Genomic DNA, 133,797 nt, shown 5'->3' on the forward strand with positions numbered 1-133,797 from the left:
AATATCCAGTTACAGCAGAATGTGACTTCCTCTCAGTGTGAGGAAACTGTCCCATGAAAACAGGGTCCTGAGTTCTGATGCTGAAGACTGGAGGTGGTGTGTACTAATACAATATGAAAGACATGCCAGTCTTAGGAGCTACTAGTGGTAAAACAATGCATGAAGGGTTTGTCTCGCTGGCAAACATGTTTATCAATTGGTTCTTGCATATCAGAAATATGAAACCTCACAAAGGGTATCTACGAAGTAGTCATTGACTTTAATTGACTTGCTATTAGATTAATTTAATTTTTATGTATCAGACCAAAAACTTTCCTTTTTCATTTATTACGTCCGGGGGCACCAACCTGACTTGATACTTTCTTTTCCTCCTTACCTGTATGCACTGTTTTGTATGTATGCAGGCAAGAGTTTAAAGTGAGAATTAAAGATGAAGAGAACCAGAACACCCATATATGACAAAAAAACATACCCCCCCAAAATAGTACCTAGATTGCCTGGTTCAATCTATCCTGGCCTCAACAGCTGACCAGAAATAAAACTGGATTACACTTACTAACTCTGTGGTTTACTTTCACAAGGGAAAACATTATTTTTGATAGGAATTCACATTAGCATCCCTTTTATAGGAGTAGATTCTTACAGGAAAACTCCTAACTTCCTGGGATTATGCATTCAGATGAGCTGCGCCTCACTGTGCTTCAAACATACATGGCTGTACTTCCAAGTAAACCAGGCAACTTATAGCAGCACATCTACGGCCATCTGTAAAATGGAACTGGCAAATGGTCCTATGTAAATTGCAGTTCTGTACAACCACAGGACTAACAAGTCATTTCAGTGCAGAATAGTGTAGATGCTCTGTGTTCCAAGCACTCATAATTTATGCAATCACAATGGTTCCCCTGTATTCAAATTAGAGCAGAAAGAAAGGGTTTGGCTTGCAGTAAAATACTACTGCCACCATAAAATCATAGTCTACTGGTAGCTGCCAGATCTGAATAATAGTTGTTCAAATGCTGGATTACAGTAGTATCAAGCTGTCTCTTTACACTCTTGTCAAGAGCAGTTATTGCAAGGCTCACCGAATGGATGCCTAAATATTAATTTATATTCTAAAATATTTATCTAATTTCAAGTCCTTCACAGAAAGACTACTGTGCTATCTTCACCCATACTCCTTTTCAAACATTCACAACACAAAGTATCCTGAAGCCTCCAGGCTGTCTCAGGAAACACGTCCTGCAGTATCCTGATCAATTTTCTCCCAGTTATGACTTCTCCTCTGCACTGTGTTTTTTCATTCACCCTGGTGTATGTAGCCTTCCTTGCAGAACTGCACGGGGAGCTGGCAGGGATCCAGGACAACCTGTCAGCACAAGCAGCAGTGAGGTGATGAGTCAGCAGAGGCGCTGTGTGTCTTTGTGCTCTGCTGCAGCACCGCTCGCTCCCAACCCTCCCGGAGACAAGTCTTGGCTTTGACCTTGAAAAGTGTCCACAGCTCCTGCTCATCCTTATTTTGGTGAAAGGGAGGATGTGTCCTTCAGTGAACCTGGAAATGTGGAGCTGCCCTACAGAAGCTAATAACCCAAGGAACAAGAGGCTCTGTGTGATCTGAGGATTATGTGAGGCTTAACCTGAGAACAAGGCTGGCAGTTTTGTAAAGCAATTCAGTAAGAACCATCACATAAACTGCAGTGTTAAATCTATTTTTAAATAGAATAATTTCACTGCTTTTGTGCCATGCTGCATTCAGTACCTTCCCAATGTTATAGCTGAACACAGAAAAATCCAGCAGCGGCTACATATGCTGTGGTTACATAGAATAAGACAAAATTATCTAGGATTGAGAAATAAGATGTCCACAATGAAAGGACATCAATGTGGCCACTTGTGTATTCAGGTATTTTTGTCTTCATTTTTATACTGCTTTTTTAAAAAAAGAATTTAAATGGCTCCCTCTTGTGTCAAGAGAAAGGCAGTATCGTTTTGGCAAAAATCTAGTCCTTGAGTAGAAGTGAGATTTTATCTATGTTTATACTGCAGAGGCTAGTTATCAGTATGTTGTGGTGACTGAGGAACTGAACACATGTGTCCCTTGCTGCTTAGGTACTCTCTGAAACTACCTAACATAAGTAACATAAACAGTTACCTTTCAGCTGCACATGATGGAGGGTGGGGGAAAATAGCTTGTGAGCCATATGTATTGCATGCCATCTAACTAGCTAATGCAGTGTAGACCAGATAGATATCTTGTCTTGGTGATCCCTGTCCTTAGAGCTCTCTAACATCTCAGCACAGAATATCTGGATCAGTGTAGCTTAGCTTACTTGTGGTGTTTTTCACAGCTGAGCAAATCTTCACCTTGTAAGGGGTGGGAGGAAAGCAGTGAACTCTGACAGAAAGCTCTGAGCGTGAAAGAGTCAGTAAATGGCAGTGAGGAAGGAAAAACCTGATTTCAACAACCTGCAAGTCTTCTTTCCTTCTTTCTAGTACCTGCTAGCTGATGAAGTTTATTGTTCTGGCTTTTGAATCATGAAAGCTTTTCCCACAATAATTCATATCCATGAAACTCTGAAAGTGATAACTGAGAGGGTTGATTTTTGGGGGTTTTTTTGCATAGCATGGAGCATACTTTGGTTACTTTGGATACTAAGCACTAATCTTGGAAATGAACATAGAAGAGGAAAAAGTCTTGCTAACCTCAAGAGGCAAATAAAATGTATCAGGAAATATGTGTGTGTATACGCAGGAAGTATCTACAATAGTTTTTGAGAAAGCAGGTCTGAAAAGCTTTGTTTCAAGGAAGCATGCTTCAGTTCTGTAGCTTCTCACAAAATCTCTTCCTGTAGTTATAAATAAACAAAAACAATCTAAATAAAAAGACATTAGGCCCACTTCAGAGTGGGATTAATCATACTGATGACTGGAGAGCTTGATAAAGCTAATTTGCAGATAATTATCTTGAGATAATCTCAGTTTATCATGATTCAGAAGTCTGGTGGCACATGCACAGGAGGCTGTTTTCTAGCTTGAAGGGAAGGCTTTAAAATACTGTATTATGAATTCTGCTGTAGCTATTTAACCTTTGTAAAAAGTCTTCCTTGTTACAGCCTTACAGGTTGTTACCAGAATGAATGAAAATATGACTACCAGTATCAAATTATATATTCTTTTCAAATCTAGGACTTTGTATCCTCCTATAAGAGGAGTAAGATAATTTGTTCTTACTTCTCATACAGAAGGAGCTACCACTTGTTCACAGAGAGGAAAAAGTTACTATGGTGGACAGAATGATCATTCAGTATCTCAGCATTTCTTGTCTAAGGGCCTCTACAGTGGCACCTCACAATCCATGTCCACGTTTCAGAGAAGAACTGCTGAGGGCAGACTCAGCTGAAGAGAAACTGAAAGGGTTTATTCAATCTAAAGCACATACTTAGGCTCCAAACTGCTGTTTGGAAAAGATCTCATCAGCTGCCACCTGGGATTAGATACATCTAAACTAAAAAATACTCTTTTTATCTATCCAGCCATGCAAAGTTACTTTTCTAAACACAACCACCATGACAATCTTAATGGAACTGAGCTACCTGCCTCATATTCCAAGCCTGAAAAGACAGGATGAGGTAACTGGGCATTTCATTACCTATTTCTTTTGAGGTACTCATTCCAATATTGTTTGGAAGGTACTTATAAAAGATTGAGTTACACTATATACATACACATATAAAAGTATTTTAAAAATTACATTTTAGCTTAAGTATGGCCAAACACTGGCAACTCTTAACCAATAATCCAGTGGCTGGGGTACCTGCCTGGAAAGTGTAAGAGACCAGGATTCTCAGATGGAGAGCATTTTGCATCCTCCTCCTTGGATTATGCACTTTTTTCTTTCCTGGGTTATTTCCAAACTGTGGGTTGTTTTAGAAGAGAGGTGCTCTTGGAGTCTGTAACAGCTTGTGTGGAGAAAAGAATAAAAAAAATTGATTGATCAATAAAGCTCATGAGCTGTATGTTCAGTGGTAAAATCACTCCAAGTTAGGCTTTAGATTCCCAGCACTAGCACTAAGTCAGCGTAGGAGTATTTTTCTAGTCAGTTTGCATTCTTTCCAGTAAAAGTGTGCCTTGTGAGGTATTGACATATCTAAAATGGGGGCCACTACAAATTTATTTGATGCTTACTTTACTTCTGTTTCAATGCTGTAATGCAAAATATTGTAAGAGGCAGAAGTCAATCTCTTTAAAGGTAGAAAACTTTGAAAAGCTGCTGTTTTCTTGACTCAAAGTAAAGGTAAATGCTTTCATGCTGACCTTATTTACTTGTTTTTCCTTTGGGTGATGTTTCCCCTAGCCTCCACTATGGTTAAGGCTTTGTGTAGTAGAAATTGAGGGAGACTCATAATTTAATTATATAAAGCATTTTCCAAAGAAACCTCAGGCTAGTACTCTTGACACTTTTCAGAAAGAAAATTAGGTTTGTGGTTTCTTCGTAAGCTTTTGTGCCTCGTTTCTACTTAACCTCAGGCAATGAAATGTAAATCATTAAACAAAGTTTGGATGTGAAATTTAATATTCTTTCCTTGTGTATGCAGGATTCTGCTAAGCAAACAACAGGTATGCTGTTTTAAACAGTAATTTTTCCATGTGAGAAAGGAGACTTTGATGCAGTCTTTGTTCTTCATCTACCTCATAGCAAACCTCGCTGTTTTATGTACAGGCAGTACTATCCATCAGTCAGGATCAAGTTTCCTGTGACTTGTGTGTAACTCTTAAAAGTGAGTGCTGTAGCCTTACTTAACAACATCGAGCTTTTGTGTGAGTCATACAGCTGTCAGGAGGCTGAAACGCACTGCAGCTTATTCCTAGACCTAAGCTAACAACCTTTACCAAAGCAAATATTTACAGCCTTAACAGACTGCAGGATAAAAAGATCTAATTGTATTTATTTATGCCATACACTCATCTTTCTCTCTGGTAGGCACCGTGAGTTCACCAATTCCTGTAGCTTAACTACCTAATGTTTCTTTAAATAAACTCACTGCGATCTCGCTTACTGAAACAAAAAAAGTGAGGGTTTATATATAACCAGCTTCCCACTGCCGCCTCCTGTGCCGCTGGCGTTCCGGGCCCTCTCCCGTGCAGAGCGGTGTAAGCGGATGTTGCATAATGTGATTATGGGCTGCTCTAAACTTGAGGCATGTTACACACGGCTGCCTCCGCTCTTTCACTCAACACAAGCTGTCATGCTGTCTTCATATTCCTGGCAGCTGTCAATTGCTAAAGCAGAAGATTAGGGGATTGGGCCTTTTTTTTTTTCATTTGTACTGAAAACCTGTATTGCTTCCTCTCTCTTATGCTTTAGAGATGATTACATTTCAGGTCGTCTCTTCCTCTGTGTGATCCCAATACACCACCCTAACCCATATTACAGGAATTTGCCCGTATATGTTAGCAGGATTTTAAAAAATCGGCCTCCAAGGCATATCTATGCGATCTATCTACCGCTGAGGGAACGTGGCGGTGAGCTCCCGACGCGTCTCCAGCACCAGCCGTATTCGCCACCCGGGGTGAACTGCGCCCCTTGCCGCGCCCCGTCCCTGCCCCCGTTGGCCGCTGTGGCGGCGGTGCCAGAGCCGGGGCTGCCGGCGGCCCCCGCCCCTCAGAGCCCCTCACGCTCCCTGGCGGCCGGCGCGCGGGGCCGGGGCTGCGCAGGCGCGGGGGCGCGCGGGATGCGGGCGGCGGGAGCGCATGGCAGGTGGCGGGAAGCGGAGGCCGCGCGGCGCGGCGGGAGCGGCCGGAGAGCAGGTGGGGCGGCGGGACGCGGGCCCGCTCCGCGCGGGTGCCTTGGGATGTCTGTCGGCCCCCCTCTGTCTCCTTGGCCCGCGTTCTGTTTTGCTCGGTGGCTTTGGGGACAGAGTCAGGGCCCCGCGTTCTCCTGCGCGGCAGCCGCTCCTCGGCGCGGCACCGCCGCGCTCGGGGTGCGCCGGGCCCGCCGGCCGCCGCATCATCCCGGCGGGACCGCGCCGCGAACGGCGACACACGCCGCGACCCGGCTTGCCTGGCAGCGGCCCTGCTTCGCAGATGCTCTCTTTAGCAACAGGCTTTCTTTCTTGTTCTTACATATTTGTTTTATTTTATGTTCTTTCAAATGGGGGTAGCGATTCCTACCAATTCGTGGAGACTTATGTGGGAATGCGGTGATTGAGGCTGCTGCCCCAGTAGAGTGTGCCCGTGGATCGTTTCCTAGCCTGCTCCAGCTCACGTTACATAATTTTAAAAAGCAACTTCACCTCTAAGCTGCTTCTAAAGTGCTGCGCTGGAAACTGCAGTAGTCGTGATGTTCCATAGCACAGTAGTTAAAATAGTAGAGACCAGAGGAGTTTAGCTGTATTATTTAATTTGACAAAATTGTATTCCTACTTTGAACTGTCTTTAAAACACACAAACATATTGTATGCTGCCTACAGTGTGATTGGAAATGGTCATTTTAGAGCAATATAGAATTAGATTAAACTTTAGGATTGCCTGGTCCTTTGTTTAATTACCTAACAGAAGTGCTTCTGTTGATTATATTGACCCATTAATATCAGAGTAGCAGTTTGCTGCTGTAGACATGTTTAGTGCATTTGTCAGACTGCACTTTTAATGGGTTCTGTCCAAAACAGATGTTCTAGGCTGTATATATACTGCTTTAACTAATGAACATGTCCTAATGGATCTAAGCTTTGTTCTTCCATTAGTATAAAAGCTTTGTAGACTCCTTTGGTAGAGCTGAGAGAAAGCAACTAAATTAACTTTTGGGTTGGATTTTTTTTTTCAATCTACAGAGTGAAAAAAATGGAGCTGTCAAGAAGAGAAGATCAAACCAGGCAGATATTCCTGATAGTCTTTGCCAAGAAGCAGAAACATGCTATCAGCTTAGACTGCCTGAGGACTTCTACCAGTTTTGGAAGTTTTGTGAGGAGCTAGATCCTGAGAAACCAAGTGGTGAGGTTTTAAATTTTGCCTCTTCTAACTTTCACTCCTGGAAGCAGGCAAGCAGGAGTTGGTCAGATGCATTTCAGTGAAGCTGCAGCTTCTCACTTGAGATGGAGGATATCTGCATGAGTGTAAACTAAAACACTGGCTATAATCACCAAGATGTACACTTCAAGCTTTCTAAAATGTAACTACTGAAGTTGTGCCATGCAAAGGGACTAAATGTGGTCTCAATCTTCCTTTCTCACGGGTGCATTTAAAATGTTTAGTATGGAACTCAAGTTTGCTCATGTATCATGGTTTAATCCCAGTCAACAACTAAGCACCACACAGGCACTTGCTCACTCCCCCTTGGTGAGAGAGAATTGAAAGGGTGAAGGTGAGAAAACATGTGGGTTGAGCTGAAGACAGTTTATTAGGGCAAGCAAAAGCCACAAGCAAAGCAAAACAAGGAATTAATTCACCACCTCCCATGTGCAGGCAGGTGTTCAGCCATCTCCAAGAAAGCAGGTCTCTGTCATGCTGAGCGTGATGCCATATGCTGTGGAACATCCCTTTGGTCACTTGGGATCAGCTGTCCCAGGTGCATCCTGTCTCAGCTTCTTGTACAGCCACAGCCTCCTTGCTGGTGGGATGAGAGGTTGAAAAGACTTTTACTCAGTGTAAGCATTACTAAAGTGGATTTCAGCCTCTCAAGTTTATTACATAACAGAATGTGGCATCCCTCTGTGCTTTAGAAATGACAGTGTCTTTCACAGTCAGAATGGTTTGGGTTGGAAGGGACCTTTAAAGGTGATCTAGTCAAACTCCCTGCACTGAGCAGGGACATCTTCAGCAGAGCCAGGTGCTCAGAGCTGGGTCCCACCCAGCCTTACATGTTTTTAGGTCATCCACTCTGTCTCTGGGTAACCTGTTCCAGTGTTTCACCACCTGCATCATAATGCCTTTTTTTTTTTTTTTTTGTATTTAGCCTGAATCTACCCTGTTTTAGTTAAGAACCATTATCCCTTGTTCTCTTGCTACAGGCCCTGCTAAAATGTTTGTCCTTACCTTCAATACCTGAAGTACTGAAAGGCTGCAGTCAAGTCCCTGGAGCCTTTTGGCCTCCAGAATGAACAACCAAAGCCCTCTCAGCCCATCTCTATAGGAGAGGTGCTCTAGGCCTCTTCTCTTCATGACCCTGTTCTGGACCCACTCCAGCTGGTCCCTGACCTTGGTGTGCTGACAGCCCTGGAGCTGATGCAGCCCTGCAGGTGGAGTCTGAGCAGAGCAGAGGGGCAGAATCCCTCCCTGGCCCTGCTGCCCACCCTGCTCTGGATGCAGCCCAGGCCATGTTTGGCTCTCAGGGCTGGGGGTGCCCATGGCCAGGTCATGTCCAGCCTCTCAGCCACCAACTCCCCAAAGCCCTTCTGGGCAGGGCAGCTCTCCATCTGTTCATCCCCAGCCTGTGTTGATACCAGGGGTTGCCCCAACCCAGGTGCAGAACCTTCCAAGGCCACTTGGTCTTGTTAAACCTGAAGAGATTCCCATGGGCCCAATTCTTGAGGTTGTCCCTTGGGATGGCATCCCATCCTTCAGGAGTGTCATCTGCACCCCTCAGCTTGGTCACCTGCAAAGTTGCTGAAGTTTGCTGATCCAGTCTTGTATAATTGATCAAGGTGACTATTAAACAATACTGGTTCCAGTTTAGAGCCCTGAGGGAGACACTCATGACCAATCTGCATCCTGATGTTGGACTGTGGCTGGATGGCTAATTTTTATTAGAATTGTAGTAACTCTTGAACAGAAACTATCTGGACAAAAAAATTCTTAGTTTTCCTTGTCTAGTGAATAGTGTTTGACTGAATTATGGGAACTTTCAGTACCTGAGCAACACCAGAACTTCCCTGTCTAGACGTGCACCTGATTCATGGTTTGCTTTTCAGATGCACTTGTGTCAAGTGTTGGACTTAAGCTGGTTGGACCGTATGATATTCTTGCTGGAAAACACAAAAAAGCAAAATCAACAGATGTGAACTTCAATCTTCATTGGAGATTCTTCTATGATCCCCCAGAATTTCAGACTATACTTGTTGGGGATAGCAGAACACAGTACCACATGGGATATTTCAGGTATTTTATTTCCTGTGTGCCCTTGTTCCACCACAACTATGCATAGCTTTTGTTCTCTTTTTCCATGAAACATAACTTGTGTGCTATCAAGCAAGAGTCTTTTTTTTTTTTTTTGTAATAAGACATTAACATGTGACTTCATCTTTTTAATAAAAAAGTTTGCAGCAACTGGAGTTGAAGACTAGATTTAAATATTTATTAATCTATCTCCCCCAGCCATCCAAAGCACCTTCACTCACTAATCTTTAGCTTTTGCCATGATGCTGAGAAGAAAATCAAGTTACCAAAAGGAAATGTGTGGATGCAAGCTCTTTTCAAGGCTTGCTGTAAGATTTTAGAGCTTTAGATCTAAGGGCATTTCATGGTGGGGTTCTGAAGGAGATGGCAGCATAGTGAGGAGGCAAATTTAGTTTTACTTTGAAATAGGAGAAATGGACACAGCTTGACTATTTTGTGTGTGCTTTTTCATCAATAGGGATGTGCCAGATGAGCTGCCAGTGTGGGTTGGTGCAAATGAAGCAAAGAAGGGTTGTGTGATTTCACAAGTTGGTGATAATGTCTTTGCTGCAGTCAAGTAAGGTTCATATTTACTTTTATTTACAAAGAGCAGAATAGAGAGAAATTGTTAATTGGGAGGTGGGATGTGGAATAACCAAGCTAACTTATTATATGGCTTTCTTAAGAAACCCTCACTTATTTTCTGCCCCTGTTAGCAAGTTTTAAGATTCTCTCTAAAGCCTTTGTAGGCTTTTTAACAATATTTTCCTTTCAAAACTAAAATAAATCAGTGTTAATTACATCATTCCTTAAATATATTGGCTGAGACATCCAGTGGATATTTTTTTGCAATTTAGAGGCTGTGTTAAAATTGTTTTGTAAGTAGAGAAAGGGCATCTCAAATAATGGTGAAGGAAATCTGAGTATTGTAGTAGATAATAGCATCTGTCTCTTGTTCTTGTCTACATAAAAATACATTATTTTTGTATATAATCAATATCTACAAGAAGTACTATTTCTGCCCTGTGGCAGGATAACCCTGATGTGGATCTGTAGTTCAGTCTGATTCAAGGAACTTCACATGTTCCTGTGTCAGGAAGGTAAACAGCTGACCTCATCCCTGCTGGTTAAAAATGAGAGCTCTCTAAGAACAGGCACGTGTCAGTCAGTGAAAGCAGACTGAAGAATGCTTCTGCAAAAGAGCCCTTGTGCACTGCAGAGTTAAACGAGGACATGTGTTTTGAAAGTACCATGGGGAAGCTCATGAATATGTATTTATGTGCATGACTTGGATGACAAATGGTGTATATAGCACAGAAAGAGCAAACTGAATTCTTAAGATAGAAAGATGAACAGTTACTGAGGCTGGAGAACCTTGAGCACCTGCAGATTGCATAAGCTAGATTGTAATGCAGGTACAGATGAGAAAAGCCCAAGTACTGGATATGCCAAACTATTTTCTTGCCTCTTCTTAAGAGGCTTGCATTTTCAAGTCTCTGTGTGATTAAACACAGGACTGCTAATCTTTCTTGTTAAGATCTAGAGGTTTAACGTTTAAAAGGCTATTAATTTTTTTTTTTTGTTTTCTTGATATGTTTCATCTATTTTCAGATTATTTTTGTCAAAAAAACTTAAGGAAGTGGCTGATAAAAAGAAAAATGCTGTTTTGAGAGACATAGATGAAAAGCTAACAAGAACAGCAAAAGAACTGGGTTATTCCCTGGAACAAAAAACCCTGAAGATGAAACAGAGAGATAAGAAAGTATGACTTTCCTCATCTACTGGAGAGAACTAAGTTCTGTTAAATTTTTTTTTTGTTTACTTCCTGTTTGTGTTTTTCCATCCTTCTAGTCAGTAAGGATGCTACATTAGGAATTTCCCAAGGTAATCAGCTCTCTATAAAGCTTCAAAAGAGGGAGGATTACTACAAATGTGTTCCAAGTAATAGGATTTAATAAAAACACTTTAATCATAGCTTGGCATTCAATTGAAAATGAAACAAGAACAAACCACCACCAAAAACAACTCAGTAAGCACAGTAGTCGAAAAACTGGAACAAATAGAGGCCATGGAGAAAACTGCTTTAAATGGAAGATTGTTCTAAATAGTTGGGTTGGATCTGTTAAAAACAGGACCATTAAGGATGATATAGATGATAATAACAGAGATTTTTTGATATCTGTTAAAAATAATTACGGTAGGGGACTAAGCAAATGCAGTACAGTGCAACACAAGTGACTACAAGGGTTCGTAGAATTCAGATTTTCACTGAAATGGCATTTCCAGTTATTTCAAACTTCAGTACTTGAAATTAGCTGCAATATAATTTGAAACTAAGTTGATGTCCTGGAGCCAGGACACCATGTTAGGTGTGACCACCAGCAGTCAGATGTTAGTGTTTAATGAGGTGAGTTGTTTTCAGGTCACAGTACTGTCTCATGATGCTATGTTCCATTTTCTGTCTCTCTATTCAGGTGGTGACCAAAGCATTTCATGGAGCAGGCCTAGTTGTTCCTGTAGACAAAAATGATGTTGGATACAGAGAACTTCCTGAAACAAATGGTAAACATGTTGTTTACTGTGTCCCTCTGCTTTTTTAAAGTAAACAACCCTCAGTAAAAAACCAACTGCATTCATGTTTTCTACTTAAAAAATTTGACTGATAGGAGTAAAATGTAGAAGTCCTAACCATCACACTTGACCTCAAAATATTGTCATTAAAGGAACCAGATGAGACTCAATGAAAAATGCTAAATCTGTGAAAATACCCTAAGTAGTAGTTTAGATGATCTTTTCTTTTGTGTTGTCAAAGCCATGCTGGAAGTAGATCAGAAAGCTGATCTACATTCAGGGATGTGTGGGCTTTTCTCTTATCCACCACCTTCTTCCAGTGTCATTTTAAGCAGAATCAGTTCCTTGATGAAATTTCATCACACAAGTGCTTGTCTCCCTTTGTGAGGAACTGAGAGGGATGGCATGGGGCAAGAATGAGCTTCCAAGGAAAGGGGGAAGCTTCACCAGCAGTTCAGGGTGTGCCCACTTACCTTATGTCTAAGTGTGGCACATGGGTATAGTTTTGCCACAGAATACTTCTGTGCAATATTAAATTTATTTACTTAAACATCTAAATATCTGCTTTTGGTTTTTTGCAGCTAATCTTAAAAAAATTTGCAAGGCCATTGTTGATGCTCCAACTGATGAGGAGAGAGTGAAGGCCTTTGCACCCATTCAGGAAATGCTGACCTTTGTTCAGTTTGCTAATGATGAATGTGATTATGGAATGGGGTATGAGCTGGGCATGGACCTGTTTTGCTATGGATCACATGTGAGTAAATTAATGCATAATTTTATGCATGGGCTAGAAGTTGTTCTGCTATAGATTAATTATCCCTAGGAAACTAGAGGTCTATGAGAATATTCTTAATTCATGAAGACTGTTAAAAAGTCACACAACATCATTCCATGTTGAATTTAAAATTGTGTGTGAAGGCCCAATCCTGCAGTCCAGAAGCAGAGTGTGAAGTACACTGAACAGCTGGAGTCCCCTGTCCCCAGCCACTTGTATAGGCACCCATATTCAGCCTGATCAGGGAACAGCCTGATGCTGTAGTAACCCCAGCTGGAAGAATGTGAACAGGTGAGCTGCCTGGCTGTACTGCACAGGGCACAGAGAGTCTCCTCCCCAGTTCTCTGCTAACAGGGAACATTGTCAGTGAGGGCATTGAATTAATAGCACTTATTCACATAAAAATTGTGCTTAATGATTTCTGTCCTGTATTAGCTACTGGCCTGCTGATGAAAAGGGTCATGGCTGTAATTAGTCAATGGCTAGAAAATAACACATGAAGTTTCAACATCTACCTAAGATGAATGGATCATCATAGCAACCCCTGCAAAACAGCTGCTCCTAGCAAAACTATTATTGGCTAAGTGGTGCTCCACAGTATCATGGGAAGGTTTAAGTTTTTCAGTACTAAATGTAGGCCCAGAAGAGCTGTGCTGATTACTGGTTAAAAACCTAGCCATTGAAATGTATGAAAACTGACTGCTCTTGCCATACACTGTTAAATTAGTAATGTGTTTCTTAGACTTAATGCCCTGCTCTCTTAAGTTCTGTACAGCATCTGAAAATGTGTGGTATTTTTCTTCAAAATCCTGCTCATTTAGAGCCCTTCTTTCAGACTAGGCTGCTTCAGCTGCTTATATCCTTTTTACACCAGGAAGGGCAGTGAAGGAAACTGCTCTTCCCATTTTTCTGAGTAGGTGGAGGCAAATACTCATCTTCCAAGCTTTGTACTTCTCAGCACATGACACTAACCACTGACAAAGTCCTGCAGTGAAAAATTGTGTTCACAGTACTGTAATGTGTCTTGTCTGTTTTGTGCTGCAGCTTGGAACACCTGTAACTTTGCAACTGGTTTCTAGAATTGGAAACCTTCAGCTTCTAGTTTAGTAAATGGAAGAATCAGTGGCTTCACACATAAGTTTTGCTCAGTTAAGTCCCTGCCTTTCTTGGAGCTCCTACTTGGAGCAGTTTTCCAGTTCTGACTGGAGCCTTCCTGGCCATTTGCTTACAGAGCCAGAGAAACACTGACACTTTATCTGCAGCCCAAGACATAGAAAAGAACTTGAATCGTCCCCTTTGTTTGAGAGATACAATGGACTTACATGTACAATAACGATTGCAAATGCTAAATATGCTCTGATGTTTATACATTTGAAGTTCTTAAATGGTTACTGTAAGTACCAGTGTAATCCTCAAACTGTGGGGTGGATGAGACATGGGACTGTGACAGGCTAGGGGACTTCACCTGCAGGCTCCAGTTTGGGATGCTGTAGTGAGTGGGATCATCATTTCTCTCTCTCTGCGGCAGCTCAGGCACCCCGCCTGCCCTTGCTGTGGCTGTCCCGGGTGAAGCATGAGGATGTGCTCAGGCATTTTGGGAGGGGTTGAAGGGCGCGGTGTGGTGTGAATGGGGCAGAGCCAGGAGCTGGGGCTGCTCCCAGAATTAACCAAGCCACTGAGGCCGAGGATGGCTCTTGTTTTTGCTTCTCCCCTGCAGTACTTCCACAAGACGGTGGGCCAGCTGCTGCCCCTGGCTTACACCCTGCTGAAGAGGAGCCTCTTTGCCGAAATCATCGAGCAGCACCTGGGCAGCCGGCGGGAGGAGGACCTGGATCAGCTGGAGCCCTGAGCCGTGCGCGGGGGCTGCAGCTGGGGGCGGCCCTGTGCGCCCGGGGCCGGGCTTGTCCGTGTGTCTGTGGGGCTTTTTGTACTCGGTGGCGGTGTTCCCTCGCTCAGTAAAGGTTTTCTAAGGAACGCGCTGCTTCCCGCTGCTGGCTGCACGGCGGGCCCGGGACGGGAGTGGGGCTGAGGAGCTGCCCGCGGGCGGGGCTGTGGGACCGGCACCCCCGCCTGGCCCTGCCCTGCAGGCCCCGGGAGCCAGGCCCGGGCCGGGGCTGTGGGACCGGCACCCCCGCCTGGCCCTGCCCTGCAGGCCCCGGGAGCCAGGCCCGGGCCGGGGCTGTGGGACCGGCACCCCCGCCTGGCCCTGCCCTGCAGGCCCCGGGAGCCAGGCCCGGGCCGGGGCTGTGGGACCGGCACCCCCGCCTGGCCCTGCCCTGCAGGCCCCGGGAGCCAGGCCCGGGCCGGGGCTGTGGGACCGGCACCCCCGCCTGGCCCTGCCCTGCAGGCCCCGGGAGCCAGGCCCGGGCCGGGGCTGTGGGACCGGCACCCCCGCCTGGCCCTGCCCTGCAGGCCCCGGGAGCCAGGCCCGGGCCGGGGCTGTGGGACCGGCACCCCCGCCTGGCCCGGCCCTGCAGGCCCCGGGAGCCAGGCCCGGGCCGGGGCTGCTGCTCCAGGGCTGCTCAGAGCACCGCGCCAGTGAGCCAGGGCACGGTGGGGCTGCTGGGGCTCGATCAGCACCCCCCGTGCCATATGTGAACCGATCCCCACGTCCCTGCTCCAGGGCATGGTTCTGCCCCTCTCCGTTTCTGCAGTTGTGTCCTACTCCTCAGGTAAAGCATTCCCTTACTGCAGCATTCCCTTCTGTGGCAAAGCACTATCCCTGCTCCTGCGTTGCTGGGGCTGGTTCAAGTGGGACAAAAGTGATGGGATGAAGGAAATGCTAACTGACATTACATGAGAAACTAGGAATTCCACTGCAGTTGCTACCTTGCTAGTAAGAAGCCATCTCCCTAGTGATTTTGTACAAGGTGCAAATTAATTGCTTTCAAGGTCCTTAGTCCCCAGTTGTGTTCTTGCTACTGCATTTGGAGGTTTATTCTCTGACAATTGATTAAAGTAACAGTACAGAAACAACGGAAAATAACATTTGCTCTTACTCAACAGCCCTGCCACCAGCCAGTGACTTGACTTCCATTGTAGCAATTCACATCAGTACTAATGACAGCAAGACTAATTACTACTGATAAAGATTATAGGCCAGTAGCACCATGCTAAAATCTAAGTCATTCCTAGTCTTTTAAGCAAAGGATTGTCAGTTATATGTTACTTTATGGTAGAAGGGAGCAGCAGAGATAAAATATAGGTTAGAGTGCTGCAAAAGTATTGTGAGTTTCAAATGCACAAGGAAATCACATGCCACAGCTACTAGTGTAAATTTGACAACTTCACCCCTTTCATTCAGCATACCAATGTCAAGCACAGACTTACACTCATTCATAGGCCTAGAGGTTTTTTAAATATATAAAAAACAGGTACTTTCCATCTCGTTCCCATTTTTGTTTCAAGTACAGGAGCCCTAAATATCAAGGCCCTGTAAATCACACAAGTACTAAAACAGTAGAATCATGGAAAGGTGTGAGTTGGAGAGGACCTTAAAAATTCAACTTTTTAACTGTTACTTAAATATGAACTTAGATCTGCAAAAATGAGGAGCTGAGACTGGACATCCATATTCATGTATTAACCCCTGCTGGAGACGGGGTTAATACATGAGTAATGTAATGTGAATAATAGTCCCTGATGGAGAAATCTGTTACAGCAGCTCCAACGTGACTGATGTGCTGGGTAACAAACTGGGACAGACTGCCACACTCAAACAAGGAGTAATGGTTTTAACTAAAAAAGATTCAGACTAGATAGGGGGAATGCATATTTTATTATGAGAATGGTGAAATATTGAAATGGTTGCCCAGAGGAGTGGTACCTGCCTCTCCCTCCAAGTGGTCAGTGTCTGGGCCTCTGAGCAATGTGTCTCATGGAAGGTGTCCCTGCCCATGACAAGAGGGTTAGAATGAGGTGATCTCTAAGGTCCCTTCCAGCCCAGGCCATTCTGTGATGTGCACGTCATCAGCAGATGGTTTTCAGACAATAAAAGGATCATCCACTTTTAACTTTAAATAAAAAAAGTTTTAATTCTGTAATTAGCTAGGCAATGCAAATACTGCATCTCCTACACTCTATTCTTTTTGACAAATATTCTTACTAGTTTTGTATGTAAAATTCCTAGCTGTTAATTTTCTCAGGGAAAATAAATGCAAAAATCAAGACAAATCTTGTTTGTGAAAAGAGTGAGAAAGTATGACAAAACAATAAATGGTCATACAGAAGTTTTTAATGCTTGATTAAATCATCACAGTAATTAGAATTTTTACTGTAATGATATGCAGTTCTACCACACTTATAAATAAAAACATTTAGATCAATATTAAATACAGCTCTAGGCAACATCACAGATTAACAAAGAATGCATTCTTCATGAACCAGTATCTGAATGATTTAAAAAATAAAAAAATGCTGACACTTTCCCCCTCCCATCCACCACCTTTTTTTTTTTTTTTAATTAGTATCTTGAGTAAGGCGCTGCAAGTTTCACGTTAGAAATTTTTGTTGCACAGCACAGGCACACATACTTCATTAACAGAACCTCTACTGTATGTTTACCAGAAGACATTTTAAATGTCAACAGGGAAAGCTTAGCAGGTTAAGAGTAAACAGAGATGCACAATTTATGTGCAGCTCTGGGGATCGACACAGAAATGAAACACAGCAGGAGTGTGAACTGTATTTTAATTGAGACAGCAGTCTCTAGAATTAGGTGCAGGTTAATACAGTACACACAGCAATGTTTTACAGTAACACCAAACCAGGGCAGAGATTTCAAACTAATTTAAAGTGATTTTTGTATGTATAGTGAGTTTGTATTTTTCCACTATAGAAAAAGAAATCAGACAACAGAAATCAGAGTCACAGACAACTTCCAGAGGTGCCTTCTGTAAATGGGCCTAATCCTGCTCTTTGTGAAGCTTCCTCTTCTTCAAGCTTATGTACTGTACCAGAGCAAATTTTTAGCAACTAGCACTGACTCCACATGGAAGAGTACAGGTTGTTGTTGCCATGCTCCCATTTTTATGCAGCCCAATTCCCTGTTTCATTTCCAAACCTGTTTTTAATACAGGGCCTGATCACTGTGATCCCCCTGGCAAATTTCACATACTACAGGTTCCAGTTGCTGCTGGAACTGAGATGATAAAATGTAGATGGCAGTTTTTTACTAAGAAAAATAACTTCAAATTCAACAGTGCACTTATTTAGGCACAGCCATTTTTGTGCAGCTCAGCCAAAAGTTCCAGAATTTTGGTTCATTTTGTTATTGTACTTAAGATAAAATCATACTGAGTACTTAATGAATAAAGATGTTTGAGGTAACTGTGATGAATGCCTTAGAGAGATTTAAAATTATGTTAGACTTTTAGTGTTTATATTCTTGCCGTTTTTGCAGTCTTGTGAGCATAATAGTTAAAAGAAAGAAATTTTATCCAACCTCATATTACAAAACATGATTTTTGTCAGCCAGATTTCATTTTCTTCCTTCCTAATTTAGGCTTATAGCATATTGTCATTCTTCCTCTGCATGCAGTTCTGGTGACAGTCTGATAAAATGAATAGGAAACAAAACAATGTACTGTGAAGTTAGGGGTCTGTCAGTTCACCTCCAAATGTGTGTGTGTGTGTTGCTGCTGAATTTTAAAGTCCTGCCAAAGTTTCAAGTACTGGATTCAATTCTGCCCTGCTGCTCAGGTGTGACTACGTATAATTTACACCTTTATATACTTGGGAGAAAAGAAGAGTCAAAAGCAATTTAATAGCTGCTTTTTCCTATTACTTTTAAAACCCTACAGGTTTGGGTTTTTTTTTAAATAAAGCCCTACTATTACTGTTCCAGTTATCTGCCAGTAAAGAAAAAAGGAAATCCAAGGTAACGGCAGTGAGAGTTACATTTGAAAATGATCTTGCATGTATGTTGGATCATAAAGAAGCCATTTTCTTGAAACCCTTCATCTAGTTGTAAACATTTGCTAATCCTCCATTACTTGCAGAGGATTATGAATTATTCTATAAAATCACATTAAAAAGGTAATTAGTTATGTGAGATATTAACTGATTCATATTTAACAGATTTTTTAAATCCATACAAATATAAATAAAGAATGGTAAAACTTCAAGAAAAATAATATACATTTAGTGCAAATTATGAGTTACATTTCTTCCTACCATGTCAGCAGTGGAACGTCTTTTGTGGAGAAGAAAAAATAAAAATGACCATTCTCAAATTTTACAGGGGGGGAAAAGATCTCCAGTGTTGAAGCATGCATTTTTTTACCAGATACACGTATACAGAATTGTTCCAGCTCTTAAACTAGTAGAATAGCAGTATTTTTCCTTATACTGCACAACATTGGTATATATCATAGTGTGTTCAATAATACAAAAATTGCATAAGACCAGGTCACGTTATTGATATTTTCTGCAGCAAAACCAGTATTTTTCTTTAAAATACTGGTTTTACCTGGTTTTAGCTTTCTCCTATCATGACAGCACACGGGTTGAAAGAAGTCTTGTGTGGTTCTTGGAAAGTATTACCTGTTCAACCTGGTTTTGTTGCAGTGCATCTGCACCGCCCCAAGCATTTTGTGATGTACGAACTTACACATTTAATGGCACGAGAAAAACCTCCCTTCTTGTGATCACACCTCAGTAACTCAGTACATCTCAATATGAGAAACAACTGCTTCAAAAGGGCACACCAATTTTAAAGAGGCTTTGTTACGGCTCAGGAGAGAGAGAAATAAAGCTCTTCTGGAATGTAGAAAGGTGACGAGTAATAGTTAATACGTTTCATGAGTTAACACAACAGTTTTCAATGGTAAAAAGGGCAAGACCTTTCAGTCTCCACAAGATGGCTCAATTCAGAATGATCCCTCCAGAAACAGGGATTAATAACACATCTCTTCAATGCTGAAGTACCAGGCTGGGCTGGAGAACGGCGCCGCTTTGCACGGCTCACCCACTGCACTATCATGGCAGACCTGATGTCTCGGGACGCATCCAGTGCAGGACAGCAGCTCTCCCTTCCCACACTCCCATCAGCTCCCCCAGACTGACTCCTGATTGCCAGCAGCACTGTTATGTAAAAACCCAGCTCGTCTCTGATTTTAGAAGTTTCCCCAGACTAAAGTGTTGTGCTATTCAACAAATGAACCTCCTCTTCCGTTTCCTCTCTCTCCTCAGCTATGGGTTTCAGTTGAACATTATGGAGGCGGGGTCTTGGTTTGCCGTCTGGGCCATATGACGGAGGATATCTTTTTTTGTTATAATGCCAAGGAGGCGCCTGAAAAGGATAAATGGAAGACTGATATTAATCCAAGCAGGAAAATAATGAAGCAGAACAAATCTGTAGCCAAGTCCTTTTTGTTGACAGGAATAGAGCAAAAGTAAACAGCCTGATTTTCTTATTTAAACAGAAACATTTTATTTATCAAAATGTCGAGGAACCACCAGTTTGATAAAACACAGCAATGCTGAGACGCTGTATCAAATGGTCTCTGACAGCTGTAGTCCGTTTTAATGAAATACAAGTCATACAAGTAGAGCCCATTACAATTTTTATTTAACTTTTTGTTTCTACAAAAATCAAATTTTCATTAGCATATGCCAACAAAAAAGTAACAAAGAGGGACAAAGAAAAGAGAGGTATGAAAAAGAAATGACAGTGATCCCACTTCGTAAGAGAGGCATGTTCCAACCTAGCCATCAGAAGTGATCTACTGCTTGATGGCCCCAAATCAAACTCCCGTTCCCTCCTATTTTAAACAAGAAGGATCCTTCCAGTCTGACACACTGGCTCAGATTGAATGTATTCATAGGAGCACACTGTACTGGCCATGAAACTTTTGTAAAATAAACAACAGTTAATTTGTTTTTGGAGTTCATGGCTTAAGAAAAAAACAAACTGTGAATAATAAAATTTTCATTTTCCAATTTAGATACTGTGCTCTTATGACAGGGTCTTTTAAAACTATAACTGCTAAACATCAAATAGAGTGAGACTGTCCAAAAGGATAATATCACAAGAGAAGCAAAGAGCAGAATGGATGAGCTGCTGCCCTTGTTATTCTGGTTAGTACATTTCAATTTGTCTTATTAAAGGACGCATGAAATACTTGTGAAATATTAGCATTAAATGAGAACATAATTAGCATGTTTTGCACATAAGCAGCTAAACATGGTGGGTATGTTTAGTAGACATGGAACTAGCAACCCATGTCTAAATCAAGACTAAGTGTACCACCTATCTAAGGGGTTAGTTCACAACATCATGGTTAAAATCATATCTAGATTGTGAAGTCAACAGACTACACAGTAGCAGGCCACTTGGTGGCTGGTATCACTGCACATTTTGTAAAGGATTGCACTCACTGCTGTAGGTAACAGTGGCAGAATCACAGACTTTACATAAAATCACAGGACTTTGCTAAAAAATATTTTAAAAAATTCATGTTAATAAAGGGAAGATCTAATGATGCATGCTTATCTCTTCTTCTCAAAAGATGTGATATTTGCTATTTAACAGCTATTTAAAGCTGTCCAAATCAGAAAAAGAAATTGGCATATATGAAAACCTTAATTTGCATTAGGCAGGGAAAAAGTATTTCTAGCTGCGTGCCTTCCCACCTGGGGAATTCAAGAGATCAACCAGCAGGATGGATGTGATCTCATCAACACAAGTATCAGAAAGTTTACTTTCCTTTAATGTTGTGACTAACAGTACGTTCACATTTACAGCTTCTTTTCTACAAAAGGATTTTGCACATGTTGTTTTATGTTTAACACAAATTTTGAGCACAAGAAGATTTCATGGTTCAGCCAATACCATAAAAGCCCTGAGCAGTTCACAAGTTTCATGCTTCCTGGCTTCTAATGTGTCTAATTATGAGATCTGATATATCTAATCACCAAGGGTTCGACGTGCTGCTTTAGTTGCTCGAGATGCTCTAATATGTTCTTCTTTGTGATGATCCCCAAGACAATCCTGCAACAGATTATGTTATGCTAATAACTGTGTGAAATCAAATGAAAAAAAAATTCTAATCATAATGGAAAAGGATTAGAGCAAACTGAAAAAGAAAAAAAAAAAAAAAAAAGAAATGGTTGCAGGAAAGCTAATGAGATAATTAAATGAGAATTTATTTGACAGTCAGTACCCTTTCCCAGATTTTGCTTTTTTCTCCCAAAATGCTGAACACAATTGGCTCTACAACCACCCCAGAGCAGTATGTTTCTTGTACCAGGTACACATCAGGGTAGAAAAACTTTATCTCTTCACCCTAAATTCACATATTTTTGGGTTTTAAAGGTACTGAAACTAAAATCTACTTTGTATTTCCTTCGTTTAATAGTTATTGCTCCTCAGACATACAGATAATTATTGACATTTTAACAAGCCACAGCAGATAGAGTAATATCTGTGTAAAGTCATAGCAACTGAGGTTCAAAGCTGCCCTACAGAGCTGGGCTATCTGGTGGCCTTAGAAACAGACAAATTCAGACAAATTTCTTGTTCATGACAGGACAAATGAAGAGCAACTCCCTGGAATGGATATTCTGGTACAAATTTGGAGGCGTAAGGCTCAGTCTTCTCTCTGTCATCTGCACCAATTTCTGTACAATCCAGTCTGGACTGGAATCAGTATGTTGATGCAAGTCTTTAAACAGGTATATTCAGTTTGCAGGAAATCTGCCAGTGAAAATATAAAGTAGTCTTTGATGTCCACAAGGGTGTATGCCATTGCTAAAAATCACTACTACTAGTATTTATGATCTGCTCTTCTTGTAATGGACAGCGTGCTTGTGGAATGTCACAAATTTGTAAACTGAAGTAGTATAAAATAAATATTAAAGCCATTCCTGCTACTTTATCATAAAATAGTTTAAAATTTATAGTAGAGCTTGACATAGTTTTGCACAATCAAGCTTTCTCTAGAAAAGATTTCAGCATCAATGTCAATGCTTGAGCACTCAACCACAACAGAAACTATGAAAAAAAAAATCATAGTAATTATTTTTCAGTGAAGTTCTATTTATTCCAATTTCCCTCCCCAAACAAGAATAATTGCATACCCATACTAACTTCTAAATGTCAGATTATTATGTCCTTTAGAAAGGCTTCTGGAAACACTACTTGCCATTCCATACAGAGATGCATTGAAGAAAAAAAAAAATCGAAACAAAAAACAGACAGGAGAACATTTAAATAAATTTGTTTTAAAATACATCTGAAAAAAAAACCCAACTTGGAAACCAATGAAATTTATAAATATTCGCTACATACAGAAGCAGTCCTTTTGCCCACAGAAAAACTAAGAAAGTCCCAGTCATTTCAGATTTCTTGTCCCAAGGACTCTGATCAATCCTAAAGATGTGAATGAGCAGACAACATTTCACTCCCTGGGTGCCTTAAAAGACATGCTAAAGGGAAAGCAAGATACTATGGTAGGAGCTTCGATGTTGCATGTCAAGTGTTTAATGCAAGAGACACAGAAAAGCAGAATGTTAAAGGAACAGCTGCACAGAAAAAGATCATGTAAAAAAAAACAAGGAGCAGTTTAGATAAGAGGAAATTACAATGAACATTTAGTTTTCATGCCGGGGGCTGATTTATTTAGTAGATAATCACAGGACAACTCCCAACAGTCTCATTTACAAACACTCTAAATCTTAAAACTATTTTCCTGAAATATTTTGAATTGTAGAAACAAAAGTTGCAGATTGAAGTTCCAGAACTAGCAGCAGTTTAGTTGTTAGTATTCCAAAAATCAAAAGCTTGCTTGTAATCCCCATCACTAGACTCCAGAAGAGATACTGACTAGATCATTTTCTTCTTTACTCTTTATGAACCCAGTATTTGTAGATGTTCAGTAACTACTGATACATTGCATGTTGCCAGAACATAGATAATAACCAGGAAATACAGGCCTTAGACTCTGCAGAGCACAAGACTAAATTTCTGCAAGACGAGTTGTGTCTCCTCCACAAGCAAGTTGCACAGACCAAGCTTGCTGAATGGCAGTAAATTTTTAACAGAACATCATAAAATGACTGAAATCATCTGCCTGCTTACTTGAAATACAAGGAAGGCATAAGAATTTCAGAGAGGTGCTACAGCACAGCACATTCTTAATGAACAGCTGGGGTCCTCAGCTGCAATACCAAACCTACCATGGGTTCAAATACCATGATCCTGGTGAATATCCTGGTTCAAATACTCTGATCCTGGAAATGAAAACTGCTGTATCTAAAAAAATGCACAGCATTGCTGCCACTTTACTCACCCATTGTGTGTTACAAGGCACTGCCTCAGACCCAGCTTGCGGAAAATATCCACCACTATTTCCATTGGTGTGTGGTCTGTCACGGTGAAAGGGCTCATATCAAGGATGCTTCTGAGCTTCAAAGGTCGAGGGCTTTCTGCTGGAAGCGATGGGGTATGCTGGGCAAAACATACCCTGGAACTGCCAACAATCCCCTCCTGCTTCTTTCTAGCACTTTCTTTAAGAAAGACGGGGAAGGGGGAAAAACAGCAGAGGAAGAGGAATTTATATCCCTGGAGTAAGATGTTAATGCAGACATACAGCTCAATCAGCAATACCAGGCTCTCGCATTTATTTCCACAGCCACTGCTTTATCCCCAGGAAGTGGTTGTGCAAAAATCACAAAAGCCATTTGCCATTCAGCTTTAGTCATTATTCAACTAATTGTCTCGCTCAAATAAGTAACCTTTATTTACTATAAAGAGGTGGAAAGGCTAAAAAAGAACTACTTAGCTCCTGAAGAAACTGCCAGGGAAAAGTCAGTCTCAATTGACAGCCCCCTGAACTTTGTCCTAATACCCAACTTAAACCTCCCTCAGTACAACTTCATGCCATTCCCTCAGATCTTATCACAGAGCAGAGATCAGCACCTGCCCCTCCCCTTGCCCTCATGAGGAAGTTGCAGACTGCAATGAGGTCTCCCTTCAGCCTTCTCCAGACTGAACAGACCAAGTGACTTCAGCCACTTCTCATATGGCTTTCCCCTCAAGGCCCTTCACCATCCTTGTGGCTCTCCTTTGGATGATCTCTAATGGCTTTACAACCCTCTGATAATCTGGCACCAAAATTTGCACACAGGACTTGAGGTGAGGCTGTCCCAGAGCAGAGCAGAGCAGGACAATCCCCTCCCTTGCCTGGCTGGAGATGCAGTGCCTGATGCACCCCAGGACACACCTGGCCTTCCTGGCTGCCAGGGCACAGTGACTCTTACGACAGACACAACCCAAGACTAAGCAACTTTCACTGTATAATCCCAGCAGCTGAAATGAGTCTTAACTGTGAAAGCATTTTCTAAGAAGAATGTTCTGCTACTCCCCCATTTACTCATGTTAAATGCAAACTTTAACTACTATGGTGTTGGTAATAATATCCAAGTTTTGTACTTTCATATACATCCTATGTAATATAATGCCATGGTATACACAGTAGTAAAACCACAGGCAAAAATGTGACTGAAGCGAACAGTGTTCTGTTCACAAAAGATGTTTTAAAAGTTTCTGGAGACTTCTGTCCCTTTCTCAAGTGTCTTTGTTTAAGACATATGTATATATAAAAAAAAGTCATTTAAGATGCAACTTGCATCACTTATTTCATGCACTAAATGTTACAGTTTTATAACATTTTCTTACATAACACTGTGTTTCCTCAAAATCCACAGAATTTTTCTTGCCAGTGCACAAAGCATTATCACAAGTATCACACAAGCACTAATAATATTCACACAGAAAGAGATGTTCCAAACAGAGCTTGTGTGCTCATGTGCCCAGGGACTAATTTTCCATTAATCAAACAGATTGAAAAACATAAACCTAAAATAATTAATATTGCACTTATATCTCCATAATACAACCTTGGTTGTTATAACAAAAGTAAAAAACACACTGTTAGAAAGAAATAGGATACACATTTAAAAATTACTTGGACAGTAATTCTCGCAGAGTACTGATGGTCAAAATGAGAATTACTCAATTTTGAAGAATGTTACTATAGCATTACTCAAGGAAATGGAGTACTATCAAAAGCCTCAAAAAACTAAAAAATACCAGATTAGATAATGTTTTGACCTACGTGAGTATGACAACTTTTGTTTTTACAAGAGACAAAGAGATGAGGATTATCGTCATTTCAGAGCTGCTACTGAAGATACATTATCATATAGTTAAATCAACCTGAAGTGTAAAAACATACCGAGCAAATTCTATTCTAAATATAAAATAATATAAACCAATTTAAATTGGTGTATATAATAATGCAATACTGAAAGTTAATTACCTATTGCAATAGTTAAATCTCTTCTTAGAGCAAAGCCCACAAGTCTCTGTGACTCCTTTGACATGATGACAGGAAAACCATTGTAGCTGGTTTCGTTGATCAGGGTTTCGATGTCTTCGACAGTCATATTGTCCTGGGTGAGAACTGCTAAAGGGGGGTCACTCCTCCTGGGCCTCATCACGTCAGCAGCCAGCGTGGTGTGAGTGAACTCTTCCTTGGCATCCAAGAAAGGATAGCCATTCAGTCGGATGTGTGCCTCATAGATGCCTTCCCTACCAAAGGCATCTCCTACCCACTTACTGGTCATCACCGCAGCCATTAGGGGCACAATATATTCCAGCCCTCCTGTTAGCTCAAACACAATAACTACCAGGGACACTGTCATCCTTGTCACGCCACCTGCAAGGAAAATGACAGCCAGTAACATCTGAGTATCAGATAACAGTGATTTTAGAATTTTGTGCCTTCCGGTTGAGATCTACAAACATAACTTTGACACGAAAGGTCATCTGACAAACGTCCTTCTGCATAATACCAACAGAAGCAGACAGGGAAAATTAACACAGACCTTCAAGAAGTGAAAAAGAGAGTTTTAGGGAAAATTCATAGAAAGGGAGGTAATAAAGGGAACTGGAAAATATGTACAGTTATTTAATGTAAGCTAAGAACAAAACTCTGTATATCTCCATACCACATCAGGGTTAAAAGTACTGTGAAATGCTAGGAAATCCAGTGATGTAAGAATTTGAAAAAATAATGGAACTAATTCCAAAATGTCATAGGTAGCAAACCAACAGCTATGCTGTCCAAAGGATTAGGAATTTAATGCTGTTGCTTAATCATAAAAACTAAACAGAATTATGAGCTGATGAAAAGAAATCTCTTTCTTGGACAACAGAAGACAGGGATTATACTTCTCTTTTGTTATTATTTAAAATAATTTTTTTCTGATAAGGTTTCTGATGCTATATCTTCATTTAATAAAATAATATGAACTGTCTTTCAATTCAATCAAGAGTGATTCAATTTGCACTATTAAAAACCAGAACAACTTCTCCAAAACCTAAATTTGTATCACTAGTTTGATTGCCCAAACATAATTTTCCTTAAAGAAAAGTTCTACTGCTTACAACTGTCCTAAGAGTTTTTAAGTTTAATTTCTAAGGCCACCAAGTTATAAATAAGGACAAGTTTAGGTCCACAATTTAAGCCTCTTTCCATGAAGCTGATTATCAACAATTAGATTTGATAAAAATACCTTACACACTTCTAAAACTTTTGTTTGGAAAATGAATTTCAAGAACAATTTTTTGCAATTCATGTAGATGTGGCAGCTGATCACACTACTTCCTTCTAATAATAACCATACTTGACACTGTAAATGCTCTACTTCATACATTTCAAGGAACTGATTTCTCTGACCAATGTAGTGATGACATCTCTTGATACCAAAAAGAGAAAGCAAACACTATTAAAATTCTCCTATTTCTCATAAATTTAGATTTCACATTATTTCTCAGATCACAAGGATTTGAGGGTCTTGTGTAGAGATGTGAAAGTATTATTCTGGAGGGAAGACCCTATAAACAGGTGTTCCAAAACTGCACAAGTTTATGTCTCCTTTGATTTTTTAATAATTATTTTGCTATATGAAGAAACCAGATACTTATTTGTTATATTTTATTTACCTAAGCATGCAGCAGCACCAACCATGGCATAAAGACCAGGTGTAATACAGTCAGCTCCAACTTCACACCACTCCTTGAAAATGAACCAGTCATGATGGTAGTAAGCCAGCTGCTCCACTGCAATTCCTACAATCCTTCCTGCTATTGCTCCAATTGCCATACTAGGTATGAACAACCCAGATGGAACCTGCAACAAAAACAGAACTGTTGGCATGCTGCTGGGAACATACCTGACACATGACTTAAAAAGTGATTTTCTGTATTTTTTTTCTGAGAGAGATGCAAATACTCAAACTGTCACATTAAAACAATGATAAGTGACCTTGGAAGGTTAGTAGATAGAATTCTATTGATATCTTTGATTCACCTGATTAGGAGAAACCACTTTATGAGCATGTTTGTTTATATCTTCCTGTGTTTAAGAGAAAATCTACCAGCAATACAGGACCAAGAACTAGACACAGTGCCAATAGCACAATTCTCTACCCTGTGCATGTCTAGTGTGAACTGTGCTAATCATAAAGGACAAAGTTCCTTATCATTTCCTGTCTACCTTATTCCTTCACGTTCCTCAGAGTCAACATTCACTTACTAAAGAAGGACTGCCTTCCTAAACTGCTTCCTGACACTGCTATAAATTAACTAAACAGGTGAGTTTTAAAAGAGGCCTTGTACTATTTTTGCTGTTTCCTGTAGAAATGAGTGCATACAGACTGCTAAACACACCAAGAGAGAAAAAGGCAAGATAATCCCCACTGCAAAAAGTAGGTAACACAATAGCTTAAAGAAGAGAGAAGCTCCTACTGTCAGCTTAGTTACTTAAAATGTTTTTCAGCTACTAACTAAAGCCTTGTCACAAACCATGGCTTAGTAAAATATTAGTGTAAACTTCCTTTTATCAGCAGTTTCACATGAAGAAACTACTGTACATCTTTTCTTCACCTTACGAAGCCAATCTTCCCAAAAAACATACTGGCACGTAAATGTCTCATTAAACTGTAAATGCCTGCTGCTTCTCCTCACAGCAGTTGTTAACATCAAGATATTTTATACTGTGACTGAGGTACAGATATAACTACAAAAAAGGAGCAGAATTTCTACTTTGTCTAAATGCATCTCATCCCATCTTGATGAAATAACTTAATTAATTGTAACAGGACACATCATGTAATTTTTATTGTACTGTCCAGCTGTGAAATTTAAGTACTGTGGAATTCCAAACTATAGATTTTGGTGTGGTATTCAATAGCTGTTACAGAAATGTATTTCAGAATTGTTGTTGCTAGTGTTATTGTATTTTGTCTGTATTTATGGTTGCAAAGATTTCTATCAATGAAGGAAAAGCAAACATAGCTTATAATTATTATTACTTTGTATTTTGTCAATATTTGTGTGTGCAAAGATGATTTCTAACCAAGAAACCAAGGGACAACTAACTTTGTGTTAGACAGTCAGCAGCATGGGTTTTGAGAAAAAGTTTAATAATCCTTAATTCCTATACTGAATTACCTAATATTTCAGTGTTTACAGAGGTAATATTCAATGTTTTCATTTTAGAATTTTAGTCTAGTATTCAAATTGTGCATTTATACCACTACTGTTATTACACATAATTAATTATGCATCTAAGCCCCTTCCTAACTGCTAAAATCAATTTTTTTTTCCTGTGTGAAATTCTTCCTCAGTGAACAGTGCAACAGTACCCTGACAAAATCCCATATTTCCAACATAAAATAACTAAATAAACTACTGAAACTGCCTCAGATCCTACTGTGCTAGCAATATGCAATAGACACTCAGTCTCCATGTGGAAATTGCATCCAAATTATTTCTGGTCCTTTGGTAATATAACTTTTTATGCACTAGCTCCTTCTCTTCTTTCCACCATATGTGGGTAATGGTTACAAGTCTAACTGTAATTATGATATTACAGGTCCATTTGTTTGCATAAGCCTGTGAATCACAAATCACAACGGGGAGAGGAATCTTCCCAGAGAAGTAGCAAGGGAAAACAGCTACGTTTTTCCTCTTCTCAGCTTCCTTCTCTGGGACAAGCTCAAATTACACTCCAGAGGAAAAGATTTGTTCTGTGTCATCTTTGGAAGAAGCAAGGATTAGGATCCACCTCTTTGGTGGATCTGCCACCACACTGCCAGTGTGTCCCAGTCATGTTCTGAGGCAAAACTGTAACTGCTTTCCACCCGTTGATCAGCATTTAGACACAGTAATGAGTCTACTGATAAAAAGCAGTACCATACAGGTGCAAAAGCATGAAAGAAAAAAACAAAACAAAACTAAGAAAATGCTGCCATATCAGCCTCCTAGTAATGCATCTCCACAGCAGTACTAGCAGCAGGAATCCCTTTGCCTCACTGGCAGCAGCTGGGTAGCTTTGCTCACCTCACAGGAAAGCAGTTCCTATGGGGAAGATGTGTGTTTGCAGATGGCTACAGCTCCAGGAATAAAAAAAGACCTGGAGAGCCCAGAGGATCTCTTATAATTATTTAAATGACAGTGTAATATTATTTCTTCTCTTTTCTTTCCCTTCTAGTTTGAATTTACTTATTTTATAGAGATAAAGCCTAAATCAAATAAATATCATTAAAGTAACATCAACTTCTCCAGATCCTGGCTGACATTGTAACTAACCACATGCTTTAAAGCATCCAAGAAATTAACATAGCCCAGCTCCATCAATGACATCAACATAACTCCTTGCCTATTGGCAGAGTAATAAATATATTGTCACAGCTTCACAAAACTATTTCCACATGCTGAAATTCTGAGAAAATGAACCAAACTCAAATGAAGTATAAGCTCTGCCATTCTGTAAAGCAGTGAATTCTATCCAGTATGCAGTGTGACCTTGTGGTGGTAACCCCATGTCAAAGAGCCAGATGCACATAAACATGTGAATGGTAAAGTAATGTCCCAGATATAAATGAAACCCAGTAAGTGAATACAAAACTAAACAGACTGAAGTGGTCACATCACACAACAGTGCCTGAATTACGGACCTAAGGAAGACCAGCTTTTGAAACACACACTCTTGAGATTCCTCTCACCCACCAACCAACGTACAGAACATAACTTCAAATAACAACCTGCAACATCATCTAAAATATCGAAACATGAGAAACACAACATGATGTTACTGTTCTGTCAGTTACAGAATAGTTGAGGTTGAAGATGACTGCCCCAGACTGTCTGCCCCTGCTCAAGCAGGGTCACCTCAGCAAGTTGCTTGGGCTTGCAACCAGTCAAGGTCTGAGTACTTCCAAGGCTGTTCTCTGCACAGCATATTCCAATGATCAAACACCCTTATAGAAAGGAAGTGTTTCCTTATGCACACTGTTACATGGAACAGCAACTTACACTGAAAAGTTAAGGCAAATTGAAACACAAATCTTGCTTAGTGAACATTCTACAGGAAGTTTTCATTAAGGCACATTTGATTATGACGTACTTGCAAAAAAAATGAAGGGAGCCTGACAAGACAGAAAATGATGAAGGCGTGACAGTTACACATTATCACTCAGAAAACAGCCACAGACTGGGGAGAAGCTGAAGCCACCTCCAAAACAGATCTATCAAACAACTGGGAAAAACAAAAATTATGCTGCTTGTAATGGAGATGAAATTTTCTTTACAGTCACATGAACAAAACCCACTTTCTCATCACAGGATGCAGTACTGGAAAATACAGCAGAAGAAATCAACACGGTCTCCTTTTAACATCTGTAGTAATCAGATTTATGTGAACAATGAGGAGAGTGGATATAAGAATTACCACCAATGAGTAGTGTAAAGGGTACAGTCTGTTCTTCTTCCAAGTAACAGGAAGACTAGGGAATCTGAGTGGTTATGCTCAAACTTTGCTCTTGGAAATTTTAGAATCATCCCTTATTGCTGAATCAGGCCCATACAAACAGACATCCATCCACACAGTTACTGCTCCCTACTGCATTTAGCACATTTCTATTCAGCTGAACAAAGGATTATTCTGAATTTAATTAAAGTTATTACTGTTTGCTACAGGACTTCCTTACTAACTAAAAGGAAAAAGACCTCTTTTTAAAAGAAATAACATAAAAAAAATAAACAAAGCTTCCAGCCTTGAGAGATGGGAAATGAGAAAGGCAATAATTAAATGATGACAGCAGATAAGAGAGCTACTGCATTCACACTTACCTTGATACCAAAAGTGAAGACTGTCATGATAATTTTAAATATGAGTGCTAAACACAACTGCCAAATAGCTGAATAGACTCCAGTGCCTGCTGGGCGGTCAGGAATATCATCTACAATTTTGCTTGCGTTCATATCATTTCTGTAGTCACACAGCGAGGAGGATTCCAATGGCCCGCAGTCTGTGAAGAGCTCCTTAATAAGCTCACTGGTGTTTAGCCTTGTGTATGGATTAGGAAATGCAATCACAGCTGTTATTGCTGCAACAATAATAACCTCCAGGACAGGATACTTCCCAAATTTTGTAGATTTGCGTCGACGACACCATGCAATATTTGCTCGGATGAAAAATGCTCCCCAGAGCCCACCAAATACTCCCAGAAGAATAAAAGGAAGCAGTTCAAAAAGGTACCAAGGAGTGTGATATTCCACATAAAAAAGGACTAGGCGGCTATTACCAAAAGGATTGATGGACCTTAGAACAAATGCAGCTACTAAAGCAGCAAAAAATGATCTCCATAAAGTTTTCAGTGGGAAATAGTAACTGACCTGCAAAAGACAATACATGAGAGTTATTAATGATTCAATTAAAGGCTTCTGCATGTGTTAGAATACTGCTGCTCACATGGTATAAGCTGAAAAAGCTGCTCTGCTTTGTGTCTCTTACTAGCCTTCATGAGAACCAGTGTGTATTAGCTGTGCTCTCAGATTTCCTGCTAATATTTTCATCTCCTTTCAACCTCTATTGAAAGGTTTATGTGTTATTTTTAAGATGTATGATTAAAACTAACAAAAAAAAATTAAAAAGCCTCAAAACAGAACATGCAATTTCATTTTTTAAGCCCCACATAGCCTGATTTGAATTTTAAGACAGTTTTCTTCTTCATTTTCTGGCAACCGAGGAAGTCCTTAAAATACCCTAACAACATAACAAAATTACACATGAAAGAAATACATTCCCTACTTTTCAATTCAGAGATTTTTAGTGCTTTAATTGTCTTTAAAAATACCAATGATAGAAATAACATTATTACATATTTTGAAAATGACAATTAAAACTAATTTAGCATAAAACATTTTTTGGAGAAGAGAATTTCCTAGCTTAGGAGGTAAGTTTTATAGTACATTTGCCCTTTTAATAATTATCATATTTTTTTTAATTATCATATAATTGTGTTTAGTGTCTGAAGCTTTAAGTATTGGCTAAAAACTTGCTTTACAAAACTGTCCAATAAGTCTTGAAAGCCTTTTTCAAAAATTAAGAGCCCCATATTTTTTTCCAGAATAAACTCCTAGACTGAAAAGCTGCTGTGTCTCTATCTGTATGTAAACTGTAGTTATTAACAGGCTTGGGCCTTTTCCAGAATAAAATAACTGAGAATAAAGTAAGGCTGACATTCATTTAAAAAAAATATATCTTCAGGAGTTTGCTGGTAACAGGACTCTTGGCTTTGAAATATGGGTCAAAAAATAATTTCCTTCTTAGGAGAGACTCCATTGCTTAAAGGAGTCAGAAATTATTTAAATTAAGAGAGATTTTTTCAAACATTTATTCTTCAATGCCATCTCTTGACATACCTCCTCCAGACTGAAAAGGACTCCACCAATTGGGGCACCAAAGGCTACAGAAACTCCGGCTGCTGAGGCAGCTGACAACACCTGGAAAACAATAAAGGTGAGGGGTTTGTCACAGTCGATGTTGTAAACATGAACAACAAAATCTCACTATAGCTACAAGCCAAGTTTGCTCATGATAGGGCAGAGCAGATGCATGGCAGAGCAGATCTTCACCCTGCAGCCCTGGCAAGCTCCTGGCAAGAGCCATGGGCTGTGAGCAGGAGCCCAAGCAGGAGCAGGTTTCTTGCAAGCACTGCAGGGTGTGGGTGAACGAGGCTGGGCAGTCCTGAATGGCCGTACCCTGCAGGAAGGACCCATGCTGAAGATATTTGTGAAGGACTGTCTCCCATGGGTGGGGGCCCACCCTGGAGGAGAGAATGAGTATCAAGAGGAAGGAGCAGCAGAGACACAGTATTCCCTTGTGCCACTTTGGGACAGAAGAGTTAGGAGTGAAACTGAGCCTTTCTAGAAGGGACAGTGGGGGCAAGATACATTTAGCTTTGTTTTCATTTCTCGCCAGTCTACTGTTGGCAGTCAAGGAACTTTCCTCAGGTCTGGTCTGTAATGGTAACTGGTGAGCAATCTCCCAGTCCTCATCTTGACCTCTGAGCTTTTCATCTTGCTCTCTCCTGCTGCCCTGCCAACTCAGAGGGGTGAGAGAACTGCTTGGCTGGCACCAAGTCTGACCCACCACACTCGTTAACAACAGCGAACTGAAACAGGGCACAGAACACTGCTGTCACCAGGAACACTTTGTTCATGGGTTCAGATACTCTGCTGTCCTCACCACTGAAGACACCCATCACTTACCAAAGTTTAGAGACAAGCACAGAAAGAATTTAAATAAAACCAAATGGTCTCTGAAGGGGAGACCATTCCGGAGTGGAGACCAAACTGACTCTGCCATAGAAATTATTTACCTGTCAGAATGCTGGGGATAATACATTGTTTTTAACATAATAAATAACAATTGATAATCACTAAACATTGTCCAAGAGAACAAAGATCAATGTAAATGCACCAATATTCAATATATTCTAGAAATTATTTTTCAAGAACTTACCTCTCTTTTTTTAGCTTCATTTGTACTGTATTTTGGAAAGAGGTAGGAAAAAATATTCCCACAGCAGCAGGCAACATGTACCAAAGGACCCTCTTTTCCTAAACTTAAACCTGATGCAACAGCCAAGACTAAAGTAATTGTTTTTATCATCAAAGTCCACTTCCCCAAGTAACCTCTGATGATGAAGCCGCTCAAAATAGTTTTTATCTGGAAGAAATAAAAAAATGTATCTGTTACTACATTCTTCAATTTTCAGAAAATAATTAATCCTTTAATTTTAGCTGCAGAACTTCAAAGCCAGCCGTTTCAAACAACTAACTCTGTCACACTTTAAAACATGTATCATTCAGACTGCCACATTAGGTCTATCTGCTTGCCAGAAGCTTTTCATTGGCAACTTACTCTAAAACACTGGGTAATAACATACAACTACAGTACAAATTACATTTAGTAGAAAATTAATCTGCAGCAGCTTCTTAAGATTGGATGAATCAGTTTATGATGTAAATTATGTAAAAAGGCACAAAATTTCTAAAGGAAAAATAAATCTGCAAAAACCATACTCAAGATCAATCTATTGTAGCAAAATCCAAACTTGCACCAATATCACCCCTGTTTTCTCTTTGTGTTTTACCATCACTACATAAAAATCAACAGTAGATTTCTTCACATAAAGATGGAAAAGATCAGCCTATGTCCCCCAGAAAAATCTGTCACTTGCCAAAGGTATTACTGTGCTTAAAAATGCTATATTATAAGCCTGGAAAATATGCCCATGCAGAGTAAATAATATACAGCTACCATATCACAACATGTCCATAAATAGGATGTACATTAAACACTGGGCAGCTGTGTCTGGAAAGTAAACACAGCTAGATTTGAAAACCAATTTAAGATGAAATTTCTTCTGGAACAATGGCACAGAACTACTCCAGGCTTAAACAGAGGTAGATAAAAAATATTTACAGAAAAACTGAAGAAGTGAGACTGACCAGACTGATTTGAATTTGGATTTTTCTCTCCCATTTTGTGGATAGTAGCAGACAGCAATTGTAAACAGTGAGTTTTTGAGGATACAACACATTTCATATTGTGACTGTTCATTGGTTTGTGCTAGTTAAGGCAGCTGAAGGCATTGCAACAAAAGATTGATTGCTCTGCCAAAATTGTGTCAATGTATCACTGCTCTCTTATCACCACAGGGAGGGTGTGGACAAGGGGAGGTTTGAAATCATTTTTCAGAAGCATACTAATGCAAACGGGTCCTTAAAAAGTGGTCCCAACAGAAGCAAAATCTACTAACTCAGGCGATTCTTTAAAGTTTGGGGTATTTTCTCAGAAACAATTAGCAAAATTACCATGTTTGCAGTTTGAATATTGTATTACTATATTTCTTCAAAGACACAGGGTGCTTCCTCTTGCCTTTCCCCTGACTCATTAAGGCAGCAGTAATCTACACATTAATATGAAACACCTATTTTATATATATATATATATATATATATATATATATATATATATATATATTAGTTAGACCTCACCTCAGGTATCCCTGAGCCACAGGCGTAGGGAGCAAATACCTTCACCAGAGAAACTGCTAAGAAGGCAAAGCTCAAAGCCCAGAAAATGTACATGATGTAGTTCATTATGTATGAACCTGGACCCTAAAAGCAAACACAAAATGTCAGAAAATAGGTTTGACATAAGAGCAAAATCACTACTTAAAATAATCCAGAAGTACGTCTGCTGCAAGTACATGAATACACATATTTTGAGGCACAGTAATTATTGCCAAGAGAGAGTTTTGTTTGAAAAGCATGAAGCCACGACACTTGCACATTAGCACAGACTTATAAAAGGTAGAAAGTGTTCTAACACTTCCTCTTGAAAAGAAAAAATAAGCATTGAACAGGTATATTTTTAATAGCTAACAGCTGCTAAAATCTAGTGAATATTGAGTAAATCTTCCTTATTTTAAAAATAGATAGAAAAAAATCAAGCAAATCTATTCTTAGTTATCAGAGAATACCATAGATGGATATTTACATACAGCTATTATCAGGAATAGAAATTCTTGTGCTATCAACAGCTCTATATTCTCATAACTTCCTTACATTTGCAATACTCCAAGCTCCCTTGCAATTCACGAAATACACATTTATTACACTATAATCTAGTAATCAATTCAAATGCTGAAAAATGGCACAGACAGTAGAATCTAAATTCATGTTTAGAATCCTAACCTTAAGACCATTATTTTTTTCCCTACTCAGCCAAGCTGTTGAACAAGACCATCAAAGAATACTCACTTCTGCTTGCCCGATTATTAGCTCTGCCCATGTTTTCCACTGTGGACATTTATCTCTCTCTTCAAATGTGGTCTCATTTGAACCCCAACAACACTGCTCATGGTTAAACCACAAAGCACTAAGGCAAATGCCTTCCTTCAAGTCAGTCATCCAGTCAGCAGCTATGTCAATTAATCCTGCCAATGCCCCTGTTGTAGAAACAGTTTTGTATTAATGTTCTGGTAAACAGAAATAACACACATGGCTAAAATGAAGGGATGTGCTCGTATTAACTGAAGCATTAGGTATTAACTTAATTAAATGAATATTTAATATACTACTGATTTCCAGGATTATATCCTATTTTTTGTTATGGTAAGACTAATATTTGCTGAAGAATTAAGTACTTTGTATATTTCCCAAGTTACGTGAGATTTTTTTTGCCTTTTTTTTCTGTATACCACAGTTCTCCAAAAGTCCACTGAAACCAAGGAGTTAAGAGTAGAAAGTGAACTGTTACTTTTTTGTGATGAAGCAGTTATACAGCATCAAGCCTGCTGGAAAGAGATGGGATTCACCTGTCTAAAAGGTGGAAAAGGATTCTAGTCTATGTGTTGTCAAGTCAAAAGCAGTACTTCAGTAGAACAGAATTTCAACCAAATTATTAAAACAGGTAAACATAAGATCTCCTTGTGACTGAACTCAAGGTTGTACCATTTAAGATCCACTAGACATAGAAGAGAAGGCATCTGAGACTGAAAAACATACCAGTGTGCAAGACCAGAATTTGCTCACTTTGTTACTCAGAAACAGAATAAAGGAATTTTAATAAACAGCAGCTTAAGGGGTTGAAAACACTACACTGCATGTTCCCACTGAAATCATCATAAACAATTTCCAGTGATTATACAGATTACACACTCCTGGTTTGTGCATCCAGAAGTATATAAACATGCTACAAACTTTGCATATATATTAATTTATATGTGATTTGTGAAAGTGATTATGTATATACCTAAGCAGTAATTATACTGTAACCATGCTTTTTAATAAGCATAGCCTTACTCCACAACTAACTTTGCTAACATTAAATCTAAAATGTCTAAATGTCTATTTGAAGTACTTATTTTGAAAAACTGGGCACAAAGTTTGTGACTGTTCCTTACTGCAAGTTTTAGTCACTTCAGACTATACTAACAGAAAAAGCAGCAGCACTGCCTGACCACTGGGCCACAAACCATTGGATGGTTTTAGCTGTAAAATCCTTTCTAAAATACATTAAGAATGAAAGAGAGAATTGAAGTATAAGTCAACAGACTCTACCTGTTAAAGTCAATATTTTCTGTGGAAGAACCTCTGTAAAGGTACAACATAAACATATTGCTAAAATTCACTAGTCCATAAACACATGCTTTACAGGGAAGTGTGCTTGCCAAAACTACACAGGTACCAGACCTACTTTTACAATCAACACTTCCACAAGAAAGGCTACAGGTAAAATCCAAAATTTTACAGAAAGGGAAAACATAAATCTCAATCACAGGATTAAAGAACATTGATACTTTAGTAGTGGAAGTTCAAAAACACTTGAGAAATTCTCTCTAAATTCAGTGAGGATTTTGGTTCCCATCTGATCAGTAAACCCTCAACTCAAAACGGTGAAGCTTGTCAATTGAGATAGTCAACTTTTTTCTTCCCTTAAGGAACTGTTGTAGTAGATTGAACCAGCTCTTAGCTGGGTTGGTGGAGAACAAAGGAAAAACACAACAACTATACTTGCTGACAAATAAGAAAAGAATCCTTTGTGTTTTCATTTACCTGATGCCAAACCAGTTAACGTGACTACCAACCATCCTGACCATGCATCGTACAAACTTTTTGTCATCTCCCATGCTGATTCTTTCTTCTTGCTGTTAATCTGCAAAGAGAAATCAGTATGGAGAGTTGTATGTATTTCAGTAATATGAATAATGAAACTAAAGGAAGTATGACATACAAATTGCATGATGCAAGCAAATAAACTCTCTCTCTTGAAACCACAAATGTTCTGCTTGTATTTAGTGCTTCACGTAGATAAATCAGCTTAATTATTCAGACATCAAGCAACTGACAGAGAAACATATATTTGCTTAATTTAAAGAACTAAAATCCAGGAAATACATTATTAGGACAAATAAATACCTTCTGTGGCATACACCTAACCTGTTAATTGTAATATTATCTCCCTCCTATACATTAAATATTTTTGAACTTCAATTGAACTGTTAGCATACTAATAATAAGCTATTTCATATGATTCAAATTCCAAAACTTCTACTTCAAATATAAACATCTTTATGTTTAGACTAAAAAACACATATAAGTAAAATAAAATAAAAAACTGGATAATTACCCTAAAGTACTTCTAGACAACTATTATTGTACTGAAAAAGTTGCTATTCTTATTTTATCCTTATTTACTCTGCACACTTAGCTGCAGTGGCAGAGACACTTGTGTCAGTACAAAAGCAATATACATCATGCTTCACTTTTCTGCACCAGTACCACCAAAACCACTATTGTACTATTACAATTACATCTACACTGAAAAATAGCCTTAAATATACTAGGATGAAAAAAATGCAGAACTTTAAAAAAGGTATTTGGGTGACAGGGACCTATTCCCTCTCTATTAAATTACTGCTTCTTTTTGAAATTATAATAATGCTGCAAGACTGCAGGTATCCAACTAAGCAGTGCTTTTTAAACAGTATTCAAGTAGTTTTAGCTGATGTAACTATGTACATATTTAAAGGACATGCATATATTTGTATGTGTTACTAAAGCAGACCTTAACTCCAACATGCAACCAAAAAAGTTTTATTAATCTCAAGTACCCGTCTGTGCCTTTCTCTGTCTTTGCACTTCTCTCGAACCCAGTCAATGGTATGGAAGTCATCGTATGTTCCTACTCCAGGAATTGGCTCATCCAGAAGGTCCAGTAAATGTGTTGAACTGTTGATATTTCCTCCATTTGTCATTGTATAATGAGTTCCTGCAGCAGAGAAACAGAGGAATCAATTAATTTGGTGATAAATGAAGTATTCAAACTGTGTTCATAGCACAGAAATTTATGAACAAGTAATTAAGACACTTTCCATACTAAGCATATTGTACTGTCATTTAGGTCTCCCAATGCTGCATGCCACTCCTCTTTACTGTAATTCAGCTGTTAAGTTAAATTTGTGTATTAGTGACTTTGTGTTTCCAGTGGTTAAATAGAAATGTCCTAGTCAAATTATTGTTCTGTGTCCAGACTCCAGAAAAACTTCAACAGAAGCAAGTGGAAAAAAAGAGCAACTTTTACACACATTTAACTTGAAGTTTATTTCAGTCTATGAACTACCAGAGGAAAACATGTTTGTACAAAAACAAAGCAAGGATGATTAGCTAGAAAAGTTCACAGTACCTTCCTTTGTAACTAGTAATTTCTAAATATACATTCTATTGATTACCAATCTCTCCTACACATCTAAACCAAACCTAAAATACATTATTAACAGATTGTAAATGCATCTAAAAAGCAACAAGAAACCCAACAAACACTCGTATTTTGTTTTTATGCATTTTTTTCAGGTATATCACAGAGCAGTCCTTGGTAATGAAATTTTGGAAACATTGTATAAAGAAAATATCTTCTGCTAATTTGTCATCACTAGGTAGTTTCTTCACAAGCAGCTTGCAGAGCAACAGCCCCACGAATATTTACTGCACTGATCAGAATAAGAAGAGCAAGAGGGGGGTACTGAGAAGTTTTCCATTTTCAAAAGTGATAAAAGAAAGTTTTCACTTTTTTTAAGCTTTCAAATGTCATAAATTCTGTAATATATCAGCTTTTTTTCTTAGTCCTCCCTTGTTTGACTAAGAACAAAATATTTTGCCCAACAATACACAGCACACCACAGTAATCTCTATTCATAAAGACATAGGCTCAAGCTGATCAAGATTTTATCAGTTCAGATAGACACCAGAACTCATTTCAGTGTAGACTGATGTCGTAGGAAGGGGACCAGGACACCAGCTGGTTCATCACAGGTCCAGTTTATTGAAGAAAACATCAAACACTTATACAGCAAATAATAAGCTTATGAATATTCTGTAAGCCAAACAATCTATTGGTTAAACTATACCATGAACTCTTCCTCATTCCTTAGGGGTTACATCTCTCTTTTCTCATGTCTCTTTCACTATTTGTTATCCTACTACAGCTAGGCCCAAGGACACACTATCTAGCAGGTGCAGAACTTGGAATTAGCCACGGCTTTGTACTTTTCCAGTCTCTAGTCACCTAAATTTACCAACAGACTGACACTGGGATTTTTAGACAAGTGGGGAGTTTTTTAACCTGGGGTGGGGTTTTTTGGGTTGTTTTTGGGGTTTGTTTGTTTGTTTACTTCCAGGCTTCTTTAATTGAGCTTCTTGGTATTGTCATCAGAAATTTCCAACTAACCAAAAACCAAAACTAACAAACAAATAGCTGTCAAAGGACCTACCTGTAAACTTCCAAATGCTATAAATGCTGGATTCACCAGCCCAAGCCCTCATAATAACTCACAATTACATTTACACATAAGTAAAATGTGCCTTTTGTGAATTCTAAGATCTAGAAGAAGTAGTGTGACACCTGGCAGTACACTATGACCAAAGTGGTGCCTCAGTCATCCATTGCTTAAGAGGTCATGTTGATGCCTACTATAACATAGTGTTTGCTCAGACGTTTTCTTAGTGGTAAAAGACAAAACAAGAAAATAATACAAAATTCATATTAAGACAAAATGCAATTATAATTTTCAAGATACACAAACAACTATTATTATTTATTCTATAAAGATTTTTTTAAAAGTACAGAAAACAATGCAAATGTAGCAGACAGTTCTCCAATAACACCAATATTGTTCTCTCATGTGAGCCTGGCTGCCATCTTTACCTTAATACCTTGTTCCCCAGTCTATGCCATACTAAATTCCCCCTCATCTATTTCCCATAGCTAAGCCCTGTAAATCTCTTCTCAAAGCTGCTGCCAGTCTCTCTTAAGGCAGATGTAAAGAAGCATTACCTATGCTTCCATTAATAAAAGGCTAACAACAATTTAAATCAGGTTTGCTAATAGAGGTGATTGTGAAAACCTTGCTTTAGGATAAGGAATTCAATTCCCTTGCCACTTCCAATTCTCCTAACTAAAAGTCAAAAATACATGTCTGGATAGCTGAAAAGGCAAGGTGATGTTGTGGAAGAGATACTAACAAAATTCAGTGTGATAACTAGTTTAGCTCTCAGAATTAAGACAGTAACAGAATACATTATTAAAGTATTATTTTTACATGAAATCAGCTTCCTCTGGCAAAGCAAGGGGACATAAATCAACCTCACCCACAGCTTAATTATTAATCTCCTACAAAGCTCCAATGTATTGACACAGTTTCCTGAACCTGAGTGAGTAGGGTTGGGCAAAAGCTTGTCTTTGCTCTGGAGGAGTTGGTTTTATGCCCTGCTATAAATGAAGCTACCTAACTACCAGGAGCATGCAATCCTATGCCACAGAAGGCAAAGGAAAGTTGAGAGTTATAAATGAATCACAAACAGTAAAAGATTATTTTATGCATATCACAAGGTGCTAAATTGGAATTCCCAGCAGGGGATTATCAGAGATGCTATCATCAGAGATGGCACTATACTAATTGCACCTGACCCACAGCAGACCTACAAATGATGATGGTCATTGTCTAGATACAGTGAAAATCCCACTGAAACTATGTCACATTCCTACTTTGCCAACAGCTGCTGGCACACCAAATACTGGAATATAAGTGATTATTGTATGATGGGGAAGAGACACAGTAGAAGATATGAAGCTGAAGAGGAGGTTTTGGTGAATACAGAGCTGCCATGAGCTCCTGATGCAACAACTGAATAGCTGTAATCTTGTACCACGTGAAATGACAGGCAGCAGTGAGTGTGGTAACAAGGCTTCCTTAGAGGACCATGAAGAGGACACCTGTACAAAATCTGCTGCTCAGTATCTAAGATACAGATCTCTGAGATAACATTCTCCTGCTAGCATTATGATCTATGTAGTATACAACTATTCTAAAGCTGATGTTACAGAACGATACTTTTACTGAGACTCAACATTTTTCCAACCTTTCTACCCTTCCTCCTCTAGAATTTCACACAGCAAGATGCGCCTTCCAGCTATGAAGATAATGATTCTCATCAGCATAAATGCACAAATTCTCACTATTTACTCCCAGTTCCAAAGCCTCATTAAATGCAATGTTAAAACTCTTACCAGAACACAAATATTTCATCACAACATTCTAACCATCAGGCAGGAAATCATCATTACCTAGATAAATTGTAGCACTTAGCAAACCTTCAGAAATATTTCCCCTTCCGTCCTCTCCCTCTTCCCCACTTGTGAAGTTTCAAGATGCTTTCACAGGCTATGTGCCTTTCACCACAACAGAAGCAGTTTGGGACTAAAAACCACAACAAGCACTTAGCATACAAGATGTATAGGTTCCAGCTATGATAAGAGAACACTTCTAAAGTTCCTATGAGGACACCCAAGCCATTTTGGAGCTGTAAAGAAAGTAAAGCCTTTTTGTTACATATGAGTTTGCTTAAGTTTTTGTGAGATTGGAAGGTAATGGAAAAAGTGGCAAGCAGAATTTTAATTAGTACTGTTATTCCAAACTAACCCATGTTACTAGAGAGAGGGAAACAGTAGATTGATGTTCTCAGAGACTTAGTACAATTCGTAAGAATCCTTATAAAGCAAACACAGTCATTATACACTTTGCAAAAATAAGGCAAAATCACAGAATAGTTTAGGTTCAAAGACTTTAAAGATCATCTAGCTCTTGGGCAAAGACACCTTTCACTACACAGGTTGCTCAAAGTCCCATCCAACCTGGCCCTGAACACTTTCAGGCATGGGGCATCTACAGCTTATCTGATGGGCATTCTGTTCCAGTGCCTCACCACCACCACAGTAAAGAATTTCTTCCAGAATCTAATCTAAACTTCCTCTCCATTTGAAGCCTTTCCCCCTCATCCTGTCACTATGCACCCTTATAAACAGTCTTTCTCCATCCTTCTTGAAGGCTCCTTTCAGGTACTGGAAGGCAACAATTACATCACCTCAAAACCTCTTTTCCAGGCTGAACAAACCCAACTCTCTCAGCCTTTCCCCATAGGAGAGGTGCTCATCTTGGTGTCCCTCTGCTGGACTTGCTCCAACAGGTCAGTGTCCTTCCTGTGCTGGGGAAGGACAGCATTCTGCTCCTCCAGAGCAGAGGGACAGAATCCCTCCGTGGCCCTGCTGCCCACCCTGCTTCAGATGCAGCCCAGGACATGTTTGGCTTTCCTGGCTGCAAGTGCACATGGCCAGGTCATGTCCAGCTTCTCATCCACCAATATCCCATGGCACTTGGTCTTGTTAAACATCATGAGATTCCCATGGGCTCACGACTGGAGCTTGTCCAGGTCCCTCTGGATGGTATCGCCTCCTTCAGGAGTGTCAACAGCACCTCTCAGTTTGGTGTCATCTACAGATTTGCCAAGCATCACTCAATCCCTTCACCTATGTCATTAATGAAGATATTAAATAACACCAGTCTCAATATGGACCCCTGAGGGACACTACTTGTCACTTATCTCCATCAAGACTCTGAGCCATTTATACCCCTACCCTCTGGAAGTGACCATCCAAATAATTTCTTATCCATCTAGTGGCCTGTTCATGAAATCCATCTCTGTCCAGTTTAGAAAGAAGGAAGTTGTAGGGGCCCATATCAAAGGCTTTACAGAAGCCCAGACAAATGACATCTGTAACCCTTCCCTTTTTCACTGATGGAATCACTTTCCCATAGAAGGCCACTGGGTTAGTCAGGCAGGAACCTTGGTGAAGCTGTGTGGCTGTCCTGAATCTCAACATGGAACTGCTGTGAGCTGCTGCAATCACAGACTGCAAGCTTATAGACTGTAGGCTGCTATAATAATAAATAAAAGCAACATGCTTCTTCAGAAAAAGGAAATTCTCTTGGGGAGTCAGTCACTCTAAGTCTTAAATGAACTATCTTCTAGAAAGGCAGCTGACTTTTGTTATCCTTCCATGCACGTAATTCCAAGCCTTGAGCACAATCCTTTCTCAGCAATCAGCTCTGGTATTGCTGAAGAACTGTTTCAACTGAAGTTGTAAAAAAAAAAAAAAAAAAGCGGAACATTAAAAGAAAAAAACTGTAATAATACTAAGGTTAAATAATACTAAGGTTAGCAGTTAAACACTGTACTTTGGGACACCTGATGAGAATGAAGGACAAGAAAAACAAAAATGCTACACAAAAGAAACCAGAAGAAAAGTGGATTCCAACACCATAAAAAAAGCTTTTATGTCAGAAGAAGTGAAGGATTTTTTAAATTTTTTTTTATTTTAATGAGAACATAAAAAATACAATCCAAAACAGCTTGAGAAGATACTATGTCTGACAAAAAACCAACAGTCCTTACCATGCTGCTCTCCTGCATTTCTCTTTGAACATGAAGTTATACTCAATGGCTGTGGGGTCCCAACACTGATCCAACTTCCTGCTTTGCCTAGCTAGTTTCTGCCAATGGAACCACTAGGTAAAAAAATTAGAGATTTTGCTATACTCACAGAAGCTGCTTTATATATCAGGATTCCTCCCTGTCTTTTGTCCCTCATTAAGGCAAGGAATATCTCTTCTTTCCTATTTTATAGGTGTGCCTCATACGAGCGGTACTCAATCTTGATTGATGTTGGAACTATGATGAACATGACAGAAAGCTGATTTATGTAGGTTACACACAGCAATGTTGAGGCCGTGCACAGTATTTTTAAAAGCTGCCTCACCTCCTGCAGGAGTAATCCTATACCACTTTGTCTTTCTGCAACTCAGGAGATTTCTTTCAAATTTGAAAATAATCCTGGAACACACGCAGCTGATGAAAAATGTGGTTGTAAGTGAAAAAAACTGGCAAGTTTATAGCTAATTTATTTCACACAAGAAAGGGGTTTAACAACATACATGCTGCTCCTGATTCATGCATAACTGTTCAACAATCCTCCCCAACTCTTTCCTTGCAGGCTGTGCTCCTTCTTTTCTCATGAAAATAATGAGAAGAGAAACATTGAGATTTAAGACAAATGCTACATCCTGCATAGTCAAACGACGCATGACAGATTTTTCTGCGGTAATCCACCGCGTGATTATCTGAACAATTCCCCAGTATCACCTAGAGAACAAATTCCCACAGCTACACCCCCGCAAGAGAACAAGCTACAGAACTGAGACATGAACAGGCTTCTCAAGAGGGTGGCTATCAGAGTTAACAAGGGACCATAATCTTATGATAAAGCTTAAGACCCCTTCTATATGCTACACAGCACATGATCCCCGTCTTCTGAAGGCACATCACAAAATACACCATTGTCTCAAACTGAGCCTATATTACCTAATTCCATTTTAAGAAATGAGACATGTCCCTCTTGGGACATAATTACACAGTAAGACTGAGCTGATCTAATTGACTGCTGGCACACAATGAGTAGATCTTGCTACCCCTATTTCTCCCCTCTGTTCTTGGTCACACACTCCCACTCTCAGCCTTGAATCAGCTGTCACCCTTGATCTGACTGCACCGTAAACCAACCCAACGTGCTGATCCAACTAAGCAGACAAACTAACAACAACAAAAAAAATCTGCCATTATAAGGAACTGGAATCAAGTTTCTGTGCTGCTGGAGAAGAAACAGAGCCAGTGCATGGGCAAAAACTGAGAGAATAGATGGGGAGCAACAAGTTCAGCCTCTTCCATAGCAAGGAACTGTCAGACTAGTTATCCTGAAATACATAAACGCACCCTTGGGGTCTTGTTAGATTTTAATTATAACTTTCTGCTAGAAACAACTCAAAACTATAAATATTAATGTCCAGACATCATACAGTAACATCTATTTCACAGAGCTCAAAAATCCCTAAGGTTTAGAAACATTCCAGAGTTGTGAAAATAACAACAGATAAACAATGCCAATGCTGTATTCAATGTCAAAGCAATAACAGGACCTAATTTCTCAAAGGTATTTCTCTACAAGCTGTGTAATTGTCAGCTCTTACAGCAAGAATAGCTGGTGCTGCTCACCCATTCCTTTTTCTAAACAACGCACAACTACATAGCATTTGCCTCAGCTGCTGCTCTTATGGCTGACAGCAGTGCAACATATCTCCTTTGGGCTACTCCCAGCAGCATGAAAGGAAGAAGGAAAAAATGAAATGCACTTCTGGGAGTGAAAATGAAGTTAGTCAGATTACAGTAAAGGCTGGAATAAGCTCCTCCTGACATGACCATCCAAATCTGCTGAGTGTTAAAATCAGCAGGGGCTGCAGCTTTCCAGAGGGCAGGTTCTAATCCAAGGCTTTGCTACACCGTGTGTCCTTGGGCATTAGGTGCCAAGGGGAGTGGAGGCAGGGAAGCACCCTGTGTGCAACGCACGCTGGAAGGATCACTTATGCTTGTAACAAAGAAGATTTGTACACACGAGGCATGTGTGAGTGCCTCAGCTTCCTTCTGTCGCCATTCAGACCTCAAAGTATGAGGCTTTCAATTAAAAAGACAAGAAACATCAGTTTAATTTGTCTGTAACCACTCAAAAAGAGTCACTAAGCACAATCTCCTTTTCCTGGCTAGAAGCAATTTTTACATTTCAGATCAGAAGCACAGCACAAAATGCCAGTGTTATTCGCTACTGTTGATGATTACTGATCTTAAAGTCTTTGTAATCAATTAATACATTCCACTTGCAACTTTGAATTTTCAGCATGTCTCTTCAGTTAGCTCTTCTAACTGCATCAAAGGCTTTCAAAACTGGTCTCTGCATTACAATCAAAATGCATATAAAATTGACACAACTATATATACACAAAAAAAATAAGCTGGACAAAATCTAATAAATGGGAAATAGGAAGATATGGAACAAGTTTTGAGGAACAAGGATAAGTTGTACTGTTTACCAAAGTACTGCATGATAATATCCTCCATTTCATCTGCTCCCAAATAGGTCTGGGTTTAAAAATAATCTTTTAAAAAGTAGGAGTGAAATCAAAGTTCAATACTAGCACCTCTGAGTTAAACCAAGACTTTTGAAGATTTGTGTCCACCACAAATGGACATAGGAAAAATAAAAAACAAAAAAAACCCCTGAGCTTTGATTTTTCACTTTAGGTGAAACAAACATTTCTGTTTCTATGATGCAGAACCAAAAAAAAAAAGATTTACTGCTATAGATTTCTTTTTTTTTGTAGTCATAAAGGCAGATGGATTATGTTTATTTAATTTTGTCTATGATGAATAGTGACTTCAGATATGCAAGTGAAAAGTTATTGAGATCCTCCCACTACTAAATTTACAACTTATATTTAAGATGAATAATGATGAAGGAGATGAGAAAAATAGAAAGTATAAAAATATATAAAGTTAGAGAAAGCAAGCATTACAAAAGGGAAGTTATTTATGATCTAACAATGACCAAGGCCATCAGTGAGAATGCCAGAAATTTAGATAATTAGATTTCTAAGTGCCGCTGCTGCATTTCCATAAGAGCAACTTACTTATCTGTTGTTTTAGAGGGTAAAGACAGGATTCAGCAAAAATAAGAATTCTTTTAACATGATTATCCCAATCAGAGCACATTCAATCCGAAGGAGGGCATAATCTTGGTCTGTTTATTAGCTTTCTAATATCTCAAATAAAAATACATCAAAAAATTATTTCCAAAATTGAGAAACACGCTTCTCAGAGAACCTTACCAGTTATACAGCACATGCAAACAGACAACCTGTAACTACCTAAATGAACTGCATTTACATCTGATGGTACCTCATGTTAATCACCAAAGCCAAATATGCTAAACTCATAATTGAAAATCCTTGTTCCTCTTTTATACAAGGAACCTAAAAACAAAGCACAGCAGAAATACAGTGCCATAATCACACTGAGTTTCTCCAAGTTAGGTTTTTTCTCCAAGTACTTAAAGTTAGAGAACAATAATAAACTTGACCACATTTTCTGTTGTGAGCATGCAATTAATCTAGAAAAATAATTTTTTAAGTCTCACTCTGCAACTAATAAAATTTCAGGGTCAAGCCCTAGCTCTGAGCATGTGTACACAACTTTCATACCCATTTATTTCAACGGTCACACTGATATTGACTTTTGACTTATTACTAATTCTTAAACATAAGAGGACCTTAACCAGAAATGCAGCCTAAAGTGCCAAAGTTTTATCACTTAGGAGCATCTGAACTGGCTCAATATACATCTGATTCAGTCTTCCTAGGCTATTATTAAAAACTCTCTGCCCCACAGTTTACAGTAACAGGTGAGGCTCCAGGTGGCTGAGAGGTTTCCCCTGTTACTATCAGTATTTTCTAAGCAAGAGAAGTTACACCTTCATGGATGGGGACTGGTGTATAATAAATGAAATAGTGACTTATTTTATCTGCTAAAAAAATTAGGTTTACAAAAACTAAGCCATCAGTACATCTGGCATGTTTTTTATACATGTAGCTTTCACATCTCCTGGCTACTGACTCTATCAGAGATTATTAGTGAAAGAAAATTTCATTAATTTTGCTTGAGGACTTCCAATTTCTTAAATCTAAGACATGCTTATATATATGCAGAAAATAACTAGGAGTCAACAAAGCCTGCGCCTACTAAAGATGAAGTCCTGCTTGATCTGGTATCTGGTCACTATACATGTTCTGCTGTTGCTCAGATTTCAAATTTTTAAAGTGGGGTAAAATTAATGCTTATTTAGGAATAATAAAAAGAGGGTCAGGGGTAAGAGAATCAGTGTAAGCATGTATGTGAATGGCTGGAAGACAAGCAAGATACTGATCATTCTGAACTTTCAAAAGGGTCAAGGTAGTAAAAACGATGCAAAGATAAATCTGAGGGCAACACAAGTGATTTATTTACATATGTTGCAGTATATGGTTTGTTATATAAAAAATTCTTACAAAAATGTACATGCCAGTTATTTGGGATATAGGCAATCCTACATCAGAACTTTTAAACCCTTTCTGAGAAGTAGTATTTTTAACTCTTATTTAGTAGAGAATGGAGCAGAAGTGAACTGTGTTCCTGAATTTTTATTAGTGGGAGGATAAGTAGGTCTGGAACGATCCATTTAGTATCATATAAAAAGAAATATTAGGACAGCACAAGTCAAAGAAGCTCCTGGTAAGAAGTATTCAATAATATCTTTCCATTTGATGTTTCATAGTGTACTTGCATGGGGGAAAAAAAATCATCTTAATGCAAGCTAACAGATCAGGCCTTTAATAATAATGTATTGTAATACTTTGTATTTCATCTCACTGAACATTAATGAAGGTCATTAATTAAACCTCAAAGACCCCTGCTGATTTAAACAGTCATTTCATAATTGCTGAGGTACAGCTACTTTGGGTGAGCCACTGCAGTCAATTAGTGCAACAAATGCTTTGATGTTACACAGCAATTTTGCATGATGTGAACATTACTCTGCAGGACATATGAGTTTTGAGTATGTGAATAACGGGAAAAATCACCAGCCTCTAACAATTAAGTCTGCTTTCTTGAAGTATCTTTACCCATGATCTCTGAGCTTGTTATTACAATGCTGTGAAATCTACAGGAGAGGAAAATAAAAATCTTGGTAGCACACAAAGTAATGTGAAGAATTTACTTTCAATTTCTGGTTTTGTCTGCTAGCATTTTGAGCTTTATTTTAATAGCTGAATCACAGTAATAGAGTACTGGGATCTTGTAAACCAGCAGGAAATACAAATTTTGCTTACATCTATTCATACAAACTGGTCTGGAGTCATCTTCTTATGAGACATATTGTTGTGGTTTGATAAGCACTTGAAAAATTCAGAATTGCAAAAGATTTTGGTAACACTATTCAGGTTTTGGATTTTTTTAATCTTAACTCACTAGAGCAAGCCCAAAAAGCACAAGTAACATTTGTTTTGAAATACAGTATTAGAATATGAGAAGCACAAGCCCTAACAGAATTCAGTGGAACTGCAAAAAGGACAAGTCACAACTGGGAATTGTCTTGCTGGCCCCCAGCAGTGTCACCACAATGGAACTACCCAGCTGAATCCTCCACAGCCTTCATTACAGTCTTTGCAAGCATTATATTTAACAGCAATACTCCAGTGTGGCACACACCACTTTGCACTGCAAATATCTACTTTTTGTATTGTAAAAATCAACTAAAACCTGTTATTTTCCATAGAGCTGATCACATTTCAATGTCTAACTATAACTGCAGAGTCTGAAAGTGTCATGCTAGGACTGTTTTGCAGTTCTCATCTATCACAAATCTAAACTCACAGAACGGTTGAGGTTGGAAGGGATCTCTGCAGGTTACCTTGTCCAAACCCCCTACTCAAGCAGGGCCCCCTAGAGCTGTTTTCCCAGGACCATGTCCACAAGGCTTTTGAATATCTCTGAGGAAGGAAATTTCACAATCTGACCTGTTACAGTGCTCTGCAGATGTTCAGAGGACACCTCCCGTGTTCAGTCTGTGCCCATTGCCTCTGGTCGTGTCACGGGGCACTGCTCAGAAGTGCCTGTCTGCACCTCCTTTGCACCTTCCCTTCAGGTATTCCTATTCAGCCTTGATAAGATCCCAAATTCAACGTTTTGCAAATCTTTTAAGAAAACACTCGCCTCAATTTTTCAGAAGTGGTTCTAAAATCTGACTTAGTGTAAAATTTGCTTGTCTAAAATAAACTGTATTGGAACTTGTTGATGTTCTTAAGATATGCTGAAAAACATTCTAAGAACCATAAAAAGACAACAAATAACCTTTGATGTAAAGTACTAAAAAACAGATAAATTGTCAGATGAAAATAAATGAAAATAAATTTATTTACAGAAATAAGAGTTTGCATGGACATGCAAACCAATAAATTACATGGAGAGAAAAAAATAATTTTATGCAAATCATCTCTCTATTCTCAGCCTACCTCCTCTCTAATGCTTACGCCAGCAGCTATAAATGTTGATAACTTTCTAATTTTAGATTGCCCAATTTAAACAAAAGTAGGAATTCAATACATTTATTGTTTTAAATACCACATTGTGACCATCCAATCCAAACAAAAAAACATACTTATATTCTCATAATTTGAAGGCATAACTTTTATTCCTGCTACAACTTTTCAGAACAAAATAAAATCTTTACAGAACGTATAATGCTTTGAATTTACAGTGAGAAACAAAATGATGATTTTTTTCCCCCTCTACACTGATAACACTTTTCGTTCTAGATCTGCTTCCTTACAAGCAACAGTGTAAAGAACCTCCCCTAAAGTACCAGTTCCTTATGAGTTCATCAATATTTGCTGAGCTGACACATGACCATTGCAGAGCCTTCCCTTGGCACAGCAAAGGCGGCAACAACCGGTCAAGTCTTAAAACCAGGTACGGAAACTTCAAAGCCAGACAAACACTGCTCCTATTCATGCTAGTGGAAGGCGGGTAAAAATTCTACTTAGTAACTCTAGCTAATTTGGTCGTAGTCAAAGACAAGCACAGTTTTTGGAAGGTTTCTTTTTCTCCACGAGATGGCTTTATTGATTTAAAAAACCACACACATACACACAAAAACCCGGGAGGGAGCGAAAGGCAAGCCTGCCACATATCGAAGATGGAGTCACAGGGCGATGAGATGCGAAGCAGGACTGATCTGCCCGCACAGAAAACAATCCCTGACAACACAGGAACCAGCGAGAACTGAATTCTCCTCCCACAAAAGGCATCGGGCAGGCGAAAAAAAGCAGTACGATAATTAGCAAGCCTTTACGTCCCCGTTTCAAACGCGGACAGCGCTCCTGCACGTACAGCTATGCAAACAAGTAACCCAAACGGCAATCCGGCATACCTCGTTTATGCAACTCCCGGAGCGGAATGCCGTCTCCTCCCCCTCCATCGTAGGGCAGATACGGATCGGAAGAGACATCCATGGACGTGACGAACGCGAGGCCCGCCTGCCGGCTCAGGAGGGCCGCGGCATTCCTCACGCAAGGGCGGCCGCGGGGGCCGCTGCCATGTTCGGCCGGGCCCGGCCTGCGCCGCCGCCGTGGCTCTGCAGCGCCGGGCTCTGCGGAGCGGGCTCGGCCCCGCCGCTGATGTCAGCGCGGGGCGGCCCCGCCACCTGCGCCTCCCGCCCGCCACACGGACGGACGGACGCGGCTCCGGCGGCACGGCACCGCCACGGCGCGCACCGAGGGCCGGCGGCAGAGGGCGGAAAGCCGCTGCAGCTCACGGCAGAGCCGGCCCCGCAGGGAGCGGGATCCCGGCCCCGCCGGCAGAACGGCGGGAGGGACGCGATCGCACAGGTGAACCCAAAGCTGCCACCCCGTCAACAGGTGAACGGTGGGGCCCGGCTCAGAAAAGCAGGCGAACCTGCCGTGACAGAGCTGCCCGTAGTTCCTGCACTTTCCTGGAACCACGCCTGCTGACGCTTCTAAACACCTATAATCGCATTTTGTCTGGAAAGGAAGATTCATGCATTGCTGGGGGCTGGGGAGAAGCCTCCTTCCTAGGCATTTTATTTACTCTTTTCTAACATTAAAATTATTACCTCAAAGAAACAACAACATTGACCTGCCAAAAGCCAACCCCTCTGCTCCACAGGACAGCTCCACTTTCATCAACCTCCTATGCCCCATTCACGCAGAACTTTCAGTCCTATAGCAGTGACTGACAGATTTGAACACGTGTCATCAAAAAAAAAAAAAAAAAACCAAAAATTTAATTACATATCTAACAGAAAAGGAATAGTGTCTCAAATTTTTTTGTGTGTGTGTGATTATTCTGGTATTACAACTGTGTAACATCCATACCCACATTATAAAGCTTGGGGTGGGGGTGGAAGAAAATGTAATAAATACAAGTCCACACTTAGCTTGCATTACTCTACACATTGATAAAATGGTCTGAGTCCCTTAAAAGTCACAGGCTCAAAATAGGCGACAGCCCACATGAATCTAACCAAGGCATTCATGTGATGCATCATCAAGCCGTGGCTGTTAGAGCACTGGCAAAGCCCAAGCACTTCAAACAGCTGGGATCTAAAGACAGGAAATCCTACACTGACTGCATGCTTCCATTTGAAACAGATACTATTACATATTGAATCCATATACTATTTTATGTTTAATGTTTGATCTTGTCCTGGTCCTATCTTGCAATTGCTGATAATAGCAATTGATAAGAAACCTATTTTACATGAGATTTCCACAGCTGGTCCAGTGGTAATGAAACACATGCAGAAAGTATGCATAGTTTTTTCCTTTTTTTCCCTTCAGCAGGTAGCAAAGTTAAATATATTGCATGCCTACTGCACAAAGCCAGCTTCCACTTCATTCACACAGCAAACAAGGAATTAATTTTATTGTGTATGTCTTTGCACCTCTGTGTGAATAAGTTATTTTAGTTTTCAAATGTATTCGTTTCTTAAAAAATTTTCCATATACATTCTTAGGGAAGAAATTTCTCTTATAAGCCAATGTTACAAGCTGTGTACTGCAAATGATCATTTTGAGGACAGACTAGGACATAAAGAAATGTTACGTTTACTTCATAGGCTTGTAAATATAGTAAATATTAAAAAATATGTCTCTGATACAAACATTGAGAAAATGCTGCCATCTCTATAGGTGGAAAAACAAGTGAGAAAAAGGGAGGAAAATGAGCATATAGCAAAATGTGTTTCAAAATCTTAAAGACTACCTTATCTCCAAGACAAAGGGAACCCTTGAGCCACAGACAGTCAGTTCTAAAAGACAGCTCCATTTGCTATCACCTATACAAACAAATGCTTTTTTAAGAGTGGCCTCCCACAAACTTTTTAACAAAAAATCCAGAATCTTTAGCATCTTGCACATGCAAATCTTTAAGAGCTATTATGCCATTTAAGAGCCATTACCACCATTTATTTTTGCCTGTGAAAAGACAAACTTAAGCACCTCTTAACTTCAAATTATTCCTATCCCTTATTTCCAGAGAAATACAATAGAAATCCCTGAACATTCTTAATTAGTCACCTCAACAGAACCTGGAAGTAGTCTGTAATCTTATTGTAAGGTTCTAAATAAAAAGTCATTCACAGCAGGAAGAAATACAACAGTTTCTGTAACCTGAAGCAAGAATTATTACAGAATGAACCATTAATGCATTTATTATATGTCGATTTTATATGACAACACTATAAATGCAACTTCATACTTGAGAGAATATGAAATAAAGGATATAAAAGACTTGCATGAATAAAGTCTGGAAGATCATCTCTACTTTAGGAGTTTGATATGATTACTGAAATTCTGGAATGTCTTAAAACTGATAATAAAAATCAGTCACAGCAAAGAAATGGCTCACTTGTTGGCCTAAACCAGTTCATTGGACTAAGGCAAATGCAAAATTTCTGCCCAAGATTGAAATCCAGTTTGAGGTGGAAAAGGTGAGGGATATAACTTGTTCAAGAGTATATCTGATCAACTGTAGGTATGAGGGAAAGTCATAACAAGAAGTCTGCAGTGAAAAATAGATGACTTCATATTTGCTACATGAAATTTCAAGAGTCCAGCTAATACTAAAAAAGTATTCAGCTTTCAAAGGTCACTGCTTATAGACTGGCTGCCAAATACAGCCCTTTGTCTACTCTTAAAAAGCAGAGCAGTCATTTTCCCTTCTCAGTTACCAGCAGCTTGTGTTCTCATTGTTCATACCCATCATCACTGTGTACTGCCTTTCCTGCAATACCATGAAAGGTGATTTTAGTTTTTGTGTTGTTTTGGTTTTCTTAAGAAAGAAAGATACTATGCATACTAACATGATAAGCAGTCTTTTTTCTTTGTAAATATCTAAACACCTATGCAATTTAATCTTTCCAAATTACTCTTTTTCTACCTGATCTGAAAAAGTGCATAGCTTGAACTGACAACTTTATATTCCAAAGAGCGTGTCAGTTATTGCTGTTGTGAAGTATTGCAAATTCCAAAATTATAGTAATTTAAATGGTGTCTCTAGCTAACTATGTATTTTGGGTATTACAAAGTATTATGAACACTTGTTGTAAGGCCTAAAGCAAGCTTAACAATACCCTTATTTTAAGTGGCTGAGAGCCCCTTCAAATTGCCAATTTACTACATAGAACAGCTCACATGTAAACAGCAGGTTTGTATAGCAGCTTGTTTTCCAAATGTCATTGCAGTAATTATAGCCTAGGTCTCAATCCCAGAAATCCTCCATGCCAAATAACTTCACACATTGGAGTGCTCCCATTGTTCTCTGCAGGCACAGGCTGTGGTTAACCATAACTTAGATGCACCTGTCTTTGCAGAAGTCCATTGTTCTGAAAATACTGGAATGTGCATAGGTGACACACCTTTAAGGCATAGTAAGAATGACAAAAGGCACTTTTATCCTCTCTCCACACTTGGTCTTTTCTGGTTTAGGGAAAGAATCACATTCAAGGCAAAGTATGTGACAATATAAAAACAAGTCAGAGGTTATTCAAATCAGTTACACCCAGGGAAATATGTTTTGAAGGGACAAAAGGCCAATGAAAAGAAGGGAAGTACCACAGAGGTATGACAGCCTGCTTACCCAAGCCTGCTGGAGGGAAGACCTTAATTCTGAAGCACTTCCCACCATTTCATATTAAAAGGTAAGCAAGGTTTAAAGAAGACAGCCAAGCACGGTGCTACATATAAAATAAACATGCTCTTGCTTCTCCCAATTACTTACTTTGTTTTGGTGACAGACTGTGTAACTTTGTCGTACCAGATAATGAAAATTAAAATCATGTCTTTTATGAAATTACAAATGTAAGTTTTGGGATGCTGAATGGTTTAATCAGCATAAAAACAGATGCCAAAAACGTGACTGATAATTACAAATGTTAGTGTGACTGATGCAAAAGATTTTGGTGATTCTCAACTGTCATTTTCTTTCCTATTATTATTCAAAACTAAAGCTTCTCTTTCAGCAGAGCTAGAAGATAATGTTCTCCTAAAAAATGCTACATATAGAGCACTCACCAAAGTAGCTACCATCTGCAACCATTCTAAAAAGAATTTAACTCATACGTACCTTCTCTTGAAGGGGGGCAAGCATCTGTTTACAACAGAGTGCCCAAAGTATATATAAAATGTCTCAAAACCCTCTGTACTTCATCATTACTTTTCCTTCCAGCTTTACTCTCATACCTTTTCTCCCAGTTTCTTCTTTCATTAACCCTTTTCTCAAACCATGCAGCCAAATTAAGTGAAGGTCTAACCCCTCTACCAGACTGACTTCTCTTAATGTTTATTATCTTGCAGCCCCTTCAGCCTGACTTTGTTCATTCTGCATAAAACCATACGACTTTCTCAGATGGGTCACACAGAGCCTTCTGTGAGAATATGAAAGATGATAAAAGGACAAGCACTCTTCTCTCAGTTCTAATTCCCAGACATGGTCCAGGATGATATAAAAAGAAGCAATCACAGAAAATGGGGAGGGAAGGAAGAGAGTGAAAAAAAAGTACAGTTATACATAGCTTCAGACTGATATATAGTAAAAAGCAAGGATAAATTATTTTGAAGCATTATAAATTAGAGTCTTGTACTTCATTCCTTCATTGGCAGTGTATAGAATTCTATCCTTTATCAGTGTATCAGGCTATATATAGAAGACTCTGTTACATTATCACCTCATCAAAAGCCTCAATAAGGCAGACAGATAACAAAACGAAAAATTTTAGACCAAATATAATGTAAAAGCAGAAGAAAACAAATTTATAGCATGTGCTGTTGAGTAGTTTAAGGAAGATGGGGTTTAAGCAAAACACAGAAGTAAAAAAAAAAACCCAGAAGAATGTGCACAGCAGTAATACACAGTAAGATTTTTCCCTATTTCCATTTTATTATACAGCAAAACCAGATTCTTAATCACAGTTTCTTTTTTTGTAATCGCTTTCCTACAAATTTGTTACTTAATTTTGCTCACAATCATTTCGCCCACCAGAGAACAATTTAGTTCAGGTTCTCGCCTAATAAACTCACTTTTTACTGGCTGACCACAGGTTTTTGTATTATACTCCTAAAGTTTGTATAACTTCCAATGGTGCTTTTATTCATTGTCCAGACACAGAAGGTGGTAACTGAAGTCAAACCCAACCAGCAAACAGAATGCAGCAGAACAGGTCATATAGCCAAAAGCATGTTGTGTAATCAATTCTGAGACTGACTTCCCCTCAGGGAAGTTGAACCTCCACTGCCATCAGGGAAACAGCAGTAAAAGTTTCCCACTGCCACACAAAACTTCAGGGCAGAAGAAAAAATTGACTTAAAAAGGGGGAAATAATAAAATAAACTGGGGGGCAGAAAAAGAAAAGTTTGGTCCCTAAAGACTAGTTTGACATCTTGGCCCAAAACACCAAAAGCAAGGCTAGTCTCTCCATTTTCTTTCCACTTCTTTCTGGGCCTGCCTCTAACACTACTTAATGTGTAACCCAGTGAGGCTGGAAGAAAAAACTTGACATCAACAGACTACATATAGCTACCAGGTGTGAGAGGTACATATCAGTCTTTTTAGTCTTTGGGGTTTTGTTTGGGGTTTTTTGTTTTGTTGGGTTTTTTCTTATTTTTGGGGCTATTTTCTGGCTAGTTAGTTGGTTTTTGGTTTGTTTTTTTTGGTGTTTTTTATTTTAATTTATCTGTTTTACACTGTAATTAGAAATATATACTTCTCTGTATTAAACATGTGAGGAGGACTTGGAAGAAAAGCAAGCTATCTTTTACAAACAAATTGCTCTCTCTGATTCTCTAAGAGCCTCTTAACTACTACTATTTTTTTTTCTGTACTTTTTGTTTACAGGATAGGCTTTTACTAAGAAAAAAAGTACTGCTGCATTTTCACCTTTGCATATGTGTTCTCACATTCCAGTTTGCTAAAGCTGTACTTACAATGCATCACCAGGAAGATTTGGCATCCTTCCCTGAAGTTCACTTCTCCCCTTTCGCAGACTAGCCAAAATTCTACTGCAGAGATTGTTCTGTTTTTCCTCTTACCTAGATGCATTTAAGGATCTAGGTCTTATCTGCTCCATTGCCCTTATTCTGTTTTAGGGCTGTTTACTGTTGGCCACTATTTCCAACGTGGTGTTAGAAGCATATTAAGGGGATAAAATTCCTCCCTAGGCACAGCACTGTCCTGGCTCTGGCCCCACTCAGTGGGAGGGCCAGGACCAAGACACTGTGTTGTTATTCCATAGCACCTCACACCATGGCTGGGGCAGGGATATGGGACTCACTCTAATTTCCAAGAAAAACATTCTTTTCCAGTTGGGAAAACATGGCTGCAGTAGGGTGCAGTCAGGTCAGGCTCTGAGGTGAGAATTTTTGCATGTGAATCATTCTCTTTTTTTGTACACATTTTTTATCACTATTGTTGCCGTCACTGTTCTTTTTCTTATCCCATTGCTGTTTCCATTAAATTGTTCTTATCTCAAGCTATGATTTTTGTCTTTTGTTCCTCCAATTCTCCTCTTCAGCCACCCACAGAGGTGGCAGGAATGGGGGGGAAGGTGGAGCAAGCAGCATGGTTTGGAATGTCTCAGTGGAGAACTAAACTGGGGAGTACCACTCCTAAACCACAACAGCCACATATATATAAATGTATATATACATTAGGCATACCTTCTATCTTTAAGAATATTACATCTTCTTCATAAATAAATAGGCTTTGTGAACATAGTGTCAACAGCAATTCTGGATGTTGTTAATATATAACACTACATTATGCCAGGCATATTTTGAATTCCATTAAACTATGGGCTCAGTACTAAGTAGTGGTCAGAATAAACTTACTCAATTTCTAGGACATGCCCATCCTCCAAATGCTGGGTGAAGTTCTGATCCCTCCCTAAAATTAGAGATATTAGAAAGGCCTCAGAAAGGGGCAGTGAAGAAGATCCAAAGGATGGGATAGCTACAAGGTTGGATCAAGCACATAAGAAGACCTCAACCTGAAAAAGACATAACTGAGGAGAAGAAAAAATAAGTAGCAATGGAAATAAAATTTTCACCATCTGTTCTAATAACAGTGACAGCATCACATAATTCATGTGTTAATCCTTGTTAGTTTCTACATGCGTATGGCCACTGCATGATAGGCTTATCAGGGTATGTGTATTTGGCACCACAATCCTAGTTTCAGGTCACCCTGTCCTAGTTTCATATCAAACCTTTTCCTATCAACAGCAATTTCACTTCAATAAGCTAATAATACCCCCTAAAACTTTTTGTATCAGCAGAAATATTTTCTGCAGTTACAACTGTAGATGATAACTAAAAAAAAAACCCAAAAGAGAGCTTAAGCACTTATGCCACACAAGGGTAAGTGACAAGGAGATCCATGTGTCAGCCCATGCTAACACATGGGCCAGTGTTCACCTAAGTAAGACTCTGGCACTTATATCTGCTCTCAGTAGTATTTATACCTGGATTTAGGTTCAAAATAAAGAAAAGAAGGTGGTGCTTTACATAAAACATAGCTAAGCTATGAGAGCCTGCAAGGGATGGTTTGGGTGCTAAAGAATTGCATTTGTGAGAAAAGCTCAGTTCAAGAAAAATACACTGATAAAGACTAAAATTAAAACCCACCACTTCGACAAGAGGGGCCATCAGCTAGGCAAAAACTGCTCTACAAGTACTGTGGTGCCTATCTCTTACCCTGTTATTACTCTTCCTTAAGCACTAACTTTTAACCCCTGCCAGAGACAGGATGCTAAGCTAGGTAGTTTTGTGATTTGACTTAGTACAGCTTTTCTCATGTTTCAGGGATATCATGATATCCTCTTTCAGAATAATATTTCTGTTTAATCCAAGCACATGAAAAGCTTTCATTTTAAAATGCTGGTAAGCAAGAATATTCTCAAAGGCAGAAAACGAGAGTACAGCCCAACATCAATTTGGGGAAAATCCTATCTGCCTTCTTTGGCTAACTTGAGAGAACAAATCAAGACTAAAATGAATAAATGAAATATTATTAAATCTGTATAAAATTTTGTCTATTTAGCTCCTAAGGATTTTATAGACATATTATACTGAATTATTTTCTTTTAAATTTCAGACTCATCTTTCTATATATATGCCATCACAATTCCTCTGTTTTCATTCCTCCACTTGACACTGTTCACACCGTTTGTCTGGGAGAGGGACATACACATACTAACACTACACCAAGCTGTCAAGTTGGGAACAACTTCTTCAGCAGCACCTGCTGACAGAGCCAATGTGCTTTAACCACTTCAGGAGAGCTGCAGAAGGAAGCCAACAAAATTATATAATATCAGAAAGAAGGAAAGAATGGATTATTAGTACTATAATTCATCTTCTTCCAAAGCATCACGCTCACGTGCTGAATAAATCTTTGGCAGGAAGGACCAGTGGGACCATTCAAAGACTGTTAGTAGGGTTGACAAGTCCTCAAAGAGCTGACCATGGTATTTATGAGATATGGAAATGATAATTATTTGTTTTCAAACATATAAAAGAACAAGAAACTACTTGGTTACTAAAACTCTACGTCCACACTGCTGTAATTTCCATCCCTCAGACAGCCTAATGCCTAATCTAACTGTCTAGCTATAACACCATTACAGGCTGTTCAACTACAACAACACCAACTGAATTTACATTTTGGACAATAACTACAAAGAAAAACCCAACCAAACAAACATTAGAGTTCAGGAAACCACTAGCATAATAAACAGATACTCACTGAAATTCACTCATTTTATAATGACATCCCATAGCTAAGACAAAACATTTTTTTTCCTTAAACTAAGAATCTTCCAGTCAGCTGGGGAAGTGGCGGGGGAAGAGAAGGGATGTTGACAATAATTTTTAAAACCCTGAAGAAGAACCTTGTTAATTAGCCCAGTTACACATTTAAACATAATGTATAACAATTTCTGTTCAAGAGAGGTGGGCAAAATCAACTTCATGCATTATTAATAAAAAAAGTAGAAGAAATCATGGTTTGATACTATCAGATATCTGGTGTTTAGCTGCATTAGTACTATGAAACATGGGCAAAATGTGTGCAGCCTAACTACAATCCACCAGAAAAAAAGTAAATTATAACTAGTTACTGACAATTTAATTTCATTGCATTCTATCAATTAGCTGTGCCTCATGCTTGACCTTGTGATCACAGCAAGTCATGTTATCTCATGCTTTGAACTGTATGGCATCATTTGGGGGTGAATACACTTCTTACAGCTCAGTGGTAATGAGCTCTTTAATGCAAATATTGCCAACTTGGAAAATACTCTGTATGTAACTCAGGAAAGTGATATTTCAAACTGTCTTAATAACTATTCAGTCAAGTCAGTTTTATAACACATGAATGTAATGAATGGATAATAAGAACAATGCCAAAGGTGCAAAATTACTTCAAAGGCTCTTCTTCATATCAGCTGTGAACAATAGGAAGAATCCATTAATGCAATTTCTACATATAAAGAATACAACAGGAACAGTAAGCTATTTTATTCTTCTCTTTGTATTCTTCCTTCTATTTATAAAGAGCAATAGCTAAATAGAAACAAGCATACATGTGAAACAACATTCACATGTTGCTGGAAAAGATAACTAGCTCTTGCTCAAAACATTACCCCCTGCTGTGGTACAAATGCCTTGATTGTACTGAACTGCCTGCTCTTGCTGAAAGTTGCATTCCTCAAATAAGGCCATAATATTAGTTCACTACTATAAGATTTTTTGTGTCGGTATTTAAGGCACCAAAAATAGATTGTTTAGGTCTCTGTCTTTAGGCAAGGGACTCCAAATCATGGTTAAGGAGGTTTTAGGAGAGATACGGAGTTGTACACTATGACCTGCTGGCATACTTTGTTTTTTAGCAGCAATGAGATAGTAGCAAGGAGGAGAGCAGAGGCTGGAGCAGCAGCTTTTGAATTACCAGTTTACAGGTTGTCATACTAAGGTTAAGTACTGCCAATTTTATGCTAACACCATATGTCAAATTGTAAACTGTCTCCACACTGAACTCACAATATAAGCAACTAAGCTCCTTCAGCTGAAGCAGGAATCTTTATAGCTATCAAGAACAATGCAAGCTCATTCAGGACTCAGATTCCCACAAACAGATCAAAGTACATCGGGATGTAAACACCAATGAGGTCATTTGTTAGCAAACCATTTTTACTGCAAATAAGGTTTAATCATCTAATTTCAGAAAGTGCCTTGAAAAAACTGCAGTCTAACAGTACAAAAACCCACCTCCTACTGAGCTTGCCCTTCACTTAAATAAAAATCAGTCAAAACTGATGCAGTCCTCTCTTATCATACAAACAGCCCTTAATTCTGAGAAAAATCATGGAGACATCTGGGATGACAGGATGACAGGCAGCATCCCTTCAAGGCAGGGCTTTGGTACAGGCCATCCAAGCCTCCACATGCATGGCCATGTAATTATTTAGCATGTTAAAATACACTACGCTCAACGAATTCACCATTTCATAATACCTACTTGTTCTCTATAACACTGCCACTGAAAATCTGTAGGATTGCAAAGAAAACAGCTACCAGGAAGCATAACAGGCATAGTACATATATAATTACTATACATATATGTGTATTTGGATTACAATGCTACATCATCACAATTTCTGTATTTTTCTCATACGAGACACAGAGACAAGTCACATGCATGCTTTCCAATGGTGCTAAGAAAAGCAAGATTGCTGCACAGCATCAGTTTTAATATAAGGGTGATTACCCAACAGAGAACTATCCACAACCTTCCAAATAAGATGATTCTAAAAAGACAAATTGCTATCAACTAAATATTAAAGAAACCTAAGAGTCCAGGTGACCGGAGTTTCTGATCACTCATTTCAATTAATGTTCATTTGCTTAGTCCAATATAGTATCAAGGAATTTCCCACATAAGAAGTATATGAGGTTAGCTTTCTTTCCCAACATCATCCAATTTCCACATGCTTTCAACAGAAGGCATATTCACCACTGTGTAAGGGCTTTGATGGCTTTCTAAATCTCATTTAAGTGCTTAATGTGAGTGGTAATGTGCATAGCAGTACAGTGCAGCTTTACAGAATTGATGTCCTGAGAGCCAAGGGACTGAGCAAGCCTAGTGAAATAAGCAGACTTTTTCTGTTAACTTACTAGCTCTGAATGAGGGGGAAAGACTATAATTACTTTAGAAATTCCACATTGTTAGACATTTCTCTACATCATATATGTGCAACTTATGTTTCCATTTTCATTAGTTGAAAAAAAGAAGATAAAGACTATTTCTTAATCCTTTGTTTTCTCCTCAATGCATAGTCTTGCTTTTTTAAAAATCTGCAATTCTATATTTTAATACATAAACTGTAAAATGTTGATGTGCACTCTACTGTCCATGGCAACTTATGCAGATTGCATAAATTCACGTCTGTGCCCATTTGTACAAGCTTACATTCTGCAGCTATGCAGCTTTCAATTTATCCACATTATTTCCCCAATCATTTGAACACTGTTGCCATTTTGCTAATGTTGCTAAGATACCAGGCTTATAAATTCTTCCAGTCCCACAGACTTAAAGCACACTATATTTTTTAAATAGGGGATCCTGATTTTGGCAGGGTTCTCCTGCTAGAGCACAGAGCTAGACCTGAGGCCTCTGCATTCACATCATGCTCTGGAGGGCTGCAGTGCTGAGAAGTGTGTAATCTTCCAGTTACTGGGGGGGTCCTGCCCTTCCTCAGGAGGTGAGAAATGTTCCATGTTGTCCATATTGAATCCATCTGTACTTGGACTTAATGGAACAAAAATATGGCAAAAGAATAAGTGTATTTAAATAATAGTAATAATAATGATCCTAAGCAAGAATTACAAAATGGGCACATGTAAGAAAGCCCTTGTTTTATCTTGTCAATGAGATTTGCTGTATAAAAAACACAGAAGAAAAAACACCTCATTTGGACACCTAAGGAATGAGAAACACAGATGTTCACCTCCTGAATGGAAGTTTATGTGTAACATTTTTCTAAGTATGTTCTTATCACCCAAAAAAGTAAACTAACATCAGATTCTGATCTACCAGTAAGATATTTATTATGATTTGCTGTACAATAAAACATTTTCCTTGTATGGAGACACATAAATCACCATTCACTTAAACAAAATAATAGGGCTTATTGCTGCCTCTTACAGGGAGTCCAGAACTGGAGCAAGCAGGGAAGTCATTAGCAAAAAATTAAAGTTCCAGGAAAGAAAATACATTCATATTTATGTACCAACCCACATTCTGTTACTTCAGTGTTAGAACAAGATGGGAGCTGCTGGCACGTGCAGCAATTAGCACTGATTTTGACAATGCAAACAAAACAACCACCTCATCTGTTTGGACTCAATTTATGGATCTGATTTCACAACAAGTAAAGGGCAGAACAGTGGTTCTGAAACTATTTATTTTACTGTAAACTCATTTCTCCTTCATTCTTGAAGTGATGGAAATTATTTTTATGAGCAATAACTGGAATAGCCTCAGAATAGCTTTCAGTACAGGTTGTAAATATTATGATAGACAAGCAAGGCACTCACTTTATTAGAAGTGCCAGATACTTAGAATAAAGAATTATACACAGAAGCTAGCTGTTCACCTAATAATTTCCCAGCTCTTAAGCACTGGACTTTAGCATGCTGGTGCTCTCCAAGTAATGTGCCAGAAGGAATATGTAGATTGAAGGTGTGCTGGCTTGTGATACCTGTATTGGTATAGAAGTTAAAGCACTGCACATTCAAGATATCTAATTAGAAAGAAGGAATACAGGTGAGAAGGATGCTTATAATGATATGGCACAACCATCTAGTACAGTGCCAAAATCCAACTGCTAAGTGCAGCAAAGGCAAAATATATGGAGGAAAAGACACTGCAGGGAAGGAAAACAATGAAACGCTAATGAGAGAAAAGGAAAAGACAGTAAAAAAGCAAAAAATACAGGAAGCAGAGGCTGATTTTAAACAAAGTGAGAGGAAGTGACCAGAGTCTACATTTAACCAAGTTTAGTATCTTTAACACGAATTACTTTCTTTCCCTCCTTCAGTTCACCTCTTTGACTATTGCTAAATGAATATTAACACTTTCACTGCCTGAACTGTTTTCTTAAACTAAAAAACAAGAGCTTCCCAGTTCTTTCTTCTTTGTATTCCTTCAGTGCCTTTATAGTGTACACTGTAGAAAGTTTTCTTAACAACTTTTTATCTAGTCAAAAATTCAGCTCGCACTGTGTTTTCTGTTGCTTCTAACAACACTCCTACTTTTGGCTTTTGCCTCTGCTTTACAGAGGTGAAGCAGAAGGAATCAGAAGAGATTCATCTCTAGAAGTAATGATTAAAACAGCCTGTTAATTTTTGCATCAAAGAAACACCGGAGACATTGAGACTTCCAAACTCCCACTGCAGAGAAGAAAGACCAGGTACCTGTAGAATAGCCATCCTTTTACTTGACAGCAAGTTTTCATTTGTCACAGCATGTTAATATCTGCCCTGGATCAGAAGTCATCCCACACAGTGTAATTGTTAGGCAAGCACACAGAAGAATGTTCAACCCCTTTTAGGTTGAAAGCCTCTCTCTGAAGGACAGATTAGCTTAACAGAAAAGGGTCAGACTTGCTCATATAAAACCAAAAAAAAAATAAAACCAACAAAAAAAAAAAAAAAAAAAAACAAACCACACATAAAAACACAACCCAGAGAAACTTTCAGGCTGAGATTAACTTACCAATGGATGCATCACCATCCAAGAGATTGTCATCTTCAGAGGTCTGAAAATCCATAATTACACCTGCTCCATCTAAAAGCTCCTCATCGCTGCTTGCACTAGTTATGCTGTTGTAACTGTTTCGATAGTAGCCTCTATGAAACAGCTGCTCAGACTCCATTTAGCTGCTTTAGAACCTGTATGTATACACAAAAACAAGTCATTTCCTATTTGAATAGCCAAAAAACACTATGAAATTTGTATCAAAATAAAACAAGAGTATTTTAGGCTTTGGAGAAAACTTTTTATGGTGACAGTACTCCTACAAGTTACAAAAAGGTAGCAGCAATACAGAACAAATACAACCAAACAGAAGAACAGAGAGTAAAGCAGGATATCTTACCTGTTATGACTAGAGAGAGCAAAGAAAGCAATGAGCACTTGGGCATAGCATATAGTGCAAAATCTAATTAAATAGAGTGCAGGCAGGAAGTACATTGGCAAAGGAGAACAGTGAACAAACAGCTACATTAACAGCAGAAAAAGCATGTAAGGCTGTGCAGCTTTCTGCAGTCTGGTACCACAGGCACTTTCTGCTCTCCAACGTCAGACATCCTGCCCCCCTCTTTCAAGCTCTACAACTAAAAGGTCAAGCACAGAAGCGAGTCAGCTGAGGGAACCACTTCCAGTGCAGAGACATGCCTATGGAAAAGGCAAAATAGGCCAGTAAAAACCCAGATTTACAAGACATTTGCTGACAGCTGATCCAAGCAATCAGTAAATCTCCAGAATGTGCTCTGTTATCCCACAAAAACACTTTTCTGTATCTCAAAGGAAAAACAAAAAAGGCAGCTAAGGCTTGTTATTTTCCCAGAAGGGAGGTAGAGTGAAAACTTTAAAGTACTCTTCCAGATTACAAATTTGCTTTAAATAGTTCAAAATCAAAAACAACTAAAAAACCCCAACAACAAAGAACCCCACAAACACAATCAACACAAAAAACCGCAAACCAATAAAAATCAAGAATGATTTATCTTAACAAAAGAACTCTTTTTTAAACTAAGAATTACTTAAAAATTACTTAAAATTACTTAAAAAATCAGTGTAAAATTCAATTTTTCTGTTCAGTACTAACTACTAAGCTAAAAGGTCATTTGCCCTCTCTCATACATCTTCCAACAAACCCTACTAGAGTACAGCACTTAGTGAAAATGCTGTGCACCCATGAAGCAAAGAGAGATGTAATGAAAATTATCAACACAAGCTTTACACATAAGAATATAGGAGAGAAAAGTGGTGACAGGAACCAAAGAGCAATTTGCTGAAAAATTCTGCCAGTTAACTGAAGCTATTTGAGTTTTAATACAAAAAAAAACAAACAAAAAAAAAGAGAGCTTATGTAGTAGATTCCCAGTGCCTTGAAATAAAGACAAAAAGTCAGTTTCCAAAAATATCCTTAGGTAAAGCTTAGATTAGTTTCATTCACAGCTGCTTCCAAAATAAAACCAACATGCATGGAGGAAAGAGACCTACTCAAATATGAACAGAACATTGACAACCACATGAAAAGATAATATTTGTAAAGCACAGTCTTAGCTTTAAAACAGCAACAAAACCTCTCAGTATTCATATTTATGTTCTACTGAATCTTAACAATCTTAGTTAAAAACAATATAACAACAGCCTGAAAACTTTCTTCATTTATATGACAAATACCAGTAGAGAATATCATCACTATAGACCTGATCTTCACAAAAGCAGAACCTATAATAAATACACATTTTGATACTTCTTTTTATCTCCTTAGCTTAAAAAAAAAAAAAAAAAAAAAAAAAAAAAAAGAAAAGAAAAAAAAAAACAAAAAACCAAATAAAACCAATAAAACCTGAGAGTATAACCACCGGATGAATAGCGAACTCATGCTCCTGGTCATATGATGACAAACATTAAGGGCATTGACTTTAGTTTGTATAAATTATTCAAAACCACTGCATCTCCACTCCCTAAAATGTCATAACCAGGAAAATTATGGCTACCCATATTGTGACAGCTGAAGAATTATACCCACTGGTAGAAAGATGTCAGCCTACCTGATGGAAGGCATTGCTTCTTTCACACCCAGTCACTAATGGGAGTACTTTTTAATGGCATTTCACATTTACCAAGTTACTAATGTGAATACTTTAACAGCATTCACCCAAACTGGCTGGATTAGCTGAAAACTCCAACTTAAGCTTACTAAACTAACCCCATTTATGGATACATAAGAAAAAACTGCTATCAGAGGTGAAGAGTAGTCTCCTGCACAGGTACAGTAAGTAACAAGCAGCCATGAATGGTAAAGTCTTGGAGGGATTTTCAGCCAACAGTTTAAAAAGAAGGAGAGAAAAAAAAAGAAAAGCTAACCACATAATCCCTTAGCATGAACCTGAACTAAGTATGAAAGCAAGTATGACTCAAAAGCTTCAGCTTCACAGGCAGGTACTGGTCCTTAGTCAAATCACAGTAAAGAACTATGTCCATGACTGCTGCTTTGAAGCAAGCCTAAAATACATGAAAGATACAGTACTAATTTTAAACCAATGGGTCAGTACCTACAGGTGTAAATATTCAATCCAAGAAAGAAAAGACCAAGAGTTCCCTTAACAAAAAAAAAAAAAAAAAAAAAAATCTCTGGTGTCCCTTCTGTGATCGCATTCAGATGAGAAATAACATTGCAACTTGTTAAGGCAAATGAAAGGTAAAACCCATCCTCCTCTTTTGAAGGGCAGGAACTATGACTGCAGTTTCCATTGTAGACAATGTAACTTCTGTTTGTTCAATCTTAGGTAATTTTCTGTTTGATGAAAAGACACTACAGCAGTGTTTCTTTACTGTTTCTAAAGGCTTTTGCTCCTTTTTAATGTGGACTTGTGTTGAAGTCATCTGAGGGTTATACAATGGAGCAGAGCTTTTACACATCACCAGAAATCTCGTTAATCATACTACTTTTCTTCAACTTACAGAAAAATGTACTGAGCAGTCCCTAACTATGTGCACAGATTCCTAAACTCAGGGTTACACCTGAGTTGAGAATCCTTCAGACACTTTCGTTCAAGTTCAATATTGTTCAGGACTGTCAAATTGGAATGTGAAAAAGCACCACTATCCTCAGCTTTAGTCCAAGCATGTTCTCAATAACAGCAGTAACCACCGATTTTTAAGGTCTGTATTAAAATTTTTTTAGAGACACAATAAAGCCCATGAGATCAAGGAAAAAATCCTATAGAGCTCTCCAAAACACAGCACAGGCACAGGACCACTACTTGTGAAATCTTGTGGGGACCCCTGGTGGTTCTTGGTCCTTAATCTCCCTTCTAACACATTTCCAGCTTCAAAGGAGTGAAAAAAACACCAGGTAAACAGGAACATATCTCTTGTCCTCTGTCAGAAGTGACAACCCTTTGGTCACCAGAAACAAAAAAGGCTGGGCACTCCTCTTGGTTTTTGCAACTGTTGAATCCCAGAAGATAAAGGGCTAATGTGTATGTCTCCAACAGCGATAACTGGATGGCTGTGGAGCCAGCCAGGGCCTGTTGGTAACAACAGACAATTGTTGGTACTGACATGAGAAAGAAGCAGCTTGGCTGGAGAAGGGGCCATGCAGAGGTAGGGCAGCACTCCCCGGGACAAACATCCTCGGTCTCGTTCCAACAGAGACGCACAACACAGCACAGAGCAAGCGCAGGAACGTGCCCGAGGTGTGGCACGGACTGCAGAGAGGGATCAACACTATCCCACACCCCTGAAGCTCTCCAGCCCATTTCCAGAAAGGTCTGAACAAATGGACTGCACACAATGGGTAATTTGCACAGAAAACAAGAAACCTGCCTTCCTGGTGAGGAAACCTATCTATTCAAAATACCCCCAGGAAGCCCAGGAGTGCCCCTTGGACATCTCATTAGCTGTACTGATGCTGGACTAGTGATCTTTTTCTCTCTTCTCTTTCACCCTATCCCTTTATCCAAAACCCAGTGCCATGCACTTACACAGACTAACATTGCAACTTTCATGCCAAGTGTGTAATGCACTAACAAAACTTTCTGACTGTTTGCAGACTCTCTGACTTTTGTTGTTCCTTTTGACTACGAGTATTTATGAATCTTGAGTGCTTCCTTCCCATTAAGGGAGAGACATCACAGTAGCAGAGTGATAAAGTGGCAGATGCAGTAAGTACAGCTATTTAAACTTCAAGGCCAGGAGTGCTGACAACAGACTTACTTTGCTTCTTGCTCAGGATCCTCTCAAGCAACAGTGATAAGAGGTGAGGAGGGACTGATCTGTGATCAACACCTGGCTCTGCTCATGGCTGACATCCTTTGCTTGACTACACAGAAGCCACCTAAATTTTTTAAAAACTGCTCTCCCAACCATTACTGGTGGCCATTGTGGTAATTTTCAAAGGATGAAATAAATATATAAATCTTTTCAGAGAGACCTGTGAACCTCTGATGTTAATAAACAACACTGTTAATAGCCTGTTCCAGCTTTTTAATAAAAACAGATATTCTAACTAAATACCTCTAACTAAAGGAGATGGAAAAAAAAATATCAAAAGGTTAAGATTAACAAATGGCATCAAAGCAAAGGATTTCCTAAATCAAGTGTGTTAGCAGTTCAGAATGCACAGCAAGCTGCCCTTACTTGAATACCCCTCTCTTCAGCTGTAAAACCTAGTAGAAACGTTGGCAAGGGCATTGCCAAAATTATCTGTATTTCATCAGGGTCTACAAATGGTAGACAAGTTTCTGACAGGAATGTCTGGAGAGAAAATTACTGCTCAACAGTGCTATCAAGTTAAAAACAAGACTCATGGTAGGTATTTTATGAGGAAAAAAAGAAACTGGGTTCATGTGAGATTTTTAATAGTACAAAAAAAAAAAAAATCACCTGTAGTTTACTAAAAGGCTTTCAACTAACAGACTGCAAAGAAGGTGAGTTATCCTAAATATGTTGTTATATAACCACAGAGATGAGGTCAGTTCACTGAGTTCATGGATCAAATTTATTAAAAATAATCCATCCTCTACCTATCCAAAGAAAATAAACATTCTTTAAAATTTCTTAGGAATAAAAACTGAGATTTTTCTAACTGTGGTAATGACATAAGCACTTAGTGCACAGATTGTTAGGTCTTCTCAGATGTCTTAGAAGCTTTACTGCCTAAGTTAAAAGAATATTCATGTCTCAGCACAAAACAAATGAAAACTGCTAAGCCCGTAAGAGTCACAGTAACACAAAATTGTCTGCAAGACTAGAAGCAAAAAAAGTCAAATAACAGTTAAAGAAATCTTCAATTTTCTTTCCTAGATATACTCTGGAAATCTGTAGATTCAGTTTTCAAAATCAGAAAATGACTGTGTTTGGAAGCATATGGAGAACAGATTTTTTTTCCCATCATATACATGAGACAAATTAAAAGCGGAAAACTCAGGGGAAAAAGCTGCAGTAGATCAAAAACTGCAGATAACACATCAAAATCCAAGAAATCTGGCAGAGAACACTAATTTGGAGATAAAAGTGGAACTCAAACACAAACTTATCTTTCAGGAAAACAAGTACTTGAATTTAAACTGGCAGGATGTCAAAATATTAAATCACCCCAGTAGCTCTATCTGGAATTAAAACAAAGTACTGAAGTGAAATGCCATTTTTACTATTTCAATTAGGAAACATTTCTTCATTGTACTTATTGCAGTATGAACATGCTAAATACACATTTGAGTACTTCAGCTCCTCTGAAATTTTTAGAGAAATTTATCAAAATATATCAAAAAAAAGGAGAAAAAATAACAAAGGTTATTTAACCTTAAGCAAAGGTTATTTTTATCAAAGGGTCTGTGCTTCAGGACTGAAGTTAAGTCACTTTTGCATTTACTAGTCCTCCTTTGCCCCAACAAAGTAAGCACAATCTAATCCTGTAACTAGAAAGCCTAAGGAAAGTGCTTAAGAAACAAAACAGCTGAATGCCTAGAAAGTTCAAGGGGAAAATACCTGACTGCAGACTACGCTCTTTGAAAGTTATTAAAAGTAACTGCTGGTACCCACTATGAAGTAATAAACTCTTTTCTTTACATTTCCAGGAATATACACTCAAGACTACCTAGTACATAATACAAACTAATAAGGGTACTCCAGATGAAAACTGATTTGTAACCACTTTAACAGTTTTGCCTAGAATTCTTTCTATTATGCATGAAGCCTATGAATTACTTCAACTTCCTTCTCCAATAATAAAAAATATCAGTTCATGAAGTATGTATTTATTTCATTAGTATTTATTAATGACTATCTCAACAAATTACATTTTTCAGTTTCTATGTTTCTAAAGCCAAGCACATTTTCCAGCAGAAAAAAATCTGTTTACAGACCTCTTATCACAGTCAATTTAAATGAGTATTGTTCTGTTGAGACTTTATTCTCTCAGCTGACTTTTCATAAAGGCTTCCAAAAATCAAAAAACAAGCTTCAAGTTAACTCTAAAAATTTGTAATTGTCAACTTTCTACTATTCTGAGCATCTTCAGTTTGCAAAGCTTGGCATATACACAAGCACAAAGTACTGTATTGCAGAGCCTCCTCGTCCACAAGCACAGTAAAAAGCTGAGCTGACACCTGAACAGCTCTGGCCAGTCAGACAACACAGAACCTGCACTTTGAAGTTATGACACAAGGGAACAACTGCAACGACGAGGGCAGAACTGGGAACTTGCTCACAGGCATTAAGCTGGAATCTTAGTTTTGGGAAAATAAGCAGGGAGAGTACAAAAACAGTTCCATGCACATGATCACTGCCACTGCTGACAACTTTTGGAGTTTATTGAGTTACTGCTGCTCTCAAGGTGCCAAAGCAAGAAATTTAGGAACGTGCAAAATAGTCTGAGAATTAGGAAATTAACTCAAATTGGCACGATCAATTCTGGCACAAATCTCTTCAGCAGTCAAGCTTCTACTCTACCTTTTTAATGTATGACCAAATTAAAAATACCCCTACTGCCAAATTATTATAAGACTTTACCCTGAAATCTTGATCTTACAGTTACACCTATTCACGTGCATATGAAGTCAGCTAAATAAGAGCAGGAAGAAACTATCACAATGTTCCTAGAATGCCTTTTGGCAACGATTGTGAACTTGGAACAGTTGTCCCAGCTTTAGTGCTCACACTCAAGGAATGCAACTCTGCTGTTCAAGGTAAGACACACACACACAGATCCCAAAGCAAAGTGTGTGTGAGGGGGAAAGCTAAACTGTACATTCAGTGAACAGGAGAAGATATACAACACAGCCAGACCCATTTGTTCACAGAATAACCAGCACAGTGGGTTTTCACTCACAAGTTACTCAAACACCAATTTGCTACAAATGTTTGTGTGCAAGACACCACAACAGGAAGTATAAACATGGTCATGAGAAAAACAATGACAAATTCATAAAATAAAGTGGTTCAGGGCAATGCAGTCACAAAGAGCAAAAGCCAACAGCTTCAAGTGTCTTTCCTGGTCAAGAATTTGGATAGGCTTGTTCTTACTACAAGGGGAGAAGAGGGAGGAAGGGGGGTAATTTTACCCAGGATTACTCTAACTTGAAAGTCTGCATCACAGAGAGAACAGTGGAATAGTACACAACTCAAAGAGGGCACTTTAAAATTTTGGGCAAAGAAAACCTTGGAATACAACAAGTAAAATGTGTTTCTAGAAACATACAATGCATATTCTGTATAACATCTACCATTATCAGGCAAAGAATTTTTAGGAATGACATACCACATACCAATATTAAACAGAACTAAACAAGAAACAAGCTCCACTTTTCTGAACACCATGTAAATTCTGTTTTTACATGTGTTGCAGAGAGATGCAGAGTCAAGCTATAAGTTTCAAGCTACCTGTAGCTTTCCCAGAGCAGAAGTCCTTCCCACTCTGACAACTTTGCAGCAAGTTTACATCTGCTTGCAGCCAAAGAGACATCAATTTTACAGTAGTTAGCGAAAGACTTATTTTAGCAAAAGTGATAGCAACAGCTGGCAAATCTGTCATACCAACACACCCTTCAGTCAAATAGCTGTATCTGCAAAGAAGTATCTCTGTTGCTAAGGGATACTGAAAATAAACCCCTTCACAGGTCCACCAAAAAGAAAAGCATCTAAAAGCAAAAGGCACACATTCACCTGACAATTTCTTCCACAAACTCAGCACCAGAAGCTTTAGAGGTCCCACAACCTCAAAAATGAAGTGCAAGTCCTCATGCCCAAATACCTACCATTTACCAGTATGTTGCCAAAAATATTTAAGCATCTATTCTAACATAGGTTAGACCCAGAAACATTTTAAATTTGGTTGTAAGGCCCTATTTTACCTAGTTTAGTACTTTAAAGTGTGACACAGCAAATTTACTACACTACAGAGAACATAGTTCACTATCAGCACACGATTTTCCACTGTCACATTCACAGCCATTTATTTCAAGAGAGAATTGATACACACTTGTTTTACAGCCATTTCCACGGTACTGGCTAGGTCAGGGAAGAATTTTGGTCAAGGAAGGAAGATAATATGAAAGAAAGCACTCAATATTCAGTTTTAACCTCAGTGACCTGCACGCCCATATAATTATGAGGCTCCAACAAGAGCCTATGACCTCTCTCCCTTGTCTAAGAGCGGCCCTACCAGCCAAACCCGTGAGCCGACATAAAGCGAGTAACTCATGCAGAATAATCCAGGGGAGGAGACCCTGGACACTGCCAGCCGCAGAGCCCCCCGCTTTCCCTATGCTGCCCGGAAGAGCACCGGCATGGGGTGACACGGTGCAAACAGCCTGTGTTTATTTACACTGGGTAAACACACGGGGCATTCCCCCCCTCATCCCGGCCTTTCGGGGCAGGCACACGGACGAGGGGAGGGATACGCGAGCAGCCACCACGTCCGTCCCTTCCCAGCCCCGGCCGGAGCTGCCCCGCTGGGCCGGCGGGGGTGCCCGCTCCCCTCCTCCCGCCGCCTCGGCCCCGCTCGCTGCCCTGCCGTGTCCCCGGGCCGCGGGGAGCCCGAGCCTGCCCCGCCCCGCCGCTGCCCGTACCTGCGCGGGCGGCGCCGCCCGCTGATCCCCGGGGAGGCGCTGGCTCATCCTCCCCGCGAGAGCCAGCGGGACACGGGCGCAGCCCCCGGACCCGCGGCCGCTCCGCCGCCCGGCACCGCCCCCTCGGCCCGGGGAGGGCGGGGACTGCCAGCGCGCAGAATCGGCGCCCGTCGGGCCCCCGGGGTCAGCATCGCCGTCACTGCTGATTCTGCTTCCCGCGGTCCGCCCGGCGCGGGTCCGGCCCCGCTCCCGCCCTCCCGGAGGGGCGCGGCTTCCCCGAGGCCCGGGAGGGGCCCGTGCCGGGCACCCTCGCTGCGAGGGCGGGTTGAGGGCCCAGGGGGAGGCAGGACAGCCCCGCGCTTCAGAACGGGGTGGAGGCGGTTTCCCAGGTAAAGGAGGCAGAGTGAAGCCGGGGACATCGCGGCATCCTTCGGCTTCGGGCTAAACTCCGGCGCCTCTAAATTCCAGGCGCTGCGGAGGCCCGAGAGCCTGAGGGTTTTACCTGCGGAGAAAACGCAGGTGTCGGGCTGAGCACGGAGTTCCTGGGTACTGCCAGCCGAGGTGCTGAGGCCAGTCTGGGGTCCACTTAACACACAGCGAATGCAAGTTCCACCAAAACGTGTCAAGTCAAGGGGTGGATTTTTTTTTTTCTTTCCCTAAGGAAAATGCCCGCTGGTCCGCTTACGTGCGAGGCTAACGAGCCCGCAGGGCGCCGTGCCCTGTGGCACTCGGACTGAGGAGGCGCGCTGTGAATCGCGAGGCTCTTTGCCCATAGGTGCCACTAAGGCGCGCTTTGGAGTCGGGAACGGAGGAGCCACAGGCGCAGCCCGACCCTCCCCGGTAAGCGCTGCGCTCAGCCCCGCCGCGGCTCGCTTCCCCGCTGAGCCCCGCCCCGGGGCTGTCCTGGGGCAGACACGTACCGCCGGAGCCGGGCTGGACGGCGCTGTGGGTCGCGGCTCCTTGCTGAAACACTCGGGGCTGTTTTGGGGGGGGTTTCCCCCAAAAACGCTGACGCCCGCGCGCGCCCCGCCCGTCACGTGACCGCGGCCGCGCGTTACCAGGGTGAAGTGCCGCTAACGCGGGCAGGGCCGCGGCCCCGCCCCGGTGCGGGCTCGCCCAATGGGAGCCGAGCTGCGGGGCGGGGCCGCCAATAGGGGCGGATGGGGGCGGGGCCTTGCCGGGCGCGAGGCCAGGTTGGGCAGTCGCGGCCGCGGCGGGCAGGTATGGCGGGGTGGGGCCCCGGGCGCGGGGAAAGCAGAGGCGGGGTGGGGCCGGGCCGGGCCGCCCTGCCCCGCTGGGAGCCGGGCAGGTACCGGGTGGCCTCTTCCAGCCGCCCCGGGGCTGGCTGTTCCTGGCCGCGCCTCTCGCCCCGGTGCTGGGCTTGCTCTGGCTGTGCGGGGGCGGCGGCCTGGCGGGGCCCGCTGCGGAGCGCGGCCCAGCCCGGCCCCTGCCCTGCCCTGCCCGGCCCGGGCCTGGCCTGGCCGTGCGCTCCGGTCGGGCGGGCTGCCTCGGGCGTGACTTGCGCCGCTCTCCTGCGTGTCCGATGAACTGACTTGCTGCCCTGGGCTTGAAAAGACACCGCCCTGTCAGCGCTGATGCCCTTCCTCTAAACGCCTGTTTTTCCCTTGCCACATGTGAAAATAAGCCATCTAACTCATGGAAGATGATACACCCCTTTGACTGAACTGTGACTTATCGCCCAAAGGAAAGGCTGGGTACTGCCCATTTGTTAGTGGCACGGAGCGGAGCAGCATGCAGAGGCAGCCCTAAGCTACGCCTAATGCAGCTGTTTGAACTGTGGAGCAACTCTGGTTATTTCATAAAGTAGAGTAGGAAGAGAACTTCGGCAGAGTCATGCACGGTTCAAATTGTATCCCACCTGCTGTGCTTTTACTGTTGCCTGAAAGAGAATATTGAAGTTAATACCAAGACCTTCTTATGTTTAGAAGTGCAGCTTCCTATTAAACTATCTTTATGTGCTGTTAGAAAATAAAAAACAACCTTACCAAAACACTGCAGGCCTGTAATTTTAACTTTTTACTTTCCTGGTAGTTATGCTTAATCTTATTAAGCTTTGCATCTCCTCTTTTGCAGAACAGATTACTTTAGATCTCTCTTGTTTTGTCTTGCCATGCTTATCAGGCTTATTAATTTTGGTGTCCTTTCATGGTATAGATCCTGTTAAGCAGCATCCGTGTCTAGTAAATGGTAATTCTATTAAAAAAAAAAAAAAAAAACTCAAATTGAGGAGAGACCCTGATTGTGAGACCTGTGATGTGTGTGAAGTTTGGCTCTAAGCTACTAGGGTTGGAAGGAAGCTGGCTACAGCAAAGCAGAAATGCTATTAGTTCTTGCAAATGAGGCTTAAGTGAAGAAAATTCTAGGACACTTCTGTCTTTTTCAGTTTATAGAAACTTTCTCAGGTTATGGAAGCTCTTTTTGCTTTAAAAAATATAATCTTTTAGTCTTCTGTGAATTTGCTCGGATATTTGTCACTTTGGTCTTTGTTTTGCCCTTTCAGTGTGCTGTTCTGACACATCTATATATTGCCATAGCTTCTGCTTGCAGCTCCCTAGTGTCCTGTTTTTACCAAAGTATTTTTTAATATAGAACCTTAAACACCATAAAAATTCACCTGAGTACTCCTTTTAATATGAAGAGGTAGTCTGAATGGTCAGATAGTACATGGAAAATAGGTGATTTGTGCCATTTTGTGATTATATGTTTTATATGCAATGTGAAAAGAGTCTTTCAGTCAGGCTTAAGCCCACTCCTCTCTGTATTGAATAATGATTTGAAACATGATGGGGATCTGTTGAATTCAGGCCATTTTTGGTTTCATTATGGTGATAAAAAGCTGAATTTAGTGCTTCTTAAGAAACAATGCACGGGAATTCCCCTTGCCTCCATTGTGTTTCTTCCAAGTTGAACTAAACATTTTTAATCAGGTGCTATAGCTCTATGATGTTTTGGTGCCAGTTGAATCAGAAGCCTTGGCACTGATTGCACTGGTTTATTTTAAGACAAAACAGATCCTTTTTAGTCAAAATGAAGGATGGAACAGGGTTTTAGTTATGCAGCCCTTGTTGGCCCAAATGAGCCAAAATGTACCAAAATAGAGTTGAGACTAAGAGTAGATGATTTACAGAAAGTCAACTGAAGAGACAAATGGATCAACCTTTTGAGTTAGAGAAAAATACCATGATCAGGTTAAATCACTAAGTACACCTAATTAAACATGCTCATGGTTTTTTTGTGTTTGTTGGTTTGTTTTTCCAGTACTCAAGTAAGGATGCCTTAAGAGGAGAACTATGGATAAATATATCAAAGTACGGAAGATTGGAGAAGGATCCTTTGGGAAAGCAATACTTGTCAGAGCTAAAGAAAATGGCCAGCAGTATGTCATTAAGGAAATAAACATTTCTAAGGTAAGCAATTGGTATTAATAAATTCCTGAGCCGTTCTTTTTGTACTTCTGTTCTCACAAATCATTATTTTCCTTCTGAAGATGTCAAATAAGGAGAGAGAAGAATCAAGGAGAGAAGTTGCTGTTTTGGCTAACATGAAACACCCAAATATTGTCCTGTATAGGGAGTCATTTGAAGGTAAGGTGAACTAATACTGTAAAACCTGAAGTAACCTGAGTGACTCTGTGCCCTTCTTACTGCACATAGTCTAAAAGTCAGGGAGTTTTCTCTCTTTAATCAATATTTTTCATACCTTTATTACTTCAGTTATTTTCCATATTTTTTTCAGAATTCCCATCCACATTTAAAAATAATTTTCCTGAATTTGTAATTCAGGAAAAAAGGGGAACAAATAAATAAATATTCATGACTATACCTTATATAGTATTGGTTTTGGTTGATACTTAAATGAAAGATATTCTCTTGTTTCTCTAGAGCATGTCTCCTTGAATATACCCTAGCAACTGGAATGCTTGTGTAGGTTAAATTTGTGTAGGTTAAATTACACTCTAAATTTGGATATTGATAACTTAGCAAGAGCAGTTTTATGTCCAAGTCTGTTGTCTTAGAATGTAGTCTTCAGTAACAGCAACCATATAATTGCTTTCAGAGCTGGGGAAATAGATGGGACTGTTTACTTCATCAGGCAATGATGGAAGGAGAAATGTAATTCTACATTGTCTTCGCAGTGAATGTCTTGGGAAATGGGCAGAGCAGAAAAAAGATTCCAAAAGCCTAATGTAAAAGTTAAATATTATTAAAAGCCCCTAAATATTATTTGAACTGCTATTTAGAGATTTTGGTCTCTTCTTTCCTTCCTTTCTGCTGACTTTCTTATGTCTTTCGCCTAGGGCTTTCACTTTGTCTTTTCATTAAATTAGATTTTTGTGACATAATCATATTACACAGCCACACTTCAGCTTCATAAATACACACTGCTTTCTTCCTTGTGGTAGAGGGCTGTTCTTTAAGACTGCTTTTTTCTTACAAGGCAGATCCTGTAATCCATAATACACAAGAATTTGTGTTGCATCTTTATTGCCAGAACACGTTGACTTTGAATACATTGAATATAAAGTTCACAGAAGAAAATTATTTCTGCAATAGATGTGCAAGAAATCTAGACTCTTAGAATAATCTTTTAAAATTACACTAATTAAAGATGATAATAAAATACCCAAACAGAGAAACTTGAAGAGTGTGATGTTTTGAAAGGCAGATTTCAGAAGCATTTTATGGGAGTGAAGTTTAAGTGACTTAGATGATTCAATTTGTTTTAATTCAAAGGTTTTTAAATGTTTTGACTAACTTTTTCATAAAATAGGGGTTCTTTTTCCTTTGACCAGCATGTGACTGATTTTCTGCAGTTATTCATCTCTTCTCAAAATCATGCCTAGTATGTGAGTAGTGTAGTTCTTACGCTTTTGGCAACTTGCAGTTTGCTTCTGCCTAATCTGTTTTTTCATCAGTAACTGGAAAAACCATAACTTTGAATGAAATGTATTATGTTTGTTCATACCTCCTACTGAAAACTTGCATGGGATTTTTGAAGTTTCCTGAGATTTCATTCAAAAAAGAAAAAAATAATTGTTTCCATTTCTCATTGTTTGCTGGAGGTTCTCTTACTGTTCTTCAGAGTGAAATAAACTGCATGTCTAGTATGAAAGCTAATGGCTGTCATGTTCTGGCAAGTCCAGGTAAAATTCCAAGAAAGAAGAGGGCAAATAGAGGCAACATAAGATCCATTTAGGGTAGGGGGATCTATAGGATGTTTGAAAAAAGTTTAAAGATTGGTTTTATATTGCGTTCATAAAATGACACCCTTAATTTCATAGTGGTTTTGAGCACCATGTTGGGACATTGGTTCAGTAGATGTAATTCTTCTCCCTCCCTATAAAAATAGTCTAGTGTTACCAAAATGGAAAAATTAGGTTTTGAAACTCAAAATAATAAACATCTTTTTGCTTGAAGTTTGAAAAAATAGACTAATAAATTACATCTAAAGCTGCATGTGAAAAAGTAATTTTTTTGTTGCTTTTTCTGTGACTGTGTAAAGATATGTAGAAAGTTAAGTAAAGAAGAGTCTTGCTTTTGTCTTTTTGAGTTACTTTGTCTTTTACTTTCCAGAAAATGGCTGTCTGTACATAGTGATGGATTACTGTGAAGGAGGAGATCTATTTAAAAAGATTAACGCCCAGAAAGGAATCCTGTTCTCTGAAGATCAGGTAACAGCAAACTGCTGTTGTAGTGTTTGTTGCAGAATACTTTTTCACGAATTTGAAATTATTTTGGTGCAGGTTATAGGTGTGGTTGCTTCATCTAAAAGGAGATTCTCAGGCAGTCATTCTTGTTGCTATTGGTCAATGTAGTATCATTAAAAACAAAATCAAACCAAAACATGAACCAAAAAACCAAAAAAAACCAGAAAGAAAATGGTTGGAAGTCCTGGGTATGTTACTTGAGATTTTGTCTCTATGTGTAAGATGCTTTTAAAAGTTGGATCTCTTGTGTAGTAAACCAAATCTGAGTCATGAAAAATACTGAAAGACAACATGAATATCCTTAAATCTCTGAAATAATTTTTAAAGTTTTTTAAGATGTAGTGGCATAGAATTTTTGTATCGTAATACTGATTTTCATGTGTCATAAGTAAAAAATAATATACTAATTATAATAATGTTATAAAGTAATTTTTGGTGAAAGAGAAGTGACATAGCTTGGAATAAATGAGAGGATTTTAAGTACAGATTTGATTAAATTAAGTAAAAATAAATTATGTAGGATTCAGGGTGGATATTTTGTTAGGACTTATATGTTTCTTTGTTTATAAATTGTTTCTATGCTTTTCTGTCTGTGTCCTGTAGGATCTCAGTTTACCTGGGACTGGAAAGTCTTAGTAGTATATGAAACATTTGGGATATAATTTGTAAAACTTTTCATTTTCTAATTTGATCTCACTTTTTACAAGAAGGACTTCAAATGGAAAAGTGAAAATTATGTCTTGCATTATATTATAATTTTGTCATGTATGTACTTCTAAGTAGTGAATATAAAACTACTACTCACCTTGCAAAGTTCTTGTCATTAATCACTTCTTGAATTGTGATTTTTGCAAATTTACCCAAAAAAGGGCGCTTTTGGCTTATTCATAATCTTCAAGTTAGATGCTTGTTGCTTTACTCATCAAAGCCTACTTTGTAATATTTTTCTTTTAAGACACACAGAATTACTATAAGTAAAATAAGTTTCTGAGAGCATCAGTATAGGCTTCCTAGGACTCTTGGTCGATTAACTGAGTGCAAGAAGATTTGTATTGGCTGCAGCAAAAGTGCAATCTTTTAATTTGCAAGTTCCACATCTTAGGCATTTTAGCCAATCAGATCCATGTTGCATTCCTCTGCTAGGTTTATAATAGGTAATGAAAATAGTAGTCTCAAGCTTAATATCAAATTTGGGTAATAAGCATTCTTCATTAAAAAGTTTGCATTATAGTGACAGTACTATTAATTTTTTAATTATTCTTTGGTATAAATGAAGCGGGTAAGAGGGGGAGGAGAGTAAAATCCAGTTATAATTAAAGTCTGATTTGATAATATCTCGTAAGAGGGAAGTTTTTAGATAAATGATGAAGTTGATGTTGCATTTTCTTTTATTAATAGATTCTGGATTGGTTTGTACAAATCTGTTTAGCATTAAAACACATACATGATAGGAAAATCTTGCATCGGGACATAAAGTCACAGGTATGTAGGTGGCTGTTTTTCAACTGAATTGTCTTTCAAAGTGATTGCATTCAAATCTTCCTAGTTTGTTTATGGAAGCATTTCTAATACTGGGAACTTTTCTTCAGTCTGCAGGAGATTTATGTATTTGTACAAAGTGATGAGGCTGTTAGATGAAGCTGCAGGTGTTATTCATGTATTTATGTGTGGGGACAGCAAAGATTGTTTGACAGTGTGAAGTAGTGTTTTCTCATATTAATGAAGGAGGAGTTATATAAGTCTGGTGTTCCATAGCAGTAAGTAACAATGACTTCAGGGGGATTAAATGGTAAAAACTTTCTTCTTCTCAAAACATATGGGGAACAAAAAGTGTGCAATTGTATGAATATTTTAATTAACAGACTTCTTAACATTTCTATGTCAAGAATATATTTTTAACCAAAGATGGAACAATACAGCTGGGAGATTTCGGAATTGCCAGAGTTCTGAACAGGTAACTCCTTTTTGATACTGTTTTTCCTCTGACTTAATTTAAATTGCTTTGATCAAGGAAAACACAACCTGTGTGCTTCATGTGAGTTAACCATTAACATCCATCCTTATTTTTGTCTCAGTACTGCAGAGCTGGCACGCACTTGCATAGGAACACCGTACTATTTGTCACCTGAAATATGTCAGAACAAGCCTTACAACAATAAAAGGTATAGTAAGGATTGTATTAAACATCTTTAGTAAAAAGAAAAAAATAAGCTCTTTTAGGAATTTAAAGCTGTTCTAGTCCAATGATGGTGAGCATCTATTAGTTTGTCTCTTACCCAAGTAGGTACTGAGCTTCACTGTAGAGGTTGTACCTCTACAGGTAGGTCTGAAGTAGAAAACAATGTCTTGGAGAGATGACTTAGCTTAATGCTCCAAGCTCTAGATCTAGTTGTGTTCTTAATTGTGGCTCTACTTTGGCCTGTCTGCACAGTGGTTGTACTGCCTTTGTTTATGCACTACCAAGGTGAGATTCTGTTAAGGATGCAACACAGCAATTTGATTATCTGCACATGAGTTGTGCATACATGGGGGGCTCAGCTTGCTCCAGATACCTCGCTTACACCTTTGCTGCCCTGGCAGCAGTCTGGACCTGGTAACAGTGTCCCCAGAGTAATTAAATGGTAATAATTAAATGTTAGTTAGTTACCCTTGCACAGTACCAAGCTGTTGCATTCATTGCTGTGAGTGCCTTCTCATCATTTCCATTGATTTCCTAAGAGATAAAAACTGTTACAATTACTTCCCCTTAATTTCTGCTACACGGGTTTATTATTCAATGGTGTTCTAACTCAATCCTGTAATGAATGAGGGTAAGTTTAGTTATTCTGCTAAACAGAATAAATTGACTTTGAGAATTGTGTTTGCTGAATTTGGTGATGAGGGTTTTTGGATTTTGTTTGTTTAATTACAAGACCTCAGGCAAATGTATATGTTTAAACAAAAAAAGCCTTTGTCCATATTTTGTCTGATTTCTGTGGCTGAGATGGTTCTAAATCAAAAGACAAAATAGCATAATCTGGTTGATGAATTAGTTTGGGGATTTTTGTTTCATTGGGGTTTTGCAGGGTCAAAGAAGTCCATAGAGGGGAGCTTGTGCATACTCAAAAATCCACCCTTTTCCTCTTCAGAGATAGACTTCAGAGATACAAGTGAACTGGCAATGTTAACCTAGAACTAAGTGTTAAAATAATGTGTTCTCTTTGATTTAGTGATATCTGGGCCCTTGGTTGTGTTCTCTATGAAATGTGTACACTTAAACACGCGGTGAGTAGTAACTTTGTGTCTATAAAGCAATAGTGATTTCAAACAGAATTTATTTCTGATATCATGCAGATATATTTTAATGAAATGCTTTCATGGTAGCTGTTTGAAAGTTATCTTCAACATTTTCATCTCCACTTTCTGTGCCAAGCAACACTGTTCACTGATGTTTGCTCCATGCCAGTCTCTCAGCTCTGTTGGCACTTTTGTTTTTAATGGATTGTATTAGCTGAAAAAATTTTAGGTGTTATAATAAAGGATACTAGGAGTAGTGGGGACATTTGTAGGGTTTTTTGTTTGGTTGGTTTGGGGATTTTGTTGGTGTTGTTGTTGTTGTTGTTTGGGATTTTTGGTTGGTTGGGTTAGGTTTTATTCCAAAAAAGCTTGAATTCATTGAAAGCTTCATTGAAGATCTGAATTTTTATTCTGCTTTTTTGCAGATGGAATAATGTATTTCTGCTTAGAACAGAAATAGTGCTTGTAAAAAACTCCCAATGTGGAAGAGTTGCCTTTTTCCATTTTTTTTTTTCTTCTATGTATGTGTGTTATAGTTTGAAGAGTATGTCTTCATCATCCATTTTTCAGTTAGGAAGGGAAGAAAATGTTTGGGGTTTTTTCCTGTCCTTTCCACAGATTTTTTGTGGATTTTGTTTTGTTTGGAGCTTCTTAGTAGCTGTTTTTGTTAAAAGAAAAAGATTGTAACAACATGAAAATGGAAAGAACTATTTTCAAGGGATAAGGATTTAATTTCATTTCAAGCTTTTGTAATTTCTTCTTGCTTGATCTTTTATGTGGCAGTACTGTTGACAGTGTTTAATTTTGGAAAGTTGATGTCAACAATTTGTTTTCTGTAAGCTGGGTAATACATATTGTTTTCTTTTTATTGTACAAAGGAATTGAAATGGTGCTCTTTGTTACCTGAGCTTAAACTGAAGTCTGAGCGTTCCCTTGGATTTCACCCTGAATGAGTGTGAATACCTCACATTCTCTGATTTGTAATGGGAGGTTGCTAAAAAAGGCAGAAGGCATGTTTTGGTTCAAAGCCTTTGGAAGAGGAGATCAAGCAGATAATTATGTTTTTCCTTAGTTATATATCATTGTCAGTCTAGATCTAGAGGCAAGTAATTGCTTGTTAGCAACATTATGTCTCCATAGTATGAAGTACCTGTATTGTGATGTATTTTTAATTGGAATTTTAATTTGGATGCTTGGCAACAGATTATTTTGAACTGCTGGTGTTGACCTTGAAAATGTGTGTGTTGCCTTGAAAATGTGTGTGTTGAGGGAAAGGAAGGCACACACTGTTAGCTTGGTTTCCTCATCATCTGTATGTGCAGCCTTGCGCAAGGACAGGTGACAAGAGTAACTGTTCTGTTCCTTGTGTGATACAGTTTGAAGCTGGTAACATGAAGAACTTGGTCCTGAAGATAATCTCTGGGCCTTTTCCTCCTGTTTCTATGCATTATTCCTACGACCTACGTAATCTGCTGTCACAGCTATTTAAAAGGAATCCCAGGAATAGACCATCAGTAAACTCCATATTGGAGAAAAACTTTCTAGCCAAACGGGTTGAAAAATTTCTCACACCAGAGGTATGGATTCAGTTTTAGTTCTAACTTTGCTAATAAAAACATCATAGGACATTCCTTTTTCTTTGTCTTAGTGTTAGTATATTACATGGAAAACTGGAGTAATAGTTTTCTTATAGACACGGTCGGTTGAGGAAAAACTAGTTTTACAATGGACTGTAAAGAAAAGTCTCAAATTAGTAAGTGTTTTGTAGTTTCCATAAGTAAATCCAAAGTGACATTTTCTGAAGTGCATTGTTTTGTGTGTTTTTCTATAGAGTAAGGAATCAGTACTGAGATGATTTGTTTAGATATGTATCTTTTCATAAAATGCTACTGTCAATTATTTCAGCATTGTTGCTGTATAGAATCTCTTCAATCCATTTTTTGTTTGTAGTTTGGAATGGCCTGAGGGCCTGTTGTGGAAAATAATGCTAAGTTAAATAATATTTTAATTTCTTGAGGTTTAAATGTATCATGTGTATGTACCCTCAAAGAAGTTACTTCCTATTCCATTTAAAATCTATTCATATTATTTTATATCTAATAATGTCATTTTAATATTAATCTAGTCAAAAGATATCAAGATTAACAAGTGAATAATAGTACTGGTATGAGGTAAATAAATATAGAAGACAAAGGACACAGAGGAAGTGCAGTATAAATAATTCTAATGGATTCTAACTCACAACTAAAGAAATGTCTTGAAAAGGCTATATATAATTTGAATTTCGATGTTGAAATAGACTTTCAGCTTACTTCAGATTGAAGTCCCAAAGAAAGGTAAAATTCAGAAATCTTTACAGATAAGTTTGTTCTAACATTTGCAACAGTAATAGTTTGATCTGGTCTTGTTTCCAGTAGCTGGAATGGATATGAAATTTTTATTTGGAGTTAGTCAGTCAAAGTATAATTAGTAATAGGCTGTCTCTATCTCCAGATGGTGATACTAGTTTGTCCTAGATGGAGTATGAATACTTAGATGCAATTTTTCCAGCTGTACTACTGCTGTGTGTGACTTAGAAGTGTTATCTAATATTTGAAACAACCAAAAAGAACCGACACAGAAAGCACCTTTTACGAAACTGGTAAACCAGACTGGTATCAGTCTGCTACATTCATATTCAGCTGGAGGTGGTCATTCTGTGATATAGCTCTAATGCTTATTTTATTGCAGTATCATCCATGGCTAGTGCTGTTGTCCTCTGTTTTCCTTAGTCTAAGCTTAAAAATTATTTCATAGTTGACATCTTCAGGATGTTGCAACTGTTGCTGACATCCCATTTTTAAATATCAGGAAATCAATCTTCCAGTTTTATGTAAATTCTTTCTTTAACTTCATAGTTACTAAGTTGTATTAAAGAGCAGATCAAAATTAGCATTAATTTTTAAAAAGGAGAGGGGGCTCTTTGGAAGATACTAAAGAGTCAGGTTTCTTTTCTGTAAAGGTGTTATCGTGGAATCGTCATAATTCAGTTGCTACAGCTTACCACTCAAATAGAAGCTTCAAGATAATTGAAATACCATTACTAAGAAACTGTAGGAAATTGTGTGCCTTCTGGTTTACAAAATCTTTGATGCCAGACTCTGCAGATTAAAAATTTGTTTTGCCATTATGTGCAGAGCCCTAAGTTCTGCACTTTGGTTCTTGTTTTGGGGTTTTTTTTTTAAGCTGTAACTCCTCAGCATCCAATGTAACTGACTGGTACAAATCAAAGGAATCTCAGTAGTTCAAGATTCTGTAAAGACTATTCCTGAACTGACACTTTTCATTTATCCTTGCTGCTCTTCCTTGAATAGTTTTCATTTCTGCTATATAGGTTTGGAGGTGCTTGGTTCAGAACTACCTACAGTATTTAACATGATGGCCTATTAATATTTGAATATTCTTTGTCTTGTCTCAATTTTTCACCTCAGTAGGACTGCTTTCCATATTTCATTATGCTAATTTTATATGCCTTACAGCACACCATATGTGTTTTTCCAGATACCCACATATGTGGTCATCTTCCCATCTTGAAAAGGATAGCAACACTTTAAAACTACAAGCATTTTTAAAGAACTATTTTTTGACACTAGCTGTATGAGAAATTGAGGTCAACTTTGGCAGCTACTCAGAAATCTAAAATTAATTATGCATAAAAATTGTATTGATGCTCACATTAACTTTTTTCCTAGATTCTTAGCTATTTCATAAATAAGATAACATGTGCCACCCAGAAGTCAGACTAAATTGCTTTTTAAAATTACTTGAGTAATTATGCCAAAAATGTTTGAAAATACTCCAGCTCCATATTGGTAATACTAGAGTCTAGTAATACTAAATCCAATGCTTAAAGTTGAGTATTTATTTTTGTGTAATTTACAGTAAATGCTCTTAGTTAGATGCTTACTGCGAATGGCACGCTTGTCTGAAAATGAGTTATTCCTAGCCTTGGTCACAAGTACTATTGACTAATTCTTCCACTTGTTTAGCTTATTGCAGAAGAATTCAGTCACAAAATTTTCCACAAGTTTGGACCACATGCTTCACCAGGTAAGTTGATGTCTATGTAGCTTTGTTCTTTTACTAGGGTTTTTTTGTGTGCTCTCATACCTGACTGTAGGATTTTCAAGAAAAAAAAGAGAGAAGAAGGAATTTCCTCCCCTCCCCCAGGGAGCTGGACATATGTTGGACATAAATGATGCAAATACAAGCTATGGGTCTGTAATTTAGGGAGACAGTGTAGACTGCAAATAATGGAACTAATTCATATGCTATGATTGTATGACTTATTTTTATCCCTTGGTAATGAAAAATGGCTAATGAGAAGTATGATTTCTTCCAAAAAAATGTGGGATGCTTCATTAGAGATTCCAAGATAAAGCCCTGGCTTCAGTCTAATTCAGTAAAATTTCTGCTAGTGTTAACAAAGATTAATTCTGTCAAGATGGTGTTACTTCATTTTACTGCATTAGTTTGCCATTTTTTTCCCCTAGATTTCCTTCCCAGGTATTTTATTTCCCTGTAATTATCTGATGCCCTGGCAAGGGCTTTGGTATCTTTGCTAGTGTTGCTGACCTCCTGTTCTGTGGTAAGAGAGCCCTCCTAACCCAGAATCAAACCCACAATATTGGTGTGTGTTCAGGAACTCTATGGGGAAAGCAATATCCCTGAAGGCCATTGAAGCTCTTTTAGAACTCATCTTCTATGAGTGACATTAGCATTCCAGGTTTCAGTTCAGCATTGTTAGTGGGGAAGGGCCTGTCTCTCCATTCCATTAGGAGCCCTCTTCCCTGTGTACATGAGCACTGTGCAGTTAAGCAAGGCAGCTGAGTGAAGTGTCTCTTATACAGCTTGAAGGATTAAGAAGTAAAAGCACAGGAATTGTTTTCTTCTATTTCTTATCAAACATTAAACTTAGACAAGCTAATACATCAGCTCATGTGAGTAAAGTGTTAGTGATTTGTTACAGGTTCAGGAGGATGCCCATGCACACCAAACCTGAGACCCAGCTGTGAGTGCAGAGCAAGTTTGCTTTATTGCTAGCAGTAGCAAATAATACATACCAAGCCCTGGTTCCTGCAAAGCCACTGGGCAGGCAAAGGACAGGGAGAGCATGGGGCTCATGCAGGGAGCAGGCAGGCAGTGCACCTTCAGGGCATCCCATGGATCCACAGTGTGCATCCAGTCCTCGTCACCCCTCCACTCCAGACCCACACCTCAAGGCTTCTCCTCGGGAGTGGAATTTTTCCAGCTACACCAGAGAGGCTCGTGATCCCACCTCCATGCTAACAACAGCTCCATTGTGCATTACTCCTGTCTCACAAATTAAGTTCCCACTGATGGACCCTTTCAAGGGTCAAGTTCCCACCAGTTACACAGTAAAGTTTTCCTCATTGTCTTGTGGATGTGCACAAGTGCAGACCAAATATGGCAGGGCCTCAGACACAACTTTGGTTCCTGACACATGGTTCACCCCTTTTTCTCTAGTTTTGCTTTCTAAGACTTCGGGAAAGGGAAATACCATACACTGGCCAGCCTGGGTAGCTCAAAACCAGGAGTTTTTTATTGTGGGGTTTTTCTTCTTTTTAGCTCAAAGACCAGTCCAAGAACCAACGCTGACTTCAGTTGCACCAGCTCAGAAAATTACCAAACCTGCTGCAAAATATGGAGTGCCTTTAACTATCAGGAAGTCTTGTGGTGCACCTAAAAAGCCTAGTGAGAAGAAGCCATTGACTAAAATTAGACAGGTAAGAAGCTAAGTTAGTTAAATTGAGCTGTTTTGTTCATACCTTATTTAAATACTGTGCCTTCCTTTTCAAAATGTCTTGGTATGTGGACATGCTTCATGAACCTGCAGAGAAAGTAGTACTAGTAGTTTAAATGCTTGGCTTGCTTCATTATTAATTGTTTCTTTAGTTGGTTTTAATATAATTTTTGTAAACTCCTATTTAGCCTTGGGTTTTAATTCCAAGGCTGAATTACATTTGTGTGTTTTCATTTGCTTTGTTGGTGTTAACCACTCATAGGAATATTGGAAGCCTGTCAGGTATACCAAGATCATTGACACTGGAACCTTTGCATCTTTTTTCTTTGTTCCAAAATAATTTCAATTTTTTTTAAAAATAGGCAAACTTTTTCTAGCCATTTTACAAAGTGTTATTAGGCTGAGAAACTGTGTAATTGAAAGAGAAGTGTCCCAGATGTAATTTCATGAGCTAATTAGAAAGTTTTCTGTATACTGTCATAGAGTACTTCTAACCTTTCTTTCTGTTGTCTTCTTTGTATTCCTGATTACATAAAACTTTTATTTTCTCTCTTTATTCCGTTAATTACTGCATAGTCAGGAGTTGTTTTGCTGCAGCTAGTTTTGAGCTATGCCAGACAACTAGAACCAAGAGGCTGCTGCTTCAGCAAGAGAACAAGTTGAGATTTTCTTCTGAATAAGTAACATGGTTGTTGTTGTGGGATTTAATTTGGTTGTTTTGGGTTTTTTTCCCATTCTCCCATGACACTCCAGGGAACATAGCACTAAGACCTCTATCCATCTGTGGAAGTTGTTGGTGGGTAGAAAATTGTCCTGGAGATACAAATTATCTGTGAAGTTCAACAGTTATCAGAGGTTTAGAGAGAAGCTCATTGATCACACAAGCCTTGTTGGCTCTTGAGACACAGTTTGAAAAAGCAAGAAAGGGAGAGTGCAGGCTTTTTGTGTGTCCTTATGAAACCACAAGGTTTATGTGTTTTAAGACTTGGTTGCAAAGCCATCTATGGGTCTTTGTCATGGGTTTCACCAGCCAACACTTACCCAACTTACCCTGAGACTTAGTGTGGCAGGGGAGAGACTGAGGAAATATCCTCTTCCCACATGGAAGGAGTCAGTGATGCTATTTTAGGACAGTCTTTCTGTGAGCTGTACCTAGTGATGATGCCCCATAAGATGCAGGATAGAAACAGTGCCTACAACTTAAAATATAAATTTACTTCTCTGAGTCTGAGCTTGCAGCTCTTAGCTGGCTTTTCAGAGGAGCGTGTAACAATTGTCTCCTTTAATTAGAAATATTTCACTAACATTATATTCTTACAAGTCTCTAAAGGTTTCCAACGTCTGCAATACTTGATTTGAAATTATCCATTTGACAGGATTGCATGTTGTCAAAGGAAAGTGCTGTGAAGCTCTGTGTGTTCTAGTATGGTCAGAAAAAAAATGCTTTAAGGGTAATGATGGCTTTTTTGAGAATATAAGAATAAACAGCTCATTTTGTTAACCATAGCTGCCTCTTTAACAGGTATTCAGTGGTGACTGTGTTGTCATAGGTAACAAGAACCTTGCTTAGAGTTGGAACCAAGTGAAGTATCAAGCAAAAGACCCCCAGGATAACCTTCCAAATAAGAGAATCTTAATATCTAGGCCCCCTCAAAGAGTTTCTATAAAGAAAGTATTGTAATGAAGAGTGATGCTACCAGAGAAGAAAAATTAAGACAAAACAGATTTAAAAATCATTGCCTTTTAGTACAGGATGAACAAGTACCCCTATATCCTAGCAGTGCTTTTCACTTCAAACCTCCTGAATTTCAAGTATTTATAACCCCATTTAGTGCACACTCAGTTGTGACTTAAGAATATGTTTTCTGATAGAATTTTTCTCTCATTCTAGCATCATGCTGTCTAATTCAAAGTTTCACCTTTTATGCAGGCATTTCCAACCCCATTGATGAAAATTGTTCCAGTAGAAAAAAGGAGCAAAAATATTTGGGGTGTCATGAAATCATCTGTTTTCAAACTGAGAAAAAGCCAAGTCCACAGAAAGAATGACAAAATACAACTTTCAAACCTTTCCTCCTCATCTTTTTTGTCAAACAGTATATAGCAGCGATTTCTTTTTTTTTTAATCTTCATGGACAGCAATTGGATCAATAACCCATCTTGACAGAGTCTTGACAGAGTAATGGCTCAGTAATAAATACCAAATTATATGCTTATTTTTCAGGAACCTTCAAAAAAGAAAAGGTTAGAATTGCCTGAAAAGGAAAAACGCCAGAGAGAGCAGGTAGACAAGAGTCTTCAGCTTTTTCTTTATTCCCCCATAGAAATTTTCATGAAATACCTTGTGGTGTGGTGTGTAAGAACATGCAGTAGTTTCATTTCCCAGTTCCTTAACGTGTTTAATCCTTACACATTGCAGATCAGTTTACCGAAGGCAGATGAAATGAGAAGATTGGAAAAAGAAAGGGTAAAATATGTTTAAAATGTGTTAAGAGTGAAGTTCAAGTTTTACTTAGTGGTTCCTTGAATTTTGTTTTCCTGTATTGTTTTCTCCTTCAGATGGAACGAATAAACAGAGCCAGGGAACAAGGATGGAGGAATGTGCATGGTTCAGGTGGAAGTGGTGTTAAGGTTGGCAGCAGATGCAGAAATGTGGTGCAGTGTGTTCCCCCCCACCTTTGATTGTATGAAATGGTCTTCTCTTTTCAGAAGGATTTGCTCTTGGAGGTCAACTCTTGAGGCTGTCCATTATAAATCTGTGGATAATTTGAGATAGACTGTAACAGCTCCTCCCTGGCTTTCTGGAGATTACATGCAATTTTCATTTTAAATGTTTCTAAATTTCTGAATCCCTTCTCTTTCTGCTAGTAATGGTTTTCATGCACCACTTTCTTATTTCTACACCTGCTTTTTTGCTACTTTTCCTGTGCTGAGTGTATGCATGAGCAGCTTCTTTCACATTCAAGTTTGTTCTTAAATTTTTTTTTTCCCAGGTTTTCATATTATAGTAATGAACCTCTTTCCCAGTATTAAACACTTGTTTCTAAACATTCCTTGTAATTTAGCAACGTAAGTGTTTCTATATAGCAATAAGGTGTTCAGGAGGGGGGTAAAAATTTCTGAGTAAATCTAATTATTTTTAATGCAGTGTACTGTTTAGCCATTCACTTTGTACATAATTTAATCTGATTCCCATGACTGTTTCCTTTTCCCTATTTGGGCATGTCATAGTTTTGTGGAAACGTAACATTGCTGGAAAGTAATCTCATCAATTTAGTGGATTGATTATAAGGGTCTGGGTATCAGACAGAGCCAGTGTAGGAATTTAAGTAGTATGATGGTAAGTCTGTCTGACAATAGAAAGTGGATTGAAACACAGGGATTTGTTGTGGTGAAAATACTGGGCATAAACATCTTCAGTAGGGTTTTTGTAGCAAGCTTAGGGCAATAAAGTCAAAATGGATAGAGGTTTTATTACTATTCTCTGTAGAAAAATGAGGAATACACAAACACCAACCAGGTTTCAGTAGCTGCCTATTAAATATTTCCTTTCAAAATAGATATCACCTTTGGATGTGTGCTACACATCATACAAGTGAAGCTTAAATATAAACGCTTACTTAAGCATACCAGACTTTAAAAACTACAAAATGCTGATCTAATGGAAAAATAAAAGGAAAAAATGTAATTTGCTTCCTGTGTTGTCCTCCTCTCCTTCAAGATCAAGCTGGCAGGCACCAGTACAAGCTCCCATACAACATGGTATGCATGCATCCTCACATTTGGACGAGAGCTGCGTGTGTTTCTGATTAACTCAGAGTTTTACTGTGAACATATGAGCTGTTCTGTTGTAGCTCCAGATGCATTGTTAGCTGTATTCTCAGTTATCTAGGGAAACTGAGGCCAGTGAGTGTGTTTGTTTTCACCAAATGTCAGTGGTGTAAAACATCTTGTCAGGTGGAAAAATCATTGAGATGCCTTTTTCAAATTGGATAGTTGAGTACAAATCATACTGCAGGCTGCTAGTTTGTCATCATTTCAGGTTTCCATATACTATTATAATATTCTTGACTTAATTATCTTTTTCCTTTCTCCAGCATGCAAGGACTATATCCAGCAACTCCCTGACAGTGCCGTTGAATAGCATTGTTCAAGCTTTCCAATAACACAAGCCATACAGCCTCTTACAAAGGCACAATAGTCATGCACTGCATGATTCTGCCCTCTTTTATTTTTGGTCTGATTGCTGGCACCTGTATCTGAGGAAAAGTAGAGAAAGACGTGGCAAGTGTTTGGCTTTGGGTTTGTGGTTCTAGCAGATGCTGTAACTTTTCTCTAGACTGTTGAAGAGCACCTGCTTGATATGATTTGCCTGGAGAATGATGATTATTATCTAGAATTTCTTTAGATTTTGGAAACTGAATGATTTTGGAAATCTAATAATGATGCATGAAACCTTGAATAGTGTCTAAAGTTAAGACTTCTCCCTCTATTTGTAGAAATCATAGTCTTGTATAGTTATTTTTATTCAGACCAAGAGTCTACCTGCATATTTGTTTGAATGCCTAGGTAAATCCTTGATTTAGTACTCTCATTTGGATTATGGGGAGCCATTGATAGCAGTAAACATCTGAAACTCAGAATGTGAGATAAATTCCATTGTCAAATACAGTTTCTTCAAGAACTTCTAAACAGGCAGTCTTAAACTTGTCACATCTGTACTCACCTTCTGAATTTATATTAAATACTTCAGACCACTCTGGAAGGTAGATTGACACTGTAGGTGAAACAAATTCCACAGATTTACTACCATGGGCTATTTGACTGCTTCCCCCAGGCATAAAGGAAACATTTTTATGCATGTGCTGACAACCTTAACCTTGTTTTGCCAGTTTCACATTTTCTGCATCCATCCTTGGCTATTACTGTACACAGCTGCTTGAAACATTATTTTTTTCATTATTTTCACTTGAAATTTCTGCAGGAATTCTAATGCTTTGAGAATGACAGGTATAATTTGCACAGAGCAGTGCCTTGTGGTAGGTGTTCTCCTGGTCTGAGCTTTAGTAGAGAAGCATCTCAAGTCTAGTGATGGAAATAAAGTGATAGGCTGGGTGGCAATGGGGGTTCTCAGATAAATCTGCACATAGTGCCATTCAGCAAACTTAAAACTGTGCTCCACTGTTTCCAGCTTCATGAAAAAGAATGTGTGTTTGGCTATAAGTCACTTGTTACTACTTCAGTTGGAACGTATCCCTTTTTTTTGCTAAAAGTTTGATTTTGGCCATGTAATATTACCTATCTCTGTTTACACTTCAACAGTCATTTTCAGTGACTTCCAAACTGTGTGAGAGATGACTCATGTATAACTGTACTATTTTTAAAGGAAGCTAAAGTGGTGTTTTATTCTGGACTCCTAATAAAAAAAATAAAAATTATCTGTCTTGTAATTTGTTAAAATAGGAGCACGCCAGGGCTAAAACTAGGACCAATTTATAATTGTTGCAGAATATGTTAGTATTATTACTTTGCTGAAGAGGTAAAAATTGGAAGAGCCTATTAAAAGCAGAATTTGTGATTTCCACCCTACCCCTTTTGGTTTCCAGGCACCATATTATGTCGGTGGAGGTGGTGTTGGTCCTTTTCCTGTGTCTTCCAGAGGACGCTATGAACACTATCATGCTATTTTTGACCAGATGCAACAGCAAAGGGAAAATGTCTTCCGAATAGCTGAAGAGAGGGAAGCCAAGTTGAGAGCTAAGCTACAAGACCGAGGAGTTGTTGAAAGGTATGGCTACCTTCCATTAGAAGCTACATGTGTTCTGCTTTAGATGAAAGTAATGAAAGTTACTGTACATATTTATCTACAGAGGAATTCCACCTGGAACACGTCCAGGAGTTCCTAAGGGACCTGCAGGTCATCACCATTTACCCGATGTTGGTGCAGTTAGAAAAAAAGTGAAAAGATTGAAGGAGGTGTCTAAACAAGCCAATGCAAACAGGTTGGACTATGATAATCTGTGAATCTGTCCCTCCATGTTAGATTCTTGTTCTGTGTCTGGTTTCATTTAGTAGTTGAGCATGTCTCAGAATCACTTCTATTCATTGGTATTGTGCTGTCTGTTTGTGTGTTAGACCCTCACAGAGCACAATTCTTTTAGAGCCAATGGAGATCTTGGCTTTTCCAATAATGGAAAAAATAGTTTACTAAGCAATTTTACCTAAAGTAGATTTCAGACAAAATTGGTGGCTTCATGTGGTTGCAGATAACAACATAAGCCTCCTCCTTTGCTTTGTTCATAGTTTGACTTTTTGTGTTACCTGACAAGATGCTTCTTTCTCCCATCATTTTATTCTTCCTGCCTTCTCTGCACCGAAGTGTCTGTAGTATTCCAAAGCATCTAGATTGATCCCAGAATTCTTGGTGGAAAACTTCTAGGAGCTTTCTTCATTGCGATGTGAATGCCAGGTGTTGTAATGGTGTACAACCTCTAATTTGGTATTCAAATAGTGAATTAGAAGACCTGAGTCTAATTACTGTAAATAGGATATTTTTATATATAAAAAGATTGTAAGCAAGTACTGATTTTCTTTTTAATGTTTTCACTCTTTCAAGTAGCTTCTTCAAAAATTATTTGCTCTCCTTTAGATCTCATAACATTGCCCAAGGAACTCTGTCTGCAGCTGTGACTAGGAAATGGGAAAATATCATTTTCTTGGAAGTTTAGTACTGTGAACATTACTAACTGACTTTCCTAGAGGCACAGATTTTCTCCTTTATTATTTAAACTTCTGCAGAGCCAATCATGTGTTCCATGAAGGAAGAAATAAAATAAGTTAATGTGAGAAAAAGGAAGTGGCCAAAGAAACCATTTATTCTTGTAAACTAAATTAATTCAATTTTATGTTCTAATATAATATGTATTTGCAATTATAGGTTTTTTGCTATTTTAAAATTTGCAGCAATAACATCGTGCTTAACATTGATATTACATTTCTGAAAGGTCTGAGGTATATTTTATATTCCCTGTAGTAGGTTGGACTGTTGTGAGATAATTAAAATTCTACCTGGTACAACCCAGTACTGGAAGGCATCTTTTGCCTGCAGTAGTTAAATGTATTTCCTCCTCTATTTTTTCTCAGTGTTTTGCACAAAGCACACAGTCCCCAACTCTTGCCTAGATTAGGAAGCAGTTTGACTCATCCATTTGAAAATATTAGATTATATTTGTCTGTACCTGGATAAACTGTTTTAAATGCTTTAAAATGGAGAGAAACTATAGCAGAGTGCTGGAAATAATAAGTAACACAGACTGAGAAGAGAAAACAATTCAGCATTTCTCAAATACATGAATTTGGAAGCACTCAATGAAAACACTGTCCCAGAAGTTTCAAAATAGGTAGAGATTTGGGTTTTTTTCTCTTTATAGACTGGATTACTGTTAGCTGTAAATTTAGGTTCTGTTTCTTAGCATCTTAAATGTGTTAAGTATTTGTATGTTACCTAGAAGCAATATTATTATCATAGCCAGCCTAGCTGTATTTCCATCCTGGACTTAGTTCTTCCTGCTGAAGGCAAGTGATCATGATGTTCCGCTCAAAGAAAGAATTTAAATAGCAAGAACTTTGTTAAAGATAGTCAATTTAGGGCACATATTGAAGAAGCTGAGAAATCTTCAAGTTGAAGTCTTTCATTGTACTACCACTTTTGTAAAGTTAAATATATTCAGTGTCAACAGTCTTGAAAAATTGTCTCAGGCAGAAGTGAAGCCCAGAAGAAATCTAGTTGAAATGTTTTAGGAAAATTAGTTGCTCATCTTTAGAGTAAAAAAAAACATTTTTTAAAATTTTGAGATAAGACAGTCCTGTGAATTTGGTTTGAGACAAATAGGACTGTCTTGGGTGTTTTTGGAAAGACCTCTCCTCCAACACTGTAAGGTTCATGATGTGTGACAGACTTCAGCTGCATGACAGGGCTTTGCTCAGGTTTCATATCCACCCATTGAGTTCATATGTAGTTAAAACATAGAGTAAAAATCTCTTGGTGAATCAGGTATGTGTACACAAGGATTGAGAAATGTTTGTTTCTTTACCAGTAACACCTGTGTGGATTGTCTTGCCTTTTTAGAGCAGTGTTTGTTTTATTGTATCAAAGTGGTTTTATCTCTGCCTTCCTTATAACGAATTGTAGCATCTGGAAAAAAATTAATTTCCTTTTTGATTGAGGGGTGAAGGGTCAAAATAATAAAATGAGAGTATTTTAATTAGTGTGATAATTATTTATGAATTACTAGAGCTTCCTGTATTTCAAAAGGATTCTTTCTTTAAGTGCCTCAGTCTAATGGGTTATTGCTGTCAGCATATTCCAGTTTCTTCCTGACTGTTGCCAAACCCCCAATTGTCCTCAGTTAAAGGAGGTTCAGGGAACCTTGGAAAGGCCTCATCATTCTACCAGTTGTAGAATATCTTAAACCATTTCTCAGTGTTTTGGTTTTATTTTAGTACTTAACTTCTCTGGGTCTACTTCTAATGAATTTGTCAGAATCTGGTTTCTCTATGATATTATAAATGTACTCAGTTGCAGGATGATCAGTTATGGTAAACTGAATGTCTTCCCAAGCAGGTCCCTGACCTGGGGTCAAACTTGTTAAAAAACAATCATCTTGTTATGGCTAATTCTAGGGTAGGAAGATTCCTTCATGGACCCTTCGAAAACAAACAAAAAATGTCCCCCAAGATTCTCTAAAAGGAATTGCAAGAACACTGAGCACTGTAGTAATTCCCTAAGTGGCTGAAACTCTTACTGCAAATATAGGACAGTCTTGAAGGGCTGTCACAGTATTGACCTTACTGATTGGCTCGTGTGATGAGTTCTTGCTCATCTCTGAAGGGAAATCTTGAAGGAATCTTCTTTTTCACAAATCATAACAGTAATGAAACAAGCGGAGACACTTCCAGAAACAATCATACCAAGACTGTGTTTTGACATTCATTCTTCTTTCAATGACAAGGATCTGGAAGGACAACAATACAGTGGTTTGGATTTATTTTTTTAGTAGTTCTTCTCACTTTTAGTAAGCCTATTTTCCTCCATTTTTTGCAAGTGTGACTTGTATTTTGACTGATGAAAGGCATTTTTTGAAGATGTCTTACTCATATAAAGTTACTTTTTTCCCCTGCGTGTTCTAGTTAGAATAAGTGCGGGGGGGAGGACAGTGGGGGTGGTGTTTACAGTGTCATATTTCAGAGACTTTCATCTTGCTGTGTTGAAATTACTCAGGCAAAAAGGATGGATAGCTGCAGATAGAGCAAAGCAAGTTGAAGAATTCTGGCAACGAAAGAGAGAAGCCATGGAAAACAAAGCTCGAGCTCAGGGACACATGGTATGAAATCTGGTCTTCCTGTGTGTATTACTGTTTCAGCATGCTTTGTGAGTCTTTGAAGGAGCATCATAAGTGAAATGCTGACTAAATATTTTCCTTAAGTGTTGAAAAGAACAAAGAGAATGGGAGATAAGTTTTCTGCATTTTCTTGCTAATTTTGATAAAACGTAACATAATCATGTAGTACATTTCTCATTACTTCAAGCTTATTAACAAATTATCTTTGTTTGCATGTGTCTAACTTGCTATTGTTAATTTTAGAAGATTCATTTACATTCTTTTTCTGCTTATGCTTTAGAGTCTTGGTTAAAATTAAACTTCATGTTATACAGGAGCTTGAACCAAAACTGAAGTTTGATTAAATTGATACAGCTAATGATCAGACATAGTGGTGCATGCTAGGGAAACACATTCTGCTTATTGAAAAGGTATTATGAATTCATCCATATCTGTCAAGGCTGAATCTTATAAAACCTTTACTCTTTAGAAATTAAGTAGAAGATAGTATCATAAAATGTTTATGCTTATGGTTATAAATTCACTGTTCCTTTAGGAAGTTTGTTTAAAACATATATTGGAAATGACTATGTGTTTTGATAACAAGGAGGGTTTTACTTCTTGGGTGCTTCTCTACACTATTCATATGCAATTCAGTGACAATATCTTTGTCAGCTGCTGAAATTGAACTGACTGTGCTGGAGTAGCAGTGAGATGAGACCAACAGCAGATTTATAGCAGCATCTCCTGAGTTATACCTGATCATCAGATGATGATTTAAAGCCAAGTCCTAATGTCAGGGATTATTTCACTTACAGTGAGCAATTTTTGGTGCTTTGATTCACTGCTTTCATGGCAAAGTGTCCTTAGATTAGTATTTATGTTGTAAAATTAGTCTTCCTCTCTAAAACTATGGTTCTGTTTTTTTAAAACCTTCAAGACCAGTAAATAATTAAAAAAAAAAAAAAAGAGCAATTCTTGTCACTACCTCTTCTTGGGCAAGTTGTTGTTAATACCATTCCCTCTTGGAAAGTTGTTAGCAGTACCAGTACTGCTTCCATTTTGTTCTTGATTTTATTAACATTGATATGAATTTATGAGATCAGTTAATTTAAGATACCCAACTATTCATGTTAATTTTTTACAGTTTTATCTAATGTGTTCAATGAGCCTAAACGTTTTAATCTTAGATGGTTCCCATAACAAAACACGGAGGTTACAGAACAATTAAAGTAACTTCCAGATGTTTAAGACTTATAACTTGAAGCCAGAGTACCAAGTCCATTTCTGGATTTGTCATTGAAAGTGGAAGTTATCAACAGCTTCCTTCTATTTGTGCGGGAAATTAATTTGACTAGCTGGCAGTTGTTCTCATATGGGGATGGGACTGTTGTTTGGACAATGTTGATCTGAAAAGAGAAATCATCAACTAATAGTCAGCCTTTTGTCTGATGACTGGCACTAATTTACCCAGCTTCTATAAAATATAATTGCTGTCAATTTTAATTTCCAACTGACAGTCTAAATTTGACTCAGTAGTTGAGTTGATGGTACTTACAGACATCTGTTTTTTAAGACAGCTGCTGACCTAATTTGCTACTTCACTGTAGCTGTGTGGCATTGCAAAAATGAGTCCTGGTCTTTGAAAATTTAATGTAGCAGATGAGTAAAATAAACAATCTACAAAGAAAATCAGTTCTCAAAAATCTTGCTTCCAGTTTCTTTCTTAAGAGCAGTGATATAAATCACCATCAGTGATGGAAATACCTAAAATAACTTCAGTGTTAGAACCAAGAACAGGGAAATTCCTTCAATAGTGCCAGTAAGCTTTTGTAAAGCTCAGGAACATGTATTAAAAAGTTAAAAATAAAACCAAATATTTTCTGAAAAGATGAATATGGAAAATATTCTTTTACATTTTCTGTGGCTTAATGCTCAAGCTGAAACCAGCATTCATGGGGCGCTTATGAATGTATAGAAGCTACTCTTCCTCAAAATTCCTTAATTTGTTCTCTGATCCCCTGATTGCTAAACCACTGAAGTGCAGTGGTGTGCTATTTCCTTGAGCTATTAATTTTTCTCAATCTGAGAGGTTATTTAACCAGAATATTTGGATTCAGTCAATAACCTCACTGGAGTATTTACTTACTGATGGTTCTCTACACGCAAGCTTGAGAAGGCCCAAGCCTCAGGCATTTTATGGGGCAGAAGGTCAATCATATGTTTGTGTGCTTGCTGTCTTTATTGTATGTTGCACTAACAAATCAAGGAATTTTTAATCTATTCAGAAAAAAAAGTGGTATGTCATTAGTAAAATAATTAAAGCATTATTGATTTTAATCCAAGCAGAAAACATGAAGTCAAATGATTCTTGTACTGTTCTATACAGAACTTTCTTAAAGGTTGAAATCCTTTTGGTGACAAGTCACAGAGTACATCACATGAACCAAGTCTGGATACTGCCTGTGTATTAGACATTTAGCACAGCTGGTTAGGTGTAATGAGTATATTTAAGTGCTTTTTTAGATTGTTGACTCATTATTGTTAAAAAAGCTTAATCTAAGAATGTAAAAACATTCCACTTTTTAACTCAGCAATGGCAGAAATCTCAACCCTGTGCTACCATTTTTATATAATCCAGATGTAGAAAACTCATACCCATCACAATTTAGGTTTTCTAACCTAAAGTTTCTATGAGAAAATCAGAATTGAAGGGAAACAGCAACTATATTCTTAGAGCTCTTATTTCTCTCTTTGACTGCTCAGAATTTTTAGTTACTGCTGTCATATGTTTCATGTAAGTGAAAAAGGTTTATTGGTTAACTTCAGAACATCTGCAGATCTTTGATGGATTTGGTTTCTTGTAAGTGAACCGTTATTGGATAAAGCAGATAATTTTACTGCCCCAGCCACCTTAAATTTGATACCATTAAATGGCAAACAGGGTACACTGCAAAACCTGGCAGATACCTATGGAGGCAGGTCCATTTCTGCAAGAGGAAGGAAATCCAGAAACAAGGAGGAAGAGGTATGCTTGCTGCATGTTTGCCACTTTGCTCATCACAAAAATAGCACTATTTTGACCTTAACTGTGCCCAGTTTCCCTGCATGGTTCCATCTGTGTAACAAAATTAAAGGACTTTTTTAATTTTTAGGAAATAATTGACTGTTAATGTGCTAAAGTTTGGGTGCATTTAATTGTATTTGTTTTTAAAATAATCAAAATAGTAGTTGCTTACATCAGTCTTTCTCAGAGTGGCTCTTGAATTTGATACACATAAGTATAGCTATATCCTAATCCTGTTGAGATAAATGCAACCTTTCCTAGCTTTCAGTAATGTAAAATGTGGTTATAATTAATACTGATAAACGTACATTTTAATTACATGAGAATTTTTCTGGAGATTAGTATATGCTGGTGGAGTGATAACAATAATGTTGGGGGGTGGTTCACTCATTTTATTTCTTTGTGGTATCTGATATATTTTAAGTTAACCTTACTGGAGAGAGTTTCCATAGAGCTGAAACTTGTTTCATTTCTTTGTGTTAGGAATATTTGGCAAGACTGAGACAGATCCGGCTACAAAACTTTAATGAACGTCAGCAGATTAGAGCAAAACTTCGTGGAGATAAGGTTGGTTTAGAAATAATACTCAGTACTTATGGAAGTTGAGTGTGGGGTATGTTCTTTTACCCCTGGGGGAAGACTTCTGTTTTAGGCAGCTTTATATAGACATATATTTTAGACAGTATATATTGTGAAAAAAACCTGGAATTCTAGAGCATCAAACCTTTCTTGTATCCTCACCTGCAGAACATGGAGCAGTGATGAGGGGTGGCAGGTGAGAGCCCAGCATTGTAGGCTACTTTCCTTGCAACAAGAGGCACATTCCTTTTTTCCTGACTTACTAAAGCTTACATCTTTTAAAACCAATCCTCCCTGAAAAGCCAAACAAATAAAACCCCCACTGATCTCAGAGACGAAGCTCTGTTCAAGTAAATATTGCATTTAAGCAAGGAGTTAGTGAAACTGACCCATGTTAGTCATATAGTCGGTTGAAATATTCTGAGTAGGCACTCATATCACTCCGTATTTAAATACATGCACTGATGATAATTCCATGAAGACTTTCACTTTGCAGAGTGAAGCTGCCAGTTCTGATGGACAGGACTCTAGTGAGGAAGCAGACCTGAAGCGCAAGAAGATAGAAACACAAAAGGTAAGCGTGGAGTGGGGGGAGATGGAAGTTACTGTTGTCAAATATGTTTTATATCTCATGAATTTTCTTATATTTCATTATGCTATCAATAGTTTGTTCATATGTCCACTGCAAGGGGAATGGGGTGAGTTTAACTGTATAGAGCAAATAACTGTGTTCAGCTGCTTTATCTTGGTAATTTTAAAACATGCTGAGACATCCTTGCTAGGATCTTCTGTATCCCAGTCTTCGAGAATTCTCTCTAGGGTAGCTTTTGTCCTAATGGCAATTTGGTATAACTAAAACAGCATTTTGAGACTGAAGGAGTAAGGGAGATATACCTTAGACAACACCTTTCTTTTAGTTAAAGAATAAAGGAAGGCCAAACTCCTTAAATGGGCTGACATGGATTATGTGTGGATTGGAATGTGAGTTATATAACCCTGTGATGAATTACATTTAAAACAAACACATTTCATAGAAATACCGTGTTTAATTAGAACTTTATTCCTTGTGGTGATTTAAAATCATTAACTAGTTCACAATACTACAGATAGCAACTATTGCTCTTATCTATTCTATGAAGTTCCCTCCACCATCTGCAAAGTACAGTGTAAAAACGAGCTAACCCTATGCCTAACCTGAAAACTTGAGGTGAAACAGCAAGTGAAGCTTTTTGTTTATGAGTAAGTTGGTAAAATTTAAACATAATATTTAATATTTTTTGATTAATGCGTTTGTCTTCAAAGATAATTTTAAGTAGAGTTTCTAATTTTACATTAGTCTGTTTAAGATTACAATGTATACTAAAAATAGGACCATGCAAATCAAGAACTGCAATTAAATTTTGAGGAGTTGCCATTATTTCAACATAGATCATCAGTTATTATACATGTGTGGTGATTTTGTCAGTGGAGTCCTCCTTTCATAGTCTATACAGTAGTGAGAGAAAAGGAGATGAGTAATCCAAGAATATTCCTTCTTAAAATGTTCCATGAAATAGGCTGCTGATGATTTCAAGTTGATCTTTTTTTGCTTGTTTACTGTAGGCTCAAGCAAATGCTCGTGCAGCAGTTCTGAAGGAGCAGTTGGAGCGAAAGAGAAAGGAAGCATATGAAAGAGAGAAAAGAGCCTGGGAAGAACATGTAAGAAAATAAATCTGTTACATGCAGTCATAGTATGTAGGGCCATATCTTTGTATAAATAAAATCCTATACTGTGATTTTTCAGGACAAGTAGTTCTGAAATTGGAGAGAGTATCCTGTGTCAGTCAGAATTCCCTAATTAGAAGCCTAATCTTAAGTATGCTTGCAGGGAGACTTCTGAACATCCTACCTAAGAATCATTAGGATCACCCCAATTATTTTATTAATTGTCTGTTAATGACCAAAACTTATTTTATTTTCTTTTACTTGTGTGTGCTATGGAACAAGTCCAACTAGTAATATTGTGAGTAGAAAAAGCAGGATGTGAAGCTGACAAACTGGCATGCCATGGGCAGTTGTCCTTTGTATGAATGTGTGGCATTATTGTCCTTTTGTAAGGATTACATGAGCCTAATTGATAATATTGTGTTTAATGTGTAAAGTCCTGAAGTACATTTTTTGATTTAACTTTTTTTAATTGCATCTGTACAGCTGATTGCAAAAGGGGTAAAGAATCCTAATGTGCCTTTTCATATGGAAGCTACAGAACATAGTCCTATGAATGGACTACAAGAATCTGGAGCAGCTCTTCCTAAGCCACAACTTCCAGTGAAGCCTGGTGTACCTGTCATCTCCATGACTTCTGCTTTGAAGGAAGTGGGTGTGGTAGGTACTTTTGCAAACAGGGTAAAATGAATGGAAAGGCAATAAGTACTGACTGGAACGAGAATGTTTAGAGAAAATGTATAGGTTAGCTAGAAAAAAAATGTTAAGGATGTTTGTTGCTTCTAATTAGGGAAAAGAAATTTTAAAAAAATATAAAAAGAAACCAAAGTTTGAAAGCTGTTGAAACACACCTGTATGCTGAAACTGAAATTCATGTTCTGAGCAGAATAGCTTATGATGAGCCCTAGGTGGCAGCTTCCATTTTGATCAGGGCAGTTTTGTTCAGTTGAACAAGACATCAACTTCCAGCGTTTTCATCAGCCCCTTGAAGAGAGGAGTTAATGAGTTGGTTACTTGGTGGAAGTGAGCAGATAAATTTTGAATGATAGGACTATTTTATATTAATGATTGATTGTTTTCAGTGAGCTTGAAAGTGCTGAATATTACAGAGAAGACAAAGCCTAAGATTCTTGAATCTGTTAGTGCTGTCTCTTCTTGTTGTCTGAAAGAATATCCTAATTTCTATTCTGCATGTTCTCGGTCGTGATATTGTAAAAACTTACATGTTTACCTCAACTGCTTTATGTTACAATTGTGAACCTGAGCTCGTGAGTGTAACCTTGTACAATTTAAATTTTTAACACAATCGATGTTGATTTGAATGCTAGCTTTTGTACATTTGCCTAAGCTCTTTGTAAATTTCAGTGTAGTGTGGTACTTCATACTGAATTCAACCCTGAGGGCTGTAGCTGTGGGAATAGAGTGAGACTTACACTAAAGAATGTGTGTGAAATATAAAATGTTATACCCTGAAAGATGTCAGATGATAGCTGGAAAAATAAATCATATTTTGGACAAATACTTAGATAATTTTTTTTTTATAAAGCATATTTTTTCCACATGGACAGTTTGTCTCACAGTAATGCAAGACAGTGACTATAACAGACTAAAAAATAGCACACAGAGCAATTTGAGTTGGAGAATACAAGCCTTGTACACAGATTATAAATTCTACATTTTGCCTTCAGTATGTAGTTTGCTTATTTACATACCACTAAATTTGTCTCTTTTCCCTTCTGTTTTATCTTAATAAATTATCCTTGACTCTGTGCTTGCCACTTTTTTGGTTCTCTTGTAGAATTACTCATCTGTAGCATAGGAATTCGGTGTTATCTTGCTGTAGAGGTCGTATCTGGCTTTATCTCTACATGTTTCATTCTCTAAAATCTCATTTGTCTGTTTAAATTGAGTGATTCACTTGCTCATCACTTTTAGATAGTGATTGGTTCAAAGATGGAAGGTGCCCTTGAAATTGTGTCTTTGGGATAGAATAAAACAGAATAATCAGGCATTCTGTTTCAGTCTACCTGCAGTTGACATTGGAAAGGTTTTATTATGTCTATTACTATTCTCAAGATAGTTTTTTTCTGACATGTTCTTCTACTTTCTATTTCATGCTTCTGGGACTTAAAGGATGAACATGTAATAACTGCTGTCCAGGAGTCTGAGGAGGAATTGAAAAAGCCAGATGTTGCAGTACAAGTATGTCAAATTATATAGTGTCATTTAGGTATGCTTTCAAGAAAGGCACTATTTTAATGCATATGTTGGTCCTTTCAGAACAAGAGAGAAATTCTGAGAAGATTAAATCAAAATCTTAAAGCTCAAGAAGATGAGAAAGGAAAAAATGAGAGTAAAAATACCTCTGAATCAGCTGGATCTGAAGATGGTAAGGAGCAGCAAGGTGACCAGCCACTTCTGGGAGATCGCAAAAAATGGGAATCTGGGGCCTCTGAGTTGGTCGTTCCTCTAGCTCAGCTGTCAATGGAAGATTCTTTCTCTGGAGCAGAGTGTAAGTTGTTGGGTTTTTTTGTCACCATGCTATTACTAAATCAGTTTGCCATGTGTAGTGTGTGTTTTTATAAACCAGCTACTCTTTATTATTATCATCTTGTTATCAGTTACAGGTCATGCACTTCTAAAAAGTGGGTGGTTATGTATTCCCTTAAATAAGGAATGAGGCACAGACTGAGTAGTTAAAAGCCTCCTGGAGATTCAATAAATAATTTCATAATTTCAACAACAAACAGTTACTTAACTAATAAAAAAGTATTTAAAATATATGAAAGATTCTTATTTAACTTGAAAATCCTGTTGTTGTGTTATCAGTAGTGAAGAAACAATTGAGGGTTTTTCTCAATTTAGATCTGTAACTTATGTTAAGCCTTTCTTAGTGTTTTCCTTTCTTAAATCGAGATTGTTATTCCAGATTTTCCACTTTCCTTCTCTGTTTTTTTGGTTGAAACCTCTTTTTCCTGGTTTCACTATATCTTACTAAAAGTCTGTTTCACATTGTAGAAGGAAATAATCATTGAGAATGTGACAGACTTGCATCTTTGCATAGTAGTTTTATAGTGCTAGAATCAAGAAACTTTTTACTCTGATTTTCTTTGGTGCTTTGTATCCTGTTTTCCTTGGAGGGAGAATGAACAGAAATAAATGTCAAAGGATAGCAAGACAAGAAACTTTCTTGTTTACCATTTCAAGTAAAGTTCAAGACAATTCTGTGCCAATGAAACATTGCTCATACTGCTTTCTTTTGGAGTGTCTGAATTTCTGAAAAGAGCTGCTGCTGCTGCTATTAAGTTGCATATGTCAACTGATATTGAATAACTCTGTTATTGATTGGAATTGGCAGAAGAAAAACTAGATAAGCAAAGTCTGTAGGCTGTCTGATTTAGGGTGCGATGACATGAGTTCTGGCTTTGTCACCTTTTTAGTTTTAAGTTTTGTGGAGGTTGTTTGTTTGATTATTTACTATACAGAAAACTAATAAAAAAATTCTAATTTAGGAAAGTTTTTCTATTTGTGTTTGTGTCCCAACAGGTCAAACTCTGGGAGAAGTAATTAAGTTAGATACTGGTGAACCTCACAGGAAAGTCTGGGGCAAAAGCCCAACTGATTCAGTTCTGAGGATCCTAGGAGAAGCAGAGCTGCAGCTGCAAACTGACATCCTTGAGGAACAAGATGAGATAAATGGTAAGCACAGTGGGTAATTATCTGCACTGCAAGTGTAGTGACAGTTTATCTACTGAGAAAGATTTTGAAGTAATAGAAGCATATTCTTATACTCTCTCTTGCTTTCTACTTCTGGGTGTTGCCTCAGTTCTGAATATAAGCACAAGCTGATACTGGAGGACACCAAAATATTTCAAACTCAGTGGAGTGGTAAGAAATTAACCAGGGTGTGCTGACAGGAAAGGATCTTCATTTCGCTGAAAAGTCTTAAACTTTGCCTTTTAATAGAAACAATCCTAGTTTTTGAAAGGATGTCATCATCTGAATATTTCATTAGATGCTTCCTGTAACTTTGTTGGCAGCATGTGACTTACATATCAGTTGATTTTATTTTTTCTGCCCGGTCCACTCCTGCAATTAGTCCTTTGTAAGGACAAAAGGACTTACATTTATTCCCAATATAAACTTGTACTAATGATAACATAGCATAAGAAATTAGGATTTTAATATTTCTAGCTTTCTTCTTTATATAGTTGTACTAAAAGCATGCAAATTTTTTCTTCTGTTTTCCTTTAAAGAAACAAAAATCCCCAACCTACCATATTAGCTACATTGCAGTTTATTATCCAAATATAGTAAAACACTGTTTACATAATATAATCATTTTCTGTTAGGTACTGCAGAACTACTTGAAGGAGATCATCAGTCTTTATCAGAGGACAAGGAAGAGAAGGCTTTTTCTCCTGTTGGAACTCAGTCTGCAGTACCAGTTGGTGTTACAAAGTCTGTCATAACTGTACCAGAAGAATCTCAAAGAACTGGACCCACCCTGGTGCAGAGCAACGCTATTGTGCTGGATGGTAGTTCATTTCATCAGTAATTCTACTTAAAATCTGCTTATTGAATGCAATAAATGAAGTAACGATCTTGTATACTTTTATATCTTCCCATAATTAATGTGCAGGTTTTTATCAACACATTTTAGGTAGGACCAGGTGCTCTCTATGCCTGTGTTGTAATCTGATTCAGTAATGTATTTACTAGATTTCCTGAAACATTTTTGTGTGCATATAGAAAACTTCAGAGAACAAGTAGAATTCCAAAGTGCTTCAAACTTTTTGTTGTTAATTTGATGGGGTTTTGGTTTATTTTTCCCCATCAATTGTGCTGGAATCTTTTCTCCTGTGATATCAGCATCCTTTTGATCTCTAGGGGTATGTTGCTGAGGTTTTTAGAAGACATGATTCATTGGAGCTTTAAGACACACTTCTGGTATCATAAAAAAACCAAAACTTTTAGCTCTGGGATTACAAAACTTCTGCTGTTTCTGCAAAATTATTTAAGATGAAGGATTTAAGTGTAATCTTAAAATGTATACTTCCCCATCTTTTTGCTTGATTGGAATTAATTTTTAATGAGGTAAATGACTATTAATTTTAGAGCCTGATGATTTGGAAGCAGAGGTGCTGGAAGAAATGGAAGATAAAATGCACCAGAGTAAGGAGAATAAGGAGTTCCCTAGCACTGTTAATGAAGTGTGGGTAAAAGAGAAAGAAGATGTGTAAGTACTCTCTTCTGACCTCTCTCTCCAGTTCAAACAACTGAGCCTTAACTGAGTTTTATTTGGACATGTCAGTTAAAATTTCACTTAGCTAAAGCTTCATTGCTTGTTGCTGTGTTGGTTTTACTGCACTTGATGACTTCAATAGATTAATGACCATTTTTTACATGGCATTTCCCCATGATGTGATGTGTTACAATAGGGCACAACATAGAATGAATGGAGCAGCTTCAGAGAAAGAAGCACTCAACAAGGTGCAACCACAGAAGGAAGCTCCAGCAGGTCAGTGCCAATCTCATGTTCCATGGCTTGGCAGTGTGGGGTGCTTGAGTCACCTCTCCTCGCTTCATTAGCCCCAAATGAGCAAGTTTTTATTTGCTTCTTCAGTTCTTATTTCTAAAAGAGAAATTTCTTTTGGATTAGGAAGACAAATTGTGGGTATTATGTTTGTTACCAAAAAGCTACACTGCGTATAGGTCAACAGGACAGTGGCCCATACTGATGAACATCAGCTTTCTGAATGTTGCAGCTTTTTCACATGACTATTTAGGATGTTATGAGATCTGATTATTTACTTAATAGAAGTGTTGTTTTGTTTATACACATTTCAAATGAATACTGAGCTGCAGCTCAATGTTTTAAGTGACTGCTGATGACAATATTTTATCTTTATTGCATAGAAGAATTGCTTGTTCTTGGAGGTCTGGGAGGTAGCTTCAGAAAAAACATTGTCAGTGCTGTAAAGTATCATTGGTGATACTCTTGCATCTAGTTAAGGGTGGCTTAAGCAAACTAGATAGGCTTTTCACCCTGTTTGGGCAAATTATATTGAGATAACTTCAAAGAGATCTAGTATAAGGTGATAAGCAATGGTTGAAAATGGATGACACATTATCAGACATGGACTGGATAATGAGAAAACAGAAGGCCTGAGACCAGAGCAGGCTATAGCTGAGGGTTGTATATTCTCCAAAAGTTAAAATGTGAAAATTCACATTGTAATTGCACTTAATAAAATTATCAAAAATATTTTAATACTTTTAAAGTGCTATCTACTTTTCTCTTTAATTGTATAAGAGAAATTAGGTAAATTCACAGCTGTTACCTTTTCCTTAAATATCTTGGGGTTTTAATCTGGTTGGATTTGTAACAGACTTTCTTTTACCACATCAGAAACTTGTTCCAGTGACTCTCAGCAAGCTGAACCCTTATTCAAGAGAGTAATACAGCCCACAGCTGTACCAACAGCCTCACCAGTTTTGTCAGCTCAGTCTTCACAGGAAGAGTCTTTTGTACCTCGTTCACGTTCCATATCACCAGCAAGAAATAAAGGCAAAAATTCATTGTTGATTGGACTTTCTACAGGACTTTTTGATGCAAATGACCCAAAGGCAAGTTTAAATAACAAAAAAGAAATACTTTTTTGTTCTATAGTATTATTCTTACTTTCTTATTGAAGTTGAATGAGGCCAGAAAGATGGCACAACTTTTCAAGCAGGTATTTGTATTTGTCAAGCCATGTCTGCCCTGTAGTTCAGCTGGACTGTGCTCATGATATCAGCAAGCCTCATGCAGCAGTAAAAGTCTCTGGTTTCACCATTCAACATTCTATGTTCCAGGTGTTTGTGAAGGAATTCCACTCTTTTTCTGAGACATTACTGAGGGAGTTCATGAAGACATTCCTAACTTGCCCTATCTGCTTTCTTCCTTTTGTGCAGTCTTTTAGAAGAATCACTACTTTGCCATCATAAACAATCACTGAACAGGGCAGCAAAGATATCTTGTCATTTCTGCCAACAAAGTGATTTTTTTCCTGTAGGATCCAATCTACTAGCACAGCTTCTGGCTGTAAAGCAGGAAGCCTGAAGAATGGTGAAATCTCATTTTAAAGTATTTTGTAAACTCAAGCTGTCTTTAATATTGTTACCAACCAAGCTTTCTATTGCTTTTGTAGATGTTGAGAACATGTTCACTCCCAGATCTTTACAAGCTGTACAGAAGTTTAGTTGATGTTCCCAGTGTAGCAGATGTGCAGCATCAACATAATCTTGAAACAGATGATACAGAAGATGAGCAAGCCAAAGAAGGACCCTCTGACTCTGAGGACATGTGAGTGTATCAAGTTTATCAAGTGTTTTAACAGGAATCTTAGTTCAATAATGTTTTTGGTTAGACACTAACTGTTATACACACTATACCAGCATGGAGTTTTTACCCAGATTTTAAATATTTTGTATTGCATCATCATTTACTTTAAGTCTTGTTCCAGAGAATTGAGAAGCTAATGGGGTACACTGCATACAATAACTATCTGAATTTCCTTCCCAAAATCTATCCAAGATCTGTCTGGTGTCTGCAACTTGCATTTTGCTCAAGCAACTCAAAGTTGATTGCTATTGCTCTTCTAGAACTAAAAATTTCTTTAATATTTCATTTCTTTCTATGTTCTGGGAATCTTGCTCATTTATCTCCTCCACTGTTTAATTAGAATGTTCTTCAAGTCCCTCAAAATCTGACCCCAGAATTGACTATTCCCCGCAGCTTTGATAGTCTGGTGTATCTAGTCTGCTTAGATCTAGATCTATATTTTGCTCCAGACACATTTTTATCTGAATTGAAAATGTTATATTTGCCAGGGTTCTATAATAGTGCACAAATACAAGGATTTTGAAATTACCTTACTAATAAAGTTGAATTGAGGACTTACTATCTTTTTATGAGACTGTGGGATATCTGTTTATTCCCTGTGTTTTGCATGATCCAAAGGTGTCAGTGCTGTAGTCATATTGGACTGAGGTCACAAATAGCTGAGAGAGGAGGGTGGAGTGTGTCTTTTTTTTTTTTCCCCTCCAGCTAGACTGGCTTTTCAATTTGCTGCTAACAAAAGAAATGAGCTCTTTCTACAGTGCTTGTCTTGCAAAGTATTAATTATATAAACTTTATATCACATTCCTTTAGTATGTTTGGAGAGACGGACACAGATTTGCAGGAACTCCGGGATTCAATGGAACAGTTGCTTAGGGAGCAGCCTGGTGAGGAGCTGAGTGAAGAAGAGGAGTCTACTTTAAAGGCTAATGCCATGGAATGCATAACAAATGGTACTGAGCTGGATGAAGGAGATGAAAATAACCCCAGCAGTGAAAGTGCTCTTAATGAAGAATGGCAGTCAGGTATAATTTCTGTTATACCTGTTTTATAAGTTAGTTATTCATGTTAATAATATTATTCATGTTAATAATGATTTAGTTTATAACAAAGTAAAGCTCTAATTGATAATTTTTATACACAAGTTTAAATAAAACAGATTATATTCAGACTTTCTGAATGTTAAGGTCAACATCTAAGTGACACTCCATGTTGCAAATTAAAACTTTGCTGTTTGTGGGGTAGTGATGGTAAGGGCCTTTTTCTCTAAATTGTCTAAAACTTGGCTTCAAGGAAGATCAAAGACAGAATGCATTGTATGTCTTGAATAATTCATGGCTGTAAGTGTGAAAAAGAAGTAGCAATTGACATGACTGGAGTATCTGGGATTCAGCTTAAATTAGAGTTAAGTAATTGAACAGGCACTCAGAAGGAACATGAAATTGTTCACCTTGTCCTTAGCCAAAATTAGGTATTAATGCAGTCAGACTAGAAGTGAGACAGATAAATTAATTACTGCTTTTAGCATTTTGCATTAGCTATGCACAACTTCCTGAAGTCTCATTTCTGTATTTTAAATTCTTGTGGAAATGGAAGTATTTTACTCTTGCTGGAAAATGAAGTGCAGCTAGAAATATAGTTATGAAAAGATGCAGAAAATCAGTAACTCGGTTGAAACAAAGCTTTTGTGTACTTTTTATTGAAGAAAATTTTCAACAAATTAAACATCTAATAATACATTCCAATAATTATTTCAAGGTTAAATAAACTTTGTTAATGTCTTTAATTTTGTGGCATGCTGATGTTATACACTGATAACATACAACACTACCTGTGTATGTGATTCTGCTGTTGTTGTAAGTGCTGGAGTTTAATACAAGTGTCCTACCTTCTAGATATTCCATAAGAATTTCAAGTTTCATTGTTGGGGCAGGGAGGAAGGCAGGGCAGCCTTCAAAATGGTAACAGATAGATAGAACTTGAGACAAAATCTGTTCAAGATCTAGATGTTAAATAGAGGATTAGAAATAACCTAATGGGTTTTTAACCCATATACAACTTTTTATTTTATTGTTACTTTCTTATTGATTTGACTGTTGATACTTGAATGAAGGATGTGATTTGGCCAGGACTATACCTTAGACTAGTCATATGTAAGAATTGCAAGTAGTAGAGTTCTAATACTACCTCATGAAGTCTGTGATCCACCAGGTAATAGTATTTAAAGGTGTGGTATATACTCTGAAATGTATGAAGTTTTTCCATGGGAGACAAGTTCTCTCCAAATTTGAATGCTTATTTAAGAAAGTATTTTTTCCTGCATTTTACAATGGAATTTTACATAAGAATTCTGTCTTGTATTTTTTAAAACATTATTTTTGTTAGATTTATCTCGTTTTACCATTACAAACCTATTTTCAAGGTTTCTAAGCCTATAAGCAAAATTATTTTGATTTCTCTCCTGTATGTTATTGCACCACTTGGCATACTTAATTTGCTACACAAAGGAGATGCACTTATAAAAGAGCAAGGAACTCTGTAGCTAAATTAGTATTGAGTTTTTTAGACTTGCTCCATGGAACAAGATGCATCTCAGGGCAGAAAGCAATGGATGGGTAACATACATGTCCTCATTTTTTGCTAGAAGACAGCTGCTTCATTAAGGAACTCCTTTCCCTTGTGTGGGACAGCCACCAACCCTTCATGAGTTTCATCTCAGAAATTTATAGAGTGGTGGTATGGAACTTGACCTACTTTGTTAACTAAAATTCTGCTTTAAGACCATACCATGTTTTCCTTCAGGCTGAATATCCCTATGGCTAATTGTCAGAGTGGGGATTTCATGGGGATAGCTGGATGCTTCCCATTTGTGATTCAGGATTTTTTTTCAAGAAAGAGACTATTCCTATTTTCTTGCACATTGTTAGAACATCTGCCAACATCATCCAGTGCTTCTGAGCTTACCTGTTTGGTTGCTTTTAAAGGATATTTGTTTTAGTGATTTAGAAACAACATGAAGAATGTAGAACTGAGGGGGTTTTACTGTTGTTTTTTTTCTTTCTAGATAATAGTGATGGAGAGATTGCCAGCGAATGTGAAGAATGTGATAGTATCTTCAGCCATTTAGAAGAGTTGAGATATAACCTGGAGCAGGAAATAGGCTTTGATAAATTAATTGAAGTTTATGAGAAAATAAAGGTTTGTGGAATAAGCTCAAGTGGAAATACTTGAAGAAACAAGCACCTAGCACTGTTTGCTGTGCCAGTTAACTAATTACTTTGTGTAACTAGAGTAAAAGGTTTTTTCTATAGTCTTTTAATCTGTTTTGGCATACTAAACTCTTATCAGAGAAAATGCCTGGCCAGTGGATTAAAGAGAAAATCTTCTGGTTTAACCATGAATTGCATTTAATAGATTTGAACTACTTAATTTTATACCCATTTTCATTTTGGCAACATGGTTTGTTCTTTCCACTAGGCTATACTTGAAGATGAAGATGAAAATATTGATGTTTGTTCAACTGTAGTTCAGACTGTTCTTGGAAATGAGCACAAACACCTGTATGCCAAAATACTTCATCTGGTAATGGCAGACGGAGCCTACCAAGAAGGTAATCTCAATGTATCCTGGCAATTATGGCTTGTCTTATGTTCTTCCTTGGTCATATACAATATAGGTTCTAATATACTTTTAAAACATCATAGTATCACAGACTTGAGAAAATGTCTGTGCTTTGGTATATTGATTGACTAAATTAATTAAAGTTTTCCACAAAGGTTATTTTTATTCCTGCAACAAAATCTGGCAAACTTTGCTGACTACTCTGATTTAACAGAATTTGTACGTGCAGTCAACTGTAACAATAATTGGCCTACAAAAGGTACAATATAATTATTTAATTTCTGTAAAACAGTTTTACAGCTTGGGAAAGGAAATCCAGCACACAACTTGCAGAATCAAAACCAATTTTACCTTAAGAATTAATGAACTTCTAGCTAAAATAGTATTATGCTTTCTATAATGTTACTTTTAATAGGTTGCACCATCACTCCTTTTCTGAAAATTTCGTGGAGCTCTTTATCCTATAATTAGCTTTTTTCAGAAGACCTTGATGTGTATGAACCATCCATCTTATTTGGTGTCTCAGTAATACATGAAAATAATTCATTTTGCCCTGGAGCCCTGCCCAGCTTAGCAGAGGCTACAAGGCAGATGGATGTTGCTCCATCTTTCAGAGTCATGCTTAGGAAAAACCACACAGACTACCATCAGCAATGGAATGGTTTTGGGGTTTTTTTCATTTTTCTCATGTCAGGAATTTAACTGCAGTTATGTATTTTTAGATTTCTAATGGTGAAAGTCTTCACTGGAGAGGAGAAAAAGAAGAAATCTAAGATTTTAATTAGTTTTATAGTAATCAGAAGCATCATATTTGGTTTTAGAAGTATGTGCAATGATCACTATTTAATGCATTTCAATTTTCAAAAAAATATTCTAATGCATGTTAACCAATAAGTACTTTCTGCATCTTTTAAATTCTTTTACAAGTGTGTTGCATTGGTAGTGCAAGGTGAAGTAGGGGTACAGCTTTTTATGACTTTTTTTATGTGAATACTTGGGAGGTGTCTTAAAGCTAGTTAGAAAAACATAATTGTTTTTTTAAAATTCTAATCCAAATTACGTTTTCCCAATTTTTTTTTTCTACTGATCTAGAACTGCTAGGTAAGAACAATCATTTCCATGTTGTTTTCATGCTGTGTTAGACAACTGTGACAGAGAAATGTCTGAAAAATATTTTTCAGGCACAATTTCTTGATTTAGTGGCAGATTCGGAAAGATGAACTGCAGTAGTCCATTTTTCAAGTGTCCAAAAGACTGGCAATGTAAAATAATAAGAAAATGGTTACTATAGTGTCACCATTTTCTTTTGCTTGCTACTCTGCTTTAAGGATAGTTTAAAACTAGTACTAAGAGACTTAAATGAAAATGTGCTGAAATGTTGGCATATAAATTATAAGCTGTTGTCTGAGTGAATCCTATTAAAAAGAACTGACTTTCATCTGGCAAAATGCTGATTAACAAGTGGCTATTTTTATTAGATTCAGTTCTAATTCTCTATTTTACAAATCTGTGGTAGCATCCAAAAACGATAAGAAAAAGTAATTCTATACATTTCAGACACTTGAATTAAAAAGTCCTATGCTAATAGGGGTGAATAGAGGACAAATGACAGACAGAATGATCTTCATGAGCTTCTGTCTCCAAAGTCTTATACTCTTCAAATAAGAAATGTTGGGAGAAAAATCTCTGTTCCTCTTTCCTAAGAGGATTGTTCTAACTGAAGCAGGCCACTTGAGGTGCAATTATCTTAAATTCACTAATCCAAGATGACACAATTTTCGATATTTGTGTGTAGCGCTTTAAGGCAGCTTTGGTCATGGTCACCTCATTGGTGACAGGCTTCGTGTAATCTTGTGTTATTGCTTACTGAGTTGTGGTTTCTAGATTGTTTTGTAACCCTAGCTTCCCTTGTGTCTGTGTGTGTCTCTGTTTCACACTGTCTCTCCCTCTCTTCTGCTTTGTACAGGTAATGATGAATAAGCCTGACTCAGGAAATTCTTAGTGCTCACTACACACCGGTGTCCCAAGTCCGCACAGCTGAACAGCAAATTGTAGTGGAGAATGTGACATTGAGCAGGAGAGGCAAGACTTCAAAAAAGAATGCTGATTGTATGAAAAAGAGAAAAAACATGCCTTTTAAAGTGAGATACCTTTAGAGTTCTCTTGTGTGGATTTGTATACGTATTCCTTAAATATTAGGTGCCCAAAATTTTAAAAAACCCACACCAACCAACCAGCAACAACAAAAAAAAAATAAACAAAACCCAAAAGCCTCAACAAACCAAACAAAAAAACCCCAAACCTGTAACCTCTCAAATTTCAAAAGAAACAGAGAAAGAAATACCTGTATATATTCTGATGCAAAACTCAGACCTATAATTAAAACAGAATTTCTGCCATATGACCAGACAGCTGGTATGGTTGAACAGTTAGAAGCATTACTGTGTTGTGGAAGTGCTTACATCTAGCTATTCACTTTCATACTTCAAATAGCTTTTCCTTACACCTACACAAAGAAATTGCTTTGTTTTTATTGACCCTTCATGGTTTTTTAATAGTATCTTAATCTAGTGGTCTAGTTCAAGCATTTCACTTTTATTGTATTTTGAAGCTGAAGGCTTCTGTCACATCTGAAATATCTTGATGGTGTTTCTTAATTAGGGCAAACTGGTATATAAGTCATCATTTAAATGTCTGGGGATGGGTTGGGATTGTAAAATCCATTTGGACCTAGAGTATTTTCCAAAATTTTTCTTCTTATTTTTCTTCTTCTTCCCCTTTCCTATCCCCTTCCCAAAAATCCTAGTTGTTTACCTCTCTTAAATTTTGCAATCTGGTCAATGATGATGTACCACACCGTTGAACTGAAAAGGGGAGGGGGTTTGCAGTTTGGTCTTGAAGTCTGAGTGTTCTGGTCATTCCTCCAGCAGCCACAGGGGAAAATGAAACATTGCAGCCACAAGTGCTGTGTAATATTTCACTTCTTCTGGCTCCTGTATTGTACAGCTTGGTTTCCACCACCCTACAAGCAAAACCAGGTTTCTTCTGACACACATTTCCTTGTTCCTTGTCCAAGCAGTACTATACAGGGCAGACATTAGGAATTCTGTTGTTTTCCAGTCATCATCTCTGCATCAGCTTTACTGGTTTATCCATTACAGTAAGTCTCTTGTTAAGAATTTGATGAACTGTCAAACTTTCAAGTGCCCTATTGAAGAAAAATTGGTTTGGTTTCTTTTTTTTTCAGCTACGAGTCTCAATCTAAAACTGTCAAAACTTACTTTTCCACAAAGTAAAAACAAGTATATATATATATATTTATTGTTTAAACTGTCAAAATATGTATATGTTTTTTGTATAATTGCTTTATGGTGTCATTATTAAAATTTTGCCCACTGAAAAGGGTTAAATTTTTTTAGATACCAAACTTACTGTAGTTCAGCAGTATCGTGGGAATCTGCAGTGAGAATAAAATTATTAATAATAAGAATAAAAAATCGCCTTTAATAGATTATTATTTATATCCTTATTTCTTTGATAAACAGCTCTTAGTTTATCTGATGAGAAACTATGATCAGTTCTTGGAAACAGTGTTGGTTCTGGGCTATGCTGCTTCTTTTCTCATTCCCTTACCTTTATTTCCTTTTTCTTAACTTCCCACAGTGCACTTCTTACCAGGTTTCTCATCCATTTCACTTTCCACTGCTGCATAATCTGTTCAGAGAGATGATCTTCATGAGCTGCGTCACTCATGACTTTTAGCAAATGCACCCTAAAGACTGAATTATTTTCCTTTTTCAGGTTTGATTTTTCAAATCATACTTTGCCCACCTTTGGGAGGAAGGGAAGACTCAAAACCTTTAGATTTAAAATAATATAGAATAACTGTGTGGAAACAATAAAATGCACAACTGGTATATTCTGTCCTCTAGGGTTTTGAATCCTCTTAATTTGTGAAGTTAAGGACTGGGCCGTGTTCACTTCTTTTAAATTGAAATAGTGTCATTATTGACAGTCTTCATTTCTAATGCAGTGTACTGGCTTCCTTCTGGTGAGAACCATGGCATAATCTACAGACTGCGAGATTTGCAAACAGAGCTTTTTATCAATTAGTCATTTGAAAAATACATGTACATAGTGGGCAGCTTTTTAAGAATAATCTTCAAACCTGCCACTCAAGACTGAATATCCTTGAAATCCCTCAAAAGCTAACTTGAAACTGACACAGTAAATAAGTTTGTCAGCAAAAGAAATACTTTCATCTGAAATGTTAAATCCATATTTAATGTATTCTATAATGACATCAAGACCGGTGTGGCTGCAAGATAATTAATTGGTCTGTATGCAATTTACTGAAATTAGTTGAGCATTTGGCTTGTGTGCATATGACATTCACCTTGAAGAATTTTCTGTTGTAGTTCTAGTAGCAAATTGAGATAGGGAATGGTATTTTTCACACAAAACATATTCTGTGAACTATATAACACTGATGTCTCTGTCTTCAGACTAGCTTCTTGACCCTTGAAGCCAACACTTAAGTTCAGTTGAGGAAAGTTTTAAAAAAACCGAAACCACCAAACAAGGAGAAATCCATCAGCAGAAAGGAGTAAGACCCCCAGCAGTGAGCTGGTTTGAGCTGAACAGGTACAGTACTGTACCGGGAGTTCCTAAAATATTGCCTAAAACCTCCTTTGAAGAACAGAGCCTAAAGAGGGTTTTGTTCTTCAATTTGCTGAATTCTGATGAGTGCACATTTGAAGTTAACACATTTTTCTGAAGTTTCTTCTTGTAATATCTGGTTGGGCAACGTGAACGAAAGCAGAGCACAGGTTTTTCTGTGGTCTTGTAAGTGAATGGCTGATTTAAATCAAGTTCCAGTCTACCACATTCCTAACAAGGCTCTTCGTGCTCTTAAGAAATCTGCATTATCTGTTAGTAACTCCTACTTCAGCTTTTACTGCCCCTCTTGCTCTCATGTGAGCATAAATGCTGTATGTCTATTCAAACACTCGTTGTTCTAAAGCTTCAAAACTGTGCCCGAGTTGGCAGAAGGCAGAGCCGCGGGTGTTGTGCCGGCCCGGAGCCGCCAGGGGGCAGCGCTCGGCCCCGTGCGGCTGGAGAGGCGCGACCGCCTGGCCCTGGCCGTCCTGCGGGGGGGACACCGCCGGGCTGAGCCGGGACGGGAATTGGCAACTTAGTTATTCTCTTGTACAAGGCCGTTCTCAGAAAATACCCATAGATACAATTCTTTGTCTGCTTACAGATCTTTACATTCTTTTTCCTGGAGGATAGGAGAATATCCTGAGTTGGAAGGGACCTACGAGCATCATAGAGCCCAACAATCACATCCCATGTACCTGAGAGCATTGTCCAAACGCTCCTTGAACTCTGGTCACTCTGTAACCACTTCCCTGGGGGGCCTGCTCAGTGCCCAATCACCCCTTTTTCTAATATCTGACCTAAACCTCCCTGACACAACTTCAGGCCATTCCCTCAGGTCAGTCCCCACAGAGCAGAGATCAGTGCCTGCCCCTCCTCTTTCCCTCACAAGGAAGCTGTAACTGCAGTGAGGTCTCCCTTCAGTCTCCTCCAGGCTGAGCACACCAAGTGCTCTGAGCTGTTCCTCATATGACTTCCCTTCACAGTCCTTCACCATCTTTGTAGCCCTGCTTTGGATGCTCTCTCATAGCTTTATGGCATTTTCCCCAAATGACTAGATGTAAATTTAAATAAGATACAACACTTTTTGCACATTTGAAATGTATATTTGGGATCAGTATAATCTTCCCCTTTGCCAGAGGCTGGGGCAGAAGCATGCCCTGACTAAATTACTGATTTGACTTCTGTCTCCACTAAAAGGACCACATCAAAGCCCAAATAAGGCTACACTCTACATAATTTTATTAGCTGTGATAAACCAAAGACAAATATAGAAATTTAACTTTTCAATCCTTTAAAATGTTTTTTTTCAAATAACTGTGTGCTTTCTCAAGTCTTATTTGTTCATTCATGAACCATGGAGACTCAAATTTAGCGTGAAATAGAAATCAAGGGTTACCATTCCTAAAACATTTTTTTGCCATGTTTGTCATAGCAGTTTAAATGGAGCAATTCGTATAGTTTAAGTAGTAGTTTTAAAATCCATAAAGAGCTTCCTGTAAATTAAATTTGTGTGTTAATGCAATTTGCACTTCAAATGCATTTTCAAATTGATATGTTTTCCAGCTGAGCTGATGAGTTCATCAATTCAAATTGTAGCACTTCGAATGGTTGGCTTGTGCAAGAGTCTTGAAAACACTTCTTCATCAACTAAAGCTTTAATTGAGCTGCTTCCACAAAGATATATTAATTTGCAGTTACTTGTGAGACATGTATATATACGTATATGTGTGTGTGTGTTTATATGTATGAGTTCAGCTGCTGCTCCTAAATTGCTTGCCTTGAGCATCTCTGATGTGGTGCACTCTTCCAGATTTTATTTCCAAGATGTTTTTAAATGAAGATGGGATTTAGCCAATTCCATTCACTCTCTTTCTAACAATACAGTTTAGAGAATTCACAGAGCCAAAGACTTGGAGAGTTTTTTCAATGAGCTTCACAACACAAGCCAAAGCCATGGGCAGGTTGCAGAGTGGGAATACTCCAGCATTTGCTTAGTTTCAGGATGGCTGTGACAGTTCTTTCCCAAGTCATCCCTGAGGCTGGCTGTATCAAGTGTGAGGCTGGGGCGTTGCGTGATTCACTTCTGCTTGGCTGAAGGATGTTCCCTTAGGGACTGAAGTCAGCCAGGAAAAAATACAGTTCAGGTTTAAATAGGACTGTGGCTTGAGCTGATGCAGACATGCTCTGAGGAGAAGAGAACCAATTGGGTCTTTGACATTCCCTAACTTTTGCTGTATCCTGCACACAGTCCTGACAGTAATGTCTCCCCTAGGGGAAGGGATGAAGTACGCATTTTGGTTGTGTTCTTTATGTAAAATAAAACTTCCCTAAATTCAAATTGTAGGCTAAAAGACTGTGGTTCTATCTCTCTTGAAAAATTTTAAATCTCAAGCAATACTTTAGGGATGCCATAATTTCCTCCTATTGCCTTCTCCATCAGCAGTCAAATGTTCTTATTGTTGTTTGTTTTATTGCTGCTACAATTATTCTGAATGCTATCAGAGAAGTTTTGTAAAACTAAGGTATGTAGCCTTTTTCTGAAGGCATTGATTTGATGTGGATAGAGGAAGGACAGAAAACCTGAGGTGCATTAGTGATGAGACACAGCTCTGTCTATTGTGGAGATCTACTGACTTGAGCCCTGCTTAAACCTGCTTTTTATAAACTGCTGTTGCTGTTATATTTACTTTAAATTCTGTTTCTTTCTTTGTAAGGAAGTGTTTAAGAAAAGACTGGACATGACAGTTACTGCCATGGCCTAGCTGACATTGTGATATTCACTTAAAGGTTGGAGTCTATAATCTCAAGAGGTCTTTTCCAACCTCATTTATTCTGGGAATCTGTAACAATTCTTGATAAAGATGTCTGAAAGATAGAAATAAAATGCAATAATCTGCCATAATTATAGCACATTGAATTGAGCCTTTCCCGCTGACATTAATTTTGATAACTTACAGAGTCACTTGGAGTATTTTAATCCTCTTTTTTAAACATTGTAAGAGGAACCTAAAAGATTAAGTCTATGGCAGTTGAGCTCAAAAACATATATTTGGACATAACATTTGACATACTTTTGTGTCTTTAAATTATTAGAAATATGAGTATACCTTTTTTTATACTCAGTAGTTTAAAGCCTTATTTAGTAGACCTGTATTTATTGTTACGTATATGAGAATTATTTCAACAGCACTAAAATATCTGATGTGATATTTAACTTAGTAATACAGCACTTTTTTTCCAGCTGTGGAAAAAGCTTGATTGCACTAACCTCTGTCTCCAGTTCCACTGTGTCCTTTAGTACATTAGTTAATGATCACAGTGCCCTGTGTAACCTAACTCACTGTATTCACTTAATACTGCTTTGTCACCTTTCCTTAGACAACCACTACTGCTTTCTCTACATTGGCCAATCCTCTTTGTCCAGAAACTTCAGCAAATTCTCACTCCACAGACCATGAGGTCAAACACTGCCAGGTAGGAAAAGAAGCACAGTTCAGTGCTGGCCCACAACCTTTGTTAACCAAGCAGTGATACTGTAGTAACTCTTTTGCTCAAATCCATAATGGGCAGACTTTCCACCACAAACCCCCAGTATCTCACTGTACGTAACAATAATGGAGCGTGGATGAGTGCTGTATAAGGCCTCCTTCCTCCCAGTAAAATTAAAGAAAGCTTGAGTCAGATCCCATTGTGATTTGTTAGGCTTCTCCTGTTCAGCATAGTCTGTTCTTTCCCTCTGCTGATGATTATCAGGCCCAGCAGAAGGAAATGTTCGCCCACCCTCATAGTTGGGCACGAAGCAGAGCGTCATTGATGAAACTGCTGAGAAGATGGGTGTGAGCCAAGGCACCAGACTCGGAGCTGCAGTTGGTGAGGATATGAACACTTCTTCCATTCTGCTCATTCTGCCACAGTGAACACAATCTCCATCAGAAGGATGGGATATAACAGATGGAGCTATAACTTAAACCACTTTGTAACAGTTCCTAAAGCTCATCTGTCAAGGATGGTGCCAGACTGCTTGTGCAGTGTTAGTAAGAGAAATTTATGTATGAACATACAATGTGAAATAGGCCTGCTGAGGAGCTAAAGCTGTGTAGCCTATAGTGTTTATCTTGCATTAATCAAGTTGTAATGTATTTACTTAGCACTATTTTTGTTTTCACTTGCTGGCAAAATCCCCACAAATGTTTTATTCTACCTTACAGCAGTTAAAAAGGTGAGAAATGTGTAAGTGAAATAATTTACTAATTGAGTAATTTCGTGGCTTATCACACAATAAACCATAGGGGTTTTTTAGAGGATCACAATAATCCAAGGTATGACACGGGTCAGATCAGTTTCTACAGTCACTAGCTTTAATAAAGCTATCTATGACACTTCAACACAGGTATTTTCAGCTGAGATTCAGAACACTGGCAAGTCTGTAAGATGTGGGGTGTCCCCTATCCCTCCATTCTGCATTTTACCATTCTTAGTGGTATCTGAAGAATATGCTGCTCACAGCTACGCTGATGGTCATGGAAATTGCAGGTACCTCATTTCTGGAAATCTTGGTGCTTTTGCAGCCTTAGGGAACTGTATTTTCTTGCCATAGGAAAACAGAGAGGTCAGAAGGCTTTGTGATCTTTGGCCAGAAGACTGTAGAATAATAGAATGAACTGGGGGAAAAATGCACTGAGAGCATCTGGGAGTTCTTGTGCATACTAGACAATATATTCTATACTAATTTTCTGTGGCTAAGTTTACTGTTACTGAGGCCTAGAAGTAGCCAAATAAAACAGCAGGGAGGCCTTTTCTATGTTTTTTGTCTCCATTTCTCACTAACCTTTTTACATTTGCTCACTCCCTGTTCCAATGGAAGCAGGGGGGCAAGTGCTGAGTACAGCACTGACATGAAGAAAAATACTGAAGGAGGCAGCATGGAGGCCATGGTTTCAGCCACTCTCCCTCCTTTGCCCAGAAGAATTTCAGTGACCTCTTGACACCTCCCATGGGAAACTTTAAATTGACAAGGGTATTTGCCAAGTAAATACAAAAAATGGCATTAAAATAGTATTGCTTCTGATTTAAACCTCCTAAAGTCAATGCAAGTGAGTTAAGGTTCCCAGAGCAGCTATAATGCACTAACCTCAATCTTGATGGCTGGTTATGTGAATGTGTATCAGGACTGATTAAAAAACACTTCCAGGCACTCACTAATAGTCACTGGGGAAACTGAAAATAACAATGCCAAAAATTAAGTTACAACTTATTCTGGCTTGTGCTGGTATATTGGTTAAAACTAATACGTTTCATGTTATGCAACACTACCTAGAGTCAAAACATTAATTTGTCCTATCAAAACAAAGGGGAAGACATTTCATGTTCATTATAAGCTGATTGGTTATTCTGCAATGTTTTTGCTGGGGTAAGCTACTCAAGAATGATTGTTGTGGCTCTTGGAAAATACTCTGGCTTTATTATAAGCCAGATGCCACTTTTTCCTCTGAAATCTGAAATAGACATGAGAGTATGTTGTACCTCAAGTGTCTCCATGTCATACTCCCCCACACCCAGAGAATACATTTGCTGCCCAGTAACACTTGCTGATCATTATTAACTCTGATCCTGCTTATTAATAGTAGGATTAATTCTACTCCAGGAGACAGGTTGCTAAACTGGAGATCTGTAGTTTAGTACTTGGAATTGTTCCTTTGCTTCCTCCCCAGCATATTTTTTAATTGAGCCTGTAGAGATAAATACATCTGTGCCAATCCTTGCCTTGTTTGCCTTACCTTCTCTTATCTTTCCAGTCTTTTTTGCCACAAGTTGCCAAGTCTTCCATGTATGAGGTAACTGTGCCTTCATGTTCTCCGTGCCTGTCGTATAGAAGAGGATCAGCACAATAAATCCCATAAATAAGAATGCTTCCAGGAGACAATACCAGAAAAAATGCTCACCAATATGAACTAGTATGCAGTAAAAGACCTAGTACATGCCATTTGCTGACAGTTCTTTAGAGCACAGCTCCCTTAGCTATATGTAAAGACTATGATGTGGATTAAAAAGACATCAGTTTTTTAGCACAGGTGTGACCTTAGAGAAGAATTCTGGTAGAACTGCATTAGCAGTTTGCAGGTTTTTGGCACACTTACCCATTGTCAGTGCTCCAGTCCATCCACACACAGCGTTGCTGGTTGCATTTTCTGGGACACGTGGGAAAACATTACTCAAAAATGAATTTGACTATAGTTCATATAAAGTGTCTTTTTAAGAGGTATTTAAGGGCTGATTCTTAGCTGGGGGATGGAATCCAGCTGCCTGTTTTCTTTGGCCCCAAGAGCCAGTTTCATGTGATTTACATTTTCAAAGCTGACTTCACAATGAAAGAGCTTGAGGCTTGGTTTTGAGGCATGATGTGGTTTTTTTGGGATTGGGGTTTCTTTTGGTGGTGGGGGCATGCTAGTGAGTAAATATTTTACAGCCCACATTCCTAGTTCTACAAAATCAGTGACTCCAGGCTGTGGGACAATATAAGTAAGCACAAAGGCTGGAATTTATTGCTAGTAATGATCTATGAGATAAGATTTTTCAGCTAAGCCAGTGCAGAGTTCTCTTGCCAGATGTGTGGGAGTGAAAGTGACACAAATCTTAAAAAAAAAAAAAAAGATAAATCTTTGGCAATCCCAGAGTGATTATATAGCCTTGTAGCGCTAGCAGCCTCAGAGAATTCATTTTGTGTCTCAATGTCCTTATTGACTTAGAAGCCAAGTCTCAAGCTTTATGAAAGGAATCCAAAGTAGTGCCATGAATACTCCATAAATTTATCTCACTTCCTTAATCTTATTTTGAACAAAGATAGTTTGGGTCCTTTTTCCTACACTTCTCTGTTTATAAAGAACTGTGGTAGCAGAATGATAGTGATTCTGCAAAAAAATCACTAGGGAACTTGTCCCATTATTCCCTTACTTTCATCCCAATGTAATTAAAAACTTTCCTTCATAGTCAAGCTACATCATAAATCCTTGGTTTTTGCTTCCAAGACATCACAGACAAAAGCATGGTACATGGCTGGTACACAGATCACATCCAAACCTCTGCCTACATCCTTTCACAAATGTACCAGAAAATGCAGAGAACCAAAGCTAAAAAGGAGCTTCTGAACCTTTCAGACAGCCGAGAGGCCTAATTTGTGCTAATGGGCTGCAACTTTCCTTGGAGCTGAGGGTACATTTCAAAAAGGGACACTAAAGTCAAAGAAAATGCCTTCCCTTGGTATAAGGATACTGCTTTGACTAGTTTGGAATTAAAATGGTTGTGCACTTTAAATGCTGCAACATATTTAAATTTTTTATATCCTAGTACACAAACTCTTACACAATCTATCTCATCGCTTATGTATGACACCACAGCAGAACTGTTCAAGTGTGGCAGAGATGTTTGAAAAGTAAACATGCTGATAATCCTACTTGCCTGTCACATAGTTCTGCCCAGCAGGCACTTTTTGTAAGAAAACGCTATTTTAGGGAAATAAATCTCTCTGAAAAAAAGCTAGCTGTGCATGCTTTTAAGAGCCAACATGACAACTTTTTTTTTTTTTTTTTTTTTTTTTTTTTTTTTTTTTTTTTTTTTTTTTTTTGCAAACTATCAAACTGTTGCAGCACTTGAAATTCTAAAATAGCTTAGAATTTAAGCTTCTTGTAGATTTTGCTGTAAAACACATGAATTTAATGAAATTCATGAATCCATGAATCATGAATCCACGTGACATGGAGAGATATCACATATTTATCCTGGAGCATCTTACCAGTCCCTGCTCCTAAGTCTGAGAGTGAAACAGTTACAGACTCTCCTGGGACCAAATCCAAACCAACTCTCTCTGCTGAAGAGATGCAGGTGAAGGCATTATGGTACTTTTCCACAGATTGCCTGATTTGGACAGTAGGAGGAACTGCAGGACTCATCATAAAAGGACAGGAACCACACTACAGATACATTATTGCTGCACATTTGTCACACTTTAGCTTTCACAAAAGCAAAAGTGGTTTTAAAGAGTTAAGCCTCTGTAAATGCACTTCCAATATCTTCTCTTGGAATAAGGCACTCAGGATAAGGTGTTTCCTAAGACCTGCAGAAAGTTCTGAATTTTCATTATGTTGTCATGCAGTTACCCAAAGGAGAAATAAAATCCTCTACATCACCTTGTAGTAGAGCCTGTGCTCTGAGTGGACATGAAAATTTCTCATCTAGAAAGACTGAAAAGAATGCTTAATATGCTGTAAGGATTTATTTGGTGAGAAAGTGTGAATAGATCTGAGGTTCCACCCTGTTACTGACTGCAGGCACCCCAAGGCTTTGGCCATGGACGTTTGAACTTGAAGGGTTAATTTGACTGAAGGACCCCTCTAGATAAAATAGCACAGTATTGTGAATTCTTCCCTGGATGTGAAACTCACTGACTAGCTTTGTCTTCTCACAGGACTTTAGAGAGTGAAGCTGTAGTGTATTTCTAGAAGTACAAATTATAAAAAAAGGCAGAATCGAGGAATTGTAGACCTGACATGATGGATCATCTCCTAAAACCCAAAACCTGCTTCTCTCTCTGCAGCCCAGATGCAAAAGTGCCACTGAATCTCCTCAGCAATTCCTTCTCCTATCTAAAATTGCAAATTTTAATATTTTTTAAATTTTTTTTTTTTTTTTTTTTTGGTCAAAAAACACATGTGCCAAGTATCCAGTCTCCAGACATTTGATTTCTTTCAGACACTTTGGTAATGAGGTGCGGTAATGAAGACTGAGTAAACTTTGATGAATGTTGAATATCCTCCTTGATATTTTTGCATATTTAAAAAGAAGAATTATTTGGGCCCTGCAACTCATCTCATCTGTGTGTTTGAACACATTTGGGTGTCCAAACCTCCAAACACTTGTCACAGTGTTCCTCAAAGATAAAACTGGACTTTAGTCATTCTAGCTCACTATCACTGGAAGTGGTTTATTACAGTTCTGCCTCATCTCAGTCTAGAGTCAGTAACATGATAATATTAATTCAATATTTATATGTTTAGTGGTTTACTGTTCATATGAAAGAGCTTTACCCTGTGACTGGAATGCAGCCCTTGCAAGTGGGAAAAGTACTAATAGCTTTTTAATAGCTTACAATTTGCTAACAATATAGCAAACTATTAAAACAGCATGTAAGCATTCCAAAATGTCTAGGGCAGTCAATAATTCTAACACTACATTCTGAATCACTTACAAATCTGTGGGACACCAGACCTTAATGGGGCTGGGAGATACCAAGAGCAGAACTGAACACATAATCTGGTATGCTCTGTCCCCACCAGAATCTCCCCTGTAGAGAGAGCGCTAATTCTAGAGGGGCAAAGAAGTGTTGGAATCAATTCTGCAGCCTCACAGATTAGGTCTGTAATTTTTCAGCTGTATGCAAGGAAGGGAAAAGATATTCTGATTTTGGAATAAACTAATTAAGAATGTTTTCTAACATTTCTGCTCCTCTTCTAAAATCTTCACAGTTGTACCATCTGGCTTGATTTCTTCAAACATGCATTCTCCTTTGTTTTTCCTTTAACCTTATTTGTAGTAAGGGCAAATTCAAGCTTACTGGTTAATGAGAAGCAGGCACAATGTTTCCATTAGCATAATGAACATTTAAATCAAGCCCTTGACCAACTACATAACCCAACACCTTATTGCATTTCTACAAGGTACAGCACTGAATGATGCAGCTAGGTTATGGGGATCATAAGCACCCACAAACCCAGCATTTTCCTGTGACTAACCTGGTGGGAATGTCCTGTAACAAGAAGCTCACCCAAATACGAGTAGTTGTAACATGTTTATTTTTTAATGCCACAGACACTTTTTGTATTGCACATTTCCTCCCTGTGACTCAAATTAAGTTATTGCAATAGCAGCAATATGTACAAAGTTACAATCCCAGGTTCACCTTATCAGGGAGAACTGCTTTGCAACATGAATGCACAAATGATACTGTTCTCCAGAAAGCTGGATGCCTAGAACACAGCCTAAAAAATGTACTATTGGTACATTTGGGTGTCTAGTTTTTCAACTCATTTCTCCCAACTCGTCACAAATACCAGAACAGCAGAGATTCTTCTGGCAGGATGCAAAAGCCTTAGAAGTACATTTGTCACTGATGTAGTTAAAACTAGTTCCCAACCCAGAAAGTGCATTAAGGATAGCCCAAAACTCAGTTTGCCAGCAGATCAACTGGACAAGTATCAACCATGCTGAGGTCCTCGCTGCTAGAATTGTTGCCAACAGTAACTAAGCTAGATAATTTAAAGCTGGTACTAACTGAAAAAAAAACAAAAACAAAAAACCAAGACAGCAAAGCAAAAACAAATGGCAACCCCCCTTACCTCCCTGAAGAACTTGAAAACAAAACCACTAACAAACTACAATAAAATAAATCAGCTCTTTGATGGAAAAGGAATGAAGCCATCGAAGAACATCTTTGCTCATTTCCACCAGAGACTGACGAAAGTTGGCCATGGGCAGTCCTTCATGATGTGCTGTACTTGCCAATGTAAAGCCAGCAAGATCAGTGTGGCCATCAGCAGCAAACTTTCACTAGAGGGATGGCAGTGGGAATTTTGCATGGCCTTTTAGAGGGGATGGCCACCATATCTCCAGGGGTCATTTTACAAAGAGATTGGATTAACCTTTTTAGTCTGTGCCTGAGATCTAAATTGGATGGGAAAGACAGGCTAATGTGGACATTACAAATGAAAAAACATGATCCTTTCTGACTAAATTAACAAAAAAAAAAAGCTTTAAAAATATTTTAGTACGAAAATGTAGCTCAAAACAAAAAGATGCTTATGAACCTACAAATAAAATTATTCAAACTATGACTGCCACAAGACACTGTTGCATTCTCTTTCTGATAGGACATAACACATCTTTTCCATGAGTCTTATTATGTGAGCCTTTTGCAGTTATCTGAAGACTTTCAGGATGGAATTCACAAATAAATTAATTATGCCTTCATATGTTTATTCTTGCAGGCCTGCATTTCTCTACATGGCACTCAGTTTTGTTTTATTACTCTAAATATATATAGTGCTAACATGACTTTTTCAGGCACATGGATTATCCCTGCTGTCAAGGGTAACAATCTTCAGGGACATTTTGTAGGATTAGAAGGAAGACTGGATATGGTGTTGTTCTGTAGTGTGTTAGTGTATTTAGGGCATTAGTTACCAAATGTCTTTATGTTTAAGATTTGCATGTTGAAAACTGTGCAATTCTGAAATATACCATATAACTTATCCATTAAATTTCCTACGAAACTAGATGCAGATAACTATACAGTGCATCTTCTAGCCCCTCTTCCCAATAATTCATTGGCAAAACCTGATGGAATATCTGGAAAGATTTTAAAATTCTAGAGGTTTTATAGAAAACAGAGGTCATATAAAAATTAATCTAATATTGAATGTCCCTCATACAGCAAAGGGTGCAGCAGATGTTGTTCTCTCTTCTTCTAAGCAGCCAACTTATCAATTAACCAGTGCTGGTCAAAGCCAGGAACAGTATAGGCTGTCTTACATTTTAAAGACAGAGGAAAACTAAGGGTACTTGGAAATGTGCCAGAAACAGGAATTAATGCAGTAAGGGTTAGTTAAAATAGAAAGTGTGACTGTTTCAACAGAGTGGGCTGAAGACATGGGGAGAGGCCTTTAGGCTGTTCAGCCCAGAGAGGAAAAAGAAGGTATTGGTGAAAGAGGAGTGCAGAGACCACAGTGGGTTTGCTGCACTAAGGATGCAGACACAGAAAAAAGGTAAGAAAATGGTGTTACCAGTTCTTTCTGCTACTGACATTGTCTTTTGCTGTTCTTCCTATTGTCCTTTGCTTCTTCCTTTACTCAACAGCTTCCAGGTGAAAAGAAACAACATACATTGGAGGAAAAAAAAGTGCCTGAAACCCAGTGACAAAAGTACAATTCATTACACCAAAACTGTGTAAAATACAAACAAATATTAATAGACATTATAATTGTAGAAATCTAGATGGTTGAGTAACTGGAGGGCCTCATCTTTCAGATCTGTGTTTTTAAGGGATTTCTGCCCTTTGCATCATGTACTCAGTAAAAGTTGTACAAGAAACTAATGAACTGTGCATAAGGATGGGCCAATTTCAAGAAATGAGGCCTCCTCACGTAAAGATGTCTGAAGAGTGCAATTCCCTGCTTACAGTTGGTAGCAAGAAAGAATAAATTCTTTCTCTGCTGCACCAGAGTATTCCAGGCTCTCTGAGTCAAACACTTCATGCGTAAGAGGGCAGTGGCAGACATCTGCACACACCCACACATTTTTTACATGGATGATAATTGTTTGAAAATTAACTACAGCTACTGCTCAGGAAGTAACATATTTACCTGATACTCTTAAGAGTGTTTACTGCTTTGGTTTGTATTCCACAATGTATTTAGTATTTTACAGACTTTACATAAAACAAAGACCAGCCCTGATAAAGGGGTAATCTTTTTATCCTCCTTCCCTGAACTTTCATCATGCTTCCCTGGTGCACCACTTGTGTTGTAAATTCCTTTACTATTTTAATAGATATTTTACATTCCTTAGGCAGCAAACTAAGTTTAAACAACAGTAATTGTCTTGCTTACAAAACTATGCTAGAAAGGCTGGCAAATTATGAGATCTTTGAAGAAGCTGAGTCCAAAAGTGAAATCCAATTGTGAGATGAGACTTTGTTTAGATTCAACAAGTCTCTGTTTCAAATGTGCTGATTATTCTTTTTTCTGTAGTGACAGCACTGACATGGCAAGATAGAGGAATACTATGAGACACAGGAATATTCTTACGTATCAGATGTTTATACCCTTCTATTTATGTTACAATACTCCCTGGAAAGCACAGACATAGACCAGAAACCCATCTGTATCAGTTTTCCTAAACTCCAGAATTCATGGGGGAGGAAACCTTAT

General features: G+C 38.3%; 3 protein-coding genes across 16 annotated transcripts; 2 read left to right on the forward strand and 1 right to left on the reverse strand.

Moving 5' to 3' along the window:
* Window positions 1–5,733: 5,733 nt before the first annotated feature.
* On the forward strand, window positions 5,734–14,470 carry LOC131083614 (histone PARylation factor 1). Its single transcript, XM_058024464.1, has 8 exons — window positions 5,734–5,808; window positions 6,831–6,990; window positions 8,907–9,093; window positions 9,569–9,667; window positions 10,702–10,852; window positions 11,565–11,652; window positions 12,243–12,415; window positions 14,154–14,470. Exons 1-8 carry the CDS (start codon window positions 5,752–5,754, stop codon window positions 14,283–14,285), a joined length of 1,047 nt encoding a protein of 348 aa, XP_057880447.1. The 5' UTR covers window positions 5,734–5,751; the 3' UTR covers window positions 14,286–14,470.
* A 2,180-nt stretch (window positions 14,471–16,650) lies between these two features.
* On the reverse strand, window positions 16,651–76,555 carry CLCN3 (chloride voltage-gated channel 3). Of its 5 annotated transcripts, XM_058024463.1 has the most exons (14): window positions 75,617–75,724; window positions 66,525–66,700; window positions 39,479–39,636; window positions 38,421–38,520; window positions 36,624–36,811; window positions 35,856–35,978; window positions 34,315–34,521; window positions 33,213–33,293; window positions 31,638–32,183; window positions 27,447–27,633; window positions 25,759–26,157; window positions 23,728–23,944; window positions 21,353–21,428; window positions 16,651–19,727 (listed from the first exon to the last, which is right to left on the reverse strand). In XM_058024463.1, exons 2-14 carry the CDS (start codon window positions 66,682–66,684, stop codon window positions 19,569–19,571), a joined length of 2,601 nt encoding a protein of 866 aa, XP_057880446.1. In that variant the 5' UTR covers window positions 66,685–66,700; window positions 75,617–75,724; the 3' UTR covers window positions 16,651–19,568. The 5 variants fall into 5 exon arrangements, with proteins under 5 accessions (XP_057880446.1, XP_057880442.1, XP_057880445.1 ...); XM_058024459.1 differs by lacking the exon at window positions 21,353–21,428; XM_058024458.1 differs by lacking the exons at window positions 16,651–19,727; window positions 75,617–75,724 and adding an exon at window positions 76,537–76,555 and having other exon boundaries at window positions 19,759–21,428.
* Window positions 75,879–120,022, forward strand: NEK1 (NIMA related kinase 1). Of its 10 annotated transcripts, none has more exons than XM_058024447.1 (35): window positions 75,880–76,005; window positions 76,278–76,456; window positions 78,896–79,044; window positions 79,125–79,221; window positions 81,211–81,308; window positions 82,743–82,826; window positions 83,231–83,298; window positions 83,420–83,506; window positions 84,554–84,608; window positions 85,997–86,197; window positions 88,649–88,709; window positions 90,249–90,406; window positions 92,648–92,707; window positions 92,843–92,890; window positions 92,983–93,054; window positions 96,030–96,211; window positions 96,294–96,425; window positions 99,704–99,806; window positions 102,748–102,831; window positions 103,354–103,437; window positions 103,931–104,023; window positions 105,052–105,147; window positions 105,640–105,813; window positions 107,287–107,355; window positions 107,434–107,665; window positions 108,700–108,852; window positions 109,506–109,691; window positions 110,272–110,392; window positions 110,595–110,674; window positions 111,566–111,783; window positions 112,347–112,501; window positions 113,351–113,562; window positions 115,602–115,735; window positions 116,015–116,147; window positions 118,125–120,022. In XM_058024447.1, the coding sequence occupies exons 3-35, from the start codon at window positions 78,928–78,930 to the stop codon at window positions 118,136–118,138; spliced, it is 3,861 nt and encodes a 1,286-aa protein (XP_057880430.1). In that variant the 5' UTR covers window positions 75,880–76,005; window positions 76,278–76,456; window positions 78,896–78,927; the 3' UTR covers window positions 118,139–120,022. The 10 variants fall into 10 exon arrangements, with proteins under 10 accessions (XP_057880438.1, XP_057880430.1, XP_057880434.1 ...); XM_058024451.1 differs by having other exon boundaries at window positions 103,946–104,023; XM_058024452.1 differs by lacking the exon at window positions 92,983–93,054.
* The last annotated feature ends 13,775 nt before the right edge of the window (window positions 120,023–133,797 follow it).

The sequence above is a fragment of the Melospiza georgiana genome, chromosome 5 (genome assembly GCF_028018845.1).
Source record: "Melospiza georgiana isolate bMelGeo1 chromosome 5, bMelGeo1.pri, whole genome shotgun sequence".
Classification (NCBI taxonomy): domain Eukaryota; kingdom Metazoa; phylum Chordata; class Aves; order Passeriformes; family Passerellidae; genus Melospiza; species Melospiza georgiana.

What these genes read in the sequence shown, in the direction of transcription:
- LOC131083614 (XM_058024464.1), top strand. Translation starts at nt 5,752, where the DNA reads ATGGCAGGTGGCGGGAAGCGGAGGCCGCGCGGCGCGGCGGGAGCGGCC. An exon ending in CGGGAGCGGCCGGAGAGCAG is followed by an intron (nt 5,809 to 6,830) that starts GTGGGGCGGCGG and finishes TTCAATCTACAG; the next exon opens with AGTGAAAAAAATGGAGCTGT. An exon ending in TGTTTTGCTATGGATCACAT is followed by an intron (nt 12,416 to 14,153) that starts GTGAGTAAATTA and finishes TCTCCCCTGCAG; the next exon opens with TACTTCCACAAGACGGTGGG.
- CLCN3 (XM_058024463.1), bottom strand. Translation starts at nt 66,684, where the DNA reads ATGGAGTCTGAGCAGCTGTTTCATAGAGGCTACTATCGAAACAGTTAC. An exon ending in GGATGGTGATGCATCCATTG is followed by an intron (nt 39,637 to 66,524) that starts GTAAGTTAATCT and finishes TCTCTGCTGCAG; the next exon opens with GAACTCATTATACAATGACA. An exon ending in TCTTCACTTTTGGTATCAAG is followed by an intron (nt 27,634 to 31,637) that starts GTAAGTGTGAAT and finishes TTTTTGTTGCAG; the next exon opens with GTTCCATCTGGGTTGTTCAT.
- NEK1 (XM_058024447.1), top strand. Translation starts at nt 78,928, where the DNA reads ATGGATAAATATATCAAAGTACGGAAGATTGGAGAAGGATCCTTTGGG. An exon ending in GGAACAAGATGAGATAAATG is followed by an intron (nt 108,853 to 109,505) that starts GTAAGCACAGTG and finishes ATTTTCTGTTAG; the next exon opens with GTACTGCAGAACTACTTGAA. An exon ending in GTAAAAGAGAAAGAAGATGT is followed by an intron (nt 110,393 to 110,594) that starts GTAAGTACTCTC and finishes GTGTTACAATAG; the next exon opens with GGCACAACATAGAATGAATG.